The sequence below is a fragment of the Scophthalmus maximus genome, chromosome 3 (assembly GCF_022379125.1).
Source record: "Scophthalmus maximus strain ysfricsl-2021 chromosome 3, ASM2237912v1, whole genome shotgun sequence".
In the NCBI taxonomy this organism is placed as follows: domain Eukaryota; kingdom Metazoa; phylum Chordata; class Actinopteri; order Pleuronectiformes; family Scophthalmidae; genus Scophthalmus; species Scophthalmus maximus.
The window spans coordinates 9,956,321-10,095,000 of NC_061517.1; the positions used below are offsets into that span (position 1 = coordinate 9,956,321).

The 138,680-nt window shown below is 43.5% G+C and overlaps 6 protein-coding genes across 20 annotated transcripts in view; 4 read left to right on the top strand and 2 right to left on the bottom strand.

Moving 5' to 3' along the window:
- aar2 (AAR2 splicing factor) overlaps nucleotides 1–712 on the bottom strand; it is a 2,991-nt gene extending 2,279 nt beyond the window's left edge. The window contains exons 1-2 of the mRNA XM_035644670.2: nucleotides 569–712; nucleotides 1–474 (exon numbers count right to left, since the gene is read on the bottom strand). The exon at nucleotides 1–474 is cut by the window's left edge and continues 484 nt beyond it. Coding sequence (XP_035500563.1) covers nucleotides 1–285 — 285 coding nt within the window. The 5' untranslated portion in view covers nucleotides 286–474; nucleotides 569–712. The remainder of the gene's footprint in view (nucleotides 475–568) is intronic.
- Nucleotides 713–3,369: 2,657 nt separating this feature from the next.
- Nucleotides 3,370–13,328, bottom strand: prpf6 (PRP6 pre-mRNA processing factor 6 homolog (S. cerevisiae)). The gene is made up of 21 exons (XM_035644669.2): nucleotides 13,100–13,328; nucleotides 12,237–12,399; nucleotides 11,938–12,056; nucleotides 11,729–11,807; nucleotides 11,317–11,493; nucleotides 10,742–10,870; nucleotides 10,522–10,616; nucleotides 10,267–10,423; nucleotides 9,874–10,036; nucleotides 8,781–8,899; nucleotides 8,439–8,657; nucleotides 7,273–7,395; nucleotides 7,010–7,131; nucleotides 6,727–6,865; nucleotides 6,471–6,590; nucleotides 5,591–5,767; nucleotides 5,325–5,458; nucleotides 5,090–5,181; nucleotides 4,851–4,965; nucleotides 4,586–4,712; nucleotides 3,370–4,260 (listed from the first exon to the last, which is right to left on the bottom strand). The coding sequence occupies exons 1-21, from the start codon at nucleotides 13,285–13,287 to the stop codon at nucleotides 4,108–4,110; spliced, it is 2,910 nt and encodes a 969-aa protein (XP_035500562.1). The 5' UTR covers nucleotides 13,288–13,328; the 3' UTR covers nucleotides 3,370–4,107.
- A 9,019-nt stretch (nucleotides 13,329–22,347) lies between these two features.
- On the top strand, nucleotides 22,348–67,905 carry samd10b (sterile alpha motif domain containing 10b). Its single transcript, XM_035646351.2, has 5 exons — nucleotides 22,348–22,626; nucleotides 42,809–42,993; nucleotides 52,223–52,391; nucleotides 58,728–58,868; nucleotides 66,265–67,905. Exons 1-5 carry the CDS (start codon nucleotides 22,614–22,616, stop codon nucleotides 66,285–66,287), a joined length of 531 nt encoding a protein of 176 aa, XP_035502244.1. The 5' UTR covers nucleotides 22,348–22,613; the 3' UTR covers nucleotides 66,288–67,905.
- A 3,099-nt stretch (nucleotides 67,906–71,004) lies between these two features.
- On the top strand, nucleotides 71,005–101,010 carry znf512b (zinc finger protein 512B). 9 transcript variants are annotated; one of them, XM_035646179.2, is made up of 17 exons: nucleotides 71,006–72,133; nucleotides 74,500–74,637; nucleotides 86,118–86,197; nucleotides 86,344–86,472; nucleotides 86,771–86,946; nucleotides 87,060–87,343; nucleotides 87,432–87,509; nucleotides 88,959–89,111; nucleotides 89,948–90,075; nucleotides 91,628–91,720; nucleotides 94,148–94,246; nucleotides 94,926–95,183; nucleotides 95,314–95,649; nucleotides 95,939–96,040; nucleotides 96,208–96,270; nucleotides 96,625–96,723; nucleotides 97,126–101,010. In XM_035646179.2, exons 2-17 carry the CDS (start codon nucleotides 74,502–74,504, stop codon nucleotides 97,468–97,470), a joined length of 2,559 nt encoding a protein of 852 aa, XP_035502072.1. In that variant the 5' UTR covers nucleotides 71,006–72,133; nucleotides 74,500–74,501; the 3' UTR covers nucleotides 97,471–101,010. The 9 variants fall into 9 exon arrangements, with proteins under 9 accessions (XP_035502079.1, XP_035502072.1, XP_035502076.1 ...); XM_035646183.2 differs by having other exon boundaries at nucleotides 88,959–89,054; XM_035646184.2 differs by having other exon boundaries at nucleotides 71,007–72,133; nucleotides 95,028–95,183.
- Nucleotides 101,011–101,765: 755 nt separating this feature from the next.
- uckl1b (uridine-cytidine kinase 1-like 1b) lies at nucleotides 101,766–118,055 on the top strand. 4 transcript variants are annotated; one of them, XM_035646194.2, is made up of 15 exons: nucleotides 101,766–101,909; nucleotides 108,486–108,679; nucleotides 109,122–109,228; nucleotides 110,501–110,671; nucleotides 110,969–111,040; nucleotides 111,430–111,619; nucleotides 111,780–111,841; nucleotides 112,706–112,722; nucleotides 114,667–114,765; nucleotides 114,895–114,988; nucleotides 115,466–115,528; nucleotides 115,674–115,796; nucleotides 116,011–116,118; nucleotides 116,226–116,382; nucleotides 116,538–118,055. In XM_035646194.2, the coding sequence occupies exons 1-15, from the start codon at nucleotides 101,836–101,838 to the stop codon at nucleotides 116,615–116,617; spliced, it is 1,611 nt and encodes a 536-aa protein (XP_035502087.1). In that variant the 5' UTR covers nucleotides 101,766–101,835; the 3' UTR covers nucleotides 116,618–118,055. The 4 variants fall into 4 exon arrangements, with proteins under 4 accessions (XP_035502087.1, XP_035502086.1, XP_035502088.1 ...); XM_035646193.2 differs by lacking the exon at nucleotides 112,706–112,722 and adding an exon at nucleotides 113,926–113,945; XM_035646195.2 differs by lacking the exons at nucleotides 101,766–101,909; nucleotides 112,706–112,722 and adding exons at nucleotides 104,428–104,813; nucleotides 113,926–113,945.
- An 18,668-nt stretch (nucleotides 118,056–136,723) lies between these two features.
- Nucleotides 136,724–138,680, top strand: part of zbtb46 (zinc finger and BTB domain containing 46) — a 58,107-nt gene continuing 56,150 nt past the window's right edge. Inside the window, exon 1 of one of the 4 annotated variants that reach the window (XM_035646175.2) lies at nucleotides 136,724–136,963. The gene's annotated coding sequence lies outside the window, so the exon portion shown is untranslated. The remainder of the gene's footprint in view (nucleotides 136,964–138,680) is intronic. The other 3 variants (XM_035646174.2, XM_035646177.2, XM_035646176.2) reach the window with 3 other exon arrangements.

Sequence of the window (138,680 nt, forward strand, 5' to 3'; positions counted from 1 at the left end):
GTTGGCCAGCAGGATCTCCCTGGGCTTGAGGGACAGGAAGAGGCCCGTCTTGGGGCCGATTTGGCCTCCGCAGCTCGGCGAGTTCACGGAGCTGTAGTGGAGGAAGTGCAGGCCGGGCGGGATCATCTTCACCCCACGGAAGCGAGGGCCCACCTGCCAACTCTTGCAGTCGATGCCCAGCTCTGTGCCCCGGGGAACGCCCAGCAGCACCAGGGTGGCGCCCTCCTCGAACAGCCTCAGGGCAACTTCTGGATCCATGTCGGCGGTGCCGCCGCCGCTGGCCATGTCTTCCCTCGCTGCCCGTGTGGAGGACGACTCAACTCACAGCCCGCAGACTGGACCAAGCAACGGCCGCCACACGCCGCGTCCCACTGCTGAGTGACAGTTTATGATGTTCAGGAGAGGCGCTCGTCCACATGTGCACGCGCGACAGTCAACGCAGCGTGGTGCCGCCTCGCCGACTGTTTCGCATCGCTGAAAAAAATATATACATGTGACGGAAATTAAGTTTCAATACGTTTTCCTTGACGGGAATTAATGTAAGCGTGCGAGCAGCGACGCGTTGTACCTTGAAAGGAGCCTTTAATGTTGATGCTTCGCACCGTCGCGGAAATCGTTCAGTCGAGCCTGTGCAGCATGTAATCTGTTCCGGATAGAAACAGCGCTGTATTCGAGGAGTTCCGCTTCTGTCAGAAGTTTACCACGAACACATAACATGCCGCTGCTTACCCTGAGTTCAAGTATCATCTCAATACAAAACATATCTTTCATGTTATTATGCTGTGGGGTTGATCGGTTACACTTAACGTTTTCTTCTATGAACCATTGAGGTCCGGTTTTTCTGTTCATTAATCTATTCATTGTCACATTTAATTTGCACGACAGCAGTAAACAAGTCTGCTGTTGGTGCTTTACCTTTTCATAAACTAATTAGATAGATAGATAAATAGTTGCTTTATTTACACCAAGCTGGAAAATTCCTGATACCGCAATTAAGACAATAATAGTAATAATGACTAAAGATTTTTTAACATTTTTATTATATGGCTCCACAATTGATACAGGACCATTACATGCGTATGATTACATATCGACAACAAAAACAATTAGATAATTGTTACAACGTGAGAGACCTTGGAAAATGGAATGGAGATTTTCAGTTTTTTTCTCATTTTGTCTTTAGCTTATCTGTGGTGGCTGCTCTAAAACGATTCCACAAAACAAACACCATTGCTGACATGCAAAGTCAGGGACAGGTTTAAATTGTCAACAAAAAAACAACACCCAGAACGCGACAACAAAAACATTTATGGCATTGCAAAAAAAAAAAAATGTGGGTCATAGGTCGTGTAATATCCTCTGTTCAATGCAGTGAATTTACTGGAAATTCACATGGTACCTTCATAAAAGTAGAGGGTTTACAGGAATCAGGAAGACACAACCTCTGCTACTTTGAGAGCATATAGATGCTCTGAAGTTTCTGCCAACAAGTGATCAATGTCTTGATAACTTTGATTACCCTGTTCCGCTTTCTCTTCTTTCCTCTTATTTTCTTGACAGCCGAACAAGAGTTTCTCTTCCCCTGAAAACATTCAACCAGGTCAAAATTATTGCTAGTAAAAAAGTTCACTTCCCCTCCAGTTTGATGATGTCTTATCAGAGGAGCATTATTAAGGATATCCTTAAGCATATGGATTATCTGAAAAACCATTTCACCAAGCCCAAACTTCCACTGAAATGATTTTTCTCTGGTACAATTGAAAACCGCAACATTGATTCAGTCAACAAAACCCCTTCTCCTCACCAGATAATCAGGACTGCATTTGTGAATGATGAGCTGCTCCATGCTCTCCACTGGCTTCTCCAGATCAAACTGCAGCCTTCCGCCCCTCTGACACCGTATCTGCTGTGTCATACCATAGATTGAAACCAGGATGCGACGAGCCTGCCGTGGGCAAAAAATGGCAGGAAAAAAGTGACGAAAATAAATAGCATTATTATTATTATTATTACCCTGTCCATGGTGCTGAACGTGTACACACTGCCGTGCCAGTTACCTTTCCCGGGGGACAGGGGTCTTTGTCTTTGTAGGTATTAAATGAACCTGTCAAATTCTGCAAAAGAGCAGCCACACGTGGATTTATTTTTTTTGACTCTGAGTCAAAATTGCTTATCATTTAAAAGAGAGAGAGAGGGAGAGTGAATGGAAATATGAGACAGTGGCAGCAAAAGCTGCTACAGTGACAAACACTGGAGGGCAGCCTATCACCAGGTAGGTATTCAAACAAGTGTTTGGAAATAAACTCTCACACACATATAGACGCATGCTGGTTAATGGAGTTCAAAACATTCGCACAGTTAAATACAGGTCCATGTTTTCATACCAGATTCTGCAGCTCGACGAGGATGACCACTCTGTAGGAGTCCAGTATTTCCTTATAGTTACATCTACGTTTGCCACAAGTGTTGGTCAACAACAGAACCACCAGGACACTACGGAGTAGAGTTCCGGTCAGACACTACAGAAAAAGAGAAGAAGAGAAGTTCGTCTCATTATAAATATAGACATTTTTGAAAGACCATGCGTCACTGTTCTTCTGGCTCCTGCTCGGACGCACGGCGGACGCACGGCGCGTCCGTCGGTGTCCAGACGTTTGGCGCCGTTTGGCGCAGCACTCCATCGTGATCGTGTGCTGCACACATTTCTCTGCTCTTTTGCTGCGTAAAACAGGTGCCAGATGTGACATGTTCAACTCAGACAACCTCACCATTTATCATGTTCTGCAGCAGGAACCTCAGACGAGCAAAGCCATGTCTGTCTGCGCCAGGGCGATCCGAGGAATCAGTCCTGATCCTGCGGTGGTCATTGTGTCCAAAACCGCTTTTCTTTTCTTTTTTGTCTTCCTCCCTAGACGCCTATTTTGACACTTCCTCTGGTGGAAAGGTTAACACCGTGGCGCGGAGACTTCCGATGAATTGTTACGTGATTCTCCCGAACACCTAAAACAACACGCTCCGGCTTCCTTCCCCGTCATGGACTGCTGCCGCCGGGTATAGGATTTCACCGAAGTCCAGTCCGATCGAGTCTGGGGAAGACTCTTCTGCACTCAACCACTCAACTTCAAATCTTTCGATTTCGCGTAACAGACGAGATGCCGAGGAGGAGCTGCTGTGAATGTGGGGATGCATTTCTCCCGCGGCGCCATTCGACACCAACATGCAAACCATTGTCAGAGTGGGTGGTTTGAAATTCTACACAGAATCACCAACATGCTGCAGGAGTGAGGGGTAACTCCCTCAGAAATATAAGTATGCAATTCAAATCACAACAGAGCATTTTATGATTTAACTTGTCTGGGAGAAACAGGGACTGGTGCAATAAACTTTGTTTATTGAATTCCTGCAAAGTATTTTTAAACATGTATTTCAAGCAAGCTGTGTAAAAAAAGAAAAGAGCAGATCATAACTCATGACTACCACGAGATCACTGCCAGACGTTTTTATATACACAGTCACATCGTATTGAACAGACAAGCATTTTTAACTAAAGACAATTTGAGACAATAACAACTGACCACTTGAAGCCTACAGTCCCCCGGCTCAAGCATCAACCTGTGTGTGTGTTTGGTGTATTTCTCTCTCTCGACCCAAATGATTCATTTTCATTCCCACGTGTTTATTCTTTCACATTCTTCAAACAACAGTTACTGAAATGTGACTCGTGTACACCAAGCAGCAGAAAAAACAGAGGCATATCAAAGTGAAAACAAATTCATCAAAATGTTGTAAAAATAAAAAATGTAGGGAGGTTAACTTTTAAATCATATTAAATCATTACTGTTGCAGCCAATCATGAGTTACCATAGGTTGCATGTGGGGTTTTTTTCCACTTTGACGTCATTAACCCAGGATTTTCTGTTGGTTAGAACAGCAACTATGATTTAATATGGTAAAACAATACAACATGAAGAGAGTCGAAGGGGACAGGTGTCAGTACTTAGTTCCAGAGGTGGGCAGGTTGAGCTTGTCCGTGGCCGATTACCCTGCTACACTTGTGACTGCCAGAGTGCTCCAGGTGGTTTTCAGTCCAAATGTCCCCCCGATGTCTCAGAATGTGTTCTTGATCTTGCCGGCCACAGTCGTTAAGATCTCTCCCGTCTTCAGCTGCCAATTCAGGACGTGTTTGGACTCGGCACACCACAGCTCTCCATGGCGCGGCTCCGCGTTCTCACAGCGCTTGCGCACCTCTTCCTGCTGCTCCTGATGGATGCAGCGAAACAGAGAGGTTGGACAAACGCATGCACAAACAATTTTTGGTCGCAAACAACCCCCTTTAGATGAATCAGTAAAGGTAAGAGCAACAACATTTAATGTATGTATGTGCAAATTCTTTTCATTAACCTTTTCTCTTGGCCACAACAGATAAAGAGAGAGTATAAGATGTCCAGGGCAGTAATAGCACATACCACTCAGATAAACCCAATTGTGTGAAGTTCATAGGCTTAATCATTCCAATGTTACCTGATATCTAGTTGCACACACACACAAGACTCCCACATTGAGAAGACAATAGTATGATTCTTACTTCTGTGCCATGTTGCAGCTCAAACTTGTAGAAGAGGGCCCAGGCATCGCCCAGATCCGGCTCAATCTTCACTGTCCTGAGGAACCACTCTCTGGCTTTGGTGATCTTACGCTCGCTCCAAAACAATCTGAAATGTACGCACGAGATGAATTGAGGAAAAACAAAGTGTTGCAGCAAAATGTTACATGATGATAGATATGATTTAAAAAACCTGCACAAATTGAGAAAGAGAAAAGGAAGACAGAAGACAAAAACGCAGTCATACTTGGCTACAGCGAGCAAGACGTGGGGATCGTGTTCACATTTCTTCAGAGCGTCCACACTCTTAGTCTTCCGTTGGGGCCTGGCCTCCAAAAACACAGCCTCAGCCCACAGGATACCTTTGTAGGAAGTGGAGGAGTGGGGGGAAATTGAGAATTTGAGATTTTCTCGATTATCCTTTTTGTGTATCAAGATTTCGGACACTAAAATCCGACAAATGTCCTGCCTCCTCGTGAGACTCACCTGAGTTGGGGCACTCCTGCAGGGCTTTGGCCATCAGCGTGTTGGAGATGTTTTTCAGTCCGGCCCTGAACTCCAGTCTCACCGACTCCAGCCTGGTTAATATGATCGAGTACACATCATTGTAAATATATATTTGTAAATGAATATGTCCAACTTTAAGGGCTTCCTCAAGCAGCATCCTGCTTTTGCATTCTAGTGGCTTTAATTACACTGTCTTTGTTGTGTGTTTCCTCACCATAGCTCAGGGCTCTGTGGGTTCTTGAGTCGCGCCTTCTCCAGGATCGCTCTGGCTCTGGTCAACTGTCCCACTCTCTCTTCAAGATGAGACAGCAACAACCACAGGGCCCCCGAGTGGGGACACTTCTTCAACTAAAGCAACAAATGAGACGTAAACAATTAACTGGAGAAACACAAATTGTCATGTAAAAAAGTGAACGTTCTTTTGCAGTTATTTAAAAAGACCTACAGAAACCCCTTCCCAAACACCTCCCTCTGCCTCACCCCTTGGTTGTAGGCCTCTCTGGCCTTGTCCATGTTTTCACACTGCTCCTCTATCTGGCCTCTCATCATCCAAAGTTTTGGAAAGTCCTCGTAGTGTTTCAGGGCCTCAGTGCACAGTTCCTGGGCAGCCTCAATGTTTCCCAACACCCACTCCAACTTCACAGATTTCATAAATACCTGTAGAGATGACAAACGCACACAAGCTGTATCACCAGGAAATATCTATAAACATGATCTCGTCTTTCAAATTCCCCTTGTAGCATAGATGAATTTCTTAGCTCAATACATGCAATTCAAACACGCTACCAGTGTTCAAATGTTGTCAATATCAACCTCCTACGGCAAAGCCCACATGCATTACTGCTTTATTACCACTGTGTATCTGTCTTATCTAACAAGACAATCAGCGCAGCTAACTTTGAAGCAGGCATTCTTTAGTGACATCTCTCAGTGAACACCATACAGATCATTTAAGGAGTGCAGCCAGGCCATCTGACAGACTTAGTGATGGTTTGTTAGAGCGGATTGTTTTGAGATGCAGAAACCTGGCAAGCCTGAACCTGAGAAAAACAGCAGATTTGTAGAAACAACCTCTGGTACCAAGCACCATTAACTTACTATAACATAACTTACTAAAAACACAAAAACGTCCCCTGTACAAATTAACAGCCCATCATCATCTTCACCATCACATTACCAGGCATCAATCTAAAGATTCCCACCCTTAGCTGACAGGAAACTTAACCGAAGGTTTCCATTGAGAAAACATAAATGCATTAACCCCCCCCCCCCATCAGATAAGTGGATTTGGACAAAATAACCCAAATGAGAGTTTGAAAGAGGGAAGTTTCTTATTGTGCTTTCCCACTCTCACACTCACCCTGGCTGTCGGGGCGCTGCTGCGGGCCTTGGCCAGCAGTCGACGAGCTCTTTCATACTCATTATTCTCAGACTCCAGTTTGACAGCAGCAAGCCAGATCTCTTCACTGTTAGGGTTAGCCTAGAAAAATAAAACATAGGTGGGGCAGAGGTACAACATGTGGGAGGGAAAAAGAGGGAAGGAAAACATAGAGTTAGACACAGGCTCAGGTGGAAACTGCATGAACAAGTCAAAGTTTGTATGGCTGTGTCATCACCTGGAAGGCCAGAGCCAGGATGCTTCTGGCTGCAGGCACATCCTCAGCCAGCCACTTGGACTTGGCCCCCATCAGCCACAGGACCTCTGCCTTGGGACAGTGAGCCACAGCTCGCTGGAGCAAGGCCTCCAAAGACTCCCTGAAAGATTAAATGGGCCATGAAAGAGTAAAGGATGAGACAAAGGCATGATCTTAAACATAGTAATTTGTTGAAAAAAAAAAAAGAAAGAAATATGTGAGGAAAATAAAGTGACTGCCAGCTTTTAAGTGAGCTTCTAGTTACCTGGTGCCATGGCTCTTCTCAAAGTAAGCAGCTCTGAGCCAGACACTTTTTTTACTGGGGAACATCTGCAGGGCGTGGGCATAGATGGCCCTCGCACACTCCAGCGCGCCATGGGCCACACACTGAAACATAACAGACATGCATCTATGAAGTTACACTCTGATGGCAAATGAGTGCGTGAAGGACCTCTCAAGGAGTTGGGATGTAAGCACGGCCTGCGTTTTGCTTTTTGTTGACGTTTCTAAAGTGGTAGCAGTACTGACACTCTCTGAATCCTCCATCCAGGTGTGTTTACAGTCCTCCTCCTCAATCCCAATCCCAATGACGGCTCGAATCACGGCCTGGCAGGTAGCCACGCTGCCTGCCTTATCACATTCCTCTGCATCCTGCCAACATTGAGAAGAAAAGAAGAGATGTTAGGTTGCTACACAGGAGGAGAATACAAAAGGTTCAGGCGTAAATTACTGACACCTACAGTAGGTCACCAATTTAGGAGGAATGGTGGTGCTATTCACATGGAATTAATCACACACCTGATATGTAAATAAACCTGCAGTACTGATTGTGAAATATAGATGATTTACAGTTCTTAGATAATTTGGTTTGGAAAGGTGGAAAAGCTGATGTCTTAATACAAAAGGTTTCTTTTCAGACAGCCAAACCCTGTAATTTTAGAATTCATCTGTCGTTGGTGTTACACCGAGTGTACTGGCAAATGATCAACCTACCACATTAACACCCTTTGATGTTGTAATAAAAGACTAGGTTGTCAGGACAATGACAAGATAATGTGTGAGAAACTTAGACTGGTGTTAATGTTTATGATTGCAAAACAACTGAACTGCACTAAAAATGTCAGAAAGTGTCTCTTGTATTCTTTTGCACCCAGAAATAACAGACGGCCGCTTTGCCAAAGTATGCTGGCATGCTGAGAAACACATGACGCAGTCTCTTACCCCTCAACATCAACATTTAAAGGCCCAACCGTTCATTAGTTCACATCATAATTTACAGGTTTATTATGACAAACTATAATCAAAGAGTTTGAGAACTACATGAAAAATTTCAATTGGCCGATCATAAGTGGAACTACAGTCTGGATTTACTCCAGTGGATCTGAACATTGCTGATTTGTGACATCATGGGGGGGGGGGGGAGATGGTGAGGACCGAACCTCACAATACTGCGAGTGCAGTTTGTAGATATTTACATACATGCTCACGGGTGACGCTGCAACAGTGCCTAGTGGTTAGTGTGTGGGGAGCTTCTCCTCTGTCCCCTTTCATCTTGAATATTTTTCTATTATTCTTTTTTATGACCATAGGGAATGAAATTATTCATTCAGTGCAGTTTAAAGACAGCTGCAGTGAATCCTGCTATCTCTCTCTCTCCATTATGTCAAAGAAATCACCAAGCCACAGCAACACACCTGTATCCACTGCTCTCTGTTGATCTCCACACCGTTGGCGTGTAGAGAGGTGATGGCTCTGTCGATGATCTTGTCCACCATCTGGGTGTTGCCATTGGCCTCCTCCAACTTGGCGGCAGTGATCCAGATGTGCCGATCAGTGGGAATGTTCTCTCGAGCTTTGTTGAGGACACGACGGGCGTTCTCATACGTTTCTAACCGGGCCAGCGCCAGCCACAGCTAGAGACAGACAGAAAGAGTTCAATACAGATGTTTTATTTGTAGCATTGCAGTGTGTGGAATCCAATCGTGTATGTCACGTTGTCTGAAAAAAACTGAAATGAAAGCATGTGCCAATCGTACCTCCACACTAGTAGGGCAACACTCCACAGCTCTGCTTAGCATGATCCTGGCATCTTCTGGTTCCTCCAGCTCAACTGCCGTCTTCCACAGTCGAACCGACTTCGACACATTCTCCAGGGCTACATGAGAAACAATTACGTGTGAGCTGGCATGTGTTTTGCTCAAGGCAACAAACTAAACCACAAAAATGTAAATCCTTGGGCCTTGCTATAAGGGAATGTTTAACCAATCGGTTATTCTGGAATAATAACAGCAACAAAAAGTAAGACTGAAAATACACTGACCTTTATTTATATTGGCAAAACATTGCGTACAGTGGCAAAAAAGGGAAATGGAGACTCTGATGCTTTTGTATTCACTGTTTTGCAGTGAATACAAAACAATAAAAACAAACACTAAACTGCATATCCTGCTATGAAAGCAAAGTTCAACCGTGTCTGTGAAAAAGAAAATCGCAGAGGCAACTGAACATGTAGAAGCGGAGAGAGGAAGCTCCACATCTATCTCTGTCACTTGGGTATGCTGCTGGGAAATACAAGTGTGTTTGTGTATGTGTGCGTGTGTGCGTGTGTTTGTGTGTTTGTGCATGTGTGTGCGGGCGTTAGAGCACTGACACCATGGCTCTAATGAGGTGCTTGGCCTTGATGAAATGCCAGAACCACAGCTGCCAAACCCTGTGTGTGCAGGGAGTGAGTAGTTATGTGTTACTGCTTTCATGACACAATGGACGGATTGGGACTGGTTGTGAATTTTCGCCTCGCAGAAACTAGTGTCTTCCTTTTGGCAGGCAAATTGAACTTATTCATGTGGGCACTGCTGGCAAGGCACACAAACCAATCCTCACAGCAATGTGACATCAACACGTCTTTTCAAAACTTCTACTTACCTTCTCACAATCTGACATTATAATAATAATAATAATAATAATAATAATAATAATAATAATAAAAAATTTGATTCATAGAGCACTTTTCATTGCTAAAAGCAATCTCAATTTCATTGGATGTACACTAAGATAAGTACGAGTTGGAGGCAGTACTTTATAGTCATTTTTTAATCTGTCGTTCCGGGTGATACTGCTTGACAGCTTTACCTTTCCTGAGGACTCGTTTCTTGGCCCTGACATCTGTCTCCAGCTCCGCGGCTCTGATGTAGATGCGTACAGACCCTGGCAGGTGGCGGACTGCCTGGGCTACCACGGCTTTGGCTGTGTCACCAGGCTGGAGCCGGGCAGCCTCCAGCCAAACATCCTCACTCTGATGGGCAGCAAGGACCATTTCCCCCATTTAAAAAGCAGTTGAGAAGCATTACTGTGTGCTATAATGTAGCACAACTGCAAGACAAAGAACTGATGCCTGATTTGTCATACTACCAGCGGTGCTGTAATACACCATCCAAGGAGATAATATTGCATTCAAGATTATACTCCGAATTGGCTAGGGACACGTGTGCATCTGCAAATAGATGCCTGTCCATTATCCTTTACCTTAGGACACATCTCTGTGCCTTTCATGATCAGGTTCCTTGCCACCTGAAGTTTGCCAGTCACCTCCTCCAGCCTGGCAGAGGCAATCCAGGCAGGTGGGTGATGGGGATTGGTCTCTCTCACCGATTTCAGCAGCAGACGAGCTTTCTTGATGTCACTGGACACGAAAAGCCAAAATTAAACTGTCAGACACACAACTATTTATTTTACACACATATAATAGGGGTACTTCTGTTGTTCCCACTGTGTTTCTACCTGATGTCCCCTCCATGTGTGGGGATCATGGAGTTAAGATCCGTCAGGTAACCCTTAGGATCCACCACTGTCTGTCCACTCACTGAGTCAGACACCTGAAGACAGAAAAAATGTAAACACAGAAGAGAGAGAATGAATAAATGCTGTGTGTCATCTACAGCAGAGCATGAATCGCAGAACCAAGTTAAGTGCAAGGGGCTGAGGATGATGCATCAGTTACCTGACTCAGCCTCATATCCATGAGTGTGTTTCTGGCCTGACCAATTTTCCTCATGTCCAGCTCTCCTGTCCCTGGCGTCATCAGACCAGGGGTCATACTTCCTGGATAAGGGGTGTTCAGACCTCCCAGCTAGGGAAGAGATAAAAACAATCATTAAAGAGAAGAACTTTATAGACTCTGAGAACTTGATCATGGCATGTTTAAAAAGATTTGTGAAACACAGGTCTAGATCATGTGACACTTTACTGGCCACTGTAAATGATACATGTGGAAATCCCTGAAAGTCTGAGCAACATTTGAAAATGCAACGGACAACCTTTTTAAATAAATTCAGTTATGTGGTCATGTATAGCACCTGCATGAACAACCAATCAAGTTGCGATCAATCGACAGAAACACGCTTTTATTTCCTGTAACAAAGTAGATGTCCCCTGAGATTACATTACACTGTATTTTGTATAGTTGAAGTGATGTGCTTGTCCAAAGTGAGATATCATGACTCCTGCTGGTGTTGGCCTGAAATTACATCAAATCACTCACTGGTGTATTATTTTAGTTTTTGCATGTATACTAACCCCCTGCAGAGGGTCAACACTTGTGTGGTTCTCTCCGGTCTGCAGGTGTTTGGAGAAGAAGCTGTCGGGGACAGGGGTGAGTTTTTCATGGCGGGGATTCCTCTGGCGCTTGTTCCTTGCATCTCCAACCTCAGGTATGCTAAGCCACTCCTCTTCTGACACCTCTGCCAGCTTTCTCTGTGACAAAATAGAAAAAAGGGAGGATGAGGTTCTTGAGATTGAGATATCTTTTGCAAACTTCTTACAGCCAGTTGTGAAGTTTTCCTATTCAAAAACAGTTTTTACCTGACATTGACAAAATATTATCACTAAAATGTTGATAGACAGGTGTAAGAGGACAGTCGATGAAAACCGGGTGAGTTGGGGTGGAAAAGAAGCGCAACAGTTTGGTATATCATTTGAAATTTTGTACCTTTAGATCTGAAAACTGCTGCTGAATTTTAGGTCGCTCCATACGATATTTCTCGATTTCTTCCTTTTCTCTCAGCTCCCTAGAAGAACACAAGACAGCTTTAATAATGACACTCACCTGCATTATTAATTGAAAAGGCCACCCCACATATAGACACTGTGTAAAATGTGAAAGGGGTATGTGAGGAAATAGAATTTTTTTATTGTAACCTTCTTTCTTTGCGTCTTTCATCCATCCTCTTGTCTAGAGCTGCATATATAGCATCTGCTTCTTCGTCGTCTTTTTCATAGGGCCCACTGGAAAACAAGCTACCCGCATATCCATTGAACTACAAGGGGGGAAAAGCAGCATAATGTAATGAGCATGAAAGTAGATATCATATATTCAATGATATATACATATACAGATTAACAGTCTAGTCAACTTTGAATTGTCAAACTTCATTCAAGAATTTACCACGGATAAACACCAAATAAAAAACAGCCAGAGACAATCTAATCATAGGCACCTCATCATAGTTGGTGTCGTTCAGATCTTCCTCATCTTCTTCCTGGTTCTTTTTCATTTGGTCCCCAACCGTCCTCTTCCCTGGGGGCGCATGCCGATCATCCACTGGATCATTGGCATCACGAGCGGGACCAATATCAGATCGGGTGGTGAAACCAGTTGCACTGAAGAGAAGCACATTTTTAAACATATTAAACAAATAAACAACAACATCACCAAAATTGACAACCATATCAGTGTTTTGATAATTTTTACTGTTCAACTATTTAGACCATGCTAGCTTGTCAGGTAGTTAAACTGAGTTTATTAGCAAGTAAACCGTATCAAATGTTGATGTCAGAGCATATGAGAGGAGACAGAATCATGTTTGCAATGTAAAGTGAGAAGTTATGTGCACTGCAACTGTTTTTCTGTCTTATAGGCCCATGTGGCCTGCCACTTTTTATGAATGCTTGGCATGTGAAAAACGTCACTGCCCAACTAACTACAGGGCCAGCAGGTATTCAGCTTCAGCTCTATTTGAAGCATATTGTTAACATAGCATGATCCTGGCATCGTCGAGGGGCTAATATTAATACAATTTTCTTTACATTGTTTCCTTAATTTCACATAACTAGAACGTACATGAATACATACATACCGTGCTAATGGCTAAGTTAATTTAAGTAGCTACTGTGAAATGTGTATCTTCATAAAACTATGTTTCTATTTAATGTTACGATTACTTTTCACTGAAGCTCGGTTGCCAGTATACGCGTATTACAACACAGGATAACTTGCTAAACAACTGACTTCAGTTATTAGACACAACTAGGCATGTTAGCTAGAGAGCTGTTAGCAAGCTAGGTAGCTAAATTAGCTCACCCTCTACCGAGACCTGGGACGTAGCCCAGCGGAGCGGGCATCCCCAGGAACGGCTTCTTCTTTTTCCCCATGAGTGGAGAAGCGAGGGGCATTACCGGGGGTACACCGGGAGCCCCCGCCGCCCCCGTGCCTCCCCCCGACCCTTTGGGAATAATTTTAGACCCTTGTTTAATATTGGCGCTAGCCATCGCTTCTTCAACGACGAGTGTGCTCCAAACCGGATCCACAACAGTCGCACTTCCGTTACGAGCAAACGGCCCCGTCCCTCCAGAAAGATCCGTCCGTGTTTGTGACAGCGCCCCCACGGGTGAGGCTGGTTACTACTTATTTTCTTTTCTCTCGTGTTGGCTTTTCAGTTCAAAGTTGATGGTGTGAATCCTATAAAATTAAAATTTTCCACAACACGTTTTCTGTTTGTGTGATTGAAACTATGTTTTAATAGTATTCATTATTTTTCATGCTGATATCACTTTTTCACAGAAGCCACAGGAGGGCGTCACATCCTTACAAATTCCATGCCTATTGAAATGTTTGCACTTGATCAAATTTTAAGTGGGCCTGTAGGATTGATACATTAGTCTTCTTAGTGGGCCTGTGGGGGTCCAGTGGGTGAGTCTTCATATTTTTTATATATATATGTTAATTTATACACACTGATACTTTGTTTATTTTTTATGTTTATATTGTACTTTGAAATTTTCATGAGTGTTTTTCTTAGGAGAATTTAAATGCAAACTTCAAAGGCCTATTTATAATGAGTATGGTGATTCAATTCAGTTAAGTCATCAGCATAACATGCTATTTGTACATTTTATGACCTTATTTAATTTCTTCCCTTGACTCAGCATCAAAAATAGACCCGTGACCCCAGCCATGCCACATATAACATGGCTGACATTTGTTTAAAGAAACATATTTCCTAACCTTCCCATTCTTTATCATCTCAAGGCTTTACCAGGGCTCCTTCATTTGAAAGGATCAGTACGTGCTCTACAGTAAAACCAAAATAACTTGATCGCAGTTTATACCGGCTTTCTATAAAAGTAGTAAGTTATCAGTTAGTATAATTTAAGCCATTTTGTAAGAAAGGATATTTACATGCATGTAGAAAATTGAGCCATACATCTTACTTGATTTCAATATAGTTCTGACAGACGTGTGTGACAGCGATCACTTATCTTACATTCTGAGTGAAAAATAATCATGTTGGAGCGTTTGGATTCAAACATGAGACTAGAGATGGCAATAAAGTTAATTACATTCTAACATGATATTTCTTGGTTCCATCCCGAGAGATGAAGTTAGGCCATACATCAATTAGCTTCAGTCACGTTTAATTTCACCCACCCATAGTCTGCACCTTGGCCCAGACCTTCACATTTTTTTTCATTTACATTGCCTGGAGGGCAGACTTCATTTCACTCCTGGGAGAAGATGTTATGATGAAAATAGACTGTCACACACATTAGAAGATATATAGCACGCAGAGCCGAGAACCAATTTAAACACGAAGTGCAACTCAAGTCTTGATTTCATCCAGCTGTTTCACTGCTTCTTGGACTTTTACTGTAAGTATTTCAATGATTCCTATGATCACATGTCATGTGCAGCTTGAATTCACATTACATGTTTCTTTGCAATTGAGGAAAGGCAGTAAAGACACCCGTTTTCATGTCTGCATGTGTGCATGCTCATCATAGTACTGACCCATGGATGAAGGACCCCGGTTAGTCTCTGAATATAGATAATAGAATTGCAGCCCAAAAATGTCAATGCTTCCTGTAAATGCAGCTGTGAGCTGGAAACAGTGTCTAGAATGAAGAATCTAGTTAATCTGCATGTGTTATAGAAAACTTCATGATACGGAAGACTAAAGGGAAAGGTGTCATTGTTGAGTTATTTATAGAATGTGTTACTTTTCACTGAAATTAAAGTTTTTGTTTCAGAATAAATCTTGAGAGAAGTTGGGACTGTTGTGATTGACAATTCCATATGTAGATTTTTATTAGGCCAAGGACAACAAAAATAGTAATTTTCTTAGATTAGTGTAAACCATTAGTGTGATTTGTGAGCAAAGCTGAAAGACGGAAACTAAATAGCTCTGTGTTTTAACAAAGACTAATCACATCATTTGGCTGAAAATGCACTTTGGAAGAGGGAGATTAACAAAATAATATCCCTCATTTTGTGAATAATGCTTAATCTGTGATATGGTGACAAAAACTATGGTCAGCATGAAATGTGTTATAAACAAGCACAATTGTAGTGCGTCACTGTCTTAACAGCATTGTGTGTATTTCCATGCAATTGTACAATAATGTGCCCATTTTTTCAAATGTTCATCCATTCATGTGTCTGTTATTTTGCATGGATTCATGACTCAATTTAATATGTTCATGCAGGCATATGACACAGGATAGAGCGATGGACTGCTGGACTATCTGCCGTAACAGATGCCTATGTATATGTGATGATAAATATATAGAATGTAGGTGGAGTGCATGGATGCAGCAGCAATAGTCTATGGGAAGATACAGAGAAAAAAAAGATGAAATATTCCAGCAAATAACATCATGCTCCATTTGTGGTCTGCAGACTGAGAGAAAGAGGCAGTTTGCCAGAATGATGCACAGTAGGAGATATTTTGAGATGACAGGTTTTTTTATACACTTTAATGCATCACATATAAACACACACCTACACACACAAAGAAACACAGACACATCAATCATACTGCATGAGCTGCGTTGTGAGTTAATTTTAGCTCATTATATTTCAACAATACAATGTGGGAGAAAAGGGGCAAAAAAAAAACGCGAAATAGGATATGGACATCATTTTTCACTATTACACACACATGCTTAACTCAATCAGCATCTCTTAGTTGAAAGCAGTCTACATGCACATAGCCGGACTTCATTCGGAAGAAAGTCTGGGGAGGATTAATGATTTATTTCGCATTAATTAGTGAATGTGTATCATGCTGAAACAAAGCAAAGTGTCCTTGCGAAAGGACAACAGTAAATTGCTTTTAGGGCCTTCCTTTAGAAGAGGCCAAGCAGAGTCGTTTTGGGCAACAGATGCTCAAATGGAATTTCATTGATCCACTGAGCTTAGTGTGACAACAAAGCTTTGAATAAAGGCAGTCCAGTGATTAGACTAAGGCAGGATCTGAGCCATTGTACAAAGGAGAAAAAGATGATGGATTTTGTGCTTTGAATACTAATGCACCGACAAATGTGACGTATGTGCATTGTGGGTCAATCATATCGGAAACGCTTCATTAGACTAATTGCCACGTAAAAAAAACGACCCCTTCCACTCCTCTCCTTAAGCAGCAGAGTCAACTTGGGTCTATGGGAGAAGACTCGTATGGCAGAGACTTACACAATAACACTAAATTGGGAGCGACGAGGGATGGTTGATATAGCATGCGCTTTACTCTTCACTTGATGTCACAGGCTACTGCCATGCTATATATGTTAACCCTTATCGGCATTTTATTCAGTGTGTAAGATGACAGGAAGGCAAGTGAATGAAACTCAAAATGGTTCAGAAAGAGGTTTTTCATATTTTCCGCATTAAACGTCTGGTGGCTAACACGATCCAATGTTGATTTGTTTCCCCAATGGCTGAGGAGAGAAATGAGATTATTGACTGAAGCCATTATATCTCGACCTGCTGTTTGACGGAGGCTGGTATTTAGCCAGGTTATTTTGACACAATGGATAAGACCTCGATGTCGAGAGGAGAGGAGAGGAGAGGAGAATGCTAAACTCCCAGAGTTTCAACATTAGTGGACGGCAGAGGTGAGACAAAGAAGTATGGCGCTTGAATAAATTTGGATTCTTTCCAATCAGAATTATCCGTGAGGCCTCAACACAAAGAGATTTAAAGATGACACAAATACCATTGTCCTCTTTCTCTCCCATTTCAAGGCAGAAAATCTGTCTTTTTACTGTCTTAACTCAGAGTACAATGTATTTAAAATATTTACAGATATATATATACCTGTATTTATTTGTTCCCATTTTCAGTTCACGGCATCCAGATAATTTTTTTAAACATATTGTGAGGAGAATTAATCACAATACAGTACCAGAGTGAGTTCATTATGTTCAATGCACTGCGCTGTGTGATAGCAGAAATGACTCGATTATTCTTTGAATAAACTATGGCATATGTCTTATGTGAGCTGAGGTGAACAAAATGAATGGAAACTACATATTGTAGATATTTTTTTTTAAAATGTTGTGCTTATGTAACAGTTTCCTTGTTCCTTCCTCGCTACTATTCCCCCCTTTTTTAAAGGTAATTATCACACTTAAAGCACAGTAATCGTTGTGAACGCACATGGACAACAGTTCCCCCCTGTGTTGTGCTTATGTTCTATGGAAGACGATACACGTTTTGTTCTTTTTATGTACATTTTGTTGAAAGAGTTCGATGCTAATTCGGAGGATGTGTGAGCTAGCTCATGGAGACCCAGTAGCTGTGTGGCTGTGTCCAAGTGTTTACCATCTTGTCATTGCCCCATAAGACAATCACTGTTTCTTTTGTGTTTATGTTCAAGTTAGTAGGTTAAAATACATGTCAGGATTTATTGGTCATTTAATAAGAGAGTTAAAAAGATACTTTTGTTATGGAATCTGTGGCTCTGGAATTGAGTTTCTCTGAATGTGCCATTTAATATGTTTTGTATGTATGAATGTAACTCAACAATAGAAGAGCAGGGTGTCTGTTTCGTCATTACTTACTATCCCCCCCCCCCCCCCCTTTAAAGGGCATTACGTTTATAATATAAAATTTAATGTGTTGAAATGATGTTGCCTGGGTACTTTTGATGCCAAAAATCTACTGTGCTGTAACGTGTATTATTCATGTGTAATTGTTTTCACCAGGGCAGGTCCCACTCCCACCTACACTTTCAAATGCTGCTTCTTGAAAAAGAAAAGATAAAATGCTCATAATTTAGTAATCATGCACATGAGGAACTGTGTCTGAGGGGAGACCACTAGAGTGACTGGCACAGTGAAAGAGAACATCTCAGTTGAGAAGTGATGATATGCGATAAGTACTGCTGTTTCTTTAGTTTCTTTGTTCAAAGTGGGGAGTGCTTTGTCTAAGGTGCTCATGGATATTATAATCAGTTTTACCCCTTTCTGTGCAACTGTGATCATGCGTTTGTTGTTATGGATTTTTAAAAATTAAAATCAGTGTAGAAAGAAGTTATTGACTTTAAAGCATGAACGGTTGATTCAGTCCAGTTCACAACTAGACAACATCCAAACTGAAATAGTGAGCTTAAGCAAAGGAATAACCAAAAAAAAAAAAAATGTGAGCATCCTCGTGACGTGATGATGGTGATGGGGATTCACTCATCATTTTCATACTCATAATCAGAAAAGAGATTACACTCATCAGGACAGAAATGTTCCACTATAAGATGAGGGCGCTCATCTAGAATACATTTGTGCTGATTAAACTAACACCATGCCCTACTTTTATCCCTATAAGTTGGGACATCTGTGTGTGTGTGACGGGAGGGGGGTGTACAGGTCACCCTCAGACACTGTCTGTTACACTGTGGTCATTTGCATATGTGTGAGGTCACCACTCGCAGAGTGAGTGGAATGAGAATCACTTCCCATCCCTCCTTCCTGCACATAGTATGCATACTGTGTGCACACACAAACACACACAAACACACACACACACACACACAGCGTGCAGGACAGGAGACAGGAGGTGACGATCAGGGAGTGGCAAAGAGAATATATCTCTCAAATAGGTTCTGTCATCTTTTGCTCCATGTCCTGAATAAATCCAGAGAGGGGGCAGAGCTTTCAGAGGAGGGAGCCCTCTACAATATGCACTTAGAATCACAGAAAACTCCCCCAGGTCCCTGATTAGGAAAACAGCTCAGGCCCAGGACTTAACACTTTAAAGTGGATTCTCCTCTATCATCCGTACTCATCTCGGTGGAGTAAATAGCTTCCTGTGGGAATTCATTAGACTGCTTTCACTTCCACCTGAAAGATCGCTCCCTTTCAGATCAGATTAAGTACAGGCAGAGGAGAACCCTTATGTTCTATTGAAATCCAATCCTCTTTGAATCTTTTCTGTTTCTAAACATTTAGATGCACCGAAGGTCGGCGCGGTCTTTGCCCGGCTGTTCTTCCCTTTCCATTTCTCTGCTCTGGTACCTTTGGCGCTCTATTTGGCCCCTGCCAACTCAGGGACAGCCATTCACCCTGACGCCAGCTTTGGCATGACCAATGCCACACTCCGGCATCAATGGCTTCTCTGTGTCTCTTGAGGAAGGCTTCTTTCTCCGTCTTTGTCTCTTTAAAGAGAGCTCCAGCACAAGCTCAAGATGTTCCCCTTTCTTCATGTTATCAGCCACAATCTGTCTGTTTGCTGTACAAACATACTATTCCCCCCCCCCCCCCCCCCATACAGCTGTTTTAATTTTTTAGCTGTGATGAAAAAAGGACATTTGCACAACATTTTTTGCTTTTTCATTGCAGCTGTTTCGCAAAATGTCTACTCATGTATGTACGTGTGTTGCACTGCCACAGCAAAATAAACAATGGTCTCTTGGCATGAGCAGGGATGGGCCATATGTGATGGTTCAACACGGACAATAAAAGTTTAATGGCATAATCTGGTGGTAACATGATGTAATTCATGTTACTAACGGGATGGCAAAAACAACATTAATTCCCCCTTCCTCATTCCTCAAGCCTGCTCTCATCTCCATACATATCTACACAGTGGAGAATGAATGAGAACAATAAAATTTTAATTTTTTCCCCTGTTCCCTCATGTTCCTCTGCTGCTGCTGCCTCTGTGCCACAAACCACTGCACAAACATTTCTTTCCACAACGGTGGCTCATGTTTTACCTGCTGGGTGTCTGCCACCTGACACCCTGTGAGCTGGTATCAGCAAATCTTGCATCTCGATCTCTGCAGGTCTATTCATTATTCAGCGCACTGGCCAATCCTCTGAATTAAAGCTACATGTTTTTGACTTTTTAGCACATTTCTAAATTAAGCTCTGTCTCTGAGACTATGAGTGAGCGTGCAAATGTACGTCCCTGCATCTGTGCGTGCCTTTGTCTGTGGGAATAACAGTGAGTGCAGCATCATGCATAAATCTGTACGTGTGCATCTGGGCGAGTGAATAGTGCTTTTAAAGTCAGTATGTGTCCTGGTGAAACCCTGATGCACCATCTAGTCCTTTGTTCATCGTCTTTCAGCCTTTGATGATCCAGTGTCGGGGCTTTAGGGAGGGCCCACGTCTTCCAACGCAGACTGATGGACTGTCTTGAAGTCTTTCTGGGACATATCGCTTCACTGTTTTAAAAAAGCAGAGCAGTCTGAATGCCCACAGAATCAATTAGCCAAGTATGTTGTGAGATTAAATTGACAAAGACGCGTTCACAACCTGCTCCCAAATTCTCTGCTTTGAAGTGAAGCTCCGCCGTTTGCCGGGCGTCTACCGGGGGGACGCTTGTTGTTTGGCTTTTGCTGAAAGTATCCATATTAGCATCCATTGGATCTGTTACTGGGTTTGTGCAAAGAAGAGCTGTTTGCATAGATATTATCTCGCACATTCTCCTAAGTTAGTGCTTAGACGAAGCTCATCACTGAGGGGCAATCCACAGATTTTACACAAAAGAAGTGTGTTTCAGGATATAAAAAAACCAAACCTTGCTGTCTATTTTCATCTGTAGTTCTGGAGGTACATTTCTAAAGAGTGTGTAACAATGATGACATCATCAGGGTTATCTCAGGTTTGGCTGGAGACTTCAGCTTATTGACACAAATCCTACAAATGGAGGGTTTCAAGTGAGAACAATTAGGCGATAACAATAATTATTCTATATTTTCTGAAGATTAAGGGATATCTCAATATCTGCCCCTGGCATATCCCAATATTTGCTGTTATAATCCCATTTGTACTCAATGCTCATGGAAGTGCAATACTAAATTCATCCTGGATCTTACAGTCATATATTTGTCAATTATGACTATTCATACTAATAATATTTTACCCATCACCTCCATGGTAGAGAATTGGGAAACTCAATAAATCATGTTTTATATTTGTCTTTGAGAAAACAGTAAAAAGCTGCATAGGATATCTGATCCAGACTGAAGGTTTGTTTATGGAGGCTCACTTTTGATTCATCTTGTTTGAATAAAGAGGGATTGAATACAGTTTGTGTTTGCAAGTTTGAAAGACACAAAAGTAAAATGACAAAGTTGCAAACTTCCAAACAGGCTACAATAAAGGGAGTTCAGTCCCTGGAGACTACACGTCCACCACTCAAAGACCAAAACTGTTCAGGAAGATTTCTCCTGAATTGAATCTCTACAAATTGATGTAGTGAATAAGATAAAAATCTATCATGACCAACATATAACAAAACAGCCTGGTTGATGAATGCTGTGATTTCTCCCAAAGCACCACTAATAATAGATATTTTTTTCTTCTTTTTTTGGGGGAAAGTTGAAAGATGTAAACTGGAGGAACAGACCCAATTATTGCTATACTGATACTGAGTATCAGTTAGGTGAGTATATTTGTATAGTATTTAATTATTAATAATTTCACAACAAAATTCAGTCCTTGTTGTACGAGGGCAAAATACACGCTTTAGGAAAAACCATTAACATATATGACATCATGGTTAAGGCATTTTGTTGTTTTGTGTTGTCACTTTAAAAAAGGAATCGTATAAGGAGTTATATCATAACTTTTCTGGGATATTTTTTTTTATTTAGAAATAAAAATATTGAGAGCCAATATTCAGTTTCAGCCTATATGGTTGCCATAATAAAAATAAATTGTGGTGTGTGTGTAAGTGTGTGTGAGCTTGTTCATGAGAGAGAGAGAGGGGGGGAGATACACACACTATTTATACTGTATATATAATGAATATAAATCAATCTGAACGTTGTGTTAATGTTCATGTTACTGCTTGTTGACTCGCGTCCGAATGTTCGGACAGTTGTATGTTCATGCTTTGGCAACATGGTGGTTTAAACTTTCATGCCAATAAAGCTTTTTGAATTGAAACATGAAAAATTGAAAAATGAAAAAAAATTGAGAGGAGGAGAGAGAGAAAGAGAGAGATAGAGATAGAGACAGAGAAAGAGAGAGAGAGAGAGAGAGTATAGTATCCAGTCTGCCCCCGGCTGCTGTCGGGGCTTAATGACCTTTTGTCTCCCGGCGGTCAGGTGCGGAGAGGGAGGGGGGCGGAGATTCAGAAGGAGCCTCTTCATATCATCCGTGAGCCGCCGGAGAGGGAGAGTGTGATGAAGGTCTCTGTTCTCCGTGCGCGCGAGCTCAGCGCGAGCTGCCTCCACGGTGCTCGCGTAACCGGGTAGAGAGGCGCCAGGACGCGCGCTCCGTCCGTCACACTTGGAACCATTTCATCCGCTCCGGCAGCAGAATGGGAGAGTCCCGCTGACACCACGGAGCGATACACGCTGAGACCGACCATGGCCGTGGACGGTAGGGGCGCGCACATTCCCTCCACTATTTGCTCTTTGAGATCGCTTTCAGCAATGAAAAGTGCCCTATATATACAATGTATTATTATTTTTATTATTATTATCATTATTATTATTATTATTATTATGTTTCCTAACAAGCCACACAGTGTTCATACAGGGACTTGATGTTCAAGGATGAGCTCATAATGACAATATAGTAATAACATTTGACCGTAAATATTTCAAACAAAATGTCCATATTGGGCATGTGCTTATTTTGAAATGTAATAATCACAAGAATGAGTTATGGGTTCACTAAAAAGCATTTTTATGCTGTAATATGCAGTAAGTATGTTGACACTATATGTCCAGTGTCAAAGTTGTCTCAGACAGGATTTTTTTCAATGCTGCCAAGAAGAAGTGCGATGCTCTTTATCTTCCACCTGTGAGGTTGATAACTTGAATTTGTCATAATCAACTTTGAAATCAGTCTGCTGCTCCTTCTAGTCGAGGGGGAGCTGAATGCCATCTCGGGATGAGCGTTTCATTGGTGCAAAGTTTGGGAATATTTTAATTAATTTTTTTGCAGTTAAATGCTTTAATGGAAAGGAAACTTGCTCATGTTCTCGTGTTTTTTTTTAACTTACTACGGTCTGTATTTGTGGGTCAGCACCTGACTCACCTGCAGCGTGAATACAGACAGTATATGTATGAAGCTCCGGAATAAAAGAGCGAGGCAGCGATCTTTGTTCGTCATTATTTAGTTTGACCGTTGATTTTGACCTCTTTTATACAAACATAATGTTATAATATAAATAAAACCACAAACCCTATTTAAAAAAAAAAAAGGAAAACAAATCCATCCATCCATTCCTCGGCCATACCGTTTTTCTTTTCAGGGTCACTTTAGGTGGGTGGGGGGACTGAAGCCAATCCCAGCTGACATTGGCCAGGGTAGAACCTGGTCGCCAGTCTATCACAGGGCTGACACACAGACTAACAACCATTCACACTCACATTCACGCCTATGGGCATTACGCCAATCAACATAACCCGCATGTCTGGGGAGTGTGGGAGGAAGCCGGTGAACCTGGAGAAAACCCACCAAGGCATTTGGCCAGGCGACTGTACCCCCATGCCGGCCCTCAAACAACTCCACGATCAAATGAGTTTTACATAACCTTTTGATGATATCCCTCACGGGATCACATCCGGGTTTCTGTGAGAACATGTTGACATTGATCAAACATTTGATGCATCCTTGGCTTTGAACAAGTGTCTGTTTTTAGGACTCTTTAATGTCTTCCCTGCTTCCCCAACTTCAGCTGCACAAACGAAAAGCTCTTCCACATTTTTTCAGTCGTTTGTACTGCTGTTGTCTGGCCCCCTCTCTCTTCCCTGTGATTTGCTGGTTGGCGTCTGCCCCTGCCTAACTAACTTAAGCGAAGCCTCATCAGAGCCTCTCTCTGCTCAAGGGCAATAACGTGTGTGAGAGCATCAGCGTGTAGTGCTAAGCGTGTTTCCCATCTGTCCTCCGTCCGTTGAGATAGGTTAGCTCCTCATTATCATGGCTGCAGGTGAGACACTCAGTCAGATATGCATACATGCCCAGTGACACATTGGACTATCTATAATTAATCCATAGTTTACTTAAGCATCATTAATTTACCCAGTGCCCTGGGCACGGACACCGCCTTGGCAGTGTGCTGCGCCACTTCAACTTTAATGAGTGTTGGTCCAAAAAAGGCTGTGGCATTGTTTGAAGACACACACACAGGGCTTTATTGACAACCAGCTTGCTTTTACTCTTTCTTTTAGAAGTTTTTGATATATATGATAACTGTCAAATGTTGTCAGGGATGTAATAAATAGTGAAGTTAGATCTGTGGGGCAAAATATTAGATACGCAATCATTCACTGCTTCCTGAAAAAAGGGGAGGCAGTAGATTCAAACTACGCCATACTTTACATGTTGTTAACTGCTGTTTTGCAGGATAATAGCTGAGTGGATTGGTCATTTGAGCACTGATTTCCATTTGTCAGGAGATTAGGGGGGTTAGGGTTTCATTGCCGGGTGCTCTGTCAGCTGCAGGCCTGTGACACTATCATAACAAGGAGTGATCTGCATTTGAAATGGTATAATAGACATTTTTGCCTTGTCTTCAAGTACATTTCTGAGAGACATACACTTTCCTCCGTGTTGCCTGCTGCAGAGCTTGTCACACTATATAATTATGCCCCCCCGCCCCCATGTTTGTCTATTCAGAGTAGATTAAATTCATCAGATGTTTGCTTAAATCGCCCAGGACATCCGGCTGTATTCTATTATCTGAGATAAGTAGCCACACAAGTGATGCTCCTGTACCATTGTTGTTCAGTACACGACATCCAGGTGCAGGGATTTTTTTTTTTCAGAGGAGGAAGCAAATGAGAGCATCATGGTTTATCCCCTGTTCACATCAGGGATGAGCATTGGGGGGGGGGGGGGCGACCCAGTTTGTGAGTGTATTCTTGCCCGTGTGTCCACTCCAAAGAGGCAGACCTGGCTAGGATCAGCATGCGGGACATACAAAGATTTTGGCTGGCAGCTGAGGACGCCTGTGTGGCTTCCCTCCATCCATATACTGCTGGACACGAGGCAAAAAATTAGAAAGGAGCCGCTGTTCTCACCATCAACCTGACAGGGCCACATGGAGACGAGCACACAGCTGGATTTCAGTCTTTATTTATCTCCAGCCCCATGTCTCTGTGAGCATGTAGGGTAGACAGTCCACTGTCGGAGGGATGGTGGTGGTCTATTCACTGCCTTCACGGTGGACGTGTGAGTTGAAAGGGTGAACGAATGGGTATACAGTCAACGTTTTTTAATGAAATAAGACTGAATAGGAGTTTCTTCCTTCAAGGACACTGAAATTACATGAAGATGACAAACAGTTGCCTCCTCTGAGAAGAGTGTTACTGGCATTTGAATAAAATAAATGAAGGATCTCTTGCTTGCTTCACATTAGCATCCGTCCTCTTATCCCAAAATATTTGACAAATAGAACATTACAGCTGTTTTACTTGTTCTTGTTGAGTAATCTGTTTAGCCCTCTTAAGCCTGGGAACTGTTACGGGCAACCCTCTCCTCAAAACCTTCAACAGCACTCAAACACGCCCTTCCCTCCGATCGGGTCACACAGTCGTGTGCTCATTCAACCGTGAAATAACTGCCCGTTTCCAGTGGGGGGCTCCTGCTGTACCACAGGATTTCAATCTGTGCTTGTGCATGTGTTGTGGTCCATGCGTGTGTTGATGTTTGTGTGCGTTCGCTATGCAGATGAAGCAGAAGGGGAGCCGGCACCTCAGTGGGTGTGATGGGGGTGTGTGGAGTGTTAGCTTTACACAGACAAATACGCCCTTTGTTGTTTTTCTGGCGTGTGTTACGTCGCCTGCTGGAGACGGCGTCCATTTGGCGCATTTGGTGTTGGAGCCAAATGTGCTACGGGCCTCTGTAGTGAAGTAATATGATAATAGTGTGTTAACCCTCTCAGTTACAGTGGGTTGGTGGGAGTTATACAGCTGTTGTGTGTCTGTGCGCGTGCGTGTTAGAGAGCCTGCAAGCTGTTGACCTCTTTCCCCTGTCCATCATCATCCCCTGCTTCCTCACAGCAGGCCGTGTGTCACTCAGTATAATGGAGAATCCTCTTGCCCACACACACACACACACACACACACACACACACACACAGGCACACACACACACCCCCTCCTGTCATCCATCATCAAGTCTCTCTGAACCGACGCAGCTCTGCGGCTGCACCTGGACTGAACTTGTGGATTTTGGACTGTCGGAGGGAAGGGTGAAGACAAAGTGGTCAGAGGGAGAGGGGAGACAGTGACATATATGTTTGTGTATTCGGGTAGTGTCTTGAGTACTCACGATGCATTAACAGGGGCTGTAAAAAGGCTTCATATCCGTCAGCATCTTAATCAGCATCTTACTTTACTTGGAGGTAACGCCAAACATGAGCGCACCCGAAATGTTGGTAACAAGGTGAAGTTGAAACAAGACAATAAACCGCCAGTCTGTGATGGATGTTTCTAAGGAGGAAATTGACAACTTTTCCCTTAAACTTAATCATAATCTTGTTAAAACTGACCAAACCATCCGTGCTTATCTTGGTCCGCATAGGCCCGGCTTTCACCACGTTATTCTCTGGGACACCGGGTTTGTGTAATGTACCGTATCTCAGGGTGAAGGACTAGTCACTATAACAGGTAACCAGTGGAGAGCCGGTGTTAAGGGAGTAAAGGATTTTCAGTAAGTTATTGATCAGATGGATTTTTCAAGTGGTCCTCTCAGACCAACTGCCGACTGCTTGGACCTCTGACCCGCTGTGTTGCACTGTGCTGAACAGTAGGTTTAGTAGATCAACATTTACTCTCTGGTCCTAGAGCACCATCAGAGATTGATGAAGTGGTAAAAAAAAACAAAAAACGAGTAGTCAGCTTCGGTATAAATCAGCAGTGTATTACAGTAAAAGGAGCAGAGTGAAGGTGGATATTTGATTCTGTCCTGCAGCGTCACACTTCAACTGTGTCATCCAGTCCGCCCTCACTGCAAACCTCGCCACCCCTTTAATGCTTCCAGAAATGATAAGGCCTCCCCGTTCTGATCCACTGCCCTTGTCCAGGGTCCCACCACCCCCCTACCTTTCTCCTTCCTCTCCCTGAATTAGAGTGCGCACAGGCCCTTATCCAATTTCTCTTCTTTAATTAGCCTTCTGCACAGGGAGAGGGGCTGAAAGGGTGTGCGCATGGATGAAAAAGAGAGAGATGTAATTTTTCTGAAGGATTGCACTAATGAGCTATAATTTCAGACAGGGGTTGTGTCCCTCATGTACTGCAATGTTGTTACTTACTGACATTAAGTCAATCACTGTGTCTCTCTCTCTGTTTCTCACTGTATTTTTCTTCCCACTTAATCAGTGTAATCATTATATTTTGGCCTTTCAGATGAAGCATTTGTTTGTATGTTAGTGGAATTGTAAAGATTCAATTAACCGTCAACGGACATTTCTCATTGTTGCTCCCCATCCTTACCATCTGTCCCGAGAAAATGAGATGGCGCCAAATGTGATGAGGCCTTGTTCCACTAATATCTTGTGTCCTCCATCTCATCCTTGGCCCGATGTCTTTCAGCCGGCAGTTTCAAGGAGAGCAACCTCCTCCCCCGCCCCGCTATCCTCCCCATTAGAGTCTGCTAAACAAACGGTCTAATTAAGTGTGGCCTTGTGCGATGGGGTGAGCTCGGAGACTCTTTGTTAATAAGCTGGCCTGCTCCTCCTACCAAGTGCGAGGGGTCAGCGGAGCCTCCGGTACAGATTACATATTAAACCAAGTAGCTAATGGCTGCAGGTACACCCAAACAAGGCATCTCATCCTCGCACACTCAGGAGCGCCAGTCACGTCCATTCACTCCAAAAAGCAATTACACTGCCACTCGCAATCTAGTTGCATGATCTGTGACCGGTTTGCTCTGCTTTTGAGATAGTTTATATGCATAAATACAAAAACTATTCAAGTATGTGTGTATTTGTGACTTGTTAAATTGAACATGGTTTAGGCTCATTCCAATCATTGGTCTTCCAAAAATAGAAATCATAGAATTGCTTTCTGTCCTCCCCTCTTATCATCCTTCCAGCGGTTCCCATTCTCTCTGGTTTTGAAATTGTCCTGCCACCATCGCATTCCTACTTCTGCATCCATATTCCACTGTTTTTCTCTCTCCCTTCCTGCCCTCTCCCCCTGATGTGAGTTGTACTAGCGTCCTGTGAATATACAGCCCTGTCTGTGGCCTCTTCTGGCTGTCATGGTGCTTCTCAAATGGCCCCTCAATTTACTATGTCAACAGGCAGCCAAGTGTCAGCGTGCCAGCTCCTCGGCTGAGGTGGGGGAGTAACAGCTGTTTAAATGCAGGTCAACTGTGTGACTCATCTTGAACCCCTGGAACTAAGGGCTGCATCCACATTTCTACGTTTTCATGTCAAAATGCACCACTGCTGCCACATTTACACCTGCCGTCCACACTACTCCGAAGTTTCCGAGCATTTCTGATATGCAGAGTAGAGAATCTGCTTCCTGCTCAGTGTACATGAATGGTCACGTGATATACATTTCGGGTGTGTAAGTATGGGGGGGGGGGGGGGGACTTGGGGGGGGATTAATACTGATAGGAGCTGAAACACTCGTCTGGATGGAGATTGTTTCAGTTTTAAAATGCTTTTTTAAAGCAAAAATATAGTAGTATGTCATTTTCTTGCATAATCGCTGCATCTGTTGTCCATTTTCCATGTTTCCCCTCAACTGCACTTTATTCCCACTTCCATCTCATCAGCTTATTTTTTTCAAAAACCTTCCTCTCTCTGTTCCCTTTTGACATCCCCCTATGTTGTCTCTCTGGAGTTACATAAATAAAAGCCCCTCCCCAATCACACAAATCCCACAGTCGTTTGCATGCTCGTGGAACATGAGAGATTTCCACCTCACAATCTTTTCCTCTCACACTCACTGAACCCAGGGGATGCTCTGGCTTAGACACATATATAAAAAGCCATATGGCACCATCAAAAGATTCCTCACGCTACGGGAAAAATGCACATTGCAGAGATTTATAACATGTTCAGTTTATGTGGATATTTTTGAGTAGTTTATTGTGACGTGGAGTTTTTTAGTTATTTTTTGCGTGTGCATACTGTGCATATATCAGATCTTCTGCCTTTCCGCCATAAATAAGAACTGACTCTGACTCTGATTTTCTTAATGTCACAGCCCAAAAAAATGTCCTGGAGGCTGAACAGACGAGATCCCTTTTAGCCCAAATGTAACCCACTACCTCATATGCCCGTTCCATTTGTCTTATGAAATGATTCAACGCCAAACAACACCCCCTAAACATTCATTCATTCATTCATCGTCTACCGCTTTATCCATTTAAGGGTAGCGGGGGGTCGCTGGAGCCAATCCCAGCTAACATTGGGCGAGAGGCGGGGTACACCCTGGACAGGTCGCCAGCCTATCGCAGGGCCACATACAGACACGGACAATCATTCACTCTCACATTCACACCTACGGGCAATTTAGAGTCTCCAATGAACCTAACCCCATTCTGCATGTCTTTGGTGTGTGGGAAGAAGCCGGAGAACCCGGAGAGAACCCACGCATACACGGGGAGAACATGCAAACTCCACACAGAAAGGCCCTGGTTGAACCGGGATTCGAACCCAGAACCTTCTTGCTGTGAGGCGAAGGTGCTAACCACTACACCACCGTGCAGCCCCCCCTAAACATGTTTACGTATTAAAAAACGTCAAATTAAAAGACAATCCTGGAGTTTACCCATGCAAGTGTAGCAGAAATCCTCTTAGATGACCTCCTCATAGTTATGATTGGTTTTCTTTTTACTATTTTTCTATCGTTGGATTTGTGGTTGTATTAATCCTTTTTGTCTTTTGCTTCCTTTACGTCGAATGGTGTGAAAGCTGGCTGTGACTACGTGCCCTCTTTGTGCACAACAATGCTCGTTTGTGTGGCTGCACCCTTTTGACCTGATTTTGGTGAAATCGACTGAGACATGGCGACTGTTGTACCTCATCCGTAGAGTAGGGGGGATTTGTCCCATAACAGGCGGAGATAGAGGCAGCGGGATGTAGTTGCCTAAGTGCTGCATTGGTCTCAAAGGTTGTTGGACTGAAAGGCAGAAAAAAATCCTACAGTGATACATGTATACCCTTGAATCGTTTTTGACTCCACCTGGGGCATTGTAAGACTTCAGTTTGTCATAGTCCCATAGATATATAGTCCACATACATATATATATCGTCCCAAAATGAGTTAATCCTTGTCATTCCAATTTGTTTTATCCTATAGTCCTCTTGCAATGCTTTAATGGAACCTTGCCGCAGAAGTAGTTGTTATATTGAGCTTGGAATTACAGACGTCAAAATGAAAGCAAGAGCAAACTGTTGTCGCGGGAAGGCAGCCAAGGTTACATCGCTGTCAGTCAGAGTTAGCGGGGGGTGGGCTCCCAACTGTCATCCCAGGCTCTCGGTCTCGCCCTACATATCAGGTCACTGGTGCTCTGCAGGCTTCGGGTCTTGGTAGAAGCAAACGCACACACGCGCGCACACACAAGCACTTCTGAACACACAGCTCGAGCTGCACGTATACAGTTTGTGCCCTCGTGTGCTTCAGGCTGAGATGAGTCAGGCACATAGGAAAGATTTTCAGCTGGGAAACAGAGCTGACACAGGTCACGTCTTAAGTTCACTGGAAACTCTCTGTCTTCAATTGATGGAATCAAAGTTTTTCAAAATAAATCAACAGTGATTGGAAACTTTTAAAACTGGTTTGGGGGCCTGCATAATACAAGCAGAGTCACTGTACTGAGGGATATTGGGTGATGTGGGTTTGAGGTACACCTCATCTGGTTTAAAGTGAAATAATTAAGCATCATATAATAAAGCTCCTCTCTCTTGTCCCCTCTCATCTAAAGTGCGAATGCTCGACAATCAGCCAGTACATTATATGAGTAGATGTAATGGCACAGAAGTGTGTGTGTGTGTGTGTGTGTGTGTGTGTGTGTGTGTGTGTTATAGAAAGTAGAGAAATCGAGTACACGTGGTTGCTCATGCATGTGCTATTAAAGCTCCATTGTTAACATGATGAGTCTGTGGGATAATTGGAGTGTGTGTGTGTGTGTGTGTGTGTGTGTGTGTGTGTGTGTGTGTGTGTGTGTGTGTGAATGAGTGCAGTGGAAGGGAGAGGGTAGGAATGAGAGGTGGTTTGGCACTGCTAATGCTGGAATAGAATTACTGGAATCACTGTGACACAACCCATGTGGGGTGGCAGTGTCAGTGTTAACAACAAACACACACACACACACACGCTGAGGTTGATTAATTGGTGGGTCTCTATGAGGAACCCAGAGCAATCTCCTCTACATTGTGTGCTGCCGTCTATGAAACATCTGGCGTCATTAGAAGTCAACCTTAGGGGAGTTATCAGTAGAGTTGGTGGCGTTCTGTAAACCTGACATCAATAGGCCACTGTGATGTATTTGCCGCTGAAAATTGGTAAATTAATTTGGTTCTAAATCACCTAATTACAGATTTACTATTCTAGCTGTGGATGATTCGATTAAGTCGTGATGTTGTGTGATGAAGTTCACAGAGAATTGGGCTCAGACACATTCATTAGAGGCTGATTTCTGTATAAAACAAGATGTCAGTCATCCAGAGTGCTTGTGATGTGATCGGTGTCAGACAGAGCCCAAACCAATGTCTGATTTCATGATCAAATTTCCCTTGACTGTTTTTAAAAAAAATTATTAATATTACAATAGTTATAAATAAAATAAACCCTTGCTTATTTAATCAGACCAAAAATCCACATGGTGCTGTATCTTCAATCTATAACTGAGAAAAGCAACGAATGCTGGATTTTAACATTTGGGTTGAATGCTTTTTTGCTCTTCTTGCTGAGAGCTCGATTAGACCCAAATACACGCATCTTCTAATCATGACTTCATATTCAGGGCACAGGCAAGAAACTGGTGTCAATTTCCCCTTAGCTCTTGGAAAAGAGACAAGGGGGAATAGGCATTTTTGTTCCCACAATGTTGAACTGTGTCTTGAAGTAATGTATGAAAACCACAAGGAAATGCCTTGAAACAAGAGAGATGAATGAAAGTGCGTGTGTGTGTGTGTGTGTGTGTTTACAGTAAAGGATAAAGACGGAAATGGAAGTAGGAAAAAGTTCCCTTGAGATGGTATGGACAAGAAGCTCCTACTGGGACTTTGTGTGTGTGTGTGTGCGCGTGTGTGTGTGGGTTTTCTTGGGTCTTTGTCTGCATGTGTGCTCAGGGGCTACAAAGAGCTTTGATTCTCTTCATCCCAAACCGGCTGCTTTGTACCAACTGCTGTCTGCTTCCTCACCTGACAGCACAGCCTCAGGAAACCTTTCTGAATGAGCAAGAGTCTCTCTCTCTCTCTCTCTCTCTCTCTCTCTCTCTCTCTCTCTCTCTCTCTCTCACACACACACACACATCTGTGTGTGCGGAAGAGAGGTAATTGGCATGTCCGTCTGACTGAAAGTCCTGCGCAGGGCAGGGGCGGACTGGATAACATGGCAATTAAGCTGAGGGAGGCAGACCCCCAGTCAGCACATGCACGCTGCTGCTGAAGCCCACAGAGACAGGTAGGACTGCAGGGAGTGAATACGGACACAGGGGGAGAGCGGGCGAGTGCCCCCAGGTCTGGGCTCATTTGTCTCGCCGTTAGCCTGGAAGCAACGAAGCTCCTGGAGGGCTTGTGTCAAACATGGCCGACTGTATTGTGCACACGAACCATTCACACCCCCTGCGAAAGGCACCTGCGGCTGCAGCTGCTGACAAAATCTTTGGTTTTGTTGCAACTCACACTGCACACTTTTAAAAGAAGGAGTCGGGGAGCTGGAAAAAGTTTCCAGTTTACATCTTTTGTCGTCTGTTGAAATGATCTTTGGAATGCCTGAAGGAGAACAGAGCAGAGTTAGTTTATGTGTCTGATTGTATGTGTCTATGCCAGCGGCAGTTCTGCAATTCTCCACACACCCCTCTCAGTCATAATGACTGTATAGTCTCTCTGAGGCCCCTCTATCTTTCTTTCTTTCTTTCTTTCTTTCCTCCCGCCATAGATAGAAATTGGAAAGTCACTGGGTCCGGAAAGGGAAGCCAATGCGGAAGTGCCTGTAACCTATATTCTCGTGAATGACCAGAAGAGGGCGACTCCACTGGTTGTCAGTCTCTACAGAAGTGTATGAGACAATGACCCTGCTTCTGACTCGATTCGAGATGTCAGTGAACTTATTATCCTGTGGAGTTTGTGGTCTCAAACTGTTGTTTCAATTAAGTCTCAATTATGGTTCCATTTAGAGTAAAACAGACGATAAAGCACAGTGTGTATTGGGGTGTGATTGACAACTAGTACTGCCCATGTATGTGCTGTGGGTGAGTTCTCAGTCAGGCCCCACCCTCTCCTCCAAATATGGTTACTGGTGGTTTTAAAAATAAACAATATGGCGCTGGCCACGATGATAAACTCGAGGCTACAAAACAGCAGTTCACAAACCAATGGGCGACGTCGCGGTGGGTTGCCACTTGGCAGCAGAGCAAACTTTAGTCCTATTTCAGTGGCACCATCACAGCTGCTGTTTCTAATCATCCATGCTGCCTACAAATCTGCAAACGAACTCCCCGTCTGCAATTTTCATTTTCTCCCTTCATCACGGCTTCAAATTCATTGGCACTTTTGTCTCGTTGTCTCTCTTCAGGCTCTCCGTTTACCTCTCTGCATCTGTGGAGCATTGACTTTTATACATCTCCCCCCCCCCCCCCCCCCCCCCCCCCCCCCCCCCCAACCAGCTCCCTGCCCCGTTCTATAAGTCTATTTCCTCCTCATTTCATTCGGCTTTATCTTCTTTTATCCTTTCATCCTGGTCTCTTTGTGTGGATGCAGGGATGGTGCAGAGCAGATTATCAAGTAACTCTCACAACGGTCATTTATTCACCTCATTGTTTGCAAACCCCTCGGTACTCAATAACCTTTTGTTTGTGTGTGTGTGTGTGTGTGTGTGTGTGTGCATGTACATTTTGTGCCATCGACTGGTTGCTATTGTTGACACGCTACACTGCTCAGACATTTCTTCTCTCATATGTCACAGAGGTTTATGAGCACTGACATACATGCACAAACAAAGTAGGGTGCTTCTGTGACAGATATGGCTCGAGGACACTCAATAAAGTATTGAGCCCTGAGCCCGTCCACATCCCACTCTCTCACCAGGCCACAGCGTGAGCGCGCCGCATCGATTTACAGACCACGTGTGACAATCACAATGAACTGTGGTCCAGTCCGGTCGACGCAGGCCGGCGTGTGCGTGTGCTAGTGCCGACTCGCACACAGACCCCACTCAGATTGAACAAACCACTCATTCGGTTCACTCTGGGAAGTTTAACCTCTGCAGATGGCAGCCAACTCCTCGCGGGCGAACGCAAAGTGTTATAATGTGAGAATCATAGGAGCCGGTTTCTCTATGTGCGGCCGGCAGAGTGTGGCGGAACCCTGCCGGACGGCCTTGCAGGCGATCACTGAAGGTATTTGTGTTGTGAAGCCAAGGAGCTGACGTGCCACATCATGCTCGTGTAAAGTGCGTCTTTGATTTCAGTTTATAGGATTAAAAAAAGATTACGGTGAAACCTGTTTGTCTGATTGCTTCAGCCACTTCAGGGTTCATTTGCACACCATCTGGCTTTTAGCTTGTTGCCGCGAATGATTTTCACAAATTCCACCTGAATTCAAAAGATTATATTTTCGATACCGAAATGCGTGCAGACATTGGTTCTGTTGGTTACCTGTTGATTTACTAATTGCCTGCTGTTAATTCAGTGCTAAGATGGAAATATGAGTCTTTCAGAGCTTTAGTATTTTGTATCCGAACATTGGTTAATCCAGTCAGACGGAGCATTCTGCCAGTCAGGGGAACAGCTGTAAACAAACACTAAATATTTAAAAAGCCAGTCTTGCCTAAGCTGAGGAGATACGTGCCGCTGTTAATTTCATTCCCCGCACGATTTTGGATCCTTTCCAGTGTAACACCAAGAGGGACGGTCTGCACGACAAACTGTGGAGACTTTTCTTGATCACAGCACGCCCAGAGATTTGAAAGCCGAAAAGTAATGTTATTTTTATGTGACCACTGGAATGACTATGATTGAACATACACAGAAGAACACAGTGCCGGCGTTCTCTCTGTCGAATACTCTGAAACATCAGACATCTTAAACTGGGAACCAGAAAGCCAACGTATAAAGTTTAAGGTGGAATCTTAAGGTTGTTTCATTTTTACATTTTGAATCAATCAATAACAGAGACAAAAGGCAAGAAACCAGTTTGATCAGTTAATTAGTTGCATTTGCCCTTTCCCGAAATTATTCAACCAATCAAACCTTTTACAATCTAACCTTTATCCTGACTGCCTGTGCCTGTCACTGCTGTGGGAATTCAAAACTATTTAAACATGCATAAAGTCGTGCTCAGCCTGCCTGACCTTTTAATATAATTTGCTCTATCCCGTCTGATGCCTCGATCCATTTGGAAGATCTAACCAGGATAATTTGGATTGATTTGTCAACGGTTTGCTTAATAGCGATAACAGTGTTGTGGGTGTGTGTTTGTGGACAGATTATCCCTCTGATTACCTGGCCAGTTAGGCGGGCTTGTCGAATATTAATTCAATATGGTATATACAAGATGATGCATATGAGCACTGATAGTGTGCGCCCTTGAAGCTCAGTTAAAGCTTCATGAGAGAAACACTGATGCCGTAGATCCACTGCGATGATTTATTATAATTCTGTTATGCAAATGCAGCTAACTGGAGCTTGTGTTGCTCTTCTGTATGTGGACGGGAGCACAGTTTTCAGGGTCACATTAAAATGTATGCAGTTTGTAAATTTCACCTCCTCACACCTGAAAATGCAAAATATGTTTTGGTTTCAGTACGAGTAGAGATTCTGCTAATCTCCAACCCAAACAAATTCTTAAATTGTTATGAATGATAGTCAAATTCACGACCAAAGTTTGAACTGTGTTGGTATATTGCATGATTTTCTGTTTGTGTGTTTTGGTTCTCGCTCTTCTTACAGGATTGAGAAAAGGAAACAAATTGTGAACAAATGTTGACGAGCAAACTTTGTAAACAGTTAACAGTTACAGCAAGTTGCTTATTTACACACCCAGACAAGGAGCAACATTATCATTCATTTGGAGTCATGTTTGCAGCTTTTTAGCTGCAGTTTGCTCCAAGGTATTCACCGGCTGGGTGCTAAGTGGGTCGATATGCCATTTGGTGCCGAGCAGGTATTGTATAGTGGGTTTTTATAGATTTTATTTTTGCTGAAAGCAGCCACCTGCTGGGGCCGAAACGATGCTATGCGAGTGGTGAGCATAAAGTTTATGCTCATTTAAGCTCCATTAAATCCAAAGGGAGCTGCGCATTATGGTGATAATTCATAGGTTCGTAACTACATGACCCCTTTCACATGGTCACATTGTTTACAAGAGTCTTGTAGTTTACATGGAACAAGAGGCAGCTGGTTATTCATATTCATATCCCCTGTATATTGTATATGATTATAACCATATGAAGGACTCTGATCGTCTGAGCGAATGTGCGTGTTGGATGCTTAAGGAACTCTGCAGTTGAGGATGAATGCAGTTTGGCTGTGGCTGACTGAGCTGCTGCTGCTGGATTTAGCTTCTCCAACTATAATGGAAAGTGAAAAGGACAACACAATTAATGTGTATCCAAATTAATTAAACACTTAATTGATTTTTTTCCCAAATTTGATTTCAGCATGTAGCCCTCATTACATCAGTTCTCATTATATTTTTCATTTTCAAATGGTATTTCAGCCATAACATACAGCTTCCTCAAAACAAGGATATGTAGGACACAAAAACTATACAAAAAACAGAACAGTGCTGGTGTGCTGGGGAGGAAGTGCTAACAACTGGATGATATATTGTCCCAGAAATTATTACTTTAACCAATATTATTGTCATTTAAGTCGCGTGAGCTTGCTTGTGTGAGTTTAGGCCTGTTGGTCGTTGCATTTGCGAGTCACTGCACTTTTATCCCACAAGATTTCCCGTCGCTGCTGAGAAGAAATGTTATCTAAACCAGTGATTCTCAAACTGGGGGTCCCGGCCCCAGTGTGGGTCGCGAGATAATTTCTGGGGTCGCCAGATGGTGGTGGAGAAAAAATGATGTAATGAAACAACATATTTTAATGCACCAGCTGCCTGGCGTCTCAGGGGAAGAGGGGGAATCACTGAACGCATCGTGTTGTCAAGATTGAGCACAATTTAATCATAAAGTTAAGAATTATGGCGTTGCAGAACCACCAGCCTGATTATTCTGGTGTGAGGAGACTCAAAAAGTTTGTGAACCACCGGCATAAATTCAAGTCTTCAAGCGGCGCCTCCATCATGCACTGAAGTCTGGACATTGTCCTGACCACGTCTGATAGCGGCCAAAGAGAGACGAGAGCCTAGAGGCAGCACGACTGGCTGGAAGGTCTTTCATTGTTATGTGACACAAACTCGCATGTGAACACAACGGCTTTTATTGAGGTCAATGAAATGATTGAGGTCATGTTCATGTATTGTACGGACGATGTAAGATTGTTAGTCGAAACTGCAATTTTCATGACAGGCCTATACTCACGACAGTAGCAGAGCAAAAGGACCGTGAACAAACTGCCATCTGGGCTGGACAGTGCCCACCACCCTCTGTCAGCACCTCCACGAGGCAGGGGAGCATGTTCAGTTCTGCCCCACTGACAGACTTAGACAGTCTTTGGTCCTCCAGGCCTCAAGGCTCTTAGCAATGGTGGGCCTATCTATCTATCTATCTATCTATCTATCTATCTATCTATCTATCTATCTATCTATCTATCTATCCTTCTGTCTGTCCGTCTGTCTGATGTGCATGTAGAGGCACTCATTGATCTTGTCTTCCCTGTAGTTTGTTATTTCCCAGGCCCGATCACACTTCACATTCTATCAGTCGACCTCGTCCCACTCCCACCTCCTCCACCTTCCTCCTCCTCATTCCGATCTTGTCTGACATTTGCTCCGAATTATCGATTGTCACAGAAATGTAATCTGTCCTGTATCACCGCGTGGGACTTGGCTGTGATGGGGAGAAAAAGGGAGAACCACGTGATCGCCATTAGATCGTCTCCTCAACGCTGCTCCCCCTCATTCTCCTCCTTCGTTTCCTGATGCAATTAACCTTATTGTTCTCAACTGTTCTCCCTTTTGTGACTTGTCATCTTACTCATTTTCTCCAATCTCTCTGTTCCTGCATACTCCCTGGGCTTATTTCCTTCATCCCCTTAAGAGGGCATGACCACATCCGACCTCTTGTATCCCATCTATTCCTTTGCGTCGTTCTTCCTTTTCCTCCTCTTGTGCGTAACATGGAGTGAGATCCTTTGAGCAGGATTGGCTGTGACAGCCAGTGGCCTCGAGAGGAAGCGTTAGGTAGATTGTGTCTGTGTGCGTGCCTGTCTCTGTGTGTGTTTTATCTAAAGTGATCTGTAATTGTATGTTAGCTGACACAGTGATGGATAATCAATAGTTCTGTCTGTCTCTGTGGAGGCGCAGTGAGCCACCAGAGTGGAGAGAGAGTAAAAGTCATCCCGTCCTCACTGCCCGACCTTCCGGTTGTTTTTCTTCACAGCACTCTCTAAAGAGAGGAAGCCAAGGTCGACCTGGCATTTCTCATGCCAGCCTTTGTTGTTGTCAGTGTTCAGATGGGCTATCAGGATCAAAAGAGAAAATGCCAACTCCACCTGTGTTCCGGGCTACACTTTGCATCATGAGCCCTAATTCCCCTGCAGTCTGAATCCAGAGTTCATCTTCCGTCCACATGGCACAGACCATTTGCAGCTTTATTCAGGCCCGCTATCCTAAACGAAAGCGGACAGCGATTACACAGATGCATGGGTATGCGCGTCCCATCATGCTGTCACATTCACGAATGCGTGAGCATGTCGGCAGTCAGTAACGCACACGATCATGCACACAGATTTAGTTGGCATCGCCCTCGTGTCCTGATGAGAGGTGGTGTGTTGTTATCTTCAATCAACCTGCGCTGTGGAGGCCCATTGTTTACTCCCATTTCCCTATCAGCGCGTTCCCATGATGCTGATGGTTTGTGAAAGGTAAACCTCAGCCCCAGCCTCCGCGAAAATGTCTCATGTCAGAGTGGATAATGGACTGCAATGCATCATGGGAAAAAAAACCAAGGGTCCTGGGTTTTAGATTTATTTTTAAAGCTGCAACCAAATTCACCACCCCCCCTCCCGTCCATGCTCTTTCAAAATGGAGTAATTTCACCCCTAATTCCTGAGGTTAAAACCGGGTCCGGCGGAGTGGAGAGTTGTAAATAGCCCTTCGCTTTACCCCCAACATACTATAGGACCAACAAATCTGAATCACTGGTAGATGCATTGTTGGAGCTGGAAACATTAGTCTGTTTGATGCTATATTTGGACTCCAGGTTTAAGGTACATTACAGGGGCGTGAAATCGCCATGATGAAGTTTCACCCTCTTGCAGATTACAGAGGAATAAGAATGAATGGATTTTTTTTCTCTCCTCTTTCATGTAAAACTTGCTCTGCAAATGGAATTTTTTATATTTGAGTTGAATAAGAGGTTAGGGAGGTATAGGGAGGGAGTCGATGCAAACTATAATGCCACTGAAACATACCATGGGACCCTCTCTGTGATGCCTTCCTCATGAGAGGACGATGCGAACACACACACACACACACACACACACACACACACATGCAGCCCTGAAGTTGATGCCAAGGTTGTGCAAAGATCAAACTTCTACAGAAAAAAGAGCCTACGCAGCAAAATAGTCCACACAGGCTAATTTAGATGCTCTCAGTCTCTTCTGGAGTCAAATGAGTAATGTCCAGTGACGCCATGTTAATCTACTGGGGGATTTGGCTTGGAACGACCTTCCAGGATGCAGTACCCAACAGCTTAATTACCTTTTTTTTCACAAGGGAACACCTCTGAGATTTAAGCAGCCACTCCGCACAGCAGATATGCTGCTGCTCATTCAAGAGGAGGTGATATGAGGTTGCACTTCACTGCGCCGGAGTCATATTGACCTAGCTAACCTCTGCATGCACACACACGTTTATACTTCTATTTCAGCGAGGGCACGTTTCAGAGCCCCTTACCCTTAACTAACATTAACTATCACAACTAAATGCCTAACCTTTGACCTATGAATTGGAATTAAGCTCATGTCTCTAAACGGGAATAGAGGGCTACCCAAATCAAGCCTTTCTGTCTGTATGTGAATCTGAAGAAACAGATTCTTTTTAAAATACTGAGAGTCTTATTCTTTTTTTTCGTTCGCTGACTGTTACTCAGAAGATACATATCATGCTTTTTCGCTTTCCGTCCTGCCTGCCTCCCCCCAACCACCCTCCTTCATCCCTTCTCTTCTCTCCCCTGCGTCGACTGGAGGTGATAAAAGTCACCAGCGAGGGCAGGGAGAGATAGTACGAGGCCAGCTCGTGAGAGATAGGACGCAGGAGATCTGGCATTAGTCCATGCTGATCAAATGCATGTTGAGACAGACAAGGAAAAGGTGACAGATATCCCCTTCTGCCGAATGGTAAGGATGGTTATCACCCCTGATCCACGGGGGTCCAGTTAAGGACGGTGAGCTTTGGCACAACTGGATTCAGAGCTGGATCCGTTCCTTGAGACGTATTTCAATACACTGGATTTGCATTTTTTTCTTTATGCTTTGTGTTTTTCTAAAAATCAACGAGCAGAGGCATACGTTGCACTGTCACTGGAATCTATGGGTATTTCATTGCTTTTGGTTGATTCCATATTCTGAGCCGTATCCTCGGCCAGGAGGTTAAGCTGACTGGGTCCATTAAAGCTGGCAGCATGAGCGCTTTGTCTTCGTTTTATGACTGCTGTGGGTGTCAAGTTCTGCCGACGGGGCAGAGATTGAGATCTCAGTGTCACTGGGAAGTCATGATGCCTCACTTACTCATTTGAAAAGTGATGTCTATAAAGTGTCGGGTGGTCTCTGTCTAATAATTGGAAAGCTCTGTCTTTAACAGCTTGTGAAATGAACTTGTTCCGTGGTCTATTCATGTCTCTCCCCGCCCCATCCCCGAGCTCCTGTACCTCCATACAGTTTGATCAGGTTACTGTCAGTTTGCGTGGATCAGAGAGCTAATTTACAGCAGCGCTCTCCCGCTTCTCTTTCTTGTCCGTCTTGCTCTTGCTTCTGGGGCTCTCTCTTGTCTCTTTCTGTGAGACTGGCAGGTCTTCAGTGCCGCGACGCATTTAGCTTCCCACGTTTCTTCCTCCTGTCTCCTCCCCCTCAGTCAGACTGACAGTAATTACATCCGGGGTTGGGCCTTGCCTATCCGGACGACCCCGTAAGAACCTGACAACCAGAGCGAGAGGAGAGGGGAAACAAGAAGGATGCTGCTCCACAAGAACATGCAAAAGCAGCTACATATGGACGTGGGGGAAGCAGGAGTGACGCACCAGACAAGAGCGCGTAGAGAGAGAGAGAGACAGTGGTGCACGAGGGGAGAGAGGCAGAACAGGCTGCACATCACTGCTTCCTGACAGGCTCTTTTTTCTTTTTCATGTTCACGCTCTTTTGCATTCCTCCGTCATGGCTCTGCAAGCTCTGTTGCTCACTTCATCAGACCTCTGGTTCGAAGAAAGTCTTTTTTCCCCCCACTCCTCTCAACCGCAACCAGGTTTATTCCCTTAATCCTCTGCTGTCATACAGCAGGTCTCAGTGATCTGTTGTTGCAATTCTAAAATGGGAATAGTTCCCCTGGTCGGTTAGGGAAGGTTTCATTTGTTTTGTTTGTTCTTACTTCTGTTATATATTTTACTTGTGTTTTCACAACTATTCACTTTTCAGCTGCGGGGGCCGGCCGGCTAAAATTTTGTCTGACCTAAAGAGGTGGTCTCGGTTCCGGGTCACACTGAACCATGGTTCGGTTTGTTTTGCAATGTGAAAACAGTTAGTTCATATTTTTCTAATGTGCAACAGCTCATCATAACATGAACTGCAGAAGATGCCACTTGGCTGTTGAAAAAAAAACTTTGACTGTGTTGACAACTTCTACAATCGCATCTCAAACTCAGTCCTGAGAGGTGATGAGGGAAGGAGAGACACAGAGAGGCAAGAAAAAAAGATCAAATATTCACGATGCAGGGCTTCAATAATCAAGGTCTAATCTGGCAAGGGAGCGCATTCCAAAAACATGTCGGCCCCTGTGAACGTGTAACCGAACCAGCCATCTGTTTGTAGTCAGAACTCGAAGTGGAGCCTTTTCAGCTCTTTGGGGACTATCAATCATTTATTCTGTTGTGGGTTTTTTTGGTGTTCCTGTTGCTCCGCTCATAGACAATGAGTTCGCCATGCCCCTTAAACAAAGACGATACAAAATGAGTGCTAATCGGTATTTCTTCTTCCTCCTCTGCTTGTCTGTTTGCTTTTTTCTCTCCCCTTCTTCTCCCTCTCTCTCGGCTCTCAGCGGCGTCCAGCTTCAGCTTCTGCCGTGCCTCCCTGGAGCACACGATGTCCGCCGAGGAGCTGAGCTACCAGCTGCCGCGCCGCGCCGGAGGCAGCAACCTGACCTGGCACGACGGCCGCGGCCAGAAGACGGCACACACGCGCACCGTCAAACTGCTGCAGCAGCCCGGCACAGAGGGCATCCAGGTATAAAGACATCCAACAAAGAAAAACAACCCACTTAGAAGCAGCGTACGGGAGTGTTTTCACTGCATGTGAATGGCCTTCTACAAAAAAAGAAGAAGGATCGTTGATCACAGATCACTAGAATTAGTTAGTTGGAGCAACGAGGGACAGCTCAGAACAGCACAGATGTTGGACGATGATAAACATGGAAAGAGAAAGAAAGCCAACTCCCATGTCAGACTTGCTTCCATTGGTGCAGCTCAGGGGTTAGTCAGTCTGCACATTCATCTCATGTTTTTTACAGTTTACTTTTGCAATTTTTAAGATTCATGACTGGAATTGATATATCATTTGGCTATAACCAAAGAAAGGGAATCCAGTTTTTCTATAGTCAAGCCTTAACCTTCTGCAATTTGTTCCTTAGTTTATTCGTGATCGGCTTTTTAGACACATTCAAGGAAATGGACATGTTTTCTTTATGCTTCGGGATGAAACAGCAGCTGATGAAGATTAATGACAATACACATGAAATAGGGCTGTGCCATCTGACCAAACATGTCACATCCCAACAGATTTCATATCCAGACACATATCAGTTACTCAGGATTCCTGCAGATTAAGAAACAGTATAGTAACTCAATATTTCAACAGTTAAAATTTTCGTGTGCTATTTTATCTTATAATAAGTTTACAATTAATATTATGGTTCACTTGTACCACTTTGTATTAAATTACTCTGTGGTGGATGAAAATTTTAATGAAGTAGTTGGAACTTCTTTGAAGAAAACATTATTTCCCCTTGAGGGGAGCTCTGCTGTAATTTAATATCGTCCAGTGTGAATTAACTGGTCGCTCATGAAAGCTGTGCTTTTTCAAAGCAGCGTCTCTACAGTGTGTGAGAGAAAGATTGGTGCAATGGAGCTGTTCTGAGTTGGGTGGGGGGGAATACTGAACATACACTGTGCCAAATAATCTGTCATCATCAGAGAGACGAGAGAGAACATCAGTGCTGCATCTCGAGCTGTCAAATCTCAGTGGTAACACTAAGTGTAATTGTTTTATCTTGTACATGATGTCAGCCCGTGGTAGACATGACTAGAGAGAAAATGGTTATGTAACCGAGGGGTGGTACAGAAACAGTTGCCTCATGGCTTGTGATGTAACTGTGCTCGTACAGTCCAAAGGGAACAGAGAAAAACAGAAATGTACAGTCAATGCTGTAAAAAAAAAAAGTACAATTTATTCCACAAACGCATGTTTGTGACTGATATCAACGCCGCATGCGGAAGTGGTTTCAGTGCTGACCGGTCGGTGAAGACTGTCTGCTTGGTGGCTCAAAGTCTCAGCGGTGCAAGAGCATCATTTATTTCCACCCATCGCTCTTGTGCAAAATAGAATCCCATCTGTGCAGCACCAGAGAGGCAAAACAAAGATGGGGGGGAGAAAAAAAAAATCTATTTAAGGCATTCTGCCTGTGTTTGACCTGCAGTGAAACAGCATATGACACATCAGCCTCCTTGCTGGCTGCTCCTCACACGATAGAGAGCAGATAGCCCATGTGGAGGTCACTTGTTTTACTCTTCCCACTGCCTGTGAGAACGTTTTCTGCTGTGAGGCTGTGAGATGTACATATGCACTGGCAAGGCTGTTTCAATAATTCATAAAAGAGTGCCCCCTCAGCTATAACAGCTATGAAAAGCTTAATAAAAGACGAGTGGGAAGCTGTTTCCATGTGATATCACAGAGACTGGATAATTAAACCTCCTCCGTACCATGAGAAGTAAGGCTTATCATTTCCTTGTGGCAACAAGCCTCTTAATGCATTATTCAACAAATGGGAAAGCAGTCCAGCTCCCTCTGATGTGTGTGTGTGTGTGTGTGTGTGTGTGAGAGAGAGAGAGTGTGTGTGTCTGTGCATTCACAAACATGTTCAGTGTGCATCCAGTTCTCTCAGGAGTGATGATTAGATTACTCTTCATTACACTGGTTGTGCAGACATCAGCTCTAATGAGGGAGTCAGTTGAGTGAAACACAGCTCAGCTTCTATATATATATATACATATATATATATATATATATATATATATATATATATATATATATATATATATATAGATAGATAGATAGATAGATAGATAGATATATAGATATCTATCTATATATATTGAGATTGCTTTTAGCAATGAAAAGTGCGTGTGTGTGTGTATGTTGACACTTGGGGAATCCTCCTTATCATTTTGATAAATCTGATACAAACACATTATGCCCAGATACATAAACTCTCAAAAACCACACACACACACACACACACACACACACACACAAACACACATTGACAGAGATTGGGAGAAATAAAATAGAGAGGAGGGAGTGAAAACAGAATTCTTAGACACATTCTTGTTAATGGATAAACAAATATGTCTGTTATCAGTGTCCGCAGCACTGCCCAAAAGTAGGGACACATTAAATGAATGTAGGTGTACCCTTCCTCAAAGTATGCTGCAAAAAGGTATATTTTTTCTCATTCACAATAAAAAAGATAAAGATAAAATAAATAAAAAGAACCGATAGACCAGATAGTTCCTTTTGGATTTCCTTTGACCATTTTTAGTAATTTTCTGGAAGTAAGTGAGTGTATGGACATGAGACACAGAGTGAGGATGCTGTGAATGTGAAAAATCCCACTTAAGACAAGTTACTTTGCACTGGAAAAGGTGAAACTATATCACCCAGTAGCAGTTCTTTACTCAGTGACGGCTTATATGATAAAAAAAAGAGGTTTTATACCAATAGTGTGGTTACATCTCTGTAGGTGGAGCCGAGCAGACCACTGTGTCGTTGGCACATCTTCTGTGCACACTCCCAGTCGGCCGTCGTTTGGGTAGCCAGATGGGGTGAAGGGCGGGGTCTGCGAGTGGCTCTCGTTTGGCTGTCAGACGCACAGCTTGTGGGCGAACCTTCGGATGAGACTGGGGAATAGGTGGAATAGCAGAGACACAATTTAGGAAGGAGCAGCAGCCACTTTTGCCAGCTTACTATGTATCAAGACCCAGCCTGTCTCACCAATTTGTTAATGCCGAGTGGGCGGATGAGAAAGACCAGTCAGTGGTTACTTTCCCCTCCTCATTAGAGAACACGGTGTCTGATCTCAGCTGACACTGACACAAAGCGGTGAAGTAAGGAGAGAAAAAACACTCATACCACATAAAACTTTCTGGCTCTGACAAATCTGTTGAAGGGAATTTCTAAGATGCAGCTTGCTATCTCCCTCTATTTCAACAGATGAGTTGGAAGATTAAGATTAAGACTGACCTCAACAGAGAAATAATGTGCATTGGTGATTTCTTCAAAACCTTAAAACAACTTTCTTTTTTCTCTGAAAAGTTTCCACTTGATGATCGCCCTTTCTCAAGGAACAGTTGCAAGCAGCGTGATGTTTGTGATATTGCCAAAGAGACGTGATCGCGAGGGGGCATGCGCGCGTGGTTGTGCATACAAAGTGTCTGTCTTTGACACCAGAGGCAGCAGCTTGCATCACACCTCCTTCTAACAGACATCATAGTTTCTCGCGAGTATCCCGTGTCAGGGACCATCTGTTATTTTATTCAGGCATTTTAATTGCCTAAATTTAACCAAACTTTACCCATAAAGGTGGCGGATCTTTTTGTTTTTGTTTTGGCGAAATAGCCATACGGGTCATTTTTTGAAAGGCACAAATAAACATCATCCTGCTGATATTGGGGCATTCAGTCAGAAAATGATCGTACGGGTTTTCTCATAGGGGAGAATGAAAAGCCGCGTATATTTTGTAGCAGACTGTTTGAAGACTTGTTTTCGAAGAGTCAGCTTGTGGCTGTGCTGGTGTGGTGCTGATGATGCGGTGGAGTCTTGTGGTTTTTAATGACAGAGACAGACACAGGGCGATGCTGTGCAGCGAGGCAGACATGCTTCAGTCTGCACAGTCCGTGTCCTGCCACTCAGGGATGTGTTGCTCTGTCTGAGACACATGTTTGACTCATGCTAAATAGAGAGCTTTGTAAAAATCCCATCTGGCCCTTTGTCCACCCACTGAGACCCCCCTGGCGTTCACACGGGTGCAACACATTTACACACTGCGAGTCCCGGGGACAACTGAAGGCAGAGTTGTACGGAGCTAACAAGAGTTGACAGTCACTTGCACAAGGAGGTCCAAGCGGTGACTCACAGAATCTCGCACATCAACACTTTAAGAATCCCAGTGACACACTGGGATGCATATGCACGAGGCTCTGCTGAGCAGAGGCAGACGAAAGTGTTTTAAATGATGCAGCAGAAAAGTGGGATGAGGAGGAGAATTCAGTGTGACTGAGCGGAGAAGGATGAAGGATGAGATGAAATGAGAAGAGGGGTAGAAAGGTGTGAAAGCGATATGAGGGATCACGTGTCAGGATGCGTCAGGTTCTCTGGGACCAGAGAGACGGATTGGAGATTGAGGGTCTGATTCTCGGCAGAGAAAGAGACAGATAGGTGCGCGTAGAGGCTGAGATAGAGAGGGAGAGTTGTTAGGTGAGACGAGGAAGATGGAGGAGGAGGGATTTTTGTCCTGTGGAGAGATGAAGTGACAGCAACAGAAGACGCGGAGCTGATTGGGAAAGACAGGTGTGAACTAATGACATGCATGTTACAGTCACTCACTCAGACACACACACACACACACACACACACACATGTTTACAATGGATTAGCAAAGCGTCATTACCGAATCGCAGAGTGTCTGGATGTGCAGAGGCAGCCGTAGACATCAGATGAGAGATGTGCTAGCGGTCACAAAGAGTGAATGTTAAGGATTCCCCACGCTCCCGTGACTTTCAGCTAATCCCCGAATCAGTGATACAGTGAGGCAGCGCATGCACATATATATAACACGCACGCACACACACACACACACACACACACACATAACAGCGCGGTGCACAGAAGTCAGGGAGGAAGATATATTGTAGGGATGAAACGAGACAAAGGGATGACAGGGAGGGAGGAGAGAGGTTGTCAGACTGGCAGATGGAAGAATTTATGAGGAACAAGCTGAGGGTTGATGAGAGACATGATAAAACAGAGTAAGCAGCAAAGGACAAATAAACTGTCCCAGGATACAGACAGGCCGATCAATAGAGAAGTGCAGCAGAAGAAAGTCGTAGTATGTGGAGCTGGAAAGGGAAAAGGGATGTGAGGAAGCAAGAGGGCAGAGAATAAGAGACAGAAATTGTTTCTTTGATAAAAATATTGATGTCTGTTGTAATGTTTATCATAATTTATCAGGTGTCTTTTGGGCCAGTTTAATCCCTGTGAGTTGTTGTTTTATGGATTAAACACACAATATATGGGGTAACATTTTAATTAGTTAACTTTCGAGGAACCAGTCGGCTGAATGTATTACCATTGGGCAGAGTTTATTTATCCGGTCTATAATTTATGCTCAGCTGAGCAAACATGAGTGGTGTCAATCTTATAGTTTCTGTTTGGCAACGTAAATACAGGAGTCCGTTAGATATTAATAACCAAACACTTTGCTCTTTTGATTTTTAAATGAATGTTAAAAGAGAACATTGAATAAATCCACTTTGTCTCTCAGCCATAGGTGCTGACTGCAGTGTCAGTCCATACAGTATTTATTTCCCACCTCTCCCCTCTTCCGCTTCCTCATTAGACTCACGTCCACTTTGCCTATGCCTCTCCTTCCCCCCCTCCGCTCCATCTCTCCCACTCTCCTCCTGTACGTAATGAATGAGGGAGCTGCTCCCACTGGACAGAAGTAGGTCTCAGGAGGAGTGGGGGGGTAGTGAAGGGTGAACACCCGGACGAAAGAGAATCGGCCAGAGGGGAGACACACTGATGGATGGCCGAAGAAAGGCACAAGAGAACCAAGGGAGGAAGCAGAGAGGGGGTGGGAGGATGGGGGGGACATATCATTCCATTTCCCTGCTGTCTGGCTTCTCGGTGGCGAAGGCCATTACTCACGCAAGGAGTCCCCCACTCCCCGGTGTGCCGTCTTCACTTTGTTTTTGTTGTTCTTAGTTCACCCTCTATCTGTCGTCTTTCTTTGTGTCCTGCGTAATTCATCCTGTCTAGGACATACTGTACTGTTCCGCATAGAAACATTAATTATTGAACATTCTCTGAGGATAAAAAAGTCATACATTTAGAGTAAAAACCCCTCTGATTGAAGTTGCACATTTACGGGGAAATGTGCCGGGTTTTATTTATTTATGTATTTATTTAGCTAAGGAACCACATTGCTTCACTTTGCAAGGCTGGATCAACCTAATCACACCACAGATGCTGCGGCTGGCTGTGTATTATGTCCATATTGTGCTGTATAGTCCCGGATGCACAAAAGCTCTCACCTAATCCAAATCAATGGCAGTGTCTCGTCAGTGTCTGCTAATATTCTGGATGAAAAAATAACTTGCTGAATCATATTGCAAGGTATAATTTGATAAGGTCGTCCACTGCAGACTTTGTACAGCGCAAGCAGCAGATAACACTATCAAAAGTAAATTATTACAAATAGTTGGGTCATCTTTTTAAAAGCACATTCTATTCTTTGTATTAAGTTCTCATAGAAAATGGATCCCTAGACTATTTTGAATCTGCCTGCTCAATCCAGAACTGCACCCACTGTGATAGTGTTGTTTTATATTTCAACGTTATGGGCTGTAGTCAGCAGGGAAATCTGCTCTTGCTCTCCTCTCTACTTGCAAGTGCAACACATCTTGTGTTGAAATATTAATTTCCAATCAAATATTTTTTTTTTATTTATGTAACGCAATCCTCTCCCACTCAGTGTCAAAAATATTCACAGGATACTTCCTGTCTTGTTTTGTATTTACAAAATGTACGTTTCGGGTTCAACCACACAAATAATAAGCACCGCCAAGAAACAACCACCAACAACCTCACCTGTATTCTGTCCCATTACCGTGATCTATATTTCCACCCGAAGCACTTTCATGAATGATGATGTCATATTTTAAAGGAATAGTTTAGCATTTTCAGAGCAGTACGCTCAATGTGACATGACGTTAGCACGAGACTGGAAAACGGGGGAAAAGCAATTTGACCGCATGCATCCAGCTGTTTTATGACTGGTTATGTGCTGGGCTACTCCTTGGATGTCTGGCAACATATTTAACAGCCATGAGAGAATTAATGATTACCTCATCTAACTCTCGGCAGGAAGGTACATGAGAGTACCTCTCAGAATTCGGAACTATTCCTTCGATTTGCAGTCTGTTCAACTCGCAGTTTGTCCCCTCAAAAACCGAATCCCTCTGGTTTTCAGCTCTACAGGTCAAATGTTGTGACTTCAGGGAGCAAACTTCAGCTCCTCTTGCCATTGATTTGACCTGGGCAAAAATCGATTTGTCTTCTTATATTTAGCATACTTGACTTCACCAATCATTGTCAAGGCATTTGCGGCGCCCAGTCACACCGACATTCACTCAACTATGTCAATGTGAGGTGGGTAAAGATAATAGCGACGACGCTGCATGATCCGCTCCATCCATCCAAAGATGAGGGGAACACTTTTACGTCCACACTCAATCACCCACGCGAGAGAGCGTTTCCACGCCTCTCCCAACTCAATCTCAATCAGTGATAGGAGGGCAGTAAATTTGGGTTATTAAAATGACTTCAGCGCTCCGTTGGGTCGGGGTGTATGTGTAAGTGTGTAATATGGAAACACACCGGCGCAGAGAAACTGAGTTGTTTCCAATTAAGGCCCGCAGAGCAGAACACACTTAGCAAGTGGACCAAGCAGAACTTGTTGGGGCTGATTGGTGCTCAGATCGACAGGAGGAGAGCTCATTACAGCGGCCGGGCAAAGATAGGAATGAAACTGTGTCAATTGCATATTGAGATGTGAAGATGTTCTGGAAGTGAGACTTGTGGTGAACTTTGGATATGATGCCACAAAAAAGTGCGTGGATCTTGCACTTGTGTGTATGACATCTCAGCATACATAATCCCATTAAATGCAGTCAGTTATGGAGTGTGGAACGCTTGGCAGCAGTTCAGTGTTCCCCTGTTGAAATTGATCCAAGTCCTTTTGTTGCAGAGTTGGCTCAGTCTGAGCATGAATGAATGGATTAGATATGAGAGTAAGTTGCATAGGAGAGAGAGAGAGAGGGAGAGAGAGAGAGAGAGAGAGAGAGAGAGCGAGCTGAGAAGACAAGGGGATGGTTGTGTCCTCTTGCCCATCTGAACTGGTCGTGACTTCATTAACGTCCATATTAATTCCCCCGCTCGTGGCTGTGACACACAGAGAGAGGGCTGCTGTCTGAACGGTCTCAGGTGTCGGAGGAAAGCGTGTGGAGAAGGGAGAGGGAGAAAAGGAATTGAGAATGAGAATGAGAGGAATAAAGGCGAGGAGGTGAAAGATACAGATGACAGAATCACACTAATATTCTACAGACTGTCTAATGAAGGTACTGCTGTCAGGGAGAATTACCTTCCCGGAAATGACCGTACCAGCCACAAAAGGACGCGGCCTCAGCACCCACGCTGGTGGAAATAACAAATGGAACGTAGACACTGCATAAAGATCAGTTGTTGACGGAAGGGTGCGGAACAGAATAAGAATAATGTGTGAGAAAAGGTTGTGATGCAGTGGAACTTTGCAGTCTTCTCTCTGAATTAGGGTAGAAAGGTGGAAAACTGGGTTCTCTTTAATCAGAAGAACAGCAGCATCGCTTTGTCCCTCTACGGGTACGAGCTTAAACCGTCCACGTTTACGCTGGTTTTCATTTGAGTTCAATTTGAACTCGTGTGAATTTCAGATGTTTCAGACAAGAGTAACCGCTTAAAATTATTACATCTGTGTGTGTGTGTGTGTGTGTGTGTGTGTGTCATAAATGAGAGGTATCACACAACAGGTTGCACAATATGGTATGAACCTATGGAGTTTCTGTTCATTACAGGACTTAATATATGCACTTTGTTTGTTTTTTGTTGCCAAATTTGACATTAATGAGAAATGTCACCATGTTGCTTGCTGTTAAAATAAGCCAGAGAAATTAAAAGATGATTATCTGAAAAAGAAAAAAAAATCTAGTATATTTTGAAATTAGAACAAACAGCTACAGTCACTGGCATTGTATTGCTATTACTGTACCTGTGCACACACACACACACACACACACGCACACACATCGCATCACACCTGTAACCATAAATCCTAAATCCTCTCTGCTTCTTGTGTGTTTTGTAGCTGCGCCCGGGTGAAGCCTTCACTGTGTATCACACCAGCCCTACACTGTCCAGTCTGTCCAAACCTGTGGTGCTGTGGACTCAGCAGGACGTCTGCAAGTGGCTTAAGAAACACTGTCCTCACAACTACCTGACCTACGTAGAGGCCTTCTCTCATCACGCCATCACAGGTACAGTCCACGGCACACGAAGCCGATTGCACGCCGGAGCGTTGTCAAGCACGATACCTTGCCGATTCCACATACTGATATTGATCCGGTTGTTGTATTGGCAGCTTAAGTCTAAACCTCTTTGGCGTGGTCTTACAGTCTTTATTGACGTTAAGAATTGGAATATTTCAAAAATGCAATAGAAAGAAATAGGCGACGAAATGCTCAGCTACATGAAAATGCACTTGTTTTTTGATTTGCTTACCTGTAGTTTTGCAGGCACTCACATAATTTGGTAAAAAAAAAAACACTCTGACTTTGGGTTTGGATTATATTTGTGCATGTGTCAGAGTCGATCCATCTTTTTCTCTCGTCCTCCAGACTCGCTTGGATTTAAGATAAGATAAGATAATCCTTTATTCGTCCCACAATGGGAAAAAATGTTGTTTTTGTTCCCGTCTCATCTGCACCATATAAAACAGAATCTGCTTTTAGTGTCTGTGTCTATGAAAGAAACAAAAAGTCGATTTCCCCAGATGCATTTCCAAAAGGATCGGATTGTGGCTCAAAAACAGACATGCTGTTTGCAAAAGCTGAGAGATGTGGAGCTCAATTCTCCGAGGATGATTGTCAGCTCTGCCATCACAGTCAGTCAGTTGACTATGGAGAAAATGCTGCTTTTCTGAACAGGTAGAGCTCATCCCTGTGGTGAAATCGGCCATCGGGGACATATGCTGAGCAGCTCACCTACATTATCTGCCTCAGCTTTGTTGAAAGTAAATGTGTGTGCAAAGATATCTCCAAAGATGCAGAAGATAATGCTTTACCATACAATGCGAATCCAATTCTCAAAGTTTGATAAAGCCCTGTCTCTACTGGATTTCTGATTCACTCTGTTTGTAACACTTCAAGACAAATCTGGCAACAAAACCCACACAACTATTAGAAGGGATCCCTCCACCACAGCTCGGCGGGGAACTTCGATATATGGACTTGACTTAGCTTAGTGACTGCTGAAGTTTCATATGAGCCTCTGCAAAACATTGGGACTGCAAGACATGTGCCACCCCCCCCCCCCCCCTGCATTTCTTACAGTATAGTCACATAGAGAGCAGAAATTGTTATAGTGACCAAGACCCACATCAACATTAAAACAGACTTGAAAAATTCCCCAAAATATCCTTTAATACCTTAAGACCTTGTTCACTGACCTCAGTGCAACTTTGGACTTCGAGCCAATGCCATAAAAAGGCTTAACGAATCTCACACACATATTATTTAGGTTTGTGCGTCCAATGCTTAGCCTTTTCAACTGGAAACAGGTTTACACCCAAATCTCTCCAAAGGAGATTTAAAGGGCATTCATGTGAGGTAACGAAAAGGAGCGCAGCCTATTTTTGGAGAAGAATGGGGAAAGCTGCGGGAAAAAATGGGAGGTTATCGCGTTTGAAGTTCAAACATCATGCGCTCTCTCTCTCGCACGCACACACACACACACACACACACACACACACACATGCATTTACATTGTGCGTTAGTGAGCCCACACGCGTGCAAGTGCATAAACATGCAAAAAACCACACCACCAGTAGACACACATGAGCATGTGCAGACAGATACGTGCACACATGCACACAAACACACATTTATTCACACACAAGCCTTGACGGACCACACGGTCAAGCAGTTTCTTTTTTAGCGTCTCGCAGAGAACAGATTGCTGCTCTGCGCCGTAGGGTTGGCCACCACTCACATTTGCATGCACACACATATATACATGTACATACACACTGACTTTGGGGTTAACAAGGCTGCCAGTGTCACAGTTACAGCCGCTCTGATCTGATCACTTTTAATTTATGTACTCTCGAACAGTGAGATTTTGGGAAAGTGATGTTGTTGTTGTTGTTGTTGACGACGACGACGACGACGACGACGCATATGATCAGTGATCACGTCAGTTTGATTTCCTACATAGAGATTCTCTGCCCTTTTTTCAAACAGAGAGGGATGTTGGATCCCGGCAGCGGTGGAGAAATGCATTGTGTGTCTGCATCATCTTAGTTCAGTGACCCAAAAGTAATAGTAAAGTGATTCTGTCGGTCTCTCCGTAATGGCACCACCACTGTGAAACAAGTTGCCTCGGGTCAGTGTAGCTTCTCCAGCGTCTCTTCCTCTCGTATTGAATTGGTGCGTTACGTTTCAATTTTTAAAATCTTTTCTCCTGCTTTTATTTATTTTGTCATGACTCTCTTTATGCTCTTACATAATTTTAGTTAATAATAATAATTAGAGCTGCGACAGTTTAATCGATTAAGAGATTAGTAATCCATTACTAAATTAAGAAAAAAAAGTCAAAATTCTCTGATTTCAGCTCCTTAAATATGAATATTTTGTGGTTTCTTTGCTCCTCAGGGACAGTAAACTGAATATATTTGGTGTGTGGACAAAACAAAACATCAACTTGGGGTTTTGGGAAACACAATCTTATTTTTCACTATTTTATGACATCTTATGACATTTTATGGACCACACAACTAATCGATTAATCAAGAAAATAATCAACAGATTAGTCGATTATGAAAATAATAGATAGTTGCTAATAATAATTCTAACACAGTATGGTTCACATTACTCAATCAGTAGATTGTTGGCAGATTGTGAGTGTTTGGACCTTGGCAGTGTAAGGTGTGCCATGGTACATATGGGATTTAGTGCCAGAGGGAGTGTTTATTAATACCCCCTGGTATTATTAATGTGATCTGCACCTAGATTGGTTCCTTGAATAATGGCACAACTGCACTCACACCCGGTGATTTTATTTTATTTATTTATTGCCATGTACATTCTGTCCGCACTGACATGAGAAACTGCAAATGCATAGCAGATCAACAGGTTCCCAGACGTCAGCTGTGAGGCCATAAACTGTCACCTGCTGTCAGTCTGTACATTCACAGTCTGGGATCTGATGATGAAACAAGCCCGACCACATCCAGATGTCATCTTGCCGGCAGAATTACTTTCCAGCAGCTGCTGCATGATTTACACCTTGCATTAATATTCTATTTTCCTTATCAAGGCCACGTATCCTGACCCAGGTCACAATGTCATACCACGTGTGTCTGCCAGATAAAGCGAGATATGGTGAAGATATACATATACTAAAAGTGAAATAAACTGAGTGAGTCAAATGGTAAAAGTAGCTAGGGGGCTACACACTTAACCTAATGCGACTGTATATATAAGCTGACAGAGAGGTAATACATAATGTTGGCCTGCAGGGAAAGCACGGACTGAACTAGTCTGCTTTCATTGGTTTAATCTAAAGGTTGTTCTTTTATGAGGAAGTCTTTAGCTCACTCCGTCTTGGATTGCTTTTTCACACTGTTTTTAAGAGTCGTGATTGTCCCAGCCGAGGCAGAACTGCTTTCCATGTGCCCGCAGACGTTGTTAATAAGCAGTTTATTTTCAAGCCAAATTGAGAGAAGCAATCTCTGTTGAAGCAGCTTTTGTTTTTGTGTCTGTTTTTTTTCTTCTCTCCTTTTGACAGCACTACTTTCCCTATCTGCAGGCAATTATTAGGACCTGTGTTAAGACTGTCTGAAGGGAATTGATTTGAGCTCCATTCATCTGCTTTGTCTCATTTCTGCACACACACACACACACACCCTCAGAGAGAGAGATAGACCGAAGGCGGTGTTTTTTCCAGGACTTGCTGGATCTGCTGTTGGCAAACTGTAACTGTAACTGTGCATAGGATGAATGAAAAACTATTGTTTGTTGTATCCCGTAGGTAGTCGTGCTCACACACAATATAGTGTTCCACTCCATGTGCTCGAAACTGAGGGCACCTGGACTCTGAAGAGAAGTAAATAGTTTGACTCACACGCACACATTGACACACATACACACATATCCATTAAACCATTATGAAAGCTATGTATCATATCTCAAAGACATGAGATGTAAGAAAAAAAAAACTAATTATTGCTGATATAATGTCCAGGCCGACTGCTGCCTACAAAGCATCAATCTCCCAACTTTAACAAGGCTTTGTTCAACAATAAGTTCCCTCGTCCCTGAAGATAGAAGAAATGGGTCAAAGTACGACTGTAGCGCTGGCATGATAATCGAAATGTAACTCCTACTTCGGTGCCTCTCTAAGAGATTGGATTCAATACGGAATTTTCCAAATGTCCAATGCTTTAATCAAATGTATTTTACCTCCAGAGGGTTCACGTGGCCCTGTGCACGGTTTACAGTTGCACAAAATAAGAGAATGAAAGAAGTGATTGGACTAGACAGAGCTTTGGGAGCTTCGATTTGACAGAGTGCATTGGTCACGCAGATGAGTCAACACACACACGTTTGAACATGGGAAGACTTTCAAGGAGACACATAAACTGATGGAATATACCAAACGAGGAATGTGGAACTAATTACCTTTATTTACGTACTTTTTGGGGGGGGCGTACTGTGATATTATAATTGTAGCAAGTCATTTGCATTACGTTTTTCTGTGCACATGCATTCAGAGCACTTTAGCCCAGGCCTGGGTCCACTGAGGGTCGCAAGGGACCTGCCTGAGTCTTTCACGCTATTGCACCCACAAGTCTGTTCTCCACCCTCAAAGCCTGTTTTATAAAATATGACTACCAGCTCTCTATTAAGGATATGTATATTTCATGGGCTCAGAAAAGAGACAAAGGACAAAGGAACTCCAGTTCTCCCTTCGCCTACCTCTCTCTGGTCCTCTTCTCTTCTTTTTGTTCTGTTCTTTTCTCTGATGTCGTCTCTTCTCTTGCTCTCTTTGTGTGCTCTTTTCACAGACATACTTATAAGCTGCTGTGGATATATAAAGGGACAAACATGGCTCGCTGAGTGAGTTTGTGTGAGCGAGAGACATAGTGGTTCTTGCTATGTGTATGAGGCACATATTGCAAATGAAAACATATAGATAACTCGGGGGGCATTTTTTCTCCGCAGTACATTCGTTATGCACAGATAGAGAAATAAAGAGAAGGGCCGACAGACAGAGGATATACTAATGTCCAAGGGAAGGGAATGAGGATGAATGGAACGATACAGAAAGTGAGCCGCATGAGTAATGAGTCTAATTATGATTTGGACGTCTTACGGAGCTGCTGCAGGTATGATGGATACGTCTTCTGTCGGCTCCAGTGAAGGACATAGCTCCCCTATCTAAAGTGTGTGTGTGTGTGTGTGTGTGTGTGTGTCTTAAGATTTTCATATTTCCTTTGTGTTTATGTGAGTGCAGCTTGGTTGTAAAAGCTGTTTACTGTGGGTAATGGTATGTTAAATGTGTGTCTCCCCAGGGTTAACTGCCAAACTCTGTAGTAAAAGTCGGCCTCAAGAAGAAAAGAAAACTGCCTGAGTAATCCTCCCCATGCCACCCCTGTTGCTGCCAGGCTGCAGTGCCTACATATATACAATATAAACACCTTGCACTCTGAGATGTAAATTAGATGATCTACAATTTAGAACATAATGAAAACAACGCCTCGCTACAGAAAATGGCAAATATAAAGTTGGAGACACTCATTCTCAGTGCATTGCAATATGTAGGCCGTCACATTCAAACTAAACGGAGATTAAAAGTCTCCTTTCCCTGTGAGAGAAAACTGTGTGAACATAAGAAGAATATGAAACACCTCGATGAGCGGGGCTGTGTTTGAAAGCTGGACACATTTTGGGAGAAAGTGTGTGCGTATCCCTGACACACAGAAGTAGTATTTTAAGGAGATATCTGTTGATTATGTGTTATTTTAATGCGGTGTCCAGGAAGTATGGTTCTATCTGCACGACCATGTCTTTATTTGTAATCATTTGCATTACATGTGATACATTTATAAGGGGCATGTGAAAAATGTATGCTTTGCATGCTATAATAAAGTTGTAAGGAGATATAAGTGTTTGTATTGTAATATTATTGTATAATAGTAAGGCAAGGATGTCATCATCAAGTTAGCTACAGATTTGATTCTATGAACCCACAGGGCTATTGAATGAAAATCCAAAATGGTTCTAAATATTTTCAAAATACTTTCTCAAAACTTGGTGCTGTGACCATGACCTTTGAACTTTTAAGGCCAAATGTGTTATATGACCTCAGAATTGTCTTATAGTCATGATATGTATGATCCAGTGATTGATAGGTGGCCCGTAAATTCATTTTTGATAGAAAATTTGATGAAGAAGCTTAAGTCATGTGTCAAATTAGATGTGACATATCCGCAAGGCCTCACTTGACTCCTTAGAGACATATCAATGCAAACGGGGCAATTTCTCTAAAGTACTGGCGCGAATTTGTGACCAACCAACACCTCCTCTCGGCAGGACGGGCACTGCTGCGCTTGAACGGGGAGAAGCTAGAGAGGATGGGAATCGTCCAGGAGACGCTGAGGCAGGAGGTCCTCCAACAAGTCTTACAGCTGCAGGTCAGAGAAGAGGTGCGCAACCTGCAGCTCCTCAGCAGAAGTAAGTAACAAGACTGTACGTGTGTGTGCGTGTACGTGTGTGTGCGTGTGTGTGCGTGTGTGTGTGCGTGTGTGTGTGTGTGTGTGTGTGCGTGTGTGCGTGTGTGTGCGTGTGTGTGCGTGTGTGTGTGTGTGTGTGCGTGCGTGCGTGCAAATTGTCTTTTTCTGTGTTCATGTGAAAGAGGGGAAGATAAACACACTCCAAAGCAAAGGGAGATCAGTTGAGTTTGACTAAATTGGAAGAACACAGTCTGAGGCCATGCATGCCTGCTGCGATGTACATGCAGTTGGAGATCCAAGTGCAGTTGTTTGTGCCAGGCTGTGTGAGGTTTTATTGATGGCGACCCGTTGATTTGCTGCCCTGCCTCTGAGCGATGGCTTCGGTAAACATTTCTGTTATTCAGTCGCCAATAAACTGGCCCAGTAAACCTCTGTTGACCTGGATTCAACAGTTGATGTAGGCGCGCTTCTCACAAGCCTGTTTTGGTGACTGTTGTGGGCAGATGTTTTCTCTGTGTTCCTTGATGGCTTCTAGTCAAAAGTGTGAAAGTCCACATGTTGTTGCTTCTCTGTATGGAAGTGGATTTCAAATGTCGCCATGAAACTTCCAGTTTTGCAACCAAATGTGCCCTGAGGCAACCTGGATAAAAAAGGTGCCTGTTGATTGAAAGAAAAATCATCGGAAATTCAAGCATTTCAAATATGTATATTTTTTTAAAACTCTTCAACGGTATTTTACAACACCACATTTAACGTTTCGATAGACGAGGAGTGCTTGAGTTTTGACCCTTTTTTCATGATTTTTTAAATTTTTTTTATTCTGAGCACCTTCCAGCTATTTCACTCAGGTTTTCCATTGGGCACCACAATTCAAGATCGTGACCCATATTCAGCTATATTCAGCAGCAGCTGCCTGGCAGCGCTCATTCCCAGAATGAGAGGAGATCTGCCGCATTTAAGTGGAGGAGCAGCTTGCGTGTTGCTTTAGGTGTTTCCAATGTCCTCCCGAGTAATTCACTTCTCAAACAAGAGGCAAAAAAAAACAAAAACTGGATGTTTTACCGTGTTCCTCTTTTTCACAGAGCACCCTGAAGAGCAGGGCAATTATTGCAAAAAAAACAACTACAAAAAAACAACTGCACAAGCATTTTGCTTTATATGGTCCAAAATCTCTTGGCCCAAAATAGAATTCAGACAAAAGTTGTTTTTGCCATCAACTGACCATTATGTGAGATCTATCCAAACAGGAAAATCAAGTCATTGTGGCAATTTGACAAGCTCAAACTAACTACAACCGTTCAAGCTGCTGATGTAATCGATGAGTATTTTTCTGCCTATTTCTACTCTGCAACAGTCTGGTTTGAGGTAAGTGCTTGACAAATAAATAACTGGTTTTGATGTCCATTTCAACCTTTGGCACCTGGAAGTGTTCTTGTCGACACGATGTCAAATGTCTACAGTGCGGAGCCACAGATTCTGTGAGAGCTCCACAAAATGAAAAGTGCCTGCATGATAGAGGGAGACTGAAAGACAGCGACAGAAACGGGTCATTCTGCACAGACTAAAAAAGAAAATGTTACCAAATCATCTGAAGGCATAGAAAAGCAAAAGCGCACACAAAATTGTTTGGGGAAAGCATGGTTCCACGTGAACCATTTGATTTTCCAACTAAAATGAAAAGGGCAAGAGGAGAAGTCACATGAGAATACCAGACTCAACTGGGCTGCTATCCAGTCAAAATAAAAGTGGGCAAAAAACATTACTTAATTCAAATTCTAGGTGTCAGTGTTCTGTATTCTGTGTGTCATTGCATTCAAATCGAAACACACTAATGTCACAGGCACCACAAATCAACCGGCTCATTAACTGACGTGTAAATGTGGAGAAAAAAAATGTCACTTTATAAAACATTTATGGAATTTTTGTGTGATTAAAAGCTCCGTGGCCAGAATCAAACTATTACTTGACACGTGCCCCGTACCAGTGGAGCACCAGGACCCCCAAACTCACTTTATTCTGTGTGTGTGCTAGTTGTCATCATTTTAACTCATTTCCTTTTTAATGTTTAAAAAGTTTCTGATGACATTCACGGCCGCCGAGCATGCTGCAGTGAATTAAACCGTATTAAATGGAGAGGGGGAATGCAATTGACTGGTGAAGAGAAATAATTAAATTCCTGTTTGACACCTCTAATGATCGAGCAATGCAAATGTCATTTGCCAGTTCAGCAGACTCTGACTCTACAGGCTGCAAGGGGCGGGCACATTTGCTGGCCTAATAAAACACCTGGGGTTCACCGGGTTCGAGGGTATTCCGGGGTGACGGAGGTTCGAACCTCCGGGTGTCTGGAGGGGTGATGATGTCAGTGCTGAATATGCAATGAGAGGTGGTGATGAGGTGGGAGATCGCCACAGAGGTGAAGCGGGTCTACATGCGGACTGGAACTTTGGAAAAAGGCAATTCAGCATACAATGACAATCCTGTCACAGCTCTAACTGCAACGGCAAATACATTTAGGAGGAAACCCCATTAATGTAACTAATTAATTTATGTATTTGGCAAAATTGTGTAAGTGTGTTTATATTGAACATCAACACGATCGACATTTTTCACCATTTTATGATCGAGAAAATATTCGAGAGATTAATCGACAATGAAAATAACCGTTCGTTGCAGAACTTCTACAGCCATTCATGATCACCAGAGTCAGTAGACTCCCCTGACATTTTTGTACTTCAGAGAAATATGTCAACAGCTGTTAAAACAAATATTCACGGCGAAGAAAGCATGAAGCTTACTTTGGCGATCCCCTTCAATTCCCTGCAGCACCACAAAGAGGTCAAGCTCCGTGGTTGGAGTGAAATATCTCAACAATTATCGCATGGTTTTGTCACACGGTAGTTGTTATTTGTGTAAGCTGTGGGTATGCAAACACTAAACTAAAGTGGTATACATGCAGAGCATCCTCATGTTAACATTGTCTTAATGCACATGACAATGCTTGTGTTCATGCTTTGCAAAGCACCGCTGTGCCTGAGTGCAGCCGCAGACAGCCACTGCATGCCTGTAGACTCTTGTACTCTTTGTACCTTGGAAGAGAGAGAAAAATGAAAGACGTTGTTCCGGGTTTGAGGGACGGTGACGTGGAAAAAGGGGGAAAGAGCCAGACTTGTCCTCCACACACACTTGCAGCTACTGAACAATTATCCCGAAACATTTACAAATCTGGTGTGATTTAGCGGAGCCTCGTGTCACAACGCCTGTCTGATCCATCTCCAATGGATTTACCAAAAAGTCAATATTGATCCCACAGTCACTTTTGAAAAGAGGACGAAAAAAATACCAATGGGCTTGAAACTGATGTAAGATTGTCTCTGAGCCATGATATTAGAGTTGAACACACACCCCTTAACATAGGCTCTCACATGATTCACATCAGCATGGTAAAATGCTCTCCGTAGAGATCTCCTAAACCTTTGCACGTAATACGTTCTCTCTCCGTCTCCATCTCCTTTGGAGAGATAACATAAAATACAGGGTCTGGTCAGAGAATTAAAAGGAGAAAGACAGAGTGGAGAGAAGGACACGTAATAAAAATGAGGCGCGAGAACTGGGACTGGAGGGGAGATGTTTCACAGATACAAAACTAGAGTTATCCCCTCCGCCAACAGGAAATATGGTCACATCTCCTCCTCCGCTCCTGCGTTACGGCATTGAATAATGGCCTGGAAAGTGTTTTCGCAGAACATTGGGATGCCACTGTAAAGTTGTCCTTTGACCTTTTCATGATAAAATGTCATAGTAACATCATTTTACGTAGAGTTGTATCGAATTATTGCAAAAAAAAAATCATGTTTCGTGGTGCCACCATGAGTTCATCTTTGAGCCAAAATCCAGGCATTCTTGATATATCACGCTCACAAGAATGAAACAGCTGCGACATTTCAACAATGCCGAAACATTTTGATGAAAGACTTCGCAAAAGATCACAGAGACAAAGAAATGAGACTCGAGAACAGGTTAACGAAGGGACACGGTTAGAGAATGAAAGCTTCGTCTTGAAGCACTTTTATTCCCTTGCTGTACCGTCTGCACGGTGCTAATCAGTCTGTGGCAGGCTCTCTCGCTCAAAGCCCCATCATAACAATTCCCAGTCAGCTTGGAACCACACTTCTTCTTTTGCAAATTATTGTTGAAAATGTTGTTGTCCAGTCCACACAATAATGGGGGGGGGGGGGGGGGGGGGGGGGGGGGGGGGGGTGGGGGGGGGTGGTGTCTATGACTGAAAGAGACTGAGAGAGATTGAAAATATGCTTATTTAAAGAGGACACCAATGTTTTAAAGTTGCTATAATCACAGTTTTTATTTGCACATTGTATCATATGAATACTGCATTTAGTTGCTTAAGACTGTTAAGAGTTGATGGAGCACAAACCGGAGCGAGGACAAGAGAGGGAACATTGAATTTCCATCAACATATTTCTGTGGTGCTTCATCACACCAATTTAAGATGTGCTAGTGTGTCAGTGTTGTGTTTCCAGCTTCTTTTGGATTTAATTTAATGTTATTCCAGTTGTTATTGACAGCAGTGAGTTGAATAATTTCAGGATAGGAATTTAACAATAAAAATTGATTTTGTGTTAAAGTTAGTTTTGGTGACGTCCACAGTTTTCTAGGCAATGCTGTCGGCTCGGCTCATCACACTGGCCTCTTCACTTCCTCACTACTGTGACAGAATACATGAATAGAATCAGGAATTTCCTGATTTTATACAACACAGCATCTGATGCCTCTGGGTTTGGGAAAATGCACATCAGATTTTTTTTGTTGTTGCTGGAGACGGCAGAGCAGCGGAATGATATAGCACAAGAACACAGTTTTAAGAAATGAGTGCACGCTCTGAATCCCATGTTGTCTGTTCCTGACACTAAATGAAATGATACCGCTGCTGTAGAATAATGTGGCTTTCACAAATTTGATATCATATTTCTGTGGGGGGTTTTTTGATGTATAAAATACAGAGCAAAGAGTAGAGTTTGGGGGAAAAAAAAATTTGATCAAGAAAAAAGTTAGTCATGCTCCACACAAGTCCAAATCTTATCCTCCTGTTCATGCTTCACTGAGCAGCGACCGTGGAGAGGCTCATTTCGTGTCAGATGCAATGGGTTCCAACAGTTACTCTTAGTTTCATGGTGGAACAGAAAGTATTAAACACTATGCACCTGCAGCATAATCCACCTTGCTGTCCTCTACACTGTGTGTGTTCTCTCAATTTGGATCCAACTTGTCATATATTTTGGCTGAATACTCGGAGTGGTTTAAGATTTGACAAATATTTGAATGAACTGTAATTTACCATAGTTTCTAGACTTTTCTAGTCTTCTGGGTGTGAGTGTTGGATATTTAAACTTGAGGCTGAGTTTCAGGTCAGGGACCTAAAAAAAAAGAAGAGAACATTTGAATTCTGTGGAGTCAGTATACGTATACTGTAGGCCCATCCACTTCACTACTTCAGCCTTCCCTACTTTGCATTGCAGTATTATTTAACAGACCTGTGCCTCTTGCACATAACCCTTTCATGTTTGGGAAAGGTGCTGTGTATAAATCTTGTGGGTTTTTTTAGACACTTCACTTTCAGTTTTTCATGTATTTTCAGCAGGCTGGGTTGTACCAGTCAGTCGGCGACAGGTAGGATACAGCCGGGGGCCGTAGCTCTCTCGGGGCTGTAGTGCTTGTTGTAACATCTGCAAAGATTGGGGAGGGAGAATTCAGACGAGAGCCCGGTGGAAGATCTGTGCTCCTCTTCTTCTCAGCTTCTGTTTGTTGGTGTATCTTTATAATAAACGGTCAGCGCCTCTTTCCTTCTCGACACAGCCACATTTTTTTTTTACCAAAGTTGGGTGAACGTGTAGCCATCTGCCCGGGTTCAGACTCAGGGGTTGCAGACAATACTTTCTGCCAGAAAGTTAAACATATGGTTAACCGTTATATTTTCTGAAACCAAACCCTGAAATCGAACTTCTCCCAACAGCCCTTTAGTCAGCGACACTCTGGCTGCCCTGGAACACTGTCTCGGTGAGCTCGGTAAGCGGCACTGAAACTCTCTTGTGCTGTCGCCCATCCTTGAAAGGCTCTACTCTGGACTCCATGCGATGCCTGCCAGCTGAACTGTAGCTCCGAGTTGGAATATGAATGAGACTGAGCATGTTGACGGACAGAGCAAAGGGAGGGACAGGTCATCTCTCTCGACACAAACTTTGCCTGTTTGCTTTTCAACTTGAGCCTACTTCCCGTCCGCCTCTCCTCCTCCTCCTCCTCCCCCGCAGCACCTAAATGCGCTGACGACTCCACGGGGAGCTCATTTAAAAATGATTTCTATCAGGGGGTTGGTTCCCCTCCGTGTCTGTACAAGCCTCTAGTCATGGCGATGCCTCTCCGTCCTTCTGTCTCTCTCTGTGGCTAGAGACAGGTGGCCCTATCTTCCTTGGCTGTCCGGAGACGAGGTGCTTAGAGCTGAAATGCCACCAGTCTGAGAGAGGAAAGTCTGCTTTCCCGCTGACACTCGGGTGTCATTTTCAAGATGGCTAGTTGTCAGGGAAACCATCTGGTCACATCTGTCGTTTCAAGAGAGCGAGGGTGAGATAATGAAATAGAGAGAGAGAGAAAAGACCTGTCATTACATGTTGATTTGCTTAATGTCAGAATTTTGATATATGGTATATTCATTAATTGGTATAAATATATATAATAATTGGTATAAATATATATAATGATATATTTATATATATATATATATATATATATATATATATATATATATATATATATATATATATGTTCTCATCTTCCTCTCCTTCACTTATCAATCCGAGCTCGTAAGTCATTATTTTTGTCTACTCTTCATCGAGCAGTAATTTTCACGCGCTGCCATTATTCTCCAAACATATTCATTCAGCTGGCGTTCCACCCGGAAGTATTGGTTGTTACAGGTTGTTGCTCTGTGATTGAGTACAGTGTGTTACACGGTGAGAGGTCGGCCACAATGGTCACTTGGTATTTCAGTAGAGTCTGGGGGGGAGTAAGGTGAGTCATACAGATTCAACGGGACTTTGAGCCCAATACTTGAGCTTTGCAAAGGATCTGATGAGACTAGTGTGTGTGTGTGTGTGTGTGTGTGTGTGTGTGTGTGTGTGTGTGTGTGTTGTGGCATAAGACTAACAACTTCAGGATGCATTATCAGAAATAGACCAATATAGAGGATTGTACTACATTTTTAACCATGGGTTACAAAGGGACATGATGTGAGAACAAACTTTTGCTGCACTTTAAACTCCTCTTTCTATCCATGTGAATCTTAATTATGTCCCCCCCCGCCCCTCTCTCTCCCCTCTCTGCAGCCTCCTTTGGAAACTTCTCTTAGCTCATCCCTGGATCCACTTGGCAGCCCTCTCCCTCATCCCATGTCACAATACGTCTCTAGGAGCCGCGGAAGAGCTGCTGCCTTCAGATATGCGAGCGGAGAATCAATGAGTGAAAGGGGAGAAGACTAGCCTCACAGACGACACGCCAACCCGTCTGGAGGATTTTTCATTCAACACAGCCAATCTGGTTTACAGACGCTGACACGGAGACAAAGCCCCCGCTCCAGGCTGGGGCACCCACTGTAACATAGTGATAATATGTAAGATTCACAACCCTAGTGGTGATGCAGGCCTGTCACTGGTATCTGCCTGATCACGGCAAATCTTCCTGCCTCAGTCAGACTGGACAGACTTCACGTGTTCACAAGCAAGATTCGCCGTTTCTCCCCCCCCCCCGCCCCCTTTCTCTTCCAGACTTATTTTTTGTTTGGGGTTCATGTCACCCAAAATCTCTGGCCCCAGTGAAGCTGACACATGTAGACGATTGCTTGAAATGATGGTGGAAACACCTGCAGACACACGCAGCGCCACTATTTGGCCACTAGAGTCGATCTCCATCTCCCTCTCAAGCCACACCACAGAGCCTGTTCGGCAGGAATCAGAGCTGGTCTCAAACAGATTTGATTTGATGCCAGTATGATGAATTCCTCAGCAACAGCTCACAGCTCCCTCTTCTCCTCAGGACTTTAGTTTTGGAATTGTAGGTCTTGAGGATTCAACAATAACGCTTGAAGCTGAATGTCATTCCCACAATGAATTTTTGTATTGTGACTGATCTGCAGTATGTCCGTGAGTATGAGCGTTGTAGAATAACATGCAATTTAATCTGTGTATATTGTAACCGTACCGTAGTCTTTTATTAATGAAATTGATCCAGAGGGCACAAAGTCCTAATGTGATAGTCACGGACTACCGATGCTTGACAAGGCAATAATTTAAATCCTAAAAGGAAAAGCACTGTCTGGTATTAATATCAAGGAAACCTTTTTATACAGAGTTGGGATGCAGAGTGTTAGCGTCTGCTGAGGGAAATATACTGTACATTCGTTCCTGTTACAGTGGTAGCATTTGTCAACCTCAAAGCTTCTGTCCTTTCTGTGTGCTCTGCTGGATTCTGTATGTCACCTGTCACACACACATATGGAGAGAAGGGACGAGCCTCTGTTGAATTCCGCCCGGTTTCCTTCCCTAATGTGACACTGTGATTACAAATGGTCAGAAATCAAGACACCATGACAGCCACCCACATGCAAGATTCCCAGCGCGAGCGAATTGAGCACCTTTGATGTCACTCTAGACAGCAGCAGACAGCTATCTATGAAGTCACATAAATACATAAATGCCTACATACATAAATTAAACTTCCAACCCTTCCCTGTCCAACGTCCTCCTCTCCGTCTTTTGACGAGGAATCGTTGGGTAACGTGAGTAACTGACTGTTAAAAGGTTAATTCTCTGATGTACTGTATATAGACACTTTTGGTTTAATTTGTCAGACGATCGATGAACTGTTTGAAATGCAAAAAAAGGAAGGAATATTTATTTGCTTTACAGATATGAAGACATATGGTATGGAACATGAAAGCTGTCTTTTTAGAATAAACTAATTGAGATGAAGCACCTGTCCTGATGTCTTAATATATTTTAGTGTTTTGATCGTGGGTTTTGAAATATAAAGTCAAGTCAGCCCACTGAAACAAATGGCCACATCTGATAAAATAGTAATATGAAAGCAAACAACAAGAAATAAGAATACATTTAAAAAAGAGAATGAAATTAGAATACTATTTATAAAGACAACAGAATCAAGTCCTCTCGAAATCTCTGCTCAACTTAAGCAGGTATCCAAACTCTAAAAGTCAACCCTCATATATCTTGTGCGAGGATATTGTAGAAAATAATTCCTGCACAGGCATTTCAAGTTGTTTACAACAACATGTTTCCAAATGTATGACAGAAATCATGTCCTTGAAACTAAAGAAGACAAAACCAAATTTACCACCTCTTTCGTTCCCTGCTTCTTTCTTCTTCTCCTTTCTCCCATTCAAACTCCCACTTCGTCCGTCCTTCCTTCTTTTAATTCATCCATTTATGCATCTGTCATAATTTTTAATAGTTTTCAAAACATTTATGTACATGTTCCTTGACTGTGAGTATGTCTCAACCTTGCACCTGTACTCTGACCTTTGAGTCATGGCCATGAGTCACGTCTCTCAACTGAATGAATGCAAAACAGTGCTGCCTGCCTAGAGACACACACACTGTCAGTCTCTTGCTCACACACATACACACCCACACACACACACACACACATTGTGGTCCAATTTATTGGGAGACACGAAGCATCCCACCTGTTAATAACAAGGCACGTGTATGATAAGCACATTCAGTGAACAGTGGCCCTCTCCGTCCTGAATCGGTGGAGCAGATGGCTTGAAGGATGGTGCAGTTAATTGGGTACTGTTTCCTGTTTAAGTGTGTGCTCTTTCTCCCTGTGACGCTTGGAAATGCACAATGTCTTTTTGAAAGCTTGCCTTTCGTCATTACTCTCCGAAACACCCAAACGCCGAGTATCTCCGTCCAGCTTGTTTATTGTTATCTGCCTGTGGCTTTGATCATCTGGATATCAGTCCTCGGACAGCACTGAAACACGACTAAGAAACGCTCTCTCATCAACTACTGTTGAGAAGCCCTCCAGCAGCTGCTTCAGTGGAGCTGCTCCGTTGCATAAACCGCTGAAGACTGTAATTTTTCTGGCCCGCGCCCAAGAGTGAATATTCAGTATACCACTACAAAGGGCATCGGTTTGATAAAAGTGCATATGTGCTTACTCAACTTTCGCTGAAAAGGTCAAGAGATAAATAACACAATCAGCTGCTGGATGGACTCTTCACGAGCCGTTCGGGGCGCAGACCACTCCACCTGGCCAGTTTTAAAAACCATTAAGTGGCCTTTTGCTCACTCAGCAGAGAAGGAGTGTGGGAACATAAATCACTGCCACGGTAAAATGATTAATCGCGGGTCAGACGAGCCCCCTGCGTGAGCTGCTCATCAGCGTTCCACTAAAGAAAACTCAGAATGCAGATTTCACTTCATCAGTTGGACACACTGTGCGGTATTTGAATCAGCAGCTGTCGGCCAGTTGAGGGAAAAAACACCCCTCAGGCTCAGAGTGACATGAACCAGCTGAGTGTCCCCTCAAGTCTGATGATGTGTTTGTACCAACACACAGTTTGTTGCCATGGAGAACAACCACACATCTGAAAGTGACAAAGATGCTGCAGGGGCCTGTGTCCATATGGTTAATGAGAGGCTCCTCGCATGTCAAAGAACAGCACTGCCCCCTAGTGGAAAATGAATGCATTCAAACCTTGACTGGACAGTAAAAATGAGTTTGGTTGGAACTGCAATTTTGGCATTAACTTCAGTTCTCATTTGTTTTTATTAATGTGAATACTTTTTTGCAGGTTCCCCTGAGTATCGTGCTTTGTCTGATAATATAGACAGACAGATAGATAGATAGATATGCTGTATATATTCAGGTGCATAAAATAGCTATGTGGGGGATGAAATATTTGATTAAATAGTAAATTGAGACCTAGCAAAGGAGTGTGCAACCATTTTTGTTTTAATTTGAGCGATTATCCACGAGAGCAAAACCTCCACATACAATTTGATGGACTGATTATCAGTGACTTTATTTGTGACTTTTTTCTTCTTCAATTTTTTATAATTTTATGCAGATTCATAGCAAAAATATATTTTTAATGATCATATTTGCGCAGCTCTTGGTGTCATGTTTCATTATAGGGAAACATTGTTATTCCCCGCGTCTCAAAGTAAAATCACATTTATTTAATCACCAGTAAAACTGTGGGCTGATGCATCGCAGTAAAGATCTGGTACAAAAATGAGTCTCTCCTGCCCTCCACTGGCAATGTTGAAATGATGTTGGTTTCTTTTTTTTCTTTTTTTTTACATTACATCATGGTTTCAGATGATTTCCACTAATAGGAAATATTAGGTCACGATGACTGGCACCAATCAAAGACGGAGAGAGACCTCTCTGTGATTGTTGTTGTTGTATTTTTTACTGATATGAGTGAGGTGGCAATAATGTCATGACCTATTCATATTGAGTGCTTTGATAACAAAAAGGTTCCATGTGAGAAACATTTATTATCAGCTGAGCTAAATGTGTGTGTGTGTGTGGGGGGGGGGGGGGGGGGGGGGGGGAGGGGTCCCAACAACTATATCCTCTGGCCAGGGTTCAGCTACAGAAATTAAAAATCCAATAGTGCATCGACTGTAGACCCATATGTTGCCTGGCTGTCCATAACACCAATAGGAGTTATACCTTTACCTCCCTTTAATATTGACCTTGAATCTTGTGATTGCATGGTGTATACACACAAATATATATATATATATATATATATAATATTATAGGAATATTTTTTCCATATTTTTTGTATATTTTTTTATTAGGAGAGTTTTTAGTGACTTAGCTCAACACTAAGGACTGACCACCAGAATAGCTTCTATACCACAGACTGGACAATAATAATCCCCCCCCCCCCCGTCTGAGCTGGTAAAGCTGCGACAGGCTGCAGGACGCGTGGGCATTTTCGCAGCAACTCAGATTTAAAAAGAATTTGAAGCCTTGACCCCCCCCCCGTCAGGACCGAGCGGAGGAGCATCACGACGAGCGGCGCTGCAGATGGACTTTATCAGGACGGGAGGGGGAAATAATACACGACATCCATCTGCTCGATATCGACGATAATAAACAACGCGAGAGTTCGCAAGTTGCCTCAGGAGTGTGCAGCAGTCGCAACTGTCAAAAGGTGGAGCGTGGAGACGCGCATGACCCGACACACATTACTGTAATACTGTACACGGCCGCCGAGATAATATCCGTATCAAAAAAACAAAACACCCCCCGAAATAATCCAGAGGTGAGGAGCCGAGGAGCCGAGGAGGAGCCGATTCTTCCTCTCGCCCGATCGTCTTCTTTCCCTCCGCCCGACTGTGTCGCAGCAGCCGCCGACATCACCGCACTAAACATATTTCATCTCCGGCCGGCGCGAGGACTTTTTCTTTTTTTTTTTCTTCTATTTTTTTTTTTTTTTTTTTTTTCATACTCCTCCTTCGTAATAAAGTCGCCATTTTGCTTCAGTGCCTATATAAAACCACCCCGTGTTCTGATATCGGTTCCCTCGCGGACGAGCCGCGGACACCGCCTCTCCCTCCCCCCCTCTCTCCGTCGCCCCCCCGCCGGCTGGTGGCTCGTCACGTTCGCGGAGCGCTCGGACCAGAAGCCCGGAGGAGGAAGAAGCGCCTCGTGGTTCACACGTTAACGCAGGAGAGCGGCGGGAGGAGGGGGCGGAGGAGGAGGAGGAGGAGGGGGGGCACGGCGACTGGGAACCGGGAATGAGGTGAAAGTGTCCTGGATTGATTTTTTTTCTTCTTCTTCTTCTTCTTCTTCTTCTCACGTGCGGACCACATTGGCGTTGCTTTTCATTCCTGCCTGCACTGCCGCTGCTCGCCCCCCCCCCCCCGCCGCCCCACAAGCTTCCACCTCGTCGTCGGTCGCAGAGTCGGGGGGCTGACGGGACGACGGTGACGACTGTCCACTTCCTCCTCTCCGCCCCCGGTCGCGCTGACCGGTCGTTGACGCACAGCAGGTGTGATTGCCATGTAACAAAACATTGGTGGAAAACCGCCCACTAAGGTGCCTGTCTCCTGACCCCCCTCCTCCTCCCGTCCTCCTCCGCCCCTGCCTCACGTGGGTGACCCGGGGCCACCCGGCCCCCGAGTGCTGGGCGACTGTCCGACAGTTCAGGTAGGTGTGGCCGAGCAGGAGACAGCTCCACTTTCTCCCTCTTCATTCTTTTTTTCCCCTCCTTCTGTGTTTTTCTTCTGTCTTAACCACACAAACAGTGAACTCTGTAACCTTGTTGTGGTTCACGCGCACGCGCATGCGCACTGAGAGCGTGGCAGCGTGCCACGTGCGGAGCTACAACACTTATTTTCCCAGGTTGCGTCTTGTGGGCAGATTGTGCGAGGAGATGCGAGCGGGGGTCACCAGGTTGTGTTGTGTCTAGCAGAATGCATGGTGAAGTAGTTACTAGTGTCCGGGGGGGTTTGACTTGTAGCATTAATGTTTTATGAAAACACCGGCTTGCAAATTACAGATGTGCCGTTGCCGTCACCATGCGTATATACAGAATACCGTCCTTATGATACCGATGCTTTTGGAAAAAAAATAATAATATAACAACTGGGATTAGGGTTGGATACCTACGGGACCCAATCACGACACAGATTTCCGTGTACTGCTTTACAGGCGACATAAATGTGACCACGTGGGCCCTAAAACACTACACTCAACTCTTGCGGCAACGCAGTCTCTGCATGGCTCTGGCAACCGCGTAGCATTAGCCTACAGTTAGCTAGCATAGCCACCCCAACACGAGTTGACGAAATGCACAATATTTGTGTTATGTTTTATTTTATCATCTGAACTTGTTAAGAGGTTTGCACTTATTTTTACATGTATATTTAAGTCAAGTATAATTTAAACTGCTAACAGTTAATGTCAGATTTCAAGTTCCACTTTGCCTTAGCCACAAAAAAAAGCCATTCTTATTGTCACATTGATTTGTGCTTTTTTTTTTTTAAGAAAAAAAGTATCAGTTTGGCACCCATATGGTACCGGTGCAGTTTTAAAAGTATCAACCCAGCAGCGGTAAATCGAAAAAAACAAAATGATACCAACCCCTAAAGATGTATAACATATTTTTATCAGCTGTATGTTTAATTGTTGTTTGGCCCTGCTCAGGTTAAACCCTTTGAAAAAACGATACATACAGCGAATGAATGCCAAAGAACTTTTTTATTATCCAGTTTGACAAGTCATAATTGAAAAATACATAAATCTAGGAACAAGCAGAAATGACTTCCTTTAAATAGAGCTTTTAAGTAAGTTTTTTTTTGACTAAAAAGTGTCATCCTACAAGAACAATATAGGAGAGGCCAATTGATAACAGGAAATCAAAACGTATTGTGTAGACAAAATGTGTAGAGGTCCCCATTGGAGCTCACTAAATATGAAAAGCATGCTGTTTTTAAAGGAAGTTAAACTGAGCAAAGACTCATTTCACCAGTGATTATTCAGCAGACTGGTCTTCGGTGTCCTCGTCTTTCTCACATCTGTTTATTTTAAGTAGTTAAATGCAGCTTCTCTTCACACTGACACACGATACAGGAAAAGGAAGGAAGGAAGGAAGGTGTTGTTGTGTATTAGTGTTATTATGTGCAATCCTTCTGCAACTTGCACTGTGCTGTGAGCTTGCCCATGCCCACTGTGTGCATGTTGTCACTGTGACGACTCGATGTATAGTGAAAAGCAGTGGTACGTAAACAGACACGAGTGACCCTTTGTGTGCTGCTGCAATTCATTAGGGGAGTGACATGAACGTGTGCTAAGAGAATGCGTGACGGGTCGTAATCAGTACCACTTAGCATGATTAGCAATTGTCAGCCTTAATCCATTAGACTCCATCCCATTGCTTATGAGGAATGAGGGGTTCAGCGCAGACAGCCCCAAAACTGATATTTACGCTTACTGCGGACGGTGAATATATATTATGGATTGGCGGACTATGCTTTGTGAACTATCTACCCATCAATAAATGAGGATTAGCCACCACTTAAAGCTAAAAAAACTATAACTTTGGTGCTGACCCCTTTGACCTGATCAAGAAATGTATTTCTGGTTTTCATAGCAAAGAGATAAAGCAGGGGAGCTGTGTATCCCCCGGCTCTCTTTGACTCACCTTTTGTCTAATGGGCAGAGCATGGAGTTAGCGTGTAAGTGAGAATATTGATTTTAAAATGAAACATGGAAGGTCACACCCTCATTACCACTGCAGATGATGCGTGTGCCTCCACTCAGATAACCTTCGGTCCAATTGCACCAACGGCCGCAATGAAGAAAGTGCATCGTAGAACAAGGAGACGGCATCATCGCAGCGTATTGATGCAGTGGACAATGCTAATAATGTTTTGACAAGCAACGGAACAGGATTAATGAGGGCAGAAAGAAATCCAGCAGTGCCAACAGCAATCTCTCTCTCTCTCTCTCTCTCCTTCCCTCTCCTTCCCTCTCCTTCCTGTGTGTTTGTGCCCCCTCAACTACCATTGCAGGCATGGAGAGCCCCAGTGGCCCCAGGCTTGGGAAGCTGTCCTCATCAGGGCTGGCAAAGGGCCGGACTCCCAGGCATGGACATCCCCAGGAGCCCGTCAGATCCACGCCGGTCCCCGAAAACAACAACAACAGACATAGTGAGTGACGAGCCGCTGCACTTGGTCGAATGAAAACAGTGTCTGCCTTTAGATTTCTTAAGTTTTTCCTCGCAGATTGTTTCTGAAATGTGGGAACTGCGAGGAATTTTGTTTGTGTGAGCCAGGCGTGCTCCTGGACCCATTCCAGCATGAATGCCATGTCTTGATACAGCATGAAGAGAAGCTATAGTCTGCATACCACATAACTTATTGAAACGTAGTACATGTATGTGATGTTTGCATTAACCCTAACCCTTATTATTGCGCGTCTCTATATTCCACGGACTTCCCTCAGGCTCGAGTGTTTGTAATTTCAGGCTTGCTGTTCTGAACTTCATTGTCAATCCTGAAGGATCTGGTCAGCGTGCCATGCATAAAACTGTCTCTGCTGCTCTTTTTGAATTAGTTATATTTTACCAAGAATCAACGGTTCGTCAGTCTCAATGTAATTCTACCCCTCTCGCCACAGAAGGGCCTGGAAACTAAAAAAGAAAATCTCCTCGGACTGCCTTACAGTGAGGAAACCAAGCACTGACTTGAGTGAAACCCCGAGCCATCTGGATGGAGATGGAATATTTTTTGGAAAGGGAGAGCCGGACAAGGGAATTACGTTTCAATCCAATAACGAGCAGATCATCATGACTTTGTTAATAGAGTCAGTCAGACTTGGAAAAATGGGGCTGCTCTAATATGACCCAGTTGTTTGTGGTTGCTACAAAATATCCTCTAAATCCCAGACACACAGAACACCGATACTAGACTAGGTGCTTTCATTTGTTTTCTATCTGTGTTAATATTCAGCCCTGTGGGCTGGATTTGCATGTTTATGTGGGTGCGTGTGCGTGTTAGCTTGCTGTGGACAGTGATGCAAAGCTAATTTTTTTTTTTATGTTCCTGATTCTCTGCCTAATCTTATCCTTGTTAGAAAGTATAGCACAAGCTCGTGATTACGATCTCCAGCTACTCATTATACAGAGACTGAGGTGTTGTTTCTGCGCTTTAAGAATTTATTGTAGCAGAAGGCAGTTGTGTTTCTCATGTTTTATAGACTTATAGACAATAAATAAGGATTGCTTATGAATCGATCTGTGTAAAGCTGGGAACTGCCCTGATCATTTGGACACAGGAGGCTAGAACTGAGAGAAACACACTTATGGCTTTGGGAGTGTGCGTGCTTGTGTGTGCGCATGCGTTTGCCTGTGTGTATGTGTGTGTGCTGTAACAGGTAATGACTTGGTCCTGGATTTTACGGGACTTTTTCCTCGTAATTTGACTCTACGGTCTCTGGATGTCTATTTCGTTTTCTCTTTCTACAGTTGATCTGATCTTTGACTCCCATTAAGCTAAACCAAAAAACAAATACAAATAGTATATCATTATTCTTTTTGATGCTGAAAGTCTCTGCTAAAGAGTCTATTTTTGTTAGGACTCTTTTGAGGACAGCTTCCAGCACAATTTGATTGCACAAGATAGGAATCTACATTCCACTATGATGTAGTTGCCAAATTGTTGAAAAGTTGTTCTTATCAGAAACATTGCCAGGGATTCCCCTGGCCTTTAGAGAGGCTCCGTTCATAACATTGACAGTGAACTGAGTTTTATGTGAATATAGTTTATAGATTCTCTTAGAACCGTAGCTAATAATTCAGGCCCAAAGCAAAGCAATGCATGTAAAATTGAACATTGCAATTTTAAAAATAAGGTATTTTGTGGCCCAAACTGCCACACACACAAAACTGGTAGGTTGTGATGTACTTGGATGTTTTCGAGGCAAGGAGGTATTCGTCGACTGCAATTGGTCTTCCTGTAGTTCATACAAGTTCCAAAACACCAGTTCTTTCTACATCAAAATACTTGTGATACAAGCCATCTTTTCAAATTTGGACTTCTTAACGTATTTCCCATCAGTGTGTAGCTTGAGCTTTCTGTAGCCAATGATGAGGAGAAATGCCACGGCGCTAATCATAATGAGCCTGGCGCTAGCTCGCCTGTCCCAGGGGGGCTGTGAGCTTCAGTTTGAAGAAACAAAAGCATTAATATCCACGGTTCCCTGTGTGTGTGAAGGGTTTCCAATGCTCAGTCTTTGCCTTTTTCACACAGTGAGCTCTTCCAATAACCAGATAACCAAATCATCTTCCCTCTTCCGACTGGTTGCTTTTCATTTTTCATCCCACGTCCACCGGAAAGTTTGGGTCAGGTCTTACTTCCTCTCCCAGGCTTGTTGTAAAGAAACTTTACATGTTGTTACAATTGATTCCAAAACTGCCATTTTCCCTTCTTTGAACCTGGCAGGCAAAAGGCAGCGAGGTCTAACCTATAGGTTAACTGAAGGTACCAAAGCTCAACAACCAGCATGGTATCACCAAGTCCAGCATTGTGATGGAGGTGCAAACTCACAGGTTATCGGGAACAAAGATCGATTGGGTAGCATTCTGAAATATCTATCTGATGGCGTCCTTTCAAAAAGATTTAACACAGTGGATAGTAAAAACCCATTTATTCACTACCAGTTAGATCTACGATTGTCAAACAAGTGGTCATGTGCTGACCAACCAGGAGCGTCTGTCAGGTAAACATAAATGTTGCCAAACTCAACTGGTGGCTGTTATTGAGGATCATTCAACTAAACACCACCTGGAATTCTGTGGCCGTAATCCTTCACGCCACACCGTAATCCTATATCTCACCAGAGCACTTGGCTGGAGCACAGAAATTAAATTGGATGGCATCTTGACATATGTACCAAAAAAATAAATATCAACTCCATATTTTCGTCAAAATGTACCTCCTAAATCTAAAAATGATAAGCTAGCTTGTCTGCGTCAGGGTGCTCCATCAACTTTTTGTAATTAACGCACAAGGCTTTAAATATGAAGGTACCAGAATTTAGAAACACGGGCATTGATGTGGTCCTTGAGGGTGTCATGTCCTCTATTTGTTTCTGTTGTTTTTACTTCATATTTACATTTCATTAGAACCCACGCTTAGGCATTTGTCTGTCAAACAACCTAATGTACACCTTGAGGCCTGTTATTGTTAAAGTTTCAATGCCTCGCCTATTTTTTTTTACATGTAATGCTCTCGGTTCCCAGCAGGGTAAAGATAAGGCGATTGTCTTATTGACGTCATATGAGCAACATTTCTTAAAACTGACACAGTTCACTTCAGTTTCAATGTCTAAAGTAGGGCAGCAGTTTTTTGGGAATGCTCTCACCCCTCCCTCTCTCTCTCCGTCTGTTGCTCTGACAACAAACGAGAGTCACGTGACCAGTGCCTTGTGGTTTCAACTCTTCACTTTTACGGACCGCTCATTAACGATGGATGATTATTGTAATTGATGGCCATTATTCAAGGCAAACTCCATGTAAAAAGACGGGGCTGATGGTAGCAGCGCAAGGAGCAGGTGGTGTGAGGACACACGCATGCAAGCTGCGGCACTTCGGCGAGGTAGATGTCACGCACACGCAACACCAGGTGGTGTGTCCTCCTGGGCGAGTGGTGTGTGTGTGTGTGTGTGTGTGTGTGTGTGTGTGTGTGTGTGTGTGTGTGTGTGTGTGTGTGTGTGTGTGTGTGTGTGTGTGTGTGTGTGTGTGTGTGTGTGTGTGTGTGTGTGTGTGTGTGTGTGTGTGTGTGTGTGTGTGTGTGTGTGTGTGTGTGTGTGTGTGTGTGTGTGTGTGGTAGCTCTACACTGATGATCCATCAGAGTTGATGCTGTATCTTTTAGGAGGGGGGGGGGTTGTTTCCTGGGTTGGATGATCAGTCTGCATCGGTCTACAGGCTTGTGGCTGTGTGAATGTTAAATGTGTTTGTTTGTGCGTTCTGTTTGTGTTTACATGTCTGTGTGCGTGTGTTCTCAAATGTCCACTATACCCTGACCTTCGTTTCAGCCCCACAGTCACCATGTGCTGACCCTGCATATTTGCCTCAGCGGTAATCTCTTGCTTTATCCCCTCTTTCTTTTGTTTCCTCACACTTCTCACTCTCCCACTTTTTATTGTGGTCCGATTTCTCCACACGTAGCTCCTTTCCGTTTTCATCCTCCCTCAAACACTTCATCTTTTTCTCGTCTCAGTTATTAGGGAGATTTTATCAGTGGCAGTGATTCACTGGGACTCAAACCTCACTCTTCCTGCCACCTTCAGTTCTATTCACAACCTTCTTCACCCTACTCCTACACACATTTATTATCCTCACTACCCATCCTCACTCTTGCTCCCTCTCGTATTTCTTAAATTTTGCACTACTCACCTAAAGATGCCAAGAGTCTCTCAAAAATGGTGAAAAAAACGAAAGATTAAGTCGATAAAGAGCTATAGATCGAATAATGTTTGTTGCGAAATTTAACTCCCGTGCTTTTTTCGCGGCCTGCATTTCTGCATCTTATTCTGAGGAGAGTCCTCTGTCATCTTTGTCACTTTTTTTTTTATTTAGCAAGCTTTATGATGGCAGATGAGAAGAAGCACAGGGGAATGGGAGAGGAGAGAGATTGAGTTGGTGAGTCACTGTCCATAAGGAGGGCACTGCAAACAGTCTGGAGCAGGCATTGGCTGTCTGGCTCAAATATACAGCAGCACTGTATGTGCTGTTGCGTAAACACATGCCTTTTTTTCCATAGGTGGCTGTATGTACACACTGTGCGTGTAGCACAATATGCCAAAGTGCAATGGTTATAAATTACACCATCATCTTTATAAAAAATAAAAAATACTGTCATATATTTCAAAATGTTTTATGTGCTCGGCTGTCGGTTTACCTGTCAGCATCATCTCCCAGGAATTCACCGGCCACATAATGTGGCCAGTCATCAGAAACTGTTGTGATTGGATGTCACTAAACACACCACTGGCCATGGGCCAAATGGGCATCGGGCAATAGATTAGGTTTCCAATAATATGAAGCATGCAGCTGATGTGGAAAGCTGTGAAATCGATGCAGATCTGAAGAGGCTGTCGAGCTTCTGTGAGTCACCAGATAATGGAGCAGTAATCTCGAGCCCGAGCTATTTTCTTTGATCTGGCTACTTTGCGTGTGCTGGGTCCTGGCCTCCTAACGATTCCTCATACAGATGTTAACACCACTGAGGGCAATTGAAATAGTTTTTGTTTAAAACCCATTCTTAGACTGAGTACAAATTGCTAGTTGTTCGAGCTGTTTTCAGACATGAACTCCGGGAAATTTGGGGGAAATTCTGGAGTTGGCGAACGCAGCGGGACATTGTCCGAGACATTAATTCTGCTGTGGAAAGCAACGTTTTTGTTTAGTCATCAACACGCCCATGGAAATTTTGGGAGATTTTCCTGCTATATTCTCACATGCGCTCTCTCTGACAACTTTACTAGGGGGCTGGCCAGAAAAGTTCCAGAAATTTCCAGAACAACATTTGCGGACAATTGCGTCATTACATACAGCGCCTCAAGAACATCTCAGGACAATGTCTGAATTCCAGTGCATGTTTGAAATCAGCTTAAGATGTCCACATTCAAGTCTGTTCATCAGTGAGTCACAGAGTAGAATAGACAAAAATAAATCGAACTATGAATCAGTTATGTCCTCAACAAATAGATCGGTTAAAGCCTCTACAAAGTAACATTTAAGATTCACAACTGTGAGATTCACAATGTTAGTAACGAGTATAGTGTGACCACAACGTATGCTGGTGCCAATATTGGTTTCCAGTGACAAAATACTGTAGATGTATAAAATTGGTGGCAATTCATAACTTGGAAATCGGTCGTTGATCAAATGCAGCCCTAAAGTTTAACACACTGCGTCATTAGCTAGCTCACAGAAGCACTAAATGTGGGAAGTAGCAAATGAAAAGATGACGCAAGCAGCACATCTTCTTCTTCACATTGATCCCAATGATTCGTTGGCTGTTTTCCATTTTTGCTCATGAGCCCCTGAAATACAGCCACATTTACTTGCAGTCCCCTGGAGCACCTGCAGATTAATGAACATTTCCATTGAGGAATAGTTGTCCCCGTTCAGTTTCTCTCCTATCGTTATTCAAGAGAATGGTCTTTTAATTTTGAGAGCATTATTTCTTTATTTCACATTCAGATTTTGTGATCCTCTCTCTGAAAACCCTGCCCTCCCTCTCACAGAGTCCCTGCTCACGTGCAAATTTGCCCCTGCTCAAAACAACCCAGATATTCTGTTGCTGCACAAATGACCTGTGCTTCGGTTTTGAGTCCCCGGCTGCTTCTGTGCACTCGCAAAACTTCTCTCAGGTTTCTTCCTCTTGCTCTTGGATTTTTGAGAAATTACCCGTCGGAATTCCCCGACCAACAGAATGCTGGGTGTGATGTTGACATGTAAAAATCTCACAGCGTCCCTTATGAGGCGTTTTCTGTTTAACAAGGTTCAGCAGATCATTCTCCAGCATGGAAACAATATTTCACTTTCATGATGCTTTCTTTTTATTCAAATTTAATTGGTAAAGTCATATTGGCTGCATGGGAGTACCATACAATACCATTGTGTTTTGTGTACAAATGTCTTTTCTTACTTTTTCTCAATGTCCACGTGTATTATTGTCAAACAAATTTATTGAGGTGAAAATACATTGTTATCTGTTACCTGGCAACGGTATCACATAATGAAGCGTTATTAATGCTAGTTGACAAGTGATCCGCTGAACCCTGGAACCCGTGAGAAGTAACAATGGCAATTTTGTTAGTCAACGTCCTAACCTGACTTTCTATTGGTCCAAGTTTCACGCTCGGGGGGGGGGGGGGGGGGATCAAATGGAAGCACAGGACTTTTGTGCGCCAGCAGAATCTGAGTGATGACAAAAGAGAGTAAAAGCAAATTTGCATGTGAACAGAGACAATTTTTAGGGGGAAAACATCAAAAAAACTTATCATGAAATAAAGAAATAATGCTTTCATAATGAAACACCACGCTCCTGAAAAAAAGGGTAGATTGATAGATAGGTAGATAACACTTATCGGAGGAGGTATAATGTGTAAGATGTACTAGAAACAAGATACAAGAAGGTTTAAAAAGAAAAATCAAAGGTGGAAGAAAAAGTACAAAAATTTAGGGGAATGCTTGTTTAAAAAGAAAGGTTCTCAGGCCCTTCTTAAAAGAGAGAGAGCTTTGTGGAGCCCTATAAAGGAAATTTATTGTTATTATTATTACCTGATTTTGCAAGTTTTTCACAATACAAGTAAATATGAAAAGAAACTGATTGTGAAACGCCTCTACGGGTGTCTGTCAAAAAGTGTGTCTGAGGTTATCTTAGATACAGTGTTACAGAGGAAGGCAGAACGCGAGCGAGAGGGAGGTAGGGCAAGAAGAGAGTGAGAGAGAGAAAAAGGAAGAGAGAAAAACAAAGACGGCGAGTGAGAGCTGGCCTGACTGAGAGAGTCTGGTATTCATTCAGTTAGTCTGTCTGGGTAGAAAGACTGCTGCTCCACCTCTCCTCCTCTTCTTCTTCTTCTTACTCACTGTCTGGAATCAGGCCCGACGGGGAGGGAACTATGGGGACTTCGTGGAAGAGAGGTGCGTATATACGATGGCAGGGTTCGTGTGTATGTACGTGTGCCGATGTGCCACTCTACAGAAATTGTGCGACAGAGGGCAGAGTTGTGAAGGAGCTGAAGTAAAAAAAAAATTTAAAAAAAAAAAATGGGAGAATAAACCTCACGTGGTTGCTCACACCGTGAACCAGGATAGCTGCACAGATAGCAGCACTCTGTCCGTGTGTTTGCCCCTGCACCGTGTCCAGGTGTATCGGGTTTCTGCGTCTATTGTCTGTTGAGATTGATGAAGTGGTGACACTATGTCTTCTTTGCACAGAGTTGTGTCAGTGGTGAGTGCTGTTCGTACTTGTGTGTGCTGTCTTTCTACACTACAGTGTGTCTGAAGCCCACTGTGCAGACACAGACAAAGGCTCCTGTGTGAGTGTTTGTCGAAGAAACAAATGACTGTTCTGTGTGCACGCCTGTGTGTGTGTGTGTGTGTGTGTGTGTGTGTGTGTGTGTGTGTGTGTGTGTGTGTGTGTGTGTGTGTGTGTGTGTGTGTGTGTGTGTGTGTGTGTGTGTGTGTGTGTGTGTGTGTGTGTGTGTGTGTGTGTGTGTGTGTGTGTGTGTGTGTGTGTTGGTGGGTAATGTGTGCACGCTTGCACTCAGGGGGAGCAGTTGCAGGCGTAGCTAGGAGAACTCAGAGGTTATTTGAGATCATTAGGCAGCTGCCAGCACTCCTGGGCCCCGTCTCTTCTCTTCCCTTCCCCTCTCTTCTCTTCTATTCCCTTCCCCTCTCTTCTCCTCTCTTCTGTCGGGCTTAACCAGTACCGAGCAACAGTTGCAGACAGCTGGGAGCGAGTCATTCTCTGACATTAGTTGAACAGCTGTTTTATCCCCACGGCCTGTGCCTGAGAAGCGGGCTGTGTAGATGTGACACAATGGGCCTGCTTTGTTTCAGAAACCAAGACAATGGTTGTCATTGCTGAAACGTCTGCGAAACCAGAGCGCGCTACGTTCAAGCAAGCAGAACAAAGTCAAACATACTGAACGCTCTCGCGCTTGCACACAAAAGTGTGCCGTTAATTCTACGGTAAGTTTACGCCTGCACCTGTTGTGTGTGTGTGTGTGTGTGTGTGTGTGTGTGTGTGTGTGTGTGTGTGTGTGTGTGTGTGTGTGTGTGTGTGTGTGTGTGTGTGTGTGTGTGTGTGTGTGTGTGTGTGTGTGTGTGTGTGTGTGTGTGTGTGTGTGTGTGTGTGTGTGTGTGTGTGTGTGTGTGTGTGTGTGTGTGTGTGTGCGCCCATCGCAAACCCACTGTGTGAGGGTCTAATTGTTCTGCTTGCTGGAAAGAGGCCTCTGATAGTGGTAACTAAGACAAGTGGATCTTATTCCCATAGCAACAAGAACATATCTTTCCCATGAGTGGAATTCATTAATTAGGCCTTTCTTTTACAAGACCTTTATTTTCTAAGACAGGAATTAGAATGCACGCTCAATTTCCTCCCCAGCACAAGAGCTGCAGCGCCGACTGCATCACCTCTCCAGCTGCTACCCAGACGGCTAATAGAGAAATGCTGTGTTGCCTGGAGAATATTAATATACTCATATCCATGTGCGCACAAATCACACTCACCGCACACGGGTAATGGTTGTGTGTACTTGTTTGTGTGTGTGTGTGCTTTGACGCATGTGTTAACACCTTGTGTCGTGAACTATTCCGAAATAGCATCAACGCTGTGTTACTTCTCATTCAGCCTCGTTCGGCCTCGCCTTATTGTCTTTCTATCTTATTATCGAGAGTCTGAAGTAAAAGATTACATATAATCCGCCAGCCTGTGTTTGGGTCTGTGCTGGTGAGTGAGAAACACAAAGAAGACAAATGAGGGGGAAAAGTGAAGTTGATGCTGCGTAATAAAACACATGGGGAAATGAGAATGGGAGGTCATGGTAGGTCAGTGCCCGAGTGTTTCTTATACACATTAATGCCACTGACCTAGAGAGATGCTGTTGGGGTCAAAGGCTATTTTAGCTTTTGCCAGCATGAGCCTTTTTTGTGTGAGCAGCAAATTCAGGGAAGTCGGTCAATTTACTTGATGAGAAATCCTCCAGCCGGTTCGCTAATCCTCCGAGGCACACAGAGTGCTCTGATCCACTTTGGAACCCGCTGCAAATGGGCAGCGTGAGGCGTGTGCTCATCCTGTCGCTGCTTGTCAATGAGTTTTTAGGAGAGAAGAGCAGTTGGCATGTACACAAGGTCATGTTCCTCAGCATGGCGAACGGAAACGGATTCAAAAGTATGGAGGACAAAACATGTCAAGGGAAGATTAATTAAGATTTCAATTAATTAACTAACTACAATAAAAAAGGAAAATTATAGATTATTTCTTAATCTATAAATTCAGTATTTGATATTTTTATGGGTGATAAAAAAGGAATAATAAAAAAAGTTAGAAAAAGTTCAGAAAAAGAATTAGATTTGTGAATCCAGTTATTTATTAATCTTTTCAACTCTTTTAAAATATATTTATTGCATTTATTCCATCATCTATTTATGAATTTGTTAATATATTTTTAACTGAGGTACTTATTGATAAGTTATTTTCATAATGCCTGTTTATTTCCCATTCAAATATCAAAAATGAATTACTTATATGACATATTTGGTCTTCTGTACTGAGGAGAGAGTGCAAAGCTTCTGCTTCACTCTCCCCCCCTTCACAACTATCAGGACTATCATCTCTACTTCAGGTAGTTTCCCTTTTGACATTTCCTGGATCTGATACGACTGATCTGTCTCTCGCTCGCCTTGTTTCTGCTGCCACCAGCCGCTCTTGCCAGATCAATGCGGTGGAGTTGAGAGATATAAAGATACTGGATCTCAGCTCCTACCTGCAGCACTTTCATTCAGCATTGTGCTCGGTCAGAGGAACAAGTCTCTGCAATTCTGTCCTCTCTCCTTCAGCATCCGCTGCTCTGCTCTCCTCCCTTTGTCACCCCCCTCCTCTTCTTTTCATCCTCAGCTCTCTCCATACCCACTCTACCCAGTAGCAGTGTATAGAGGAAATAAAGTGCAAGGTTGTAAATGTAGCAGAGGAGAGAGAGCAGTAATGAGGCAGTGCACTGCCTGTCTACTACCGAAGTTCACATGGAGGAAGATCAGGAAGGGTCTGCGGGGAGGGGAACGGGGCAGGAACGTGAGAAAGCTAGACATGGGATGAGATAAGGGGAAAGCAGCAGTGTGAGAGATGGAGGGAGTGAGTAATGGAGGGCAGAGAGAGAGAGCTGAGGCAGTCGGTCTGCTGTGTGCTGTGTCAGAGGTTTCACACTGACACTCACGATTTATAGCTGATCTATTTGGCTCAACAGAAGGCCTTTACCCACATTGCCCCCACCTCACACACACACACACACACACATGCATAATTGATGCAAATTGAGATTTACGTTCAGCTTGTTGTTGTTTGCATAGACGTTGCATTTCTGTTCATTTCCATATGTTTAGAACATGGACACTGAGTGACTACAGGGTCTCATCCTGGTTGGTCCATGTACTTATTTTTATTTTTGCAGAACATGACAGCGAATACTTACGAGTGTTGAGTTGAGAAATGTTTGCAGATCAAGGGTCATAGTGAGTGAACTTGTCACGAGGGATAAACCAATCCAATCTCAGACAGTGTGTTCTCACAGTGGTTGTACAATGTTTCTGTGTAAGCTAAACGGAAATTGTCCGGCTGGGGCGGTGGACTGAGACCCGTGTGAGTGTGTGCTGCGCATTTTGTGACTTTGCTCCCTGTCCACTGTCAACAAGTTAGTTTTTGCACATCAACATACTTGAGTAATTCAACAAATAGAACCCAGTAGTGAGTAATAACCCCCCCGACCTCCCACCCCCTCAACCTGTCTGTCAGAAGATTTTTTTCTTTCCTTTTTTGTGCTTTAATCCCTATATTCCATGAAGCATGCGCAGAACTCTGTCTAACTCAGAAATTGTTTTCTCTCTCCTCTTGTCAGGTCCAATGTGTGATGAGCCAGCAGAAGGGAAGAGGAAAGGTCGTCCCAAAGCAGAAGTGCAGGAGTTGAGAAGCATCCCTGTGAGTATTTCTCTTTGAACTAAGTGGATGTTTGAAGTGGGCTTCACTTTTCTTGCACAGAGTAGGCAGCTCCCTATGAATATGCACAATATGGAGCACGGTATAGCTCGCATGTATTGAATTCTCTCTTCCTCACCCTTGAGCAGGCCCATATGATAGTACAATGGAAGGAAGAGTTTAAGCGCCGCTCCAGGGTTAAGTGTCCGCGTTCAGGCTGCTGGTTAGAGTTTCCCAGCATCTATGGCGTCAAGTACCACTATCAACGCTGCCATGGGGTGAGTTACTAATCTCTGCTCTTTCCTGCTATGCGGCTATTTCTACCTTGTGCTTCAAAGTACATTTTGTTAGCGGTACAATGAAGTGCTGGAGGAAACCCTCAAATAAAGGACCGTAAGAGCCAGTGATAAATGAGTGGGGAAATAATAATAATTTAAAGGTCTAGATAGTTGATATTTCTCACATTCCAAATAGTCAACTGAAGGTTTTCAGTAACAGCTACTGACTGTCATCTGATTTAGCATTGGGAGGAAGCTGACTCTAAACCCCCTCTCCTCATGTCTGCGTTTGTATCAGGCCACCGTAGCCGAGAAGCTGAGTCATGGCTGTCCCTACTGTGAGGCCGTGTTTGCCACAAAGGTCCGCCTGGACAAGCACAAGCTGTGGAACCACCCCGACAGGCATACTATGGAGCCCAGGGATGAGCTGCCTAAACTTCTAAAGACTCCTGTCAAGTCCAACACCAAGAAAAGGTGACAGGGATTTAGAGTTCAAATTTCCAACCACACTGACCCACATACTGTTGTTTGTAAGGTCCTGATGCTGACTGCCCCAAAACTGTCCTCTCCCCGGTCTGTGAATTCAGGCCCATAGAGAACAGGCCCCCCTCTCCTGTCTTCTTCAAAGTGAAAAAGACCCACGACGTGTCCACGCCCTCTCAGAACGGGGAGCTGGCCCACCAGAGGAGTGAGAGGAAACCGCACAGCCACGGGCAGCCTTCACAGCAGATTCACCAGTCCCAGCCAGTCTTTCCTCAGTCCCAGCAGTCGCAGTCCCAGAGCACATCGTCTGATGCAGAGGGCAGTGACAGTGACGAGGGGAGTCTTCCCCCTTGTTTCCCTGACGAAGACCCAGAACGGATGAGGCACAGTAAGATAACAGCATATCTTTTGTAATGGACTCCATATTACACTTGCACGGTATGTGTTTGACCGTTCCTTGCACTGTTTTTCTCTTGAGCCAGGACGGAAGCAGAAAACACCTAAGAAGTTCACTGGAGAGCAGCCGTCTATATCTGGAACCTTTGGATTGAAAGGTAGGCATTTCTCTCACTTAACCCTTTTTTTTGACAGTTGAAACTATGTTTTCTTATGAAGACTTCCCCATAATAGTCAATCAACCTTGAAAGTGTTTTGTCAGTCCAGTTTAACCTGCGGGAGTCTCTGGAGGCTAATGGAATGTTGAATTCATGATGAGTGAAAGCGAATTCTTAGCATCTCACATGCAGCATGTTTGCGTGTGCACCCCGAATAACAGGCACACAGAGAGGTTGAGTAAAGACACTGAAAGGGCCGGTTAAACCTTTATGGACATTTTTATTGCTCCACCAATGCGGTGGTCAACTTAACTTTCTACCGGCTAACTGATGCAGGGGCATAACTGGATTCGTCCCAGTAATCCCAACAGCCAGTCCAACTCAAAAAATCTGTCACAGATGATGAGCTCAAGAAGAAAAAAATGTTAGCTGTCAGAGGAAAATAATTAGGTGCGAGGACTTGTGGCCAGTGGGAAAGTGTGGACGTCCAACAGAAACAAGATTTTGTTGAGAAGCCAAGCTTACATCTCCCCAATAGCAATGAGTTTATGAGAAAATTACAGTTTAAATCCCTTCACTGTAAGTGTTGTTTTACGCAATACCGCACACTGTGTGATCACTCACAAAAATGATCTTATTTGTTTTCGGTTTTCTTCTAGATAGTGTCTGGGTGTACTGTGGACTGTGCTGTGTGTTGTGTTTTTACAAATATTGTTATGATAATTTTCCAAAAATTAAACTCGCACAAAGGCCAAACGCCCCAACCCGGACACCCCCACCACTCCAAAGCCATCAATGCATCTAAGCCTTCCAGAAACTGAGGGGGAAACCCTGTTGATATAAGTGAATAAAATAAATTGTGAAGAATATATAGGTATAGATATAATTAGATAATATATATATAGAATAGATAGTGGAGAGTGCTGTGTTGATTCATCATTGATTGCTCACAAATTCGGGGCTTCATCAAAACAACGTTGCCACATCATGTGATTGGCCCTGTGAGTAACTACTACTGATCGATGCTTCTGGTCTTTTACCAGAGCTAATCTGGCTATAAGGTGTTTCATAGACGGCTAAATAAATCCAGCACACATCACACACACATAGCTTTGAATGTTCGGTGACTCATTAAGTATGTTGTATACTACTTATCAGCACTTAACAAACTAATGATCCACATCACTGTTCTCTCATGTTCGGCTTGTCACTGTTATGGTGCAACACATAAGCAACAATTTCTAATTTTCTATCTCTTGCTCTCTTTCTTTCTCTCAGCTGTTTTTTTAATTCAGTATCAACTTTCCCTTTTTTAGTATTTCTCTTGTTCAGCGTTGTCCTCCCTCTGTCCTTCTCTGCTTGTGCATCTTATTTTACTTTGAATCCTGTCAATGGGAGTATTAATTGTTGCTCTGTGTGTATTTGCGTGTGTCTGTGTGTGCGTGTCAGGTATGACTAAGGTGGAGGAGAAGTTGAAGGCAGGTCGTGCAAAGAAACCAGAGGGGAGTGGGTTCAGTGAGGAGCCGCAGAGAAGACCTACTCCAAGTCAGTCTACCAAGAAAGACCCAGCCACAACAAGTTCTGGTGAAAACTTATGTCAAGGTTTTAAGTGAATTAGTTTGTCTATAGAAATGTTTGAAATTATGTTGTTGTTGTTTTTTTACTGTCTCTACAAAACCCAAATTTTTCACTCATCAGAAGCATAACTTTTCCAAATCCATCAATGATGACATGCTGCCTTCCAAGTACTTTTCTTAGGCTTAAATAACAAAGATAATGATGTGATAGGACCACAGCTAATGATTCATTTTAGTTTTGATTAATGTCGTGATTATTTCTTCATTTTCTCTCAATTTAATCAACCAATCAATCAGTCGTTAAGTAAATAAAATATCATATAATAGTTTAAAACGCCACTCACAGTCAAGGGTATGAAATTACAAAGATATAAAACATGATCAACAAATCCTCACATTTGTTAATATTGCATATTGGAAGACATTTTTTAGGGCATAAATGTCTTCCAATCGACCAATTAACTAATCCACTAATTGTTACAGTGACATTGACAGTAATATCTTAACCCTCAATTAAGATATGACTAAACCCAAACCCTAAGTTAGCACCTAGAATCTTTAAAACTGCTGAGTTTATCACCATGAATATGAATAAATAACTTATTTATTATTACCAAAAAAAGCAAGTTCTAGAGGATCAAGAACAATGTTTTATGCTTGGTGTTTGGGAATAAGCTAAGGATATCCTACAGAAGCAAGTCACTCACTACATTTTATGATTTGCTAATAAAAACATAAAATTCAACAGTAAGACAAGGAAACAGGAATATTAAGTACACAAAGGGAAATGTTATACCCATAGGGATGAAATACCAGTAACACTTGATCAGTTAATTAACAGAATGCTATCATGTTTCTAAGGTGGTGTTCCTGACACCCAATGGCAGCGAGCAATCTCAGAGCGCGGTGAAGTCGTGTGTCCCACCTGCTCCATCGTCACCAGGAAAACCATCCACGGCCTCAAGAAACACATGGAGATTTGCCAGAAGGTTAGTTTGACGATACAGCCATCCATCAGACTGGACCGGGCTGTCACAGACTCCGGTATAGTTTACTGTGAAACCTACAAAGAGCTTTCTTATATGTATATGTATATATGTAAAAAAAAAAAATCGCTGTTGCACGAGGTACACAAACGCTCATGGCTTTTTACAAGTCAACGTTCAGAAGTTCAATGCGCCTCATAATGTGGCACTGGCAAAAGGTGCAGCGTCAGCGTTTGGACTGCCAAAATAAAGGAGAGGAAGAAGAAGAACAATTTTGTGTGTTCACCCGGGTGTCATATTTCCATCACTGCCGATCGCAGCCAGAGCCGATAAAAACGGCTGCTGCAGAGTCACTTACCCCGGGAGTGAATGTAGATTCTATCCTTTTCCATTGCAGACAAAAGCCAGATGCTAGTGGGTTTTTTGACCAGTGGAAAAGACTATTTAATATCACTCCTAAACAAATGACTCAGTACGAGCTTGTTTTCACTGTACTTGCCTCTGGAGGAGTCTGCATGCTGAAAACTTGAATAGGACATCAATGTCCGTAATATAATACCATCATGTGATTCAGCTGGAAAGAAGTCTTATATCGTTGCTGTTCTTGTTTAAATAAGTAGTCTGTGTCTGTTGGATCTACAGGAGCCCATTTGACAACACAGTGCCTTAAAAGACAGTTACATATCGTCAAATTGTTTCCATACCCTTTTATTCTGAAAAAGTGAAGTGTAAAGTTATGCCTCTCAACCCAGAGCTGTAATCTCCACATTGGATTATAACTCTGACTGCAGCATTATTAGATACCTCTCCCTGAGGTCCCCATTGTGCAGAGTCTGGGGAGCCTTTACAGTAAAGATATTGATTGGAAGGCTGAAGAAATAACATCAGGCAGTATCTCAGTACAGTAATCTCGACCATGTAATATCCTTTACTCGTCTGCCCTCATATGAAAGCTAATACCAGTTTGAATGGATCAGGGAGAAGGGCACTGTACACTTCTGTGGTTTGTTTGCATTGCACTCAATCATGTTCAATGGCAGTAATTAAAGGAGGTAGGGGTGAAGCACGGAGAAAGTTACAACAAACACACTACGCTGAGCTTTTCCTCAGGACGAGTGGCGCAGTAGCCTCTGAGTCCTGAGAGAGAAGTGCTCCTACAGTCATTTTAATGGCTCTGTGACCCAGTGGCCCGTGTGTTATTAAAGTGACAGCCTGCCATTAAGTAATGACAAAATCACCACATTACCACTGGGTCACTCGTCATCAAAACACCTCGGTCGCCGGATCAATACTGAGGCGAGGAGAGACGTCTTCAAGAAAGGAACACTGTGTGTTAAATTGGCTTTTTCTGGTTCCCCCAAGTTTCTTGATATGTCCTATGCCCTAATCTTTTGACAAGAATTGTGCACTAATAGCAAACTCTTCTCAGGTTATAGATGAAAGGTTGCTATATTGATAGATCCAATAAAGACGAAGCCAGCAATACTGGGCTACTTTTTAGTTTCCTTTCATGGAAATGTTATTTGATCCTCTGTCTGGCCTTCAACCCCTGCAGCTCCAGGATGCCCTGAAGTGCCAGCAGTGCCACAAACAGTTCAGATCCAAGGCCGGCCTCAACTACCACACCATGGCTGAACACAGCACCAAGGTACACCCACAGATCTTGTAACCCAAAAAGCCAGCTCCAAAATTGCAAATGATAAACTTTAAAGCAGGCTGTAGTAGTAGTAGTAGTTCTTTTTCTTCTTTTTCAATCATCTTTGCCCTTTAATCTATCACTTAGTGTTCAGTTTCCAGATAGTTATATTTGGGTGTTGGGTGATCAGAGAGAAAATGTTTAACCACTGTCCCACTGATCCACTGAACAAAGGTCGTTAGTTGTTAGTTACCACACCAAAGCACTTGACCTTTGCAACTCTATGTATAGAAAGCCACCATATCTAATGCCAGTGTCAGCTTTCACTGGGCTTGTTTAGGGGGCGTCCTGCATGTGTAGTGTATGTCTTCCCATATAGATCCACCTCCATAGTGAAGAACACATTTAATTCCCATGAACCACACTCCATTGCATCTGTTGCATATTCATTGTTAGCTGCTGAGCCCCTCTCTACAGACTTGATCTTGGGGTTTTATTAAACGATGACACATACGTGCAATGGTGATTGGTATTCTTGTCCTGGAAGTGCTCAAATTTCCTTGTTAAGCTGTCTCAACTTTTGACGGCAGAGAGCTTCATTAAGATATTATCATGACACTCCTGCATTAGAGCAATGGCACCGCCATGAAGTCTGCTGAATAATTCAACACTGCCCGTTTCAAAAAGTATCATGAAAGATTAATGAACGTACGTGCAGCTAATGTTGTGACGCATGTACGGAAAGTGTGTTTGTGTTTTCCGTGTGAGCACATTTTCCAGTAGTGTAAATGACATATGCTCACGTGAATGCATACAATGTCAGTGTGAGCGTATTGTTTGCCAGTTTGACAGCGATAATAGATGACTGTGGCATCTGCATCAGTCCAAGCTGAACTGCTTGACACCGACATTTGTCCTCAGTGTGGGCCAGTTGTGGCTTGACCTTATTAGCCCAATTCCAGTCCAGCAGGGAAAGTTTCCTCAGGAAACTACTAAATTTTAACAACATGTTTTCAGATTCAGCCATCATTAATTCTTAATTGTGTGTGTGTGCTATAGTCTCAATGGTTTTATCAGTTGCAGGTGTGGTTTGGTTCTTACGCTTGTTTGTTTTCTTCCCAAGAAATCAGCGGTAGAGTCAAACTCAAAAGACCAGAAAGAGGGAACACATTAAGGTCGAATCAATTAATGCACTTTATTGTAGTCAATGTTGTTTGTTTCTGGTCATGTTTTCCAACAAGTAGGCACCGAAAGGCTGTTCATCTGAGGATTTGTGGCTCTAATATAGAATATTTATTAACACTGAAATTAATTCATACAGCGGACAAAATGTTTTATCTGAGTATAGAGGCTCATGTAAGTTCTCTTGTTTGCGACAGGGGAGAACCTGGCAGGTCCGGTCACCTAAGGACATATTTACAGAGGTGTTGTTTATGTAAATTCACAGAGGTTTTGCCTTGTCATTCGGGACAAGTATGTTTACATATGCATACAAGTGTGTCCACATATCGGAGCTGCAAACTGCATTCAGTGATTCATTTCCCTTTTTTTGCATTAATGTTACTGGTTGTTTTGCCGTTTGTGTTTAATCACTCCTCTGTGAAGCAGTTTTTACTTCAGTCTGGTGTATGGAGGACAGTTTGACGTGACTATGTGATTAAATTTGGCGTATGCACTGACCCCTGGTCCAGTGTTTTGTCAGTGCACGTGGTCACATGGACTAGCCCCAGTGCAGTGTGGGAAAACGCAGCGTGCTGACAGAAGGACAGGGGTCACCCGCTGATTTTGACCTTCATGTCGCTGTTGCGATTGTGATACTGCCATCTATTGTGTCAGTGCCGTGCTTGCCTTTTTTGCATTTTGCCCACTATTCTAATGAGAGAGGCATTAATATATGCTGATGTTGTTCCACAGTCTCTTCCCCTGCCAGTGCAAATGAAAGGAAGAGCTTGTGTCTGTAGTCTCGCCTGCAGGCTTGAGCGTGATTTACTCGAATTAGAGAAATACTCTGATGGTATCTCATCTCCTCGTTTAGCTTTACAGAAATCTAGGGCTGCGTCTCAGTCATCTCACTCTCTCTGTGTGTTAACACATGAGAAAACACATGAAGTTCGCTCCACTGGGAATCCTGAGTCCAGGCTCTCTGCAGTCCCCTGCACTTCTCGTCTTCCTCCTCCCTGGCAGCCCCACCATCTGTTGTTCTGGTCTTGGCTGGGGTTTGGCACCAGCCGCCACTCGAGTGAAAACATGAGTTTGACAGTTGTCATAAACATGCCTTGAGAAACAGCCTCACCATGAAACCATTTAATGATCCTGGCACAGTGAGAACGTCGAAGATGGAAAACACATTTTCATCACTATTTTTTTTCTAAGTTAATAGGGAGGGGGCCGTGTTGTGGTAGGACACACATATGCAACATTGTGCTTGTTGCCCTTCAGCCCTCAGGGAGCGAAGGCCAGACGGGAGATGAGCATGAGGAGAGAGAAAGGCTGCGCCGAGTTCTCAAACAGATGGGACGAATCAAGTGTCCTAGTGAGGTATGCACTCCTTCTTTCTTACTGTCCCTTTCTATTTTTTCTCCCCTCAGTCTTTACTACTCTTGCTTTCCTCTCTCCTTCATTTCCATTTGTCCAACTTTTCTGTCTGTCAAGCCATATTTTCCTCTCTCCGCAATTGCCAGTTTCAATTTAGTTCCTCCCTTTTCCTCTGGCTCCCTTTTCTGTGTGTCTGCCTCCTTTTACCTCTCTCCCTCCTTTTTTCCTTTATGCCTTGTTCTTGACATGCTGCCCAAAACCGGATCAACACCCTGCTTCCCATTACTCACACTACAGTGCAAAAGACAGAGAGAGGAAGAGAAAGAGCTGTGAAAAATAGACTTTCTACAGTGACGTCTTCACTTAGAAAATGAGCAGTTTCCTCTTATTTTCTCTGTTTTCTTTTAAAGTGGAAACATAAAATAATAACCAAGTGCTCTAATACTGTTCCATTAAACCTACACTTTGCTTCACTTACCCAGTTTCCTACTTAATGTTTGTCTTAATTCTGTCCCATTTCTGTCACTGGCACACACACACACACACACACACACACACACACACACACACACACACACACACACACACACACACACACACACACACACACACACACACACACACACACACACACACACACACACACACACACACACACACACACACACACACACACGGACAGGGCTGCTCAGCCCACTTTTCCAGTCTGATGGGCTACCAGTACCACCAGAAGCGTTGTGGAGGAGAGTTCTCTGATGATGAGAAGCCTGTGTTTCTGTGCCAGCACTGTGGAAAAAGCTACCGTTCCAAGGCTGGCAGAGACTACCACGTGCGTACCGAACACCCCCCAACCATCACCACCATGACCGCCACCGCTAACAACAACAACAACAACAAGGACAGTATAACTGACACCAACAACAACACCGGCAAAGAGAGGGTAAGGAAGCAGGGTTAATGTCGGAGACAGCTGTTTTAAACTTTCTATAAGCATATTTCACTATATTTAAGAAAGTAGCCAAAGTTTTTCCACATTTTCCACTCAAAGAAGTGTCCCACTGCACCTCCAGGTCTTCTCTGAGGAGTCTCCATCGGGAGGCAAGAAGGAGCAGAGCCAGTCTGAGAAGACAGACCGGCAGGAGAAGGTACCCTCCGCCCAGGCAAAGGAGAAGCAAAGGGAAGCCAGGCAGAAAGACCGGGAAAAGGAGAGGGAACGAGACAATGGAAAAGCAGCACAGAAAGAGAGCCACGGGGAGGACTTTGAACGGACACCCAGTGGCAGAGTGAGGCGCCGGTCAGCTCAGGTAGCAGTGTTCCACCTGCAGGAGATAGCAGAGGATGAGCTGGCCAAAGACTGGGGCACTAAGCGGCGCATCAAGGATGACCTGGTGCCTGACAGCAAGAGGGTGAGGACATAAAGGGGATTCCATTGTGCACACATGATCTGAATTCCTTGGAGACATTGACACCTAAACAGAAAAGACGAACAGATACATTCTCAGTTTGGTGGTTTTTATTGAGGCAGATAGAAGTTCAAAGAACAAGATCCCACAAGTGTTGTAGAGTGGGGCAGACAATCATGGGGGGGAAACTAAGACAGTCCATCTTCAGGTCAAATAATATTATGATAATAAAACGATTACACTCTAGTATGCTGTTTTAAAATGATATAGATGTTGTGTTTCTTTTGCATAGTTAAACTACACACGCCCTGGACTCCCCAACTTCAGTCCAGAGCTACTAGAGACCTGGAAGAACCAAGTCAAGGAGAAGGGCTTCATCTGCTGCATCAATGAAGTAAGAACTTTAACCATGTACAGTACTCTATGTCGACATTGAATTCAACAAGACATTGAATCAGAGATTCGTCTCAATATTTTTACAACACCAAAGCTACTGATTTCACAGGGGATGTGGATTGTGTGAGATTGTTCACTCGCTCTTTATTTCTGTTTTTGTCTCAGAACTGTGAAGCTGTATATTCTAGTGTGTCAGGACTAAAAGCCCACCTCGCCAACTGCAGCCAGGTACAAACACTCACTGGAGCTAAGACACCAGCCTGTTTACTTTTGGCTCAGCAGAGACTAAAATAAAATCGTAAAACGCACACAGACAGAAATTAAGTAGGAATTTAGAGGTCAAATCTTTTCAGATAGAAGGGGGGAGGGTAAGAATTTGAAAATGGATGTTCACAAAGAACGTTTGTGACTCTGCTAAAAGTGAGATAATGAAAAGAAATTGATGCTTAAAAAGGAGCTGTTGGTGTAAATAAACATACATGTTTATTGAATCACCACAGGACAACAATGCAACATAGAACGTGTGAGCAAAATTGTGTGTGTGTGTGTGTGTGTGTGTGTGTGTGCACACGTGTGTTGCAGAGCGGTGGAGAACTGGGGAAGTACACCTGTCTGATCTGTCAGAAAGAGTTTAGTTCGGAGAGCGGTGTGAAGTACCACATCAGCAAGACACACTCACAGGTGGGTCAGTCTGTCTAAATTTCACAGGTAGCCTTAAAACACACTTAGGTTTCATTTGGTATCACATCTACACGTAGCATTTCAATTTATTTTAATATATAGTAAAACTCTTTCAGAAAAGATTGTGCATTTGCCTTTGATATAAAATTTGTTAACAACAAAATGTTGTGTTCTTGGAACACATGTCCACAGGTTTTAATGAAATATGAATCTTTTTTCTGCACACAATAACTTGTTTGAGCAATGTACACATTTTTGTTCACATAGAATAGAATTTCCCGCAATGAATTAGCCTTCATACATGGTGGTTTACTATATAATTAAAGTTATATACGGTTATATACATACTCCTGCTTAAGGTAATCACCAAAAGTGATATTCTTTTTATTATTTTTCTTTTAGAACTGGTTTCGTGCAGCAGCCACTCAAGTGGTCTCCAGTAGCAAGAGTAAAGCACCGGAGGATAATGGGATTAAAGCTGAGGTGAGAAACTGTCCCACCATCGGTAAGAAGAGGGGCCGCAAGCCCAAAGAGCGTCCGTCTGTGATTGCGCCTCCTCAAATAAACACTGAAGCACCTGCCGCCACTCTATGTTCAACCCCTGCAGTGACTCCCTCCTTGGTCCCAACACAATCTCCGACCTTGTTCCCCGACCCAGTGGACAATGCTAATTCAGGCCAAAACAGACAGCTCAACCCCTCCGCTGCCAGACGAAGCAAACCCAAGAGGCTGTCATTATCCGAGTAGCTCTGCTTTTTGTTTGACCCAGGAGCCAGAGAGGATGCGTACAGTAAATGTTAATGCCGGGAAGCTAAAAGACCTTTCTAACCCCACAAGGACTTGGCACAGAGAAGAAAGTTAAATCAGCCATTAAGAAGTAAAACACAACCTTGATTTTGAAAACCCCAGAGTAAATGTGTCTATTGTTATAAACAATGTAACAGTAGTGTTTCATTTCTCCATTCCACTTTTATCTCGTTGTCATGGCACACATTTCAGCTTCTGTACTCACAGCAGGGGTGTCAGTAGTGATCAAAGATGAAACCTGACTTCTAAATGGATAGCATTTTCTAAACAGAGGTATTCCTAACAAATGAAGAGTAATTCTCTATCTACAAGATTCATGTTATGTTTGAGAGGTTTTAAATAAGATATTCTATTAGCATGGTGAAGTCATTTAATGATAGCTACTGTTTTCACATTTTTTTCACAGATATACTGTACTGTGTACATAAATAATATCTATATCTATATATCTATATACTCAAAGCAATGATGCCATCTATCTTTTTCGAGCCTGACACGTCCAATTGGATCATGAGCAGTCAGAACTTTTGCAGTGTGTGCTGTAGTGCAATGTCGTTTTGAACTTGATTCATTAATGTCTTTCTAGTTTTACTTTTTATTATTTTAATTTTGTTTTAATTTTCATGTTTCAACTAAGCAAGTGTCATATAAGCTAAAATGTTGTGAATCATGTTCTGCTCCATTTCTCCCACAGCTATGTGAGTGTCACATGAGCGACACTGGTTTTATTTTATCTGCATCACGTGACAGTGGAAGGTATCTGCTTTGACAGACATAGCTGCGTGTCCACAGTTCTTTTTACACTGAGGTTAATAAGCAGAAACTCCAACAGTGATGTTTTAGATTTCCATCTGTAAGGTATGAGTGAGTTACATTAACACTTAATATGGCCTTGTTTAATTGATTTTAAACAAGAAAAAACTTGAATTATCTGTCTGAAATAGGACTGGCAAAGCTAAATGTTGGACAGAAATTGGAATTGTGTGTGAAGCTTGTTGCACCATTGCAGCACAATCAAATGATATGACACCATGTTAAAGAAAGCCACATTTTGGCTACTGCTTTAGCTTGAGTCGAGGAACCGAGGAGATAATGAAAATACTATCTTTTATAGAGGCTGAGGGGAAAAGAGAACTTTTATTAAACAGAAAAAATTGCAAATGAAGATTCACCTTAAATTGTATATGAATTAATTCCTGGATGCTCAAAGTTATTGCCTTGCACTTTAACCCTTCTCACTCCCCTCTTGTATTTTTGCACTCCAGGAGTATACAACTTGGCCTAGCGGCTGTCAGGTACAAGAGCGGGAATATTTTATCTCTGATGAGAAATAAACAAGGAAAAACTGAATTTGTCTTGACGTGGGTAATGAGCAGCGTGGTTAACTCTTGCTATTCCGGTTGTGTAATCCAACATGGCTGTCTAATTGTGACTCACCATGTAAAGCCATAACTGGTCTTGTTGATTTAAGGCTGCTCAAGCACTTAATGTTGGTTTAGCTTGAGATAATAAAAAAAGACGTAATCCAATATTATTAAATTATCTTCCAATCTAAAATGTGTGCAATCAGAGAATATTTTCACTTAAGCATATTTAAAGTCGATACTTGAACCAAAAGTTATATTAACAATTTGAGCAAATGAAAAAAAATATTTGATTATATTTGCAGTCTATGGTCATAAAAATGACTCGCGTACTTAAAGTAAGACAGATCTATTTTATATTCTCGTGTGTGCATTACATAGGTAGCAGTCTAAAAGCTTTGGGTGAAGTTGTGGCGTGAGGATATTTCCTGGTGAGATAAGGGTGCTTTACTTGCCACTCTACCTTAAGGACCTGATACAACTCAGTTCCAGTCCATCGATCCATCCTTCCATTTCTCTTTACTGGCAAGTCCTCCAAATTTTGCACCAACAAATGTCAATGTCGTCATTTTAAATCAAGCACTGATGTCAGATGAACGTTTTCACGAAACATTGAATTTGAAATTTATCTTTGTGCCCCCCCCCCCCCACGCGTGACCTTTTATATTGTTAAGCAAAGATTTGAGCTGAATTGCTCCATTATTAATCAACTGATGGAGCTTATTCCCGTGGGGGTAATATGCATGTGTCTGTGTGTGGTAGTGGGATGGACGTTTATCATCTATCCAGGTTCAACAGACGAAGAGAAGCAAGACGAGCACTGATCGGTCCTCTGACCTTTTCAATATGAGTAGTCCAGTGTGTGTGCGTGCGTGCGTGCGCGTGTGTGTGTGTGTGTGTGTGTGCGTGCGTGCGTGTGTTTTAAACAGTTGGCACCTTTGTAATGACTGGATGTCAGAAATTGTAACACTTTGCGTCGAGTGTTATGCCGTGGCACAGAATCAGTTCATCAGCTGCTTGTTCCTCATTTCATTAATAATGTCACATTGACTGTGTTTACCTGACAAGCTTTGGTGTTGCAATATGATAGTTTAGCACTGCTTTTAACAGTGGGTATTTTATATTTTATCACACCCTTTACTATCTGTCTTCCTATGATGTGGAAAACATATCTATCCCGCAGTGTGAGCTAACTGCAACATGTTTAGAGAGTACAGCAATACACCATATTTAGCTGGTTTTGTTGGCTTGCTGATATTTTGATATCGATGTCTTTTAAAAAAAAATGTATGGCTTTTTTTCACTCCCCAACTTTTATTTGTTTGCTTTGAAAATGCTTTTTACATATATTCTCTAAAGTTTAAAAAAAGATTTTAAAAAAAGGTTGAAAAATTTGTAGACCGGAAGGAACTTTGTAGGCCTATGTGTCGGCATACACTGTTATTTTATTCATTTTGATGATGCACAGAAATTGATCTTTTTTCAGTACACAATGACAAACACATTGAGAGAGTCCTTTATTATTATCTATTCAATATGGGACAACAAGGCATATGTATGTGTTTGTTTCTGTATTTAGTGCACTTACTATACCATGAAATAGGCTTGAAATAGGATGTTGTTGGAGCTTTCTAGTTACCTGGACCGTGTGATGTGTGACTTTTGTACCTGGGGGAAACAGCAGGCTCAAAGCGTCTTCCCTTTTGTCAGCAATGTTATCTCCAAACCAAGGTTAATCCTTACAAATCCCCTTCAACAACCTGAGAATTTTACCCTTTTTATTTGGACAACAGTGGTTTATTTTGTATGCTACCTACTTCAAAAGCAGGAAGACGGTTTCCGCCCTTGTTGTTGGGGCCATTGTGATGAAACTGTTGAGAGTTTTAAGAGATGATGTTGTAGCTCATAACTGCTTATGGTATATAAAATTAACAGGTGAAATTAGAAAAATAATGCATTAAAGATTTCCATATCTGAAATTAAGCTGTATAGTATCTAACATGGAAGGCATCCGTACCTCCTTTGAGTCTGAACTGTTACAATTTTTCTCCAAAACTTGTTGTATTACCTGTGCATTAGTATCCCTCAACTAATTAATAAAAGTTTGTTGACTAAACTTGTGTCAATTGTGTCAACTTTTAGGTAAATCTGAATATCTGTTATCCGTAGTACATACATGTAAATTACATGATGGATGTAACTGGTAGAATTTAATAGACGGGTAAACAATGGCCTTACTTTTGAGTCAGTTTCACGGATCAAGTTTAGTGTATGCAGGTACTAACAGTACTGTGTTTTTTACGCACTGGAGGTCAAGTGAGAAAACTTTCAAAAATAACACTAAGAATATTTTTCATTTACTATTAACTAATATGGTGTGATAGCCACGTGCATTTATAACTGCACTTCCAGGTACACTTGAAAAATGCCTACATCTTTTGTACAGTCATGTAAATTGAAACCATTAACTATCTACATGTTTTTCTTGCGATTTTGGCAATAAGTCTTATGGGGGAAGGCTTTAATTATTTACAATAATAATTAATTGTTTAGGTAGGCTTCATTACACTTCAGACATAAGTCCCATACATATTGTTTCATGGTAAATACTTGTTGATGTGTTATTGAATCACATGCAAATTGAAACTAAATGGACTACATATTTTAAATTACTATTGAGATTATTTTAAAAAAAAATCCTCTCACACGTGGCTTGTTGAACGCTTCCAGCCCCTATATGACGATACTGTGATTTGCTGCTGGCTGGAGGTAGGAAGGAAGAAGAAGAAAAAAAAACCAATTGCATTCTGGGACGTGAAGTTCATGTCCGGCTCAATGTCGGCGAGGCCTTGAGAACGTTGAAACGCGATACGCCTACAAGCCCCATGATGCATCGGGGCACAACTGTACTCCCCCTCAGCACCTGATTGTCAACAGAGCAATGTCTGCCGTTAACAAGGAAGGAAGGCTCTCAAAGATGGACAACGAGGAGAAAAGCCCCTCTGTGTCGAACAGGTAACACGGTTAGAAACCGGGAGGGGTTTGTTCAGAAACGTGTCCTTCCGTTTTCTTTCTTAACAAAAAACAGCCCTTGGTTTAAGAATCTCTTTTTAGGAAACTCGACCTATCACACTACAGTATGCGTCTCAATGGCTGCAGTCACGTTACCTTATAAGTGTCATACCGCTGTAACGGCAGTAACGGTAATAGTTTATTACACATCGTCACATTAACTCGGGAGCTTTTTATATTTACTCCGTCTTAAGAACACTTGTCATATTTCACACGAGGTGCCCTCGCCGGATTCCCTTCACTATCGTCAAACCGGGAGAGCACCAGACAAGCTAATGCTACACACGACGTTAGCCCGTGTGCCTCGTTGACGTGCACGGTGACTCAGAACGTGTCAGTAAGTTGCTGGAGAGAAAAAAAATTAAGAGTGTGAATTAAAGAAGAGAGGAGGGGGGGACGGACAGACAGACAGAGGAAGTGAAACAAACAACCGTCCTTCTTCTCCAGAGTAACTCAGAGGCGACAGGTGAGTTTTTATACAGGTGACTGACATTGTGGCTGGATTTACGCACACACGCACACGCACGCACACACACACACACGCACGCGCACACACACACACACACACACGCACACGCACACCGCCATACTGTCGTGTTCAGCGAGAGAGAGCTGGTGGGTTTCACTGTCAGCGGTCAGCCGACAGCGTGGTACCTTACTCGGCCACAAGAGGGAGCCACATCATCAATCTTTATTTCTGCTGGGTCAATGCGCTTGCAACGAACCATTCTTTTCACAATCGATTAATCTGGCGAATATCTTATCGATTAGATTAGTGGTTTGGTCGATCGTGTTTCCCCAAACCCCGAGATGATGTTTTTTTTTATTTTTTATTTTTTACTGTCATATAGAGGAGCAAAGAAACCAGAAAATATTCAGATTTAAGAAGCTGAAATCTGAGGATCTTGACTTTTTTTTCTTCATAAAAACTACTGGAATCGATTAATCGATTATCAAAATAGTTCATTTACTAATCAATTACTAATTGATTAACTGTTGCAGCTCTTTTTATGATATAGAATGGCATCAGAAATGTACAGAAATGTATCGGACAAGTATTTCCATTAGTTTGTCCATCCCATATACAGTATACCCAAATACATACGCCTGTCCTATTTAAAAAAAAAAAAGAGATTACAATAAGTATTTGGCATTTGGTTCATGTTTAAATATTTCGTCCCCTCGTGGCCTCTGTGAAGTGTGACTTTGTTTAATAAATAGTAACATTTCTCTCACTGTACTTATTATATTATTTCTAGTGAAGTTTCAATTCAGCGGTGGCCTATGACTCCGCTCTGAGCCTCTGTAGCCACGGAGAGATGGCTGAATGTTTGGCATAGCAACAGGTTCAGGCTTCTCGTTTTGACGCGGCTTTCTCGCCCTGCGGCAGCTGTCTTCTGACTGCAGTTTAAAGTGTGTGTGTCTCCTCTGTGGTTTCAAACAAGGAAGTGGCAGAAATTAGGACATGTCAAGTCCACAGTCTGAATATTTGGAAACACTTAAGATGTTGGCTTAAATCAAATTGTCTCTAAGCGGTGTGGTTCTTCAACTGTAACCCGAATGCTGGTTTGGTTTTGTTGTTCGCTGCACTGGAAAATAATTAGTCACACTCTTCAGATCTCTGAGTAGAATGGTTTGTTTGTCTGTACAAGTTGTGGCCCGGGAGGTGTGTGTGTGTGTGTGTGTTAGAGAGAGAGAGAGAGAGAGAGAGAGAGGGAGAGAGGGAGAGAGGGAGGGAGGGAGAATGTGTGTGTGTGTGTGTTAGAGAGAGATAGAGAGAATGTGTGTGTGTGTGTGTGTGTGTGTGTGTGTGTGTGTATTTGTTCGTTGTGGGTGCGTTTTGCCCTGAGCTGTTCTGCGCTCTGTCAGCTGACACAGCAGTAGGGATAGTGTTGGGTTTCATCATGCTGTTTACTCCCTGTGAGTGAAGTTAGAGAGGGGACAGTTCCGTGTGTGCGTGTGTTTTGCATGTGTGTGTTTGGTGCCGTGCTGACGTCTCCAGACTCTTGTGTAAGGCACACAGAGACATGGCGAGTCCCTGCGGGGGGGGGGGGGGACAACACATCGCCTCCCCTTCCCACTCTGTTGTCTTATCCCTCGCTCACCGCTCTTCATCTCCCCTACACGGCCTGAATCTCGTGTTGTCAGTCTGTCAACTTCGTCAACAACAGAGGAAAACAATAGCTGTCTGTTTGTCTCTTTTTCCCCCAGTTTATTTCTCTGTCGCTCACCACTGGTCCCTCCTTTACGTCCAGCCACGGGTTGCGACACTGACTGTCAAAGACAGATGACCCAAGCATGGTGTGTGTGTTTGTGTGTGTGTGTGTGTGTGTGCCACGAGTGGGGAGGTCGGGCTCTACCCTGGTGCTATTAATACCACCTAATGAACATAATCTAGAGGCTTGGTTATCCTCTTACATTTGTTGGCTGGACGACCGAGGGGAGGAGTGGCAAGCGAGCGAAAGAGGAGGGAAAAAGCTGAGCTGTATTTGCAGGCGCTCGTCTACCAGGCTGCAGTGCCTCCTCTCTCCCACTGCTGTGGAACTGAATGGTGGAAACAGAAAGCTAAACAGATGCTTAAAGTTTCGTTTCTCGTCCAAGCCGTTTCCCCTCTATATTTCCCTTCCTCCACCTCTCTCCCTCTGGACGTGTTGTACCAGAGAGTGGAGTGCCGTTAAGTGCTTTGTTGTGAATATATGTACTGAGGCAGTAATATAAGATAAAGACAAAACTTGGAAGAGTGCACAAAGTGGAAGCTGCAATTATATTGTCTCCAGGCATGAACACTCTACCGGCTTATTCAGGAGCTAGAATATCTGGCTGTTGGACTCTGAGATCTGATGGAAGGTAAGTGTATTTCATATGTTTCTTTCTTTGATTCTTATTCTCCCAGGTGTGAGTGTTTAGCACAGTTAAGCTAAAGGTGTCTGTGTTTCTCTCTTCAAGATGTGGACGAACAGGATTGACTCGTCTGTAGCTCTTTGCAGTATTGTCATTCGGTTGTTGTTGACATGCATGGGAAAGTTTGCATCTGCCAATTATAGTGACACCAACTTGGTGTGAACGACTGCAGTAATGCTTTTGTGCTGGCACCTACATTTTCCGCGGAATTATTATATATTATATATCATTATTATTACTTTCGCACTAATTAATGATTTAAAAACACTGGGCGAGTTGCGTAACTTTTGTTTACAGATGCAGAAAAAAATAGAAGACAGTTTGATTAGATGAATGTCAATTTAGAAAGTTATATTGTTTTTAAAATATGATATCAAATTTAACGGCACTTGCCTATTGCCACCCTAACTCAAACTGGAGGCTGGAAGCTATGGTCTGTAGATGAGCAAATGAAAAACAGGTTGTGTGAGCCATCGTCCCCCTCCAGAAAGCCAAACAAGGATTTAAATATTTTCTTATTTGATTCAACACATAGTATAAGATAATGTATGACTCAATGTCTTATTTACTCCCCATGTCTGCGCCACAGTTTCGTCTCAGCGACCCTGCCCTGTGACCTCATGTCATCTTTTTCACCAAGGTGCATTCACAGATAATTGTAATGTTTTACGAGCGATGTTACTGTAACCACCGAACAAGTGTATGATTCAGCATAGTCAACTAGGCTAATTGTTATGGCACGCCGGTTTGGTTCGATAACCCAGCTATAGAACTGTGCTATGCCTCATGTTTGGTGGAAAGGCTCTCCCTCAGTCTCAGTTCGCTCCCTGGCTCTATCCACGCTCAGGTGACCTTGTGCGATAAGATAAATCTTTGCTCTCTCTTGTTTGCTTCACCTCCAACCTCTTAGTTAGTCCACCTGGGGAGGTGTATGGTCTATAGAAGGCTGCGGGAGCCCGAGAGTTCACTGGATGACAGGGAAATAGACGGAGGAACATCTCTTAGACAGCCTCCCATTGTTATGGCGTCTGGCTTTTTAAGGTCCTCGTTGGGTGAAGTGTGGATAACTCGGCTACTGCAGTAAGTGTGTTGCTAGCAACTGTTACCTGGTTAGACTGATCACTCACAGAAACATGTGTTTGTAGAACAAACAAGGCAGCATTTGTTTTGATGATACCTCTTGGTGATATTCAATGTGAAACTTAATATTTTGTGACAAAAGTGAATTAGATAATGCGTCACAGATGCCTCAGACTTTGAGAGAGGCGTCTGCCAGGGCGAGTTGAGTTATAGATCTTTCATTCAACAATGTTTTAGAACAGTTCTGTGTGCTGTTGTTCGCAGGTCTGAAAATCATAATTACCCACAACTATTTACGGAATGTTAATGTGCATCCTTCACAACTCTCTGGGGGGAGCCATTAGTAACTATTGCCAAATACTATTACAAGAGTTTCAGAGCCGTTACAAAAGATTGGTACAAGTTTTGGTGTCGAAATACCAGAACCTTGCACAAATATATGAGTAGTAGGGTGCCACAAGAAACCTTTAATGATCTATATTTGAATTTGATTTGCATAACTTGAATAATTGAATTAAAAACTAAATTTAAATCACATAATTTGACTTTGTATTGTTTGACTTGAATAATTGTGTTGAAAAACTGAATCTGATTAACATTTTTTATTTAATCAATTAGATTGGGACTGAACTGATACAGACACACATCTGGGTCACTGAGGCAGAGCAATCGAGTGCAGATTCACAGAACTCCTCTTTCTTTTTTTGAAATTGCACAACAACTTCTTTGGACTTGAACATGAACCTGTAAATCAAGCCTTTGGTCACGCTTCAACATGCTGAAAACTAATCATCCCAGAGTATTATGTCATTTTCAGGGATGTAAAGACTCGCACAAACATGTCAAAATTCAGATAACTTGTATTTTAAGTAATAAGCATCTATTATTATTACCAAACCTCGCATTGCAAAATTCGTCAACAGCTGTGTGGCTGCCTGCAAACTGACACAGATAATTAACACGTCATAAATCTTCTATGATGCGTGAAGTCTTTCCTGAGGCGACACGAACCTGTGACAAAATATTGTCATATATTAGACATTTAGCCATGTTTACATACATATTTAATTTGTGTGTTCTTTAAAAAATACCTTTGCTGGCTGGGAACATACAAGCGCCAGCTTGACAGGACTCCCTGTCAAGTGCGTGCTGAGGTTGCTTTAGGCCATGACTTGCATGTGGAGAGGCAGGTAGGAACAGACACCGGCTTTCTTCAAGATAAGCATCCAAATTAATTAGGTGAAGGTATTTTGCAGGAACTCCTCTCTTGCCGAAAACACACTCCTGTTTCCAAAACAGCGGCACAGCAGAACTACCTTTTAAACCAGTCAAAATGCCAATAATGACACTGAATGTTCTTGTCAATATCCATTAGCAGCAAATAGGTTGATCGCTTCTTTTTTCTATGCAATTATTCTGAGACGAGAAATTCAAATGTAAATGATTCGAATTCAGTTTCTGTCCATATGAAGTACGACACAAAATGATCTGTGTAGAAATTTGGTCACCGGTCCTCTCACTGTGTGGCTCAGGAGGTAGAGGTGGTCGTCCACTACCGTTGGCGGTTCGATCCCCGCTTCCCAACGTTAAGTGACTTTGGGCAAGACACTTAAGCCTTAATTGCCTCTGACATTTCTCACGGCAATGTATGAATGTTACAAGCGAGGTAAATAGCAGCACTGTATGAATGTGTGTGTGTGAATGGGTGAATGTGACTTGTACTGTAAAGCTCCTCGAGTGGTCAACAAGACTAGAAATGTGCTATATAAATACAGTCCATTGACTGCGTCTTGCAGACACCATTGACCGATGTGTTTGATTTGAATAGTTGATGCAAATTCACTCTGTGCCTGTCTCCCCCGAAGAGCCGATACCTGTTTTGAATGAGCTTGTTCTCATTTGTTCATGATGAACATGTACTCGACTTTATTCTTTGTCTTCATCGTTGTCAACACCCTCAGCACACTGTATGCACACATGGTTGAGTTGAAAAAACGGATCACATGATCTGCTTTCATGTATGTGAGTCAACGAGTTAACATAAAGTGTACATTGGTTCCCGAGGCATTTACGCTCCACAGGGGTGTACAAAGCTCACCTGTTGGACGCTTAAGAACTAATCATTAACGTATGGCGGGGTGATACAACACTAGCTTTGTCTTGTCACTGGGCCGACTTTCTTTAAAGTTTAACTGCACTTGCATGATTCCACAGCTACAAACCCAAGCTGATGTCTGTCTGTGCTGTTTGGCAAACATGGGTCGCTCACTGAAAGTCTAGCAGGAAGCTTTAACAGGAAGGATATTTTGAAATGATCATGGCAAATTTGATGATCCTGTTCATTAAATTTGTGTCTTATTGTCTTGTTTTTTAATGGCCTTATTTAACCCCATAAGCAATTTAACTAGATAGTTGTTCATTGTGATGGTGCTTAAGCTTTGGCAAAAAGAACAACAACCAACATGAAAGAAATTGCTAGTTTTTCCATTTCTCCAGACGGTGACGGCGTGCTCTGTTGTGTGTTGGTTGTTTTTACAGTGGAGGTGGTGAGGGATCACTGGACCGACTCCTCCCCTCAGTAAGCACGGGCCTGACGCCTCGGAAAAGGACGACTAGCCAGTGTAAGTCTGAGCCTCCTCTCCTGCGGACCTCCAAACGGACCATCTACACCGCTGGACGCCCGCCCTGGTACAACGAACATGGAACACAGTCCAAAGAGGCCTTTGTCATTGGTAAAAGAGATGCACAACACAATGTCTTTTTTATTTCCTTCTCTCATTTTGTGAACTTTGTCCTATTAATTTGCAGGGTCATACATCAGAATACAAATGAACTTGCATTGCATTGCCAGTACATCTTTATAAGTGTGAGCTCTTAAAACTGAAGGAAAAGATTTGTAGATTTATTCTTGGTAAAAAAAAAAAATGTAGTTTCAGTTTACGGGATGCAGGACAGTTAAACTGAATTAAAGGAGTTTCTGAAAATACCTTCACCTGTTGATGGGGATGTTTATTTTGAAGACAACTGTGCCTCTCTACATGCAAGTAATAACCTAAAGCAACCTCAACATGCACTTCACAGGTCGTCTTGTCTTGAGTTTGTATGTTCACAATAAGCAAAACAAACATGTATGAAAACTCTACTTATTGTTTTTATGTCCATGTTCTGTCACAGGTCTCTGTGGCGGCAGCGCTTCAGGAAAGACGACAGTAGCCAGGAAAATCATCGAGGCTCTAGATGTGCCCTGGGTTGTATTGCTCTCAATGGACTCTTTTTACAAGGTACGCGTTGTGTGTGCAGTATGTGTGGTATGCAGTGATGGATCTGTGTTGATTTGTATGCAGCCACACACCTGTCTCTAAATGTTGTAATGTGAACTTAGCATACCGGATGCCTATTTCTTTTAAGTTGTATGAATTTTGACGTTTGTTTCTTCATGTCAATCCAAATGCTTTGGATTTGATTATAGAGGTAGAAATGTCGACATTTCAACCCTTTACAGAGTCTTAAGAATGACTTAATCTTTGTCTGATATGACTGCTAATCCCCCAGTAGCCTGAGGGAAGGGTAGGGAAGAGTTGGACCGAGTGCAGAAGACAGAGTAAAATAGACAACATAGGAATTTAATTTTGAATCCCAGAAAGTGAAAAAGACGTGAAAGTGAGAAAGTGAGCGGAGACAGAGAGACAGAGCGGAGACAGAAAGGATAAAAGCAAGAGGTGTCATTCATGCCCCTCTCTACCTCCACCCACTCTCTTGTTATGTAATCCTGTCACCGTCTGACAGCAGCAGGTCACCCTGTTGTCCAGTGGTACTGTGGCCTTAAGCTAGTAACATGGTGTTACCAGAGGTCGGCATCCAAAACATTTCTCATGAAATTTTATCTCTTTTTAAATTTACATCAAAGTCTGGTTTTGTGTGGTTTGTTGTGTCTGGTTTATTATTATTATTGTTGCTATTATTATTATGATTATTATACACCTCTACGTGGAACCTGCATTGTGCTATGTTCCCTTTCTATTTTCCCCTGCCAACCCAACACCTTGTTAAAAGGAAGGTTTTCTTTGCCACTGTCACCAAGCGCTGGCGAGCAAGTAACACTGGTTTGTCATATTCAGTGTGTAATCTGTGAACTTGAGAAGGGAGTGCTGCTGTCCTGAAACTGCCACATACCAGGTCTGGGGTTTTATTTTTCGACCACCCTAAGGCGCTCATACGCAGGCACGCACGCACACGCAGCCCACCTGGTACAGGCGTCACATGATGTTCTCCTAAATTTAGGTCTCTTAACTTTAACTGCTCCTGAATACTGGTCTCTCTTGTTGTGTTGTGTTTTTAAGGTTTTGTAAATTGTGTCCCTTATTTGATCATTTCTGTTTGTTTCATTTGAACACATTTATGTAATGATATCACTATGTTAATCCAAATTAAATTAAAAAAAAAAAAATTCCATACGCCAATGTTTTGTTAATGTCATCGTGCTCAGAGAGCCACATCGTTGTGGCGGGGTCCCTGTGAAGTCATTCTAACGATGCTGCGGTCGTCCTCCTCAGGTCCTGTCCCCGGAGCAGCAGACCCGGGCAGCCAGTAACGACTTTAACTTTGACCACCCCGACGCCTTTGACTTTGATTTGCTGACACACACCCTGCGCAAACTCAAACAGGGCAAGAGTGTAAAGATCCCTGTGTATGACTTCACAACCCACGGGAGACAGAAGGAGTGGGTAAGGATGAATGCATCACGAGTAGCACATCAGTGTTACTGCACATACTGTAATCTCAGTCTCTGGATTACTTATAAGGGTTTTAATCTCCCTCGCTGCTACTGCAACAAATCCTTTTTGTAATTTCTCCCTCTGCTTGCTTTTATATTTTAATGTCCATTAACTGCACTCAGACGTTCTCTCATCAGTGGCATCTGTCAGTTTTGGTTCATCACATGATGACTGCTGCTCATGTGTCTACTGTTGTTAGTATAAACATTGTACTATAATAATGCTACATGCTCTTGTCCATCACAGAAAATCGTGTATGGAGCCAGTGTGATCATCTTCGAGGGAATCATGGCCTTTGCAGATAAAGCACTCTTGCAGGTAAGACAGGGTTATTGTCCTCTGGTATGTTCAGCTGGTCACTGGAAGTCGCTTGTGTCAAGTCTATTGTTATCGGACATGTGACCTTTTCTCAGTTTTATTCATTTGTACCATCTGATGTTGTCTAAGGAAAAAACGAGCTTTGCAAGTCTTTTAAATCCCCGATTTAAAGGTTACTTAATTCAAAAGTAAATATGTTGGGATAGGATTAGGAGGAAATAGGATTGGAACTGACATCAGAGACGTATCTAAATCTGCTTATATGTTGGCTAATATATAGACCACAGGCTAAAAATAGCATCAAGATGTTATATTTAGCTTTCCCTCTTTCCTCTTCCTCTTTGTGTGAATGAGTGGTGGAAACTTATTCTTTAATATTCTCTCGTTAGTTGCTGGACATGAAGATTTTTGTGGACACAGACTCCGACATTCGCTTGGTGCGCCGGCTGAGGAGGGACATTTGCGAAAGGGGACGAGACATCGAGGGTGTCATCAAGCAGTACAACAAGTTCGTCAAGCCAGCGTTCGAGCAGTACATTGAGCCCACCATGCGCCTGGCTGATATAGTGGTGCCACGTGGTGTGTACACACACACTCACACACGTATTTATATACAGGTCAAATTTCACATGACTGCTCCTTTAATTTCACTATACAGCTCAGTAGGACAGATACTGCATTCAGGGGTGATGAGTTACAGTTATAGTTACTGTGATTGTGTGTTTCATCATCGCGTCAGGTGGCGGCAACATGGTGGCCATTGATTTGATCGTCCAGCATGTCCACAGTCAGCTGGAGGAGGTAAGAGAGGTCACACTTACAGACCTACATACACATACAGTCACTCCGGGTCATTATTCCTTCCTGGTGTCATGTTGTTTTCCATTTGTTTTCTCACAGTATATCTCACCATTAGAGCTGAAAACATACTATTTAACTTGCTGCTGTAGGGATGATCTGTACTCATTAGTGGTGTAGTTTCAACTCGCCCCTCATTTTCTTTTTGTCAGTAATTGCAAACTACATCACTCCCTCTAGTGGATAGAAAAAACACTGCACAGATTTTAGAGGATGATAAATGTCCGTTATTTCTGGGCTTATTCATTTCATTTTCACTTTTAGGACAAATTTTTTCAGTTTGCTGAGTAAAATAATACCTTTTTTTGGTCCGGTAATTTATTAAATTTTCTGGCATCTAGTTTCTACGTTTCTCCAAAGATTATCTGCTTCTCCCATCATAACTCTCCCTTTTCAAATACCACTGAAGAAAGGGGAGTTAAGATGTCCTAGAATACTGTACATATAGCCTATTCACAATGCAATCAGGATAGAGTCCACTGAATCATGTACCTGATACAATGAGGTACAGAAAATGTTTAATTCTCAGCTACATTTTAAACAGTGTTAAAAACCAGGAGAAGGTTCATTTTTCTTTAATCCAACTCATTGATTCATTGCATGTACTTGTGGATTTGATGTGCAACATAAACTAATTGTCACCCACGGCACCTTTTTGCCCACGGTGAGCACTCTGTGCGACGGTGCACTTTACTCTGTTCCCTCCCCACTATACACACAGTAACACACATGCTGCTGATGGACTATTCTCCCACTCTCTCTCCCCCCCCCACTCCCCTCCACCCTAAATCCCTCCATGGCTCACAGCGCGAGCTCAGCGTCAGGTAGAGTGGTCTTTTTCCTGTTTATCATTCTCTTCAACACCACCTGCCCAATTCCCCCAATCACTCCAGCTTCTCACTTGGAGGGAGAGAAATAGAGGCGAGCAAAACCAACTTCTGCCTTCCCCTGATCTGCTGGCTGCTGTGGCACATCACCAGGCGGCACTCTTGTGCTGTATCTGTAAACCAAAAATGGCTTCTAAAGGATTCAGTCGTGAGACTGCGCCAAAGCATCGTAAAGATTTAGTCCACTCCGGCATGGAATACATTTAAACTGTCATCTGTCGACATTTGACAGCGTAGCTTTGATCAAAAGTTTGGACGTGCAGTGGTGCAGCCAGCACTTATTTTAAAGATGTTGGTTTTCCCTCTTTCTACCTTTTTAGAGAAATGACAACTCACACTCTTCCTGGCTTCTGTGTCTAAAAATACACCAAATGACTCAAGTCACTGACCCCTCCTTTCAGCGACAACGAGAATCAGAGTGACTATAACAGAAAGCGAGAGACAGAGAGAGGAAGCTCTAGCTACAGCTATTGTTGAATATCACACAGCTCAGCCACAGAGAAAGTTTCCAATACCCTACTACAAAGCGCAGAGTTTTTCCATTGAATGTCGGCCACAGTATCTGAGACCGAGAGAGAGAGAGAGAGGAAGTGAGCTCGATGTCTGTCTTTAGACACAGGATGTGCTGGGGCCTGTGAGCTGAAATACCAACCTCTTCTGTTCTACATGGTGAAAGAGTGACAGCCGCACGGTAGCTTGTGCACCTCCCACGCGCGCACACACACACACACACACACACACGCACACACAATTGATGCACGTGTGTAGATATCCAAATCTGGTTCAAAAGTCAATTGTGCTCTCTACAACCCAAGTATCTGCAAAGATCTGACAAAGCATGGCCCGTTGTCATTATCATGACAGATACAGTGAGCGATAACCAGGACATATTATTTCACTCAAAATGGCAGTTTGCTTTAGTGTGGTGAGCTAATCAGGTGTTTGACATTTTTTAAAGTGCCAGCTGTCACACTTTTCACTGTGTGAGAAAGTCCGCCATCCCCTTGATCCACCTGATTTTGTGTCTCTTCTCATTTTCTCCTCCTCTTGTCTGTTGTTTTTCATCTCTCTGTGTCTCGTCTGTTGTGATTGTTGTCGTTGTTGTTGTTTCGTCGAAAAAAAAACAACCTCTCCCGATAGAGGAAACTTCGCTGGGATATGTGAGCAGATTTGCTATGATTTCTCTTTTTCTTTGCATCTGGCTAATTTTCATTGCAGTGACATCGTAGAGACTGTAGTGTCAACGCAACTGCATCCTTGAGTATTTCTAACAGCGTGTTCCTCTTGAGCCCAGGGTAGACCGAGGCTAATCTGATATTCTAGTATTAGTGGAATACTCTGGTGTTTGTAAAAGTAGTAGAGACATGTCATGGAAAATAACATTTCTACATTTTTATCGTACAGGGAAATGTTGCTTTATTTCAAATCTGTGTATATTATATTAATATTTAATATGCTTACTTCAAAATGATCAATGTTATTTTCCATTATCACGGTCTCTGTGCTGTTGAACTGCTGAAATACTCAACACAGCACTGTGTGATTTCTAATTATGTATTTTTACAGTTACTGTGGTTACACACTACCCTTGTCAACTTTGCGCAAGCTACTACTAAAAAAAATGGTGTGCACGTATTTTCACGTCTGTGTTTGTGTGTGTGTGTGGGTGTGTGTGTGTGTGTGTTTTCTAATTGTACGTACAGTATGTGTGTGCACACTTGTCTGTGAACTGGCACATACTGTACACACATGCATGCAGAGCGTGCTAATTACACTCATATTCATGCTTGTTGTTTCCATGTGTCTGTCCCTCTTCCCTCCTCCTGCTCCTCTCACCCTGCATCATCACCCCCGCTCTACTATTTGTTGCCGTGGTTACAGGGCAGCCCTGGCATCTGCACACCAGGCCCAGCCCCTCCCCCAGACCCTCAGCGTTCTGGAGAGCACACCCCAGGTCAAGGGTATGCACACGATCATCAGGTAGAAGCTAAGGAATCCGATTTGTGTTTTAACATTAATAACCACATCTGTTTATGTCGAGACGTGTGCAGTGTAAAGCAGTCGCCACAATCAAATCGTGACTGTCTTTTTCCTAATCACCACATTTAGAAATAAGGAAACCAGCCGCGATGAGTTCATCTTCTACTCCAAGAGGCTGATGCGCCTGTTGATCGAGAGAGCGCTCTCCTTCCTCCCCTCACAGGTGAAACCTGCTAAGATAAGCTGTTCTTTTTTATTCATAGCAATGCGTGGTTCTGTCGTCCTTTGTGTTGAGGACGTGAACCATTCGATACCTGGGCCCAGATGGAGACATGAGAAAGAAGGAAGGTGTGAGACAACTGATGGGTCGACAGATACTGACAAGATACAGCAAGAGGGTGCGATAAAGAACAATATGTGACCTTTAAATAAGGAAACTATTGTCACATAAAAGATTCACGCAGGAAGAGTAAATGCTTGTATTTGCTGAAGAGAGAATCAAATAGACACACACTTCGCGACCTGTGGCACGAGCAAGGAAACTTGAGTTACCACAATGGAAAGTTTCCATGTTAAAACCTTTAGACACAGGTGACTGAAAGTCTGCGAACAGCTCACTGGAGCTGGTCACAAACTATTTTCCTGACTTCTGTTGCACAGCGATGTGCTTACACTGTTGTTATTTTTAATATTATCTCAGGTCCACATAGTCCAGACCCCCCAAGGAGAGGATTATGAAGGCAGGACTTTCCACGGGAAGAGGGTGAGTGAACTCCATTTAACTTCTGCCATTTTCTTGACTCTTTTTTTATTTTCATTTTTTTATTATTTTAAAGACCATTCAGTTAGTTATTGTCTCTACATAAAGGGGTGCAATGAACCTTTTTATTTTCTTTGTTTCTCTTTAGATCACAGGCGTGTCCATCCTGCGAGCCGGCGAGACCATGGAGCCGGCGCTGAGGGCCGTCTGTAAAGACGTTCGCATTGGCAAGATCCTCATCCAGACCAACCAGGACACAGGAGAACCAGAGGTACATATTTGAAATATGGCTTATGGATCAAAGAACTTCAAAACTGTTGCACCTTTTTATGTTGTTCTGTGTAGAACATTTTACTGCTATTATATTATCTTTTGCTCATCTACATGCCCTTTCCAGGAAATTGTCATAACGCCAGCTAGTATTGGTACAGGTCATGAATTTCACATTCTTGTGTTAACCGACATCCTGTCTCTGAACCCTTCAGCTTCATTACCTGCGTCTACCGAAAGACATCGGTGAGGATCACGTGATTCTGATGGACTGTACCGTGTCCACTGGAGCTGCTGCCATGATGGCTGTACGAGTCTTGCTGGTGGGTGCGCTTGATTTGTTCACAAATTGCCTGCAGTGACCCTTGCATTACAACCGTTTTAGACGTTCATGTTTTTTAAAAAATATATATACTTTTTTTTTTTTTAGGACCATGATGTTCAGGAGGAAAAAATCCTGCTAGTGTCTTTGCTAATGGCTGAGATGGGAGTCCACTCAGTGGCCTACGCATTTCCACAGGTCAAAATCATCACCACAGCCGTCGACAAGAAGGTCAACGATCTCTTCCACATCATACCTGGCATAGGTGAGAAGATAAGAAGAGAGTGTCATAGAGAGACATTTGGAATATAACAAGTCCTCCTTATGCAGTGTATTCACGATTCATTTCATGTGTGCTTGACCTTTACATGATGTCATCTCTGATCTTTACTCATATTATCTTGTTTGTCGTCATCTTAGGAAACTTTGGGGATCGATACTTTGGAACAGATGCGCCCCCTGACTGGAGCGACGAAGAGATGGATGAGCCCAGTTACTGATAAATGATTGACAGTGCACTAATTTATTGGGCACTGCCCCTCTGAGGACAATATGAGGATATGTTCTTTGCCTCTTTCAGGCCATAACATCCAGTATGTCTTTTACGAACAAAGGCCCTTAAAAAGGACAGACATCGCTAGAGTCACCTTATTGAAATTTTAAATTATATTATTTAATCTTATGTAAATATTGTTGAGGAAAGTGGTCTTATGAAGTTTGAAATATTTTCATATGTTGAATAAGTTATGAAGTCCAAATGCTTTATTTTGTTTTTTTAAATTTTGACAATCTCTGCATAGACATTTGTGGTTTTGAAAATAAATATTTAGCCTTAAGCCGCGTTCTGTGGACGACACAACTGAATGTAATTTTGCAGGTGCTGTGAAGAAAAGAAAAAAAGGTTATTTTTTATCACATCGCTTCTTCACAACTTTCACAAAAGTAAAATCAGAACATAAACTCATGTTGCTCAACTTCCATTGCCATGAGCACTCTCTGAAGGACCATTCAATCGGAAATCGTGTAGGTGTATCTATCTTTTTTTTTTTTCTTTTTAGCTCACAGGTTCAGCCTCTGTGGATTGCTGCCCTTACCAGTTAAATAGGGTGTTGAAAACGTTTTTCATTATACAGCTTAAAGTATGCACTTAATGTGTATTTATGCAGTATGTTCCTCATTTGCATATTTTCACTATGGATAGACCTGACGAGTGAAAAGGCAAGTCATGCATCTTTTAACTGCTATGGAAATGGGTGATCTGCGTTTTTAAAAAAACATATTAAGTGTTTGTTTCAGTCCCACGCATCCTGATATATGCATTTTTTTTTTTTTTAGCTGTAGATGGTATTGTGTTATATTTTTAATTTTTTAAAGGGCGCGTTGGGTTGCGGATACATGTGAACTCAAAACATGTCAAAAAGTCTTCTGATGGTGCCTGATCTTTTTACATGGTGTTAGAGTTGAAAATAATGTGAACTGTGACAATTACAATTGGTGCCTGTTTTATATTTTCAACAGCTGCCCAGACGTGTGGTCATACTCCATAATATCCACGTGGTCGTCTGAACACGTGCAATGAGACACGAGAAGGAGAGTGTTGCATAGAAAGTGCATTTTGATATCATCATGTAGCGACTAGCCTGTTGAGTTAGGTTAATAGTGACGCTCTCTTCGACAAGTTTACGATTAACTGTAAATATACCACATTTTCTTTAATCCACATGCACGACTTTAAGAGGAGAAACATGAAATGAGGCTCATTGCAACTGTCGGTCCACCATTAATGTCGCCACTTAGTCAACTGCTAGTGTACAACAGTCATTCAGTTGTGAGAATCCATCGATTGTGTTTGCAGCCACAGCGTTTGACGGAGTGCCGTTAGGTCTTTTAATTCTTCTGCTGCATGTTAGTTATGTATTTAATAAAAAGTGCAATGGAGCTTTTCTTTCTCGAGTGCATCATTTCATGTAGGTCAAGTATACGTGATTATGGTGTAATGTTCAGCCAGCTCTCCCAAGGTCTCATTTAGGCACAACTCATTTCAAAATATTTTTCAGTCAGGGTTATTGAAACGCACCTCATAATATACAAAGTAAATGCCGTCGCCACGTTTGAAAAAACACGATGAGATATTTACTCAGTTGGCAGTTTATTAGGAACCCCTGACTTATGCCGTCTAATACAACAGTCCTGCAACAAATCTCTTCACAAAGGTGATAATGTTCAGTGTTTTGTCTAAGCTGTCAGAGACGTGTTGATTCGACGCTATGATCAATTTGGAGGCTGCAGTCAGTGCTGTTGAAACGCATTGTATTACGCTGAGAGATGTTCCTTTTATTTTTTGTCCACCTCATTCAAATTCAATAAGAGTAGGGTACATAATAGACACATCTCTTTGTTTAATGTAATAAAGTTCAACAGTATTAATAACATCCTGCAAAATGATCACACAGTTGAATCGAGCCCACACAGACATCACATCCTCCATGTGAGTACGATTTATTGGATTGTTGCATTAGAGGACATTAGCTGTAGCTGGTTGTTCTTAATAAACTGACAACTTTGCCTTTCATCACACAATTGAAGACAGAATGACATATACATCTATACACTGTGAAAATGAACAGGAAGGATATTGTGGTTGTCCTCTTCTCATGGAAAGTAACCTTGACATCTTCCATTACTTTCCATAATTATCACTCTGACAGCTGTCAAGATGCCAGCCATGGTAAAGTATGATTGACACACACTTGATGAGACTGATGGACAATTAAAAAAACGGTAGCCGATTAGGAAGATATTGACCCACAAGAGGCAACTTCTTTTCTTTTTTTTCTTTTTCTTTCTGAGAGAGGAGGCGTGAGATGGAAGGTCAAAAGACGTGCAAGTGATAAGAATATCCGAAAGCCCAGCAGCAGAATTTTTATTTGTGCCGCTATTCTAGTTTATCCAGAGTTGAAAGTGCCGCTGTCAAATATTTACAACATTTTATTGTCCTGCAAAAGTAAAATTGGCTGAGATTTTAATAAAGTGTGATGAGTTAAATTTGAATGTGTTGAATTGGTTTAAATTTTGCAATGAGAGGAAAAGTTTGCCCCTTATCAAATTAAGCGTATTACTCCCACTACACACGCGCACACACACGCGCACACACACACACACAAATACACGCACATGCATATGCAAACTACTTCTATTTTTCATTGCATGGTGACATTTGCCTGAATACAGTTTTATAATAATCATTTCAGATTCATTTTGGTTTTAATGATAAAATGCTTGAAACTCATCGTATAGTCCCTTCAATGGAGACGTCAGTGGAAAGTTTACCACCATAACTGACAAACAGGAAGATGGCGTGTCTGCGTGTGACAGCATGTGTGTGTGTGTGTGTGTGTGTGTGTGAGAGGTTGCATCCCTATTGGTAGTAGAGAGCATGATGAGGTCACATCTTGGTAACGACAGCAGGGGTGAGGCTGTTATAACTCGGCGACCTGGGTTTCTTTTTTTCCATCCTCATGTCACCAGCTTTGCTCCAAGTGTGCTCTCCTCCTCCTCGCCTTCTTTTGGTCTTGATGATGAAGATGTCTTCCTTATTTCCCCCCCCCCCTCCTCTGTCTGCTTTGACTGGGTCTGAGGAGTCAGCCATGTGGGTAAGGAGTATGCAGAGGATACGTTCCTTCTTTTTTTTAAAAAAGAATACATGCCACAACCTCCTGTTGTTGTAATGATTGCGGAGGAAACCTGGAAAGTAACTATCTTCTTATGGCTGTTATTTGTTTGGTTGACGTGCTCCCTGGCAGTGAGTGTGTTTGGATTGTAAATGTGAAGAGATGGTGCGAGTGGACCGGTGCAGCACCATGGCATGAGATTGGTGAGGATGAATTATTCAGACAGTGAAGTATATCTGAATCATGTGAAGAGGGTTGTTGAACAGGATAAAGTAAAAAGTACATGGTAGAATGGTTGTCTTCACTTTTTCTCCTTTCCTTCCTTCTGTGTGTGTGTGTGTGTGTGTGTGTATGTGTGTCCTCTCCTGCGATCTCCATCTGCATAGTTTATCATAAGAGTAAAGACTAAGAGCCTGGACTGTCCTCATAAAGTCAGGCCAGGGTGATTTAGATGTTGTTAGTATGGGGATACGGTTTTGTGCATAACGATTCTTTGGCTGAGTCATTTTTCCCTGAGTGGTTACACTGCAGGTCAGCTGACAACAGAGAACCAGATGTGATGTTAACAAAACAAGATTTTGTACTCTCAGTTTTACGAGGAAGACGTTTTGTTTAAAATGCGTCACTTGGAACTATTTGACATTGAATCACTTTACAATGGGCACAGTGTCTGTATCCTAACTTTAAAATGTATTAAACTTGTATCATCAGAATGAATAGAAATTATTGTTCTTGCTTAAATAGGCAACAGTCTCACTGGATTTAAGAATGTTGCTCCTCACGCCAAAATCCTATTTTATTGTTTTAAATTATACTTTTATTTATTTGAAAACGTTAGACAACACAACAGGAAATTATTTACTGTGATCCGTTGGATCACAAGAAATAAGGTGATCAGTTTAAAAAAAAGGGGGAAAAAAGTCTTTGGTGTTAAGTCTTTAAATTATGGTGATCCGCAATGTTGGTATGACGAACTGTGCAATCTTATTATACTATCTCTTTGTCCATTTGACCACAAAGTATTTCTTTCTATCAATATTTCGCAGAAACAATGACAGTCTACCAGCGTGTTATCCAGAGGGTTTAGATTGCAGATGGTTCAAACGCATCTGGAGCAGAATTATATTAAGGACAGATATATTTCACACATTTTTCAAATGTCGTCTTTGACAGAGCAGTCGTCCTCAGTGTGGACAATGTGGACCGAGGCTCGTGGAGCCGCCTGGTGAGGACACCCGGTCCCCTTTGACATTTGAGCGGTTCTTTCTCGGACTGTCCGACCTGAGAATGGTGAATTCAGGCTCAATCTCAGGTTCGTCAGCCCATGAAACACTGACTCACCTCGGCAGCCATTGAGGCGGGACACCTAAAGAAATGCTTTAAACCTGCCTTAACTGACATGTGAATATGTGAATATATCTTTGATATTCAGATGGCGTGTTTTCACGTGATCTGCTGATCACACAGTATTTAATCAAATGTGTAATTGATGAATATCTCATCTCACGGCTGAAATTGACCCTGACTGTCACACATTCTTCTTTCCTCTCTACTGTATGTGAATCAAGTTGTGTATTCCACGTCAAACATTTGTTCTATTTATTGTAAATGGCAAATTTCAAAATAAAGTATCTTTGACCATGTGTCACAGAGCAGTGAGCAACCGTGTTCCCTCTCTGTTTACCAGTAGAGGGAGTAACGTGCACACTAACCACAGAGCACTGCTGCTTGTGGCAATAAAATAGCTCATTTTTGTATTTTAATCTGAAAACTAAAATGTCTGGATCACCTTCATTGAGTAATTCTGCTTTTAATGGCCACAAGAATGGCTTCACCTGCGAGGAACATTACAGTCAAAAGACTTATTGGAAGTATGATCAAATGGTATTTCCACGCTGTACGGCACACACACACACACACACACACACACACCCGCCAGAGCTAAAATGTGTCAAAGTGTTATTGTCGTCTGTGAAGGTAAAGATTGTTGTTAGGTCCCATATAAGTTTAAAGTCGTTGGTTGTTCTCATCTGCAGACTGACTGCTGTTGTCGGCTCATGATCATATTGTCTCAGAATAAAATGATTTTATAATTTCAAAAAAAAGGCGCAAGATGAGAAAGTATTTTCATCTCATCTATCATATACAGAATTATTATATTATTTGTTGCCTCATTAGCTTCAACTACAACATAGCGCGAGGAACGTTTTAAATAAAACTGGTGTTTTGAATGTGCACCTTTAATGAATATTTGATTTGGTGTCAAGAATCACATTTTTTTCTTCATTTGTTTCTAGATTTTCCATGAGTGTAATAAGACTGGCTTTTGCTGCATGCTTCTTTTCCCCAAATGCTAAAAAGAATAATCACTAAATAAAAAAAGAGTTTTGAATCTGAAAAATTATTTTGGCCAGTTTGTGACAAAAGTAATTCAGCAATCTTGAAACAGACCTTAGCATTAAGGGAATAAAGTTATAGACACATGAAAATATAAAACATTATAATATAAACAAGATAAAATGAATAATCGCTCAAATTTTGTTTTTTCTATCTTTTGTTATTCCATCTTTCCTCAGGTGGTCCAATAGAAGAAAAATGCTCACAGATACGTTGTAACATCTTGCAGCATCTCTGATCTTGTACTGATGTGGCGCTTCAGTTTCCTGTTATCCTCCAAAAGCTCCTCGGCTTAGAAGATTCTGTTATATCGCATTTTTTGTCCTCTGAACTGTTCAATAAATCATAAATTCCATGAAAATCATTGTTACAAGGAACCATAGTACTTCAACTGCATTCAGCTCTAGGAAGGACATTTCTTAAAATTCCGCAGAGGAGAAAATGAATTATATTTTGTTTTTGCTGTAAAAAAAAATCTCCTCCATCCTCCACCTCATTGAGATTAGTATGAAATAAATCTAAAAGTCACAGGTATGCTATGAAGTGCTAAATGCAATGGAGGGACAAAGATGATGTGATCGTTTATAATTCTATTATGAATTCTATTAATCTCTGACAATTTTGTCTTTTTTGTTCAACACAACTGCAGACATTATTTTTTTTCTTCGTTCACGATTGGATTAGAAAATGAAGCATCTACTGAAAACTCACTGGATGTGAACTGTTGCACAATTGTGCGGCAGACACCTCTGGTTTGATCGTCAGCTTTAAACGTCCTTTAGTGGTTTTATTGGCCTAAAATTGGTTTTCAGGTATTGTTTTAGGTTATGTGTCTTGACGTCAGCAACTCCTGCACAGCGGCTGGAGAGACAGCAGGTGCACGCTGTCACACCCCCGCGGATGTTTACAGGACAATGGAGCGTTGCAACATTTGGTTTTGTAGTTTCCCTACCAACCAAAACTCGACACTGTCTTTTCTGTGCTTTGCATCAACTGTATCGGGAGCTACTGAGTTACAGTTAAACGTATTCACATTGAACTTGCGTTGCCATGAAAACTGATTTACAAACACCTTTTAAGAGGAAGAATGGTCATGAAGAAAATGGGCCGGAGGAGTGTGTGACCCCCGTGACCTTTCTTTCATTGGGGTCAAGGGTCAGATTGGGATCCAGTTCTCTGTGGAGAGATTAAACCGGGTCACCAAGGTAACGTTGTGTGCAACAAGGATGACCAGGGTCACATCGGTGAACACTCACTCACTCACTCACTCACAGATATTTATTACACACTGACTTTTATCTCACGCCCGGCGAATGCACCACGTTAGATTTTGTACTGTTGTCATGTTTTACTTTGATTATTTCAATTGATAATAAATATGTTTAAACAAAACACAATGTTCACAGTTTTCTGAACCATCATATGTGTGCGCGTGTGGATGAATTTTCATTCTATTGCTCTCCTAACTTTGACCTGTGTTTCCCCACAGCTTTCTTTTACTTTGTTTGTTTGTTTGTTTGTTTGTTTGTTTGTGAGTCGGATCACCGGGGTTTAAGGGTTTGAGCCGTGTCGCCTGGGGTCAGTTGGCTTGAAACGAATGAGAGGAACGAACATGTGTGTGGACTGAAAAGCCAGATCATGCCGGGCCAAGTGTGAGCCGAGGCGGCTGGCGCGTGGCTCAGCCTGAGTTCAAATCAGCTCATGTCACGTGAGAAAAGGAAGGATCTTGAATGTACTGTGGACATGAATTTCATCATAATTTCTGTCAAATTGTTCCTGGTTTAAAAGTAAAAACAGATCCTTTTTTTTTTGATAAAAACTGATATGATTTGGAGACTTTTGTAATTGAAAAAAATTATGCCATTCATTTTGCAAATATTAGCCATTTCACATTTTGATTTTATAATATTTAAAATAAATACTTTCTCTCTTCCAGGCACTGGCTTTTTCCCCACAGCATGAAAATCAATACTATGTAAATTACATGAGATCTATCGCAGTCAATGTGCATGATCCTTGTTATTCTTATATCTTTCTGTGAAATTATAATATGGAATATCTTTCTGCAAGATGGGCTTAAAAACAAGAAATGGAAAAATACAGATACTAACAGTAATAATAATAAAAATTATGATAATAATAACTTTATTCATATAGCACCTTTCAAAATAAGCCGTTCCAAAGTGCTTCACAAAGAGGAAAAGTACAAAAATTAAATTAAAAAAATACAAGACATCAGTATGTGTATCTCTATTATGAGTTTAAAAAATGTGAAATGAAATGTTATGTGCCATCACAGCAGCCAGAGCAGCAAAGATAATATATAAATAGGCAGGTCTAAATGATGGTCATCGTCTACATGGGCCATCACTGTTTATGTGAGCAAGTGACCAAGCATGGTGTGTGTGCATGTGTGTGTGTGTGTGTGTGTGTGTGTGTGTGTTTGTGTGTGTCTGTGTGTGTGTGTCTGTGTCAGTGTGTGTGTGTGTGTGAGAGAGAGGGTTAAAAGGTGTGGTGTGCAAGCTGAGGTCAGTTAGTTCCAGCCCCGAGGAGAGTGCCGCCACGGCCTTGGAACATTGGGGGGGTGGTTCACTTCCCCTTTCCCTGCCTCACGGCTTCCTGTGAGAGCTTTAACCGTTAACCACACCCTCCTCCCCTGGCCTACACCCCCTCATACCACCACCACCACACACCAGGCCCTAGAAAACACTCTGATCTTAGACCAACTCGCCCCTCTTTCTCCGTTGTCCCCTGGCCAAGGAACACACAAACACGCACAAACTTCAACAATAGCCCTCTTCCCTCATGGTGGAGTAGTCACACTCACCCCCCCACTCCCCACACCAAAACCACCACCACCGCCACTTCTGATTAATTATAAAGAAAAGTCAACACCAGTGTATGTAGTCGTGTTTGTGTTTGAGCCACACAAACAGGCTCGCACTCGTGACAGGTTAACGGCATTTCTCATCGGAAGACACGCCAAACATCCTCTCTGCGCTCAGCAATGGTTGAGTCACGACTGATGATGTGATCCGACTCTCCAACGTTTCCCATAATCGAAATGAGATGGAATAATTAGGAGGTAGCGCGTGGGAGTCGGAGTGACGTGAAAAAGACAACGACAAAACAACAAAAAAACAAAGAACCGAACGGCCGTGCTCTGATGCGACCGCCGGACGCGTCTCACTACACCATATGATTACACCATATATCACACCTACTGTACAATACCAGCGTTCCCACTAAACTCCCATCAGGCTTTATGCTACAGACGAGGAGAGATTTCTGAACGAGATCTTCTGTGTCAGTGTGTATGCGAGTGGGCGTACATAAGCCTGTGGTCTGTGGAGGGACAGTAGAGATGTGTTGAAGAGCGTGTGTGCGTGCGTGCGTGTGTGTGTGTGTGTCTGTGTAGGGCGGTGTGTGTACACATTGTGAATGTCTGTGTGAGCACAGTGGTAGTGGTGGGTTTTTTGGGGGGGAGGGGGGGGGGGGGGGGGGGGGGGGGGGGGTGAGGTCTATTCCTCTAAAGGGAGTGCTGTTCCTGTAGGGGAGAGGAGGAGTGAGGTGGAGTGCACGGAGTGAGTGTGTGTGGGGGAGTGAGTGTGGGGGCAGCTAGGCCATCTGGACTGCGAGAAGGCTGAAGAAAGGGAGAGTGTGGTGTGTGTGTGTGTGTGTGTGTGTGTGTGTGAGAGGGAGAGAGAGACAAGGAGAGCGAAATCAAGAAGGAGGGAGTATGGGGATGAGAACAGTGAAGGAAAGAGGGAGGCAGAGCTGAGAGTTGAGTGTGTGTGTGTGTGTGTGTGTGTGTGTGTGTGTGTGTGGGGGGGGGGGGGGGGTTACGTGAAGAGCAACAGAGGGAGGAATGTTGCTTGCGGTCATTACGCTACACGTTTCTACTGTTATACTCAACATCCTGCGATTTGTATTGATTTTACTTGACGGAGACTCAGTAGGTGTCTGAATGTGCACGTGAGCGCTGGCCAACGAAACGGACATTTAGGTTTTTTCATTCGGTCAGTTTTCTCCTCTAAGAAGAAGGAACTGTGCTAAAAATATTCTATACACATATCATTACCCTGCCAAAGCAGCAGAATCCCACAACTTTTACAGCGGCGGCACCGGCGGCATTCTAAACCAGAGGCGTGTACTATTATGTCCTCGGCCTGTTAAGACCCGAGTAAAAATTGGCCGTAATATAACTGTAATGATCTTAATGCATTATTCATAAGCACAGAGGGGACAGTGTTGGTTTTGGTGCTTCACATGACTATATGGTCACCTGAAGTCATTTTCATACAAAGTATATTATGATATTTAAGTCAGAAAACCAACTTATTAACTAGGGGAGCCCCTAAGTCAAACCTCAGAGCTGCAGCGAGGCTGGAACCATACTGGCTGCTTTCTGATGAACCGCACAATGACTATATACATTATACAGAATATCTTTATATATATTTTACAAAATGCCCCACTCGCCCCGTGAGGGTTCTGGGCAGTATCTTAGTATATAGAGACAATCAACCATTTACACCGTCAATTCAGAATTTGTATTGCAAACTCCACACAGAAAGGCCCCAGTTGGTTAGTTGGTCGGTTCGAATCAGAATTCAAATCATGAACCTCATTGCTGTGAAGCGACACGGCTTACCGCTGCTCCACCATGCCGCCCTTGATTCAAAATCGCATACACTTCTGCTCGTCCTCGTGAGTCATTTCCATGTGTTTTCCATGAGAAAAGGCCTATATGGCCCCTATCGACCCCCCCATTCCTCCCACACTGTGCAATATGTGATGTTCTTCTGTACTGGATTGGCCCAACATGTTGCTGAGAACCGGATTTACCAAGGGACAAAACCACTGGATTAATTCCCAAACAGGTCCGCGGTTACCCTGACCCAGCAAGCCTCGAGCTCTGGGCCTTAGGAGTGGTTAGTGGTGCCCCGGGGCAGTTGTTCCTCTCTGCCTGGTTTGGTAATCCTGCATTAGGTGTGAACAATGGTTTTTTGGCACTTGATTAATGACCACTAAACTTCCAATTACTCACTCCATGTTATGTTGCTTTGTGGGATAATTGGAGTCTCACTAGACGAGACAATAAAGTGGCAGACACTCTCTCGCGCTGAGCAGTAAATGATTTCTCTTTAAATCGTGTTTGGTGTAAAGTGCCCTCAGTGGAAAACAGCATTAAGTGTAATCCAGCCAAATGTGGGCCGCTCACAAGATGCTAAATGACACTCAGGCATCAGAGCGGTTTGTGCACAAACAGATAAACAGATTCACGAGTGTCAAGGTGAATTGGATATGATGGTTTACGGCGATGGGTGTGATGATATAAAAGACCTCCGCTCTACTGTCCTTGGATGGTCTGCTGACCCCCTGCCCCCTCTCATCCTCACCCTCACTGCACCTCCTCACCTTCCTCAACGCATCACGCCCCCCCCCCCCAATCTCTTGGCCACATCAATATCACCTACTTCCTCTCCAAACGTCCCCAAAGACCTCCCCCATTCCCTCCCACCTTCCCTCCCTCGTCCTGAGCTCCTCCTGACTGAGGGGTCAGCAGGGGTCGGGGGCTTGTGTGACTCCCTCATTCACGCTGTTTCCTCTCACTCTCTCTCTCACTCTCTCTCTCTCTCTCTCTCTCTCTCTCTCTCTCTCTCCCGACCCTGTTCTTGTTCTATCACGGCTCCGTCCATCTCTCCTTCCCTCTCTGTTTCTTTTCGTTTCATTGTTTGACCCACTTTTCTTCTGTCCCTCTATCTCTACCTCTTTCAGTTTCTCTGCTCCTTCGCTGGCTGTGGTGTATTGATTGGGGTTTCTATTCACCTTCACTCATATCCTCTCTTTCTCTTGCTCTGAGTCTCTGTCTCTCTCTCTGTCTATTCCTTTTGCTCCCCAGTGAACTGTAATGTTCAAACCTCTTTGATCAGTGTGTTTGTGTATGTCTATCTGATGCTCTCCTAAATGTCTCCACTTACTGTAAGGTCTATCACCACATTGTGCTCAATTTGTCTCTTCCTACCTGTCCAACACACACACATGCACACGCACACAAATTGTCAGGTTAGCCTTTGAAAAAAAATCAGAAAAAAATCTGGTGGCCCTGATTGTAGCCCGGCTTGCAGGTCACATTTAACACATTTGTCCGCTTTTATATATTTATTTTTCATCACTCTATTGGTCATTCAATGTGTGTGCGTGTGTGTATGTATTTTGTGCGTGTGTTTTGGTACATAAACCCACATGTCGTCCATGTTATCCGAAAAGTCATACTGTATGTGGGGCTTGTTTTTCGGCTAAAAGCCTTGGATACTTCAGGGGATTAACATACAACTGCGTGTGCGCACGCACGCACGCAGGAAAAGAAAGCACACACACACACACACACACACTCTCACACACACACACACACACACACTGAGAGAAACAAAAAAATACAGATGCAGCCAACAAGGGGAGGGGCTGTACTTTACCCCCACATAGCTACAGGGAGAGGAGATGAGGTAAAGAGAGAAAAAAAATTAGAAACCAAATTAGAGGAACCGGTCAGCCGAGGAGCACGAGAGGCAGAGGGGAGTTGGAGGGGAAGGAGGGGAGGAGAAGGTTGAAGGGAAGGAGGGTTCGGACAAACAGAGTCAGCGACCTGAGCTGAGGAGGGAGTGTCTGGGAACATGTACCCAGCATGCATCAACAAGGCGGCTGCTGAGAGGACAGAAATACGAGTTAAAAACGGCGAGAGCGGCTCACAGAGAAAAACAGCGAAGGCACAATGTCCAACCAGTGTGTCGGCGAGAATCGTCTTTGTCCAGCCGTCGCCCTCTGACCCTCCTCTTGTATGTGTGCGTGTGTCTATTCTGACGTAGTCGCCTTTAAAATGATCCCAACAAAAGGCTTTTCATATTTCCACCCTTATCACTCCCTGCCCCCGTGCTACATATGTCACCGTCACCCACTCACACCTCAGTGAGACAAACATAGGCCCGGACGCACAGTCGCCTGGCAGCAAGACAGGGTCTTTGAAACTCACACACCACTACGACTGGAACCAGCGCCTGGCTGGTGCATCCCACACTCTCCCTGTCAGCCTCTCCTCCTAAAAGTGAAAAACTTTGGAAAATGCGTTACTGTAACCCTGATGGACGAAGAAGTCGGTAGGGCGGGTCTGAAGGAAAAACACTTATCATATTCTATCGTCCCTATGACTCTGCCTCTTCCCGGCCACTTGTCTGTGTCGGTGCGTATTATTCTTCACACTCAGATACATGACAAACACTCCAACTGCACTGACACGATGAGTGATGGAATATCCCCCATACAACACAACCCTTCCTTGGAGTGAAGACAGTCAAACTGGGATGCTTACACATTACAACCTCCCACAGCTGTGACCTCCGCCCCCGTCCTCTTCCAACTCTCTCCCATTCTCCCTCTCTCATCCTTTCTGCGGCTCCCTCTCCCGTTCTGTCTCCCTGCCTCCTATTGCCTCATCTCTTTCTCTTGCTGGTGTAAGTAAGCAGCTTAAACACCTACAGGGTGTGACATTGGGGCCCCACGCGCCTCCGAAAGCAGCCAGTGCGGGCGGGAGAAAGGCAGCGCTGAAAAGGAGAGCGTCTCATCCATCTATTCTCTCCTCCTTGCTCTGCCTGGCACCAACGGCGCAAGTGTGGTTAAGGCAAAGCCAAGGCTGTCCCCTCACATTAGCCGGGACTGAGCCAGACAAGCCGTCATCCCCCCCGCAAGACTGTCCTCCACTGCTCATCTCAACACCCCCCCACACACTCTCTCTCTCTCTTTCTCCCTCTCTCTCATCCTCTTTTCTCCTCTCCTCCACTCAGCACAGCTCTGCCATGGGCACCGGTCCCCAATCTCCAAGGTGATTATGACAAAAAACGAACGACCCCCAAGAGACGGGGCCAGCAGAGATAAGAGAGAAAGAGGAGGATGGCAGAGGGAGAGAGTGAGGAGGAGGAGGAAGGGATTGGAGATGGATGATGTAACAGGGAATGTTGGCTCATGATTTGGGTTGAGAGTGTCGTACCAGCCCATATCTATCTATATCTATACCTCCATCATTTCATTTGTTTGTTTGTTGAAGAAGCCAATAATAGCAGGTAGTAATGCAAATATATCTATTCAACTGTTGCACTCATATACAATTGTGAGATACTTCTGTATTTCACTTGAGCTTTTCCAATTTAGATAGATATAAACATTTTACCCAACTCTAGTTTTGACATTATTATTAATATTACATAATCATTTTATTTGACATCCTATTACATGTGATGCAGCATTGAAATCTTACTGCTTACAAATTGTAACCGCTCGAGTAATAATCAATAAATACAGATGAAATGTAACACTTGCACTTTTTTACTAGGAATTCTGTACTTTTTATTTGATGAATAAAAAAAAGGTTGCAGGACTCCCAATGGGGGGTGGATAGATAGATAGATAGATAGATAGATAGATAGATAGATAGATAGATAGATGGATAGAGCATACTGTACATAATTACACAAATAAGATCCCTTCTCCTCCATGAGGGTCAAAGATAATTTGTTGTGGTGTGTAATGGGGTCATGACCCCACACGGTCAACGGGGTCAAATCAAACAGCGGCACTGAGCCCAGGAAGGTCATTAAAGAGACAGAGAGACCTGGTGGGGGGAGTGGGCTGAACGGGGGATGCTGTTAACCCCTTCCCCTGCCTCCCTGCAGAAACGACATGAAGCGATGAGAAAGGAAATGTAGTGGAGGAGAGGAGATGAGAGGTCATATTATTGTAGCATAGCAACCCAGGTTGCAGTGTGGGTTGAGGCAAGCAATAATATATAATATTGCTCAGAGGTTAGACAGCTTAGAAGAATCCTTCAAGATGGATGTGGAAAGAGAGGTGCACTTTCTGAGCAGAAGAGGGGGAGGGAAGGTAGGAGAGGGGGTGGGGGTGAACAGTCAGTAGGAAAAAAATAGCCCAATCCTCCCATCTCCATCCACTCCCCCTTCTCTGTTAGTCCGTCTCTCCCTCTCTCTCTCTCTACTTCCCTCCCTCTCCCTCCGCTCTGTGCATCATTAAAACAAGCAGAGTAGTGTTCTGAGCATGGGGCTGCACTGAGACGGTGACCTCCACAATAAGAAGATGTTCTTGCTTCGGGGAAGAGAAGGTCATTTTGTACATACTCTCTTTCTCTCTCTCTCTCTCTCTCTCTCTCTCTGTCTCTGTCTCTGTCTCTCTCTTCCTCCTACTACTTCCAAAGGAGTAAATGAGATTTAGAGGGGGGTAGGATATAGTGGAGGAGGGGTTCAAGAGGGGAGACATGCAGAACGGGAGACAGAGGCGCTGAGATGCAGAAGGAGAGAGAGGGCAGTTCAATGTGGGATTCACAACAAGACATGATAAACACAGAGAGAGAGGGAGCTCTGAATTCCCCTAAAAGTGAAGTGGCTACAGGAGGCGCAGACGTCGGAGTGGAAATCTCCAAAATCCAGCGCATGAGAAGCGAAAGTGAATATGAGATTTATTTGCGAGGAAGATTATTCCCGCCGTGAACAGGGGGAGACTACATGTGTTTCCTCCACACATGCATGATGAACACAGCGAGGCCAGCCAGGAGTCGCTCTTATCAGGGAACAGCACGGCTGGAGGGGTGACGAGGGCGCTATCTGCATCCCTGTCCGGAGGCCTCTTTGCATCATATACATACAATAGACACAAAGATACAACAGACGCCGCTGTAGGGGGGACAGAACGTCCTATGGGTGACATGAGGACAGGCAGTGGCGTGAACAACCCCAGCACCCTCAATTCCCCCCCCCCCCTTGTATGTCGCCTTCACACATGAACAAAATGTGTGGGCAGCGAGCACAAACACATCCTCTGTATCCTCCAGATGATTATACATCCCTTAAATCCAATAACCTCGATTCACTCTGCTCCTTCTGTCGTTCGTCATTGTAATTCACTCATTTACACTTTCTTTGAGAAAATCTGCTCATTCTCCAGCTTCCCTTTCCTCCTTGATCAATGCCAACTCTCCTTCCCTTCCTCTTGCCCCCAAAAACCTTTTGCGCCCTCTCTTCCTTCCTACAGTACCATCAATGGACTCGGTTCCCATACTCTCAGTTTGCTCGTTCTCCCCGAGAGAGGACTCCTTAAAGAAGCCTTGTCGTTTCCCAATACTGATTCGAGTATCACTAAGCTGCACCTCCACATATATTGTTTTCTCCCACCTTGTGCCAAATATTCCATTGTGAATCCTTCCCCCATCCCTTGCCTGCACCTGGAGGAGATAGTGTTCTTTCAGCCGCAGGCTCTGCTTTCTATACAAGCAGGGCTAGGATGGCACAAGCACCACACAGCTGTTCCCCTTGGTAAATTGATAGTGAAGGGTAGTGGATGGGGCTTTGAAAGCGCCTCGTGCTATTTTTACGACAGTTGTAGATATTTATTTTTTTTGCCGTTTAATTCAATGTGACCAATTACACCGCTGCGTTCCCCAGCAGGGGGGCGGGCCGGGAGAGTAAATTAATGCTCGACTTCAAAAAGTTTTCCTAAAGTGCATTTACGTTCCTCCTCCTCTTTGCTGCATTTCCAAAACGCAAAGTCGTCACGAAAAGGACCCGGTCTCGCTTCCTGCGCTGAGCAAAGGCCTGTGCGTTTAAAGCCGTCTCCCTGGCCTCAGTGACAAACTTTTTTAAAACAACACGGTTACTTCAGTTTTTTGAAAAGTTACATTTCTGGTAGTGAAGTAGAAGAGTGACTGTCTCCTTTGGGTAAGCAGCAATTCTGTCTGGTACACTGCCCCGCCCCCACCTCCAGGAAAACACACACGGACGTCCACAACACACCCATCACCCTGTGTCTCAAGGACTCTCTCTGAACACACACACTAAGTACCACACCACACACCCACACACACACACACACACACACACACACACACACACACAGCGGCACAAAACCACACAGAAACAGAGTAATCCCGCTTTCCCCTCACACCACTCCTCTGCCTCCTGAGTGCTGTGATGAGTGTTCCTAGGATTTAATACATGTGTAAGTGGCCTAATGATGCCTAAACCCATCTACGATCAGAAAGAGTGGGGAGAGGGGGGAGGGATGGGGAGTTAGTGTTAGGGGGAGGTCTATGGTCACGCTTGTCGTGTCAGGAGGATTGGAAGGCCACGTTGGCGTGAGGGGGCACAGCTCTGAGTAAAGCAGCTTGTTTCAGGCAGGGATTGTGTTTGCGGACCAATACTCAGAGTGAGTGAGAGAGAGGCAGTGTGTGTGTGTATCTGTGTGTGTGTGTGTGTGTGTGTGTGTGTGTAAGAGAGAGAGAGAGAGAGAGAGAGAGAGAGAGAGAGAGAGCGAGAGCGAGAGAGAGATCTGTGCCTGGGCATTACAGACCTACATCCTTAATCCACATGGCCTGACATTCTCCCTTATCCGGCCCTCAGCAGCCAACTACCTAGACTGATGGAGGCACGGCTCTACTCCCTGCTGTGTCATGCCACACATCGCTCCATCAACACACACACGCACACACACACACACACACATAACTCTAACCTTAACCTAAATTTAATACTAACAATGACCCTAAAACCTAGTCTTTACCCTCAAAAATCCCCTTGCATTTGAGAGGACCAGCACCGATGTCCTCACAACGATGAATTTTGAACCAAAATAGACACACACACACACACACACACATACACACACACACACACACACACAAACACACACACTAAACGTTTTTGCAGTGCCCCTCATTCTCTTCCCCAAGAACTTTTCCCACTTCCTCAAACCTGCAACGATTCCTGGTCTCAGTACGACTATTTCCTGAGAAACAATCCCCTCCTCAGTTCCTTATTACCACAGATGAAGGGGGGGGGGGGCGTTTGTGTACTGACACTGACACAACCTTACAGGCATTTCTTCGTACAAGTTGAACATCGTCATCTCCTATTAAAAAAAAGTGATTCTTTCGGAGGATCTGTATTGTAAACTACAGGAGTTTTTGTTTGTCCTCAGCTCAGTTGGTACGAACCACAGTGAAATTCCCCGTGTGTCAGAACTTGCAGTTATACAAAGTTGCAGTTCTCAGGTATTCAAGTATACTTAAATGAACATTTGAAGTACTAGTATATACATTTGATGTTACGATACACTTCTACTCCACTTTATCTGTGTTTGGGTACTTTTTACCCAAGCATCTACATTTCTCTGGCACCTATACTCTTCAGATTAAGATTATATATAAATACAGATATATTAATCTTAGAAAAACCCCAACATACCACTAAAACATTAAACCAGTGGCTTGTGGCCTTTTTGGCTTTTGACAAGTAAAACCATCTAGTAAATCACAGAAACGTAAAGTCAGGAATCCAAACGGTCATAAAAAAAATTCAAAAACATTGTATTCCCTACTTCAATAGTGATCACCACTAATGATCTGCTGACCACTAAGATTTATCTTCAGATCTCACCGGAGGGGCCTGATCACACTATGTTGGGAGCCACTGGTCTTCGGATAAACACCAAAGCATTTCTCAGCAGAATGAACATTTTTAATTTAGACAATTTCTGATAATGCTACTTTAAGATTTTTGAATGCGCAACTTTTGCTTGTAACAGACCAGTTTTACTATTACTCATAGAGGCCGAGTACTTCTGCTAAAACTAAAATACTTGAAGTCCTGTACTGTACATACAATGTCATTTTAGGAAGTAGACCACTGCTGGCAATACATGCACCTCGTAAAGTGTCTAAGTGTTAAACATCATCTCGTAATTTCCACTTAAAACAAGGTACCGCGGTGGAATTAACATAGAATGACATTGGCCTGCCTGCTGCTAGTCACATGGCTCACAAAGGTGTTTTCCAAGCCAAACATTGTCTAACTGCAAATGTCAGGGGCTTTCTTTGGGCTGTAGTTTTTAAAAAAAATATTTGTTTCCATGAGACCAACTGGTGTTTTCTCGCTGTTGCCACAAGAGGGGGTAAGTTACAATAAACCCCTGGTCACAGTTGAGCCCTATGGCAACAGACGCACGACCCATAAGCCCTCGCACGAATCCAATCCCACTGCTTACATCATTACACATCATTAATATTCTTATTTTACTACCATCATGATCATTCTGAGTATTGCTATTATTGTTGTTGTTGTTCTTATCATCATCACCATCATCATAGCCTATATTAAAATGACAGATAAGACCAGCTGCGATTGTGACTCGACTCAGATCCGATGGAAATACGCGCGGTGTGATCGCTGTCTCATTTCCTGACTCTGCCCGCGGAGAGAGGAGATCCGGGGACACGGAGGGAGAGAGAGAGAGAGAGAGAGAGGAGGGGGGGAGAGAGAGAGAGAGAGAGAGAGGAGGGGGGGAGAGAGAGAGAGAGAGAGAGAGAGAGAGGGGGGGGGAGAGAGAGAGAGAGAGAGAGAGAGAGAGGGGGGGGGGGGGGAGAGAGAGAGAGAGAGGAGGGGGGAGAGAGAGAGAGAGAGAGAGAGAGGAGGGGGGGAGAGAGAGAGAGAGAGAGAGAGAGAGGGGGGGGGGAGAGAGAGAGAGAGAGAGGAGGGGGGAGAGAGAGAGAGAGAGAGAGAGAGAGAGAGGGGGGGGGGAGAGAGAGAGAGAGAGAGGAGGGGGGAGAGAGAGAGAGAGAGAGAGAGAGAGGAGGGGGGAGAGAGAGAGAGAGGGGAGGGGGGAGGGGGGGAGAGAGAGAGAGAGAGAGAGAGAGAGAGGAAGGGGGAGAGAGAGAGAGAGGAGGGGGAGAGAGAGAGAGAGAGAGAGAGAGAGGAGGGGGGAGAGAGAGAGAGAGAGAGAGAGAGAGGAGGGGGGGAGAGAGAGAGAGAGAGGAGGGGGAGAGAGAGAGAGAGGAGGGGGGAGAGAGAGAGAGAGAGAGAGAGAGAGAGAGAGAGGAGGGGGGGAGAGAGAGAGAGAGAGGAGGGGGGGGAGAGAGAGAGAGAGAGAGAGAGAGGAGAGAGGAGGGGGGAGAGAGAGAGAGAGAGAGAGAGGAGGGGGGAGAGAGAGAGAGAGAGAGAGGAGATCCGGGGACACGGAGGGAGAGAGAGAGAGAGAGAGAGAGGAGGGGGGGGAGAGAGAGAGAGAGAGAGAGAGAGGGGGGGGGGAGAGAGAGAGAGAGAGAGAGAGAGAGAGAGAGAGAGGAGGGGGGAGAGAGAGAGAGAGAGAGAGAGAGAGGAGGGGGGAGAGAGAGAGAGAGAGAGAGAGAGAGAGAGAGAGAGAGAGGAGGGGGGGAGAGAGAGAGAGAGAGAGAGGGGGGGGAGAGAGAGAGAGAGAGAGGAGGGGGGAGAGAGAGAGAGAGAGAGAGAGGAGGGGGGGAGAGAGAGAGAGAGAGAGAGAGAGAGAGAGAGGAGGGGGGGAGAGAGAGAGAGAGAGAGGAGGGGGAGAGAGAGAGAGAGAGGAGGGGGGAGAGAGAGAGAGAGAGAGGAGGGGGGGAGAGAGAGAGAGAGAGAGAGAGAGAGAGGAGGGGGGAGAGAGAGAGAGAGAGAGAGAGGAGGGGGAGGCTCCTGATACCAAGACACGGAAAAGCAGGGGAGGGAGAGAGAGAAAGGGGCTGGTGGAGGAAGAGGAGCGGGGAGTGGGTGAGAACAGGGGGAATAACACTTGAAGGAAAGCGCACGGAGGAGAGGAAGGACAGTAACCGGTGCCGCGGACATCCCCTCCGTTCTTCTCCCAGGCTGTCACACCACACCGGACTCCGGAGGAGCCGACAGCGCGTCCGCCCCAGACCCCATGGGGTAACAGGTATGTCGGACTTCCTCGTGTCAGTGGGAGACCCCTTTCCTTTTGCATCCGCCTCCGGGGGGTTCCAGGTCGCACCCGGACCCTCGCCGGGGCTTTCTCTCGTGCCCTCTTTACACCATGTCAACAATGAGTTGTCTCTCCCTGCCGCCGCCGTCGCGTCTCCGGCTGGTGGAGTTGTCGGACGCGCAGGTTGGAGACATGACACCGCCGCGCCACCGGCACAGTGCGGAAGACCCACTACGGTGCACGAATCGGTCCGTCTGTCCGTTTCATTGTAGTATCATTATCATTATTATGATCATGATTCCAGTTCGCGGGCATCGTGTCTTGTGCCGAGTGAGCACACTCCAGTGTCGAAGTCCGCCTACCTGCTCCTCTACGTGACAGCCAGCTGTCTGTTGCGCTTCTTGATATCTGGAGGAGCTGTCATCCTCCTTCTTGACGCGACTGATTCGCACATTTGTGCTTTTTTTTTCTTCTTCTCACATTGTGTTGATGATCGTGATGGAACACGGACAGTTGCGGGGGGGGGGGGGGGGGGGGCAGTTCATACTTTGTAATGTGTGTAGGCATTTTTTTAAATTTTTTTTTAGAAATGGAAACTAATTGGAAATACTTTACGCGCAGGAGGGAAACATGCGTGTAGTTTGGATGAATTTCACAACACCTGCACAAATGTATCTCCAGCGTATGTGTGTGTACATCTACTTCTGGACATACCTGCCGATAGGCTGCAACATGATGTGACACTCCGTCGGTTGCTGTTTTTCTTTTTCTTTTTTTTAAATCCCAGCTGATGGAGGAGGGATTCTGGTCAAATGCGTAAAGTTCTCGGCTGCAATTGCCAACGTGTTGCAGCGTCGGGTGGGCACATGTCGTGCACTCATATCGTGCCACATTAAAGTATACAGGGCCGTGTACGGTGGGGGTGATGCTCCGTGCAGTGCAGTCTGCGGGGGATTCAGAATGAAAGCGCTCGGAGCCTGGAAGACGAGAGGTCTTAAGCCCTCCTCCCTCTCCCCTCGATTAACCTCCGAAAGGGGGATTTCTCCAGCTGGAAATTTCTGCTGCGTCAACACCCAGCCCTCGAGTAGGACCAGACAAGACAGGGGTGGTGGTGTTGGAGGAAGAAGGAGAGGCAGGGAGGGGGGGAAGGGGACATTTGTTTGCAGATGGTGCCCTCGGGTATATATATATATATATTTTAATAGTCGAGGTACTACAGCTGATCACCATCTGATCCACATCGAGAGTTGAAAAGTCTGGCGTCAAGTGTTTTTTCTGTTTACTGGCGGCTGAGAGCGTCTCCCCCTCGCTGCTCCCCTGTCTGTCTCCTGTTCTTGTGTGTGTGTGTGTGTGTGTATATGTCTGCTGTCTGTGTCTGCCCTCTCTTACCGGCCAGTTCCGTCTTCCTCCATTTTCCGCCGCGCTTCACCATGAGAGAGAGAGAGAGAGAGAGAGAGAGAGAGAGAGAGAGGGGAACAAGCCCCACTCCAACAGTAAAGCGCGCCTGGCTGTCGTGCGGCCCCCAGGTGCAGCCAGGTGAGGCCCCCAGGTGCAGCCAGGTGAGGCTCCCTGGTGCAGCCAGGTGAGGCCCCCAGCACGTGGTCTGTGAAAACGGCTGAGATCGTCTCGTCATCCAATCATTAATCTTTGCGCCCAGGGTTTCCAAAACTCCTTTCTTGAACGCCTGTCAAAGTTAGATGAACACCGGGGA

Bases quoted from the DNA above. Each gene is read 5' to 3' on its own strand.
- samd10b (XM_035646351.2), top strand. The intron at 52,392-58,727 runs GTACAGTCCACG...TCCTCTCGGCAG, and splicing joins CTCTCATCACGCCATCACAG to GACGGGCACTGCTGCGCTTG. The intron at 58,869-66,264 runs GTAAGTAACAAG...CCCTCTCTGCAG, and splicing joins CCTGCAGCTCCTCAGCAGAA to CCTCCTTTGGAAACTTCTCT.
- znf512b (XM_035646179.2), top strand. From the start codon at position 74,502: ATGGAGAGCCCCAGTGGCCCCAGGCTTGGGAAGCTGTCCTCATCAGGG. The intron at 87,510-88,958 runs GTAGGCATTTCT...TGTGCGTGTCAG, and splicing joins TGGAACCTTTGGATTGAAAG to GTATGACTAAGGTGGAGGAG. The intron at 96,271-96,624 runs GTACAAACACTC...CGTGTGTTGCAG, and splicing joins ACCTCGCCAACTGCAGCCAG to AGCGGTGGAGAACTGGGGAA.
- prpf6 (XM_035644669.2), bottom strand. From the start codon at position 13,287: ATGGCTAGCGCCAATATTAAACAAGGGTCTAAAATTATTCCCAAAGGG. The intron at 7,396-8,438 runs GTGTGTTGCTGT...CAATGTTGGCAG, and splicing joins ACAGAGAGCAGTGGATACAG to GATGCAGAGGAATGTGATAA. The intron at 6,866-7,009 runs GTAACTAGAAGC...TTAATCTTTCAG, and splicing joins GAGAAGAGCCATGGCACCAG to GGAGTCTTTGGAGGCCTTGC.
- uckl1b (XM_035646193.2), top strand. From the start codon at position 101,836: ATGTCTGCCGTTAACAAGGAAGGAAGGCTCTCAAAGATGGACAACGAG. The intron at 111,620-111,779 runs GTGTGTACACAC...TCATCGCGTCAG, and splicing joins TGATATAGTGGTGCCACGTG to GTGGCGGCAACATGGTGGCC. The intron at 111,842-113,925 runs GTAAGAGAGGTC...CTCTCCCGATAG, and splicing joins TCCACAGTCAGCTGGAGGAG to AGGAAACTTCGCTGGGATAT.